The 115,656-nt window shown below is 38.6% G+C and overlaps 1 protein-coding gene and 2 long non-coding RNA genes across 4 annotated transcripts; 1 reads left to right on the forward strand and 2 right to left on the reverse strand.

Moving 5' to 3' along the window:
• Positions 1-1,713: 1,713 nt before the first annotated feature.
• Positions 1,714-82,797, reverse strand: LOC148641750 (uncharacterized). Its single transcript, XR_015929705.1, has 3 exons — positions 82,666-82,797; positions 8,440-8,474; positions 1,714-5,031 (listed from the first exon to the last, which is right to left on the reverse strand). It is a non-coding gene; the product is annotated as an uncharacterized LOC148641750 (long non-coding RNA).
• On the reverse strand, positions 75,732-81,738 carry LOC148641751 (uncharacterized). 2 transcript variants are annotated; one of them, XR_015929706.1, is made up of 2 exons: positions 80,657-81,738; positions 75,732-77,196 (listed from the first exon to the last, which is right to left on the reverse strand). It is a non-coding gene; the product is annotated as an uncharacterized LOC148641751 (long non-coding RNA). The 2 variants fall into 2 exon arrangements; XR_015929707.1 differs by having other exon boundaries at positions 78,741-81,738.
• Positions 82,357-93,568, forward strand: tbx3a (T-box transcription factor 3a). The gene is made up of 7 exons (XM_088617693.1): positions 82,357-83,047; positions 84,323-84,590; positions 85,501-85,647; positions 87,937-88,013; positions 88,875-89,029; positions 89,911-90,566; positions 91,911-93,568. The coding sequence occupies exons 1-7, from the start codon at positions 82,668-82,670 to the stop codon at positions 92,355-92,357; spliced, it is 2,130 nt and encodes a 709-aa protein (XP_088473819.1). The 5' UTR covers positions 82,357-82,667; the 3' UTR covers positions 92,358-93,568.
• The last annotated feature ends 22,088 nt before the right edge of the window (positions 93,569-115,656 follow it).

The following is a 115,656-nucleotide window of genomic DNA, read 5'->3' on the forward strand; positions in this document are numbered from 1 at the left end:
AAATCACAGGTAGATACTTTCAAACTTAACAACACACTAGCAAACACTTGTTTAGAATAGAGCGATCATTCTGGTTGCCATACCGCAAAACATGTAGCCTTAGCAAGACGAGAATGAGTCCTGACTCAGGCCATTGTCATATACAGTATGGACTGGCTGGAACCTACATCTCTTGAGTCTAGAACAATGGTCTAGAACAAAAGAGACTTGATCAGATTAAATAAACCACTAAGAGGTTTAAGATGAGGATAAACTAGGGGCCAAGTTCATGCTCAGTAGAGAAGCAAGGACATAGGGTCACAACTGGAAACTAAAAGGAAATCCATTTAGGAGAGAGAAATGGAGAACCCTGGAAGTATCCGGAACAGGTTGCTCAGAATCATGGTTGAGGCACTAACTCACTCAAGGAACTTGGGGCTCACTCATGGAACAGCTGGGCAAAATTTTAGGTTCACTTAACTTCTTAGCCTCCTCTTGTCTTAACCTTCTCTGTGCTTTTAATCTGTTGCTCATCCATAAGGTCTTGGCTGATCAGGTATTCAGAAACCATGGGTTTTCATACAGAAATTGGGTTCTTAGTTTTAGGGGCATATGATGTAAGAGGAGTTGTTTTATTTTTCACAGAAGAACTATAGACCAGCATACTTTTGTGCTTCCCATGTAATTGCTTATCAAGTCCTCCGAAAATGAGATTATCAAGTTTCACATTTCATTATACCTTCATGTTTCCCTGTGCAAAAAGTGATCATATATACTACCTACTCCTTTTATGCCACATGAAAACAAACCCTTCTTCTTGTAAAACCATGAGAGTTAGTTAGGTTCCTGTGCTGGCAGCATGAGCTAAAACTGATAAAAGCCTGAGTTCTTTTAAAGCCAGAGTCATTACTCTCACACCTCTTTGTCTGGTTTTAATTAACTCGACCAGTCTGTTATTACCCTCAAATGTGACATGTTCATGCTGCAATGCCTGGCGTTATCGCACTAACAAATGCACCAGTATATAAACACTAGAGGTGTCAAGGAGTGAGACAGTTTCTCTGGAGTGGTTATTTTACACAAAGGCAATTGCCTCTTGATGCCAAAGAGCTACGCTGCTTCCACATGCTCCTGTTTGATTTGATTAGGCTGAAGTATGGACTGTGTTTGGGGGGGGCGGGGGGGGGGGAAGATATGCACTTATGCACTTTTAGAGTAAATTCTAAGAGACCTTCCTAGCACAGATTTCAGAAATCGACTACGTGCTATGACTTTGTTTTGCAATGTTGGGAAAATTATCTTATACTTCAATGATCAATTAGCATACTGCATGCATATGTTTATTTATTCGTATTTATTTGAATAAATAGCTGAGCAAGTTATAACATCTGATGTACAAAATGTGGCTGTTGACAATAATCAGATACAGAACACTATTCACATGCTTATAAACTAGGACAGGCAAAGTGCACCTTTGTGGCAGTAATGTATGTTGTGCATTGTTTATGTGAGTAATTTGCACTATTAAAACTAGTGATACTGTATACTGACTAAAGAACAGCACAGGGTAAAGCAAAAGGATGTGCAATAAAGCACAGTAAAAATATATTAAATTCAAAACACATCCATCCATATCCACAGAGTACACATCCATTAATTTACATTTAGAAGCACAGACTCAGAGATTATCAACTATCAACAAATTCAACAGTTAAGGCCAAGGACATATTCCAGTTTTTAGTAAAAAAAAAATTTATTATTATACCCTCTCAAGCTCTGTCATGTTGAAATAAAACAGCACTCCTGGACAATGCGATGGGTTCCAGGCAGGTGCTGCAGGTGCCTGAATCCAGACTCGGGCTGGCACACAGCAAGCTAAGACAGCAATGTACTGTAGAGGCCGATGTACATTTCAGAGGCCGAGGAGTATCCAAATACCCAGAGTCGAAGTCCCCAGCTGGGTAATCTCCAAGCAGGGATGATCCGGGGTCATGATTGGGAGGCTAAGCAGGAGATCGGTTCACACCAAGCTGAAAAGATTTTACAAGAAGAAGTAAGCGTAGCACAGCATCATGAGACTAACAGGGAAAAAAGCTACACTGACCCACAGAGCTCTAGAGCAGGGCAGTCAGGACTTAAATACTATAGATGTTAATGAAGTAATTGCCCATTAATTAGAGGCAGGTGGTACTGACAGCTGTCCATACTTTGTTAACAGCCCCAGTGGCTGTATCAGACCATGTGAAGATGTTGGGATGTGAGCTGACATTTACGTGGTTTTTACACCAGTCATTGTCACTTGACAAACTGTGTGTTCCACACGACCTTACAAGAGAATTAGCATCAACTGGAGGAGCAATGTGTGTCTCACTGACATCACGGCAAGGTCACAGATGCTTGAAAGTCCTAAAGGTCACTTTGACACCTCAATCTGGGGACACCACAGCACCCTGGAGGTGCTTGAACAATTGTACTGCTCCAGAAATCTTGGAGAATTCTGAATCATGAATTGACCACTCATATAGTACAGGCATGAAAAAGCAGGAGCTGAACTGCAGAACTGCAACTCTTAGCTCTGAAGTCTCCTCTCTTATGCCTGTTTCTGATGGGAGAATGACTTTGACCTTTACGTGTAACCTTAACGGATTTTCTGGCAGACTTTTCAACAAATCAGCACAGTTCTTTTTGATGTTTCCACAGTGCCTTTTTTAACACTTTGCAGTGTTCGAGTTTCACCGGAAAATAGGAACAGCTTGTGTGGCAAAATGTCAGCATAAGCTCTGTTTTATAATAAAAGGGATACTTCCATGGGATTAACGTTTTGTATCCTTAACTTTGCATTTAACTAACTACATACAGACAGGGTTTTACCTGTGCAAGTACTGTAAGGTTACATTAATTATAGGTGTGGCTGGACAATCCACTTTCTAAAACAAGAACTGCAGTAACATGATGCCAGAGGGCTTTTCTGGTAGTACATGGCAACCTGATCTAAACAGATCACAGTGTTCTTGAGTCTCACAGAGCTGCTGTGTTCAGAGAAAGTTGTCTTCTGTAAGTATACTGTACGTTCCATGCCCCTTTGAAGAAATCGGCTATGGATTGCACATGCTCTTTCAGTGGAGCCTTGATATCAGAACCCAATCGACTTGACAAGACTGGCAAAACTGAAAGATTTTCAGAATGCATTCTTCCATTCATCCAGTACCATTTCAGCATTTCACAGGAAATTAAGAAATTGACATTGATATTACAGCTCATTCCAGATTATTTTCATATTCATGTTTCAGCTGTTACTTAAGGATTTGGTATTATGCTGCAATATATAAATTGTACCTTTTTATACAATGAATAAATTGTATGAATTAAACTGCCAGAAGAAAATAAATGACATAATGTAATTCTAATAACAGTACTGAATTCTCTTTTTTTTCCTGACTCATTCACACTAATGAATCTGCTAATGAGCAGATTCAGAATTCTTAGTTTCCCAAGTTCTGACCAACGTCAGGAGACCCCCACTAAAAGAATTAAAGGCAATGATATTTACTGTAAGATTCAAAGGCACTATTACAAAAATGGTGCATGGAAACCATACTCCCCAGACTGGACAGTCTCTCACAGGCCCTGCAAAAATTGAATTCTACTGGTAAAAGGCCGAATAATCATTTAAATACAGGCAGCTCCTTACAACGTTTTGTGCCAATCGTTGCTAATCCCATAAAATGATCTGTCCGTCTTGGGATAGTCCCTCAAAGTGCTACTTCAAGCAAGGTAATGGGCTCTAATAACTACAGTCTCTGAAATATCAGGGGCCATGGCACATTCCTCTCATGAGGAATGAGCCACGGAATGAGGAATGAGCCATGGGGCAGCTGCAAGAGTGAAGATGGGGTGGAGGGAGTGACATCAGAAGGGGTTCTTAGCAAGCGAAATATTTATATGCAGGAGAGTAATAGTGGAGCTTGAACTCTGAGGTATACTTGTCCAAGCTTAGGAAAGTCTTGTTTTAGAGAAGTATACATTTTATATAAGAGTACAGCTTCTTTTTTCATCAAGAGTTTGTGAGGTTTACATTTTGAATGCTTCCACTCTCCCTGAGTATTTACTGTAGACCAAAGCAGTTCTTTCTGAGGATTCCTAGTCCACATAGGATTCCTTGTCTTCTCATTCCCAGCATGGCAAAAAAAAATTCCAAGGAGAGAATTCTACCAATCAAGAATTTTCTGCTGCATTCTGGACTTTATTCCTCCCATTAAAAAATTAGCTCGTCTCTACAACACATGAAAAAAGTTTGATACCCTCCATTTTCACATGACAACCTTGGTGACAAAATGCCTTTCCCTTCACATGCAGGGATTTCAGCTGGACTGTCAAGTGATATTTTTTCTCTGTCCTTTTCTCTGTCCTATTATTAAGCATCAAATGGCTGGAAAAAGAAGCAGGATGCCACAACTTATTATAGTTCATTGGTCCTTTCCTTTGAAAAAGGAAAATCTTTACTTATTTACAGATAACTTTACTTCCTATTTGTATTAATGTGGGGAAGAAACAAAATATATTGAAAGCATGGTTTCTTTTCTTCAGCCGTGTGAAAAAACCCATTGCCAACTATCATGAATGTATCAAAAACTTCATCCTTGGGTAAATCATAAAAAACTTTCTCTTCTGGAAAGATCTATACAGCGGATTATGCAGATAAAAAAGGGTAATAAATTCTTAATCTTGACTAGTAATAAGGTCTTTGATGTACGGAATTTGTTCTTTAATTAGAATTAGAATTGGATGTGGATAGTATATAGAGTATACATGTTCCCTCAGCAAAGCTATAACAGTTTTACATTATGAGCTGTTACCCGACAATGTCAAGTTGTGACTGACAGAGAAGCTGTCTGATTAAAGTCAGCCAACAGGGATGAGTTAATAAAACAGTCTAGCAGGGATCACGAGACACTAGCTTTGGAGTCACAATACCATATCTGTGTGTGTGGCCACAGAGAGAAGGAGCAGGGTGTTCTGACAGAGGCTGTCAGCAATGGTCATCCCAAGTACCTGCATGAGAACAGAGAAAACATGTGGAAGACGGGGTCAACAAACTGAGGTCAGGCATACAGAAAGTGCACCACACCTTCCTTGGGGATCAAATTTCAGCCGAGATAAAAAGTTTTTTCTTTGAACAGAAACATCTACATCTGATAGAAACACAAAATGCTGATCATCAGACAGCTAAGATATACCTTGCCCCTTCCCAACATTGCATGTTCAATCCGTTGTCCTACAGTTTGGGAATCAGGCTCCAGTCCAGATGACAGGTTTTAAGAGGTTTATTCTAAGCATTTTCAGGTAAGCCATGTATAGTACCAAGTACCATGTATAGGATGTTTAGCACGCCATATAGACGTAATAGTTAACAAATGTTATGATGTTTGATCATGTAAAACAGGTCACTCCTGTGCTTTGGTTTGGTTTTTGTCTTCATCCAACATAATCAAATTGTATTAACATCTTATTATGTTTTTGTTGGTAATATTAAACTTAAATATTGGTTTTCTGAAGAAACCAATAAAACATGAATAAAAGATGTGAACAGACAGATAAGTTTGAAACAGAGGACATAAATTAACTGTTCTCTTCTTTAAAGACATCAGTCTACGTCAGTTCCTACCACAGCAATGAAATGACAGCAGCCACCTTTTAACACAAGACAGTAATTTCATATGAAAGTTGCAGCACATTAAGGAATAGCATGCACAATGAATGACAAAAATCAGAATGGTGCTAGACAATACCTTCTGAAAGAAATTTGTCTGCTATAAATATTAAGAAATATTGGTCCTCTACAACACAGGTTATCAAGGACTGAAATCTGAAGACCTGTTAGAAGGTGATGGTGCTGCACTGCCTTGCCAACAGGAACCTCACATGTTTCAACTCTTTAAGAAGAAAGTGCATGACTTCATGTGTGCTGGTCCATCAACCTGTTCACTGACCCCACTCGTTCTGTTTCATTCTTAGTGCATCTTTTCTTTCTCTGACAGTTCATGCTCTGGAACCATCAGTAACGTGAGAAGTGCTTCAGATTCCCCTCCTCGAGTTTCTGCACTGCTCCAGAGGGAGGGATCTCTTCACTTATTTCACGTGGTTATTGGAAACAGATGGAGGGAGATTACAACATAATGTCATCACTCACACGTGCTGACATTTTGAGCCTGACCCCTCTTCTGCTTTCCTGGACCTTTTCTGAAGCCGGAGCTGTGAATTTCCAAAGGCTCAGGCTCCTTCTACTGTATTCAGGCAGACGAAACTCCGAATGGGCTTACCTGGATTTCCCACAAAAGCAGATAGATTTTCCTACGTCGTTTTAGAAGCGCTAATGGCAAATCATTCACAAACACACCTTTGTAAAAAGATACGTACCCTAACGCTGCTTGACAGTTGATTGGAGGAAAGAAGAAAGCTAATCATAGATATTTTTTACTACAAAAACTGAACTACTATACCTTAATATTTAGTTTGATTTTCCATCTTTTCATTGACATTTTATTATGTTGTTTTATTAAATAATTCCAGTATCCTTTCTTCATCACATTTCATTTGCCTTTACATTCAAAAACTGATGATTATACTTACAGACATTTAGAGTCTCTCTTTCTTCTCTGCCACCTACGGACACAGGTAGTTTTCTAAAAGACGTTCAAGAATTTCATGCTTCTTCTGCATGCTGATTATCATCAGTGGTTTTAGTGGGAATGAAAGAAGAAAACTACTGATTCTATCATTCCAAAATATAGAGCCGTTTCTTTAAGTGACAATACCTGTTTTCCTGCACTAGTAGAAGGGCAGAGGAGCCAATATTGGGCCTCCTCAACAGGTGATTATCTGGAATAGAGTACTATTTATTAGCACTGCAGCTTTGTATCTTACTCTATTCTGACAGCAAGCTCATTTTTATTCTACTTTCATGCAGACATCAAAGATGGACGGCCTATTTTTTATTTGTAAACACAGTAAATTATTGCAATTGACCTTTTCATAACTATTAGCCCTTAGAGTTTTGTTGGTTCTACTGATTTCATGCATCACTGAGGATGCACAAACTGCAAGCCTTCAACATTACATTGACAGGTGTAGAGCTACACAAGATAAGTTAGATTGAAGTTCACCTTTGGCAGCCTTAAGAGGGGGTACAGTTGGGATTATATTTTGCTCAGTCAACTCAGGAACATAGAACAAAAACATGCATGGACAATGGGGATAAAGGAATCAACACAAGCAAGAGAAACTGCGTCTTCGTTTTTAAATTTCTGCTCTTCAAACAACCAGACACAACACTTTCTTTGTCTGTGCATTTGACCTTAGAGATACCCCTCTATGTTTTCAGCCCTGGGCCCTAAAAAGTCTGTAAATTGTGACAAATTATGTGACGTGGGGCTGCTGACCTCCATGGGCTTACTTCAGACAAGCAAATTAATTTCACTTGTGAACTAAGCAGGATTGGAAGTGGGGCCTATGAGAGGTGAAAGGCCAGAGCATTAACCCTGCTAAACCAAAGAGCCCCTGCAATTTCTGAGCAGTGACAAATCCTTCAGGGAAGAAGAGAATCACAGTATGCTACAGCCATCTTCACAATATGTCCACCACTTTGTTGAGGCAGAAAAGCTTCACATTTGGAATGGGAGTAAATAAAAACAAGTGCTCACAGGACAGGCTTTTGTCTGGCGGTGACATGGCTAAAATTCACCGCTTATTGCTAGTGACAGGCTTCACACTCAGGCAGTGACAAAACTCTCAGCTTGTAAATAACAACCAGGCTTTGCCCATGGAACATGAGGAGGGGGTAAGAAAAGCTCAGACTCCTCAAATCTGATTCTGAAGAAAAATAGCTCAGGCAATAAAGAGAAAAGGGATTTATCTGTATTTCTCCAGAGAGGCGGCAATGGAGCATAATCTATTCTTAAAATATAGCCAAAAGCTCTGGCTATGCGTTTTGATGAGCCTCCATGAAGGGTGTTGGAGAAACATTTCCTAAAGAGACAGACGATTCTCTCAATTGTAAATAGTCAAGAAATATTTCTCTGGTTCCTAGTGACAGGTGCCAAAAAAAACGTTAAAAAGGCAATTATATTATATATATATATTATACTCCTATCACAAAGCTATAAGATTTATTATTCTTTATTTCAGGTGTTTTCTCCAGTCTGTTGTGTACCATCTCTTTAATTTTTTTTTTTGCTGCTATGAGCTCACGGGATAATTGTAAACAGAAATATTTAGTTTTCTAACAACAGACCATTGAACATGAAAGCCTCAGAATAAATTATTTAATTAGATCCTCTTATGAACTGAAAAATAACAACAATTTTAACAAATGCAAAATTAAATAGCACATAAAATAAACCCTAGCAAGTATCAAGTAGCAGAGACAATTATATACAGTATATAAAGAGGAGAAACACTAACCTTTCAGAAGGTTGGCATGGAAAAGTCTTAGGTGTCTTCGTCAACACAAATAGGGAAAATAAAAAAGACAAGCAATATTAAGGCTGTTACATTTCAGTTGTACAAACACAGGTAAGACCTATTGTAGAATAATATGTACAGTTTTGGTCTCTGAGTTAAAAAAACATAATCATACTCTAAAATCAATCCAGAAAAGAGTGACCAGTTCCTTTCCCAGGAATACCCAACGCTGAGAGGCCAAAAGCACTGAAATTATTTGTGTTGAACGGAGAAGGCTACAAGAATGGTAGGAGTGTGGAATAAGCTACTCTGCCATGTATGCCTAAAGCTGATATCCCAGCATCTTTCATGGAGCTACTGGATGAAATCTCCAGAATTTCAGACACACTAACAATCTGGATCATGTGTATGGTCTCCTTGCAGTCTTCTCTGATCAACACTAAAAGAGCTCAGATCATTTAGCCTGACAGTGCACAACATTACTTTAAGCCCCAACATGCATCTATCTGCTCTTTTCTGTTACTGATTCCTGAGCACCAATTTCTTTTTATAATGTGGTGGCCAAAAATGTGTACAGTGGTCTATATGAAACCTTAATAGTATACAGTACTTTTAAAATAAATCCATAGACATGGGTTTACATGAATAGAATAAATAAGCAATTAAAACATTTCTATATAATAGAGAGGTTCCAGAAATAGAGAAGGCTTCCAATGCACTGCTTTTTTATCCATTTAAGATTTTACAGCTTCAAGCCAGTGATATGAACCAGATATGTGGTCTTGGTACTTCAAGATTTCTCTTTTCAGTAATGTTACATAGGCTTGCAAAACTATACCAACTACACTGTTGTTTCTGTTTCATTGATACAATTGGTATACGAGGTCAAAGGTTCACAAATACTGAAATGAATCATCTCTCAAGGAACCTTGCCTTTTTCTCCAAGCTTGTACAACTGGTGAACAGAATTTCTTTAAATTCCACAAGAATTGAGGACCAAGATCAGAAAAGGCTTCAAGTTTAAAGTATGAGTAAATGGCATTATGTCTTTATCATGAGGCTATTCTAGTCTCTGTATCTTTCCTCCTCTCTATTATCTGCTCTTGCTGTACAGTAGTGCTCTCCTCTTTTTGCATTTCTTATTGATCTCAAGTGCTTTCCAAGAACAACCAAAGGGCTTATTTGCCATTATCTCAAGCATTCGTCTCAGTGTTCTTGACTCACAAGAGGAAGAATTGGTGAGAGAAGACATGCACTTTGAAACACCATTGTTAGCAAAGCCTGGGTTTGCATTTCCATGGAATACAGACACCTGTTCGGGGCAGGCAATTAACAAACCCCTTTCACTCTGAAATTTATTTTTGTTATTATTTCACCTAAAGGGGGTATCAAAATATATCAAATTGAAGTTGTCTGGTTGAAAAAAAACATAATCCTCCATAATTTATCAGCTCTTACTAAATGAATAGCTATTGAAAGTGATATTGTTTTCTTTTCAGATAATATATAATTGAATGTTCTCTGTGTGAAACTGATAAACATAAGCTGAAGAAAATAGAACCGTATCCACCTGTATAAATTAGTCATGTAATTGCCTTATTTTAGAATTAACGTTTCCGTAATGATTTGTTTTTGTATTTTACTTTGTATCAAATATTATCATGTAATTAAGATTAGCTCCACAGAATTGCCTACTGCTTGCATTCTTTTAGACATCCATCCATCCATTTTCTCATTCGGTTATCTAGTAGAGGGTCAATGGGGGGAGCTGGAGCCTATCCTGGTAAGCTATGGGCACAAGGAGGGATACACCCTGGGTGGGATGCCAATCTATCGCAGAGCAGACCCACAGACACACACTCTCATCAGGGTAAGCTTTCCCAGAAGCCAATTAACCCGAAACAACTGGGGGGAAACCCAATTGAACACAGGGAAACCATACAAACTCCATGCGGGCAGCATCCCCAAAACTGAACCCCAGTGCTAACCACTGCACCACCACGCCGCACTCTTCCAGACATTTCTGTGTTATTATTTTTGCAATTATCACACGTCATTGTAAGGTTTTCATTTATTTCGTAAATAGCGTGTTTCAAGTTTTTACGGTGCTTTAAAAGCATGAAAATAAAATGGCTACATTTTATTTTAAATTCTATTGGTATGATGATCAGTACATTTCGCATGACTTTCTGCCCTTTCATTTCTTTTATGCATATGAGTCCAATCTGTGCACCTGATCCAAGAATCAAGTCTAAAAATGTACCTTCTCCTTTGTTTCGGGCAATGGTTTTGATGGAGGAGTGTGTGCTTGTCTAAGTTCATGCCAACAGAAAGATACATGATAGAGGATTTTGCTTTCATCCTGCTCATAGCTTTAAAGGCATGATGTTCAAGACATCTTATTTTAAGTTAGTGATCAGGAGGTGTTTGTAACACAGTGTAGAATCACTGTTCACAGTTAAGGAATATTGCTTGTTACCAGGGTGTTACTGTTTAGTGCTCGGTGGCTACTATGTATTATTTCATTGTGCAAAATATATAGTTTTTACAGTATTTGTTATGTTCTTTAGATATAATATAAATCTGAACTCCTATTATAAGTCACTACAGACAGTGTGCTCTTGTTTACAACACATCATTAAATTTAAATACTGTAGCTTTAGATATATGCATCTTCTAAATAAATAATTGTGATTATAATACATAATTACATGTACTTCTGCTGCTCTGTGAACTAATGACAGCTCTTTCGTTTTTCTGTGTCACCTTATCTACCATTTTCAACATCAAAAACCGATAACAGAATCTCTTTTAAAGTGCCCTTCATCCAACATGTCAGCTGTAAATGCAGAAAGCATGTGACAAACCCTCTCAGACACTCTCCGGTTCATTTTTACATGCAAATAAAAAAAGACCCTATCAGCTAAGATTGCGACACCCACTTAGGTCAATTAAATGCAGTACTTCAAAATGTTACATTATAGAGAAGACACTGCTCCACTGTAAGACCCTTTAAAACAAAGATCCCTGAATTGTTAAGAGAGAGCCCCACTAAGCATTAATTTTGCTGAAATAGAGTGAGGCCCAAGTTATGTCACCTTTCTTTTATGGAGCTCTCATTCAACAGTTTGTGCCAGGTTGCTGATTAAGGTTGAAAGGTTATATTTAATGGTTCACTTTTTCTCTCTCATCCAAGCCTTTTCTCTTCCTAAATCTATCTTTGACATCTGGCCTTTATGTGATTAACCTTGATGAAATTGGGAACACTATCTTTTCAATTCAGCTCCCCTCTCCCTCCCCATGCTGTTTACTCCTTCAATGTTACTTTTCACCAGTTGAAATCAGGGTAATGACTCTGAAAGAAAAAAGAATGTTCTTTCAATAGATAATTAGGGAGATTGGTTTACCGGGGCTACTCAAAGTCCATTCAGGGATTGAGACCAGGCTGTTATCCAAAGACCTAAAGGGTTCCCAAGAGAGACATTTCCCCCAGTTTAATTTCTCAGAGCAGGTGCCTGGCAGGTAGTCAATGGAAGAGTTCTGGCTAAACATAAGAGGCCTTGCAAAGAGGTCAACATCAGAGGTCGTAGGTTAGGATCTTGGGGTCAATAGGTCAATGGCCACTACAGTGACAGATTATTTGAAATGCAGCTTGTACCTGCTTTGTGTTGATGAGACCTTTTTTTTAAAGAAAATAAAGTCAAGTCATTGCATCATTCACAACAACCCCAAAGACCTTACCATTCTCTTCTCCTTCCTCTGCATGGAGCCTAGTTTGGAACAAGAAGTCCTTTTGTTAACATTGGACTGTCTTTTTCAAAAGAAGAGACACCTGCTAATTTGAAATCATCAAAGCCCTGCATCTCATTATGATTTTGAAAGCTTCCAGGCTGACGCAATAACTGGTCTCCACATTAGGTGAAAGACATCCAGCTGAATGTGAGTGACGTTTAGCTCCAAATCTACATTAGTGAGAATCACAGGCCATTACAATTTCTTGTATGGTTTAGAAGTGGATAGGGAAGGTCTTCAGTACAGTACTGAACTGTAGCAGCGAAGACCAAAGTGGAAAATCACGTCACATCAAGTGAAAAAGGATGTCAAGATTCACTTTTGAGCTGAACTCGCGCTGTTTGCACAACTCAGACTTTTCTTTTCTAAGGTCATGTGTTACAACACTAATTTGGAATCTCTGTACTTTTGAAACAGGTGAGTATTTCATGTTGTTGAGAGGATCTAAGTACTCTGGTCATAAGGTAACTTGATTCACTTCACCTTGAAACTAATTAAAGGCTCCAGAGTGTCTAGTGGAGTCCATCCGGTCCTATCTAGAGATAAGAGCCAGTGCTTTGGACAACAAGGAAGAATTAAAAAAAGATTTAAATTAAAAAAGTAGAAGTCTAATAACACAAAGAACAAGTACAGCTATCCTTTTGGAAAGTGCTTTGTGAATAATCTTTAACATAAATATTCTTTATAAACATTATGGCCATTCCCTGCTTCTCCCATTTATACCCAAGTACAGGGAATTTCTATTTGTAAATATGAAACCCAGAGTGTTTCAGTTCAGATATGAAACTAGCATTGGTCGCGCATGGGTCAGAGGTTATGGACCCACCCATTTCTAATTGAATTTGCACCAGGGTAATTGATATGTCACTGGACAGAGTGGACATGTTATTGAAAGGTCCCAGAGAATAAAACACTGCCCAAGTCCATTGGAGTGTGCATAGAAAATTACACCACAGCTGCATGGGACTCCTCCCAGGGGAAAACAGTAGAAATGTCAATGAATTAAGGAGGCTGAATAAGCAAGAGACTGAAGAGTGCAGAGAAGTGTCCCTAAGGTGACGCGATCGGTAGAGTTCTATGTGTTCTGATTTCACACTTCTTACAGGACTGGTACCCTGGTTTATACAGCACACCGTGGTGGGTCTTAAAGGGCATTGTGAGAAATGTGATGGTGGTATTCTACAACAGCTTTCCAAAGTCTCAAGAGCACCTAAGGAAATCAAACATCTCATAACGACACTTAGCTCTCTTTTCCTCATCTATTTTCCGCATTTATTATGTGTCATATACTGTATCTCTTAAGGCCAGGTGCTAACAGAGGTATCAGTCCGCCCTGTGAGAGCTCTATGAATGTCACCTGGCCTAAAGCCTAAACTGTTTAAACAGCCCCTTTTCAGACAAATTAATTTGGTTGCCATTCAGAACCAAGTTCTGTAAGGGAAATGCTCTTTTGAAATGTCTGTGGGATTACATCTGAACTCTAAATTAAAATAAAAGGAAAACCATATCAAATTTGTCTTCCAAAAATTCTAACCAAAGTTTTCTTCACAAAGTGTAACTGACCCTGTCTAGTTGCTATTAGACCATGAACATTTGTGTCTGCTTTGTCACGTGGTTTTGTGGGAATATCCAGATGTGAAGAAGACATTTTGCAAAAAAGACTTCTTTTTTGTCCACTGCTCCAAACAGTAGTCCCTGTTCTACCCATGTTATTTTTCTAAATGACAGTATGGATCTTGACCTTATACAGATGCAGAAACGAGTTTACTTGGCTGGAACCAAAGTACTTAATTTGATCTTGATGCAGTGTTGGAAGATTTACATCCCATCCACTGGCATCAGTGGATTACAGTGTATGGAGCTGTAGAGGTGGTCTCGGAATGCTGTAGCTGATACAGTAACGTAGTTACTTGCATCAAGGTCCTTTGGGTGGAAACTTGGATGTGCTACCACAGAGAGCAGTAATGTATGGTGGAGCTGCATATTATTATCTTATTATTTTGTTCTATTTTAAAAAGAAGCAAAAACCGTTCCACAAAAAAAAGCTCAAAAGCTTGATGGCCTCCAAACACCGCAACACAGCTCCCTGTACAGGAGGAAAGTCCAGCTTCAATCTAAACAGAAAAAAAGGGTTGTTTTGGCAGTTGCTTGCCATCATCTTCAGTGAGCCTCTCTTATGAAAACACAGCCCTCTCCACTACGGAGTGCTTTAGGGATGGACACAAGAGTGGAATGCATGCATACGTGTGCAGACAGGGCCAGCTGAAATCCGTCATTAAAAAGGAAATATTTGCTTTATTTAATTGAACCCAAAGTGGTTCCTTTAAGGTCTTACTTTGTCCCTTCTGACTTTCCACTGTACCCCCAGGCAGTGGCGGCAATGTAGCACAATAACAAGCCTGTAGCTCAATTAGCATTAGTCTTCTCCGTTGGCAGAACTGGATACAAGAGTAATTGAAGCGTGCATCATTCTCGGATAACTTAAATAATTGGGTTCATTGGAGTAAAGTTTCATGTTCCTTTTAATTCACGTATTACAAACTTAAATCTTATCTCCTGATACATTCTGTCCTTCGTCTTTGAAACGCATTCTCCTGAAGGGTCCTCTCCTTCATGCTTTACTTTCAATATATTTGTCTTTTCATGGATGGATTTTTGTTGTAGATTATTGGAATTTTTTTTCTTTATTTATAAATTGACAGAAAAATTACCCTTTAAATCTCAGAAGTTATGGCAAGCAGGTCATGGTCAGTCATGCAATAGGAGACCTCCAGAACCATTTGATTATTGGTAAGAAGGTGTCACAGAAGATATCATGTCATGTACTGCACAATACAGCCATGGCAAGTTCTCTTCCATACTCCTGTTTTACTTCCGCATTCTAATATCTTTGGGTCTCAAAGTGATGGCCTCCTTCTTTCTCAGCCTGGTTTGGTTAAGGGTCATAATCTCCCAGGAGTCAAAATTAATGTTGTACTTCTTTCGTGTTGGCTATTACCACCTTATTGTCAAGAGGCAATTTCTCTCTTCATAGGACCTGCTGCATAGTTGGGCAGCAGTCACAGAACGGCCTTCATGGTTCACTCAAGTGTGTGCTACACTTCAGCGGAAATGGGGTCCTATATCTAAACTGCTTTGGTATAAAAAGAACTAATTTTTTTTTTTTTAATAATGTAATATTTTCTTTAGTTTCTTTTATTGTCTGTTAGTTGATAGCATTCCAATAACAGCATAATACAGGAGCAGTGAAACATTATAATCTCAGCAGCTACCACTCCAATACAATACAACACAGTGTCTCTGTTGACTGCTGATCATATATACGGAAAGACAACTGGAAGAATGAAAACAGAAGCAACAGGACAGAAGAGAAAACGAAAAACAAAGAAATGTAAGGAGCAGCAAAAAGAAAAGGCAAAACAAGGAAGGAATGATTAGAATCTTCACAAATGGGTCGTTTCTGGTACAGTGGATTGTCCTTGAGTTGCAATGTGTTTGTCTCTCCAAGAAGTGCCACTGGCAAGTCCCTGGAGTGGGTTACCGGTCTCACACAGCAAAAGCTAAATGCCCCGAGCATCTGTCTGCTAACCTGCAATCTGCACGCAGCGAGCGGTACACAGCTTTGCTTTCAGTTCCTGAGTTGATAGTGGGGACAAGCAAATTGTGGCAAAGACAGGACAACTCCTTTTTAGGGTTCAAATGTGTGTCACGGTTTCTAGGGGACATATACTCTCCTGGGGCATGTGGTGGTCTCTTTTCACTGACGGAAGCAGAGGTTGAAGTAAGCCTTAAATAAAGCAGGCATAGCCAAATTATTTTATAAGCTTATAGAAGACACAAAGATCTTTTAGAAAATCAAAACAACTGGAAAATACAATTTAGACTGTCCATTTAACTCCCTGAAAGTCTGTTTTGCTACTACTTGTGTTACATTTGTCATTACAGTATAAAATAATGCTCAGTTTTGTAAATGTCAATTTCGAAATTGTCTAAAACAATAGGAAACACAGTTTTGTCTGTTTTTTAACTTTCTGTTACATTGTCAAATTTCTTTAATAACTGACACTTTCCCCAAGCACTTACATATGTACAAACTCACGGCTGGCTCAGACAAAAACCACTTGTAATTATTTACTAAGACTCTGTGGTTGAAAGGGAGGCAGGGAGGTTGTCTGATTCAGAGAGGCCTTCAAATTTGACGAACAAGAGAATCAGACTTGACACTGTCATCCTTCATTTTCCATCGGTTTCATGAATAAAGGCTTCATTGATCATATCAGAGTGAAATGAATTTCTTTCCACATAGCTGACCTGCCAACACGTAACAATAATTAAGAAATCCAAAGGAATGCCCTCTGTTGCTAGCTGAGGTTAAAGGTTAGAATGTCATTGCTCTTTCTTCATTAAATGCACTGAGATACTTGCTTTGTCCATTAATGGAGGCCATGGGGAACCCACTGACCATGTCTCCACCATATGCTAGCAGATTTATGTCTGTGATTTATCAGGACCCTATAACACAGATAAGTTTACCTGTTGCTCTCAGTGCGCCAGTGCACCTGATCTAAGTTTTTTTGAAGAAATACAGGGGTGTCAGCATTACAGCAGCAAAACAGTAAAGAATGAAGTAAGGTGTCACAAAAATGGAAAGTGAAAGTGAAATGCCTAATGTATTAAATAAATATTTCACTTCACTTAGGTGTTGACCAAAAACATAGAATACACAACATGCCCTTGACCGAGAAGGGATATAGTTACATGTTAAATGGTACTAACAGAGAAAGACAGGAGTATTGCAGGCATCAGAACCACTTAGGATCAATCTCCAGGGCCTGATCATATTCTACCAGTTGTACTTAAAGAAACCAAAGATGTTACACATAGACTGATAACAAAACTTCTCCAACACTCAACTCACTTGGCAAAGAGAACAATACCATTGACTGGGAAATGCCCACGTCATACCCATCCATTAAAGAGCAACAAAACAGAACCAAGTAATTGTGGACCAATAAGTCCAATGTCTATTAGATATACAGATAAGGAAAAAACAAACTAATTAGAAGGGTCATCTGTATGCAACAGAATTCGGGGGTGTAGTCAATGTGGATTTAGGCAGGCCTTGCTCTGCTAACTTGTTAGAGCTCCTTGAACAAGCAGCAGTATTGGATAGAAACTGCGCATCTTACAAATATATTAGATATATTATATAAATAAGGTTTTCACAAAGCTTTTGATAAAATTCCTCATTAAATAGTATTAATTCAAAGTATTATATGAGAACTTGCTATGGGATAGAAAACAGTACACAGATAAGGGGTGAAGACTCATACTGGACTGATGTGATTAGTGGAGTACCACAGCATTTCTTAATTTACATTCATGATTTGGTTTCTGGTATAGTTAGTAAGGTAGTCAATTTCAAAGATGAGTACAAAATTGAAGGGTCTATATACAGATACAACTATAGAAACTGAAAAAGATTTAAACAAAATAAAGACTGGGTATAAACCTATCTTAAAAACACGTCTTCTGAAACATGATGGGAAGCAATAAAAACAATGTGAGGATATACTGTATAACGTAGAACTTAAAGGGATGTTATGTTAAAATGTTAACTTCAAAACATTTGAAAAAATGTTTTAATGTCTCTTTTCTGTTTGCCATATAAAACCTGTTAAACTGGAAATCATTAGCAAGGTTACCCAAAACTGACAATTTCCTCAAATTTTGCTACATAAGGAACTCATTAATACTGATAAAATTGATAAGCTCCCCCCAAAAAATCATTTTCAATATTTAGTCTTTCAGAATTTCTTCTGCTCTAATATTTACAAACTCTTCGAGATCCTGTTTCCTCTAGCAAGAGAGTGACAGCAATGAAGGAGATTTTTTATGAGGTCGTTTTGCAAGCTAGTTTAGGCGCTGGGTCCAAGCTGAAAGCCAGCAAGCCTGTTTGTTTCCAATGGCAGTAGACCGTGATCAATTAAGCCTCCATTAGCCCCAAAGAGTATTGAAGTCTGAAGTCTGTGTCTACGGACACAGAGAAGTGACCTAACCGGTTCTCAATGAGACATTAGAATCTGATATGGTCTAAAGCATAAACACTCATTTGTTTTCAAAGCCTTTCACAAACAATTAAATAAGCAGCAGACCCTCTGCCCTATGAAAACAAACACAGAACCATAAATATTTGTGCCTTGCTTTGGTTTTGACTTATTTCCAGGCTCTGTGCAAACATGGGAGGACATCCTCTTCCACTCAGATGAATGCAGCAGTGGTCAACACGTCAGGGTTACATTCCAGCTCCCTTGTTGAAATTATTTTAACCATCACAGAAGAGGAACACTGGAGCTTTTGATCAATTAAGTCTGCCTGCTGCATAAGACATAACATATTTTCACTTTCCAAATCATGAAATAGAAATAATTAATGGATAAAATAGAGAAGCCGTGGATACATGGTCATGACTGAAATTCGTTTGAAGAACATGTAAAAATATAAATAACTCATACATAAGGGTTTCGGTCCTTATGCTGTCCTTGCACTAGAACTTTAGAAGACCAGAAATCAAACATTTGACACCAAGCTTATTGGCCTATTTGCAATTTACTTGTTTATTTTATCCACCAAGAGGTACAGACCTCAGAAACGTACATACTCAAAACCGTTCCCTGCCTTATAACTCCATATCCACAAGTCAAGACCTCCAACTTGAACCCCAACTTGAACCTGCTGCTCTCACTCAGCAAGACATAAATCATTCCGTTCCAAGCACCGACGCCTGCCTGCCACTGAGTGCCGAACTTGACTCCATGGCAATAAAGTCCGTAACAGGATACAGAAACTAATCCTCACTGAACAATTGCTCACATACTTCAGCCTGCAGTACAGAAGCTGAGAGACAGTCCCGGCCACTATTATCGAGTTCACAACGATCCGCTGTGAAAGTTCAGGAAACTGGGGGAGGGGGATTATTAAGACACAACTGTCAATTCCTTGTTTTCACAAACTGGCTCTGGGTGCAGACTCCATACACCATCCTGCCAAGGCAACAAATTCGCTTTACAGCTGTGCGACCTCATGATTCTATTCCATTCTGCTAATTGTTGATTTAGCAGATCTGACAGAATAATCTCACAGTACTAGAATGCACAACCGCAGAGCTGTATGGGTTTTCCCACTGTCATTCCACATGACTGTTCAACATCAGTGTTCTCTATGACCTGCTGTATTGGAGTGCTCCAACACAGTCATCAGATGTGCACGCATGCACGCGTACAAACACATTAACTCTGGGTCAAGAGTGCTCATTTTAATGTGGCAGGGCTCTGTATATATACAATAATTTAATATCAGTATAGTACAAGAAAATCACCAATTTGATTAACAGCTGTGCTACAGGTTGTCTTTAATCAATCGATCAGCAATGTGGTTTTGGCAAATGTTATATTTGTTTTCCCCATTGGCAACACAAAAAGTGGTCATGCTGATGATCAGGCAAGAAGCAGACAGCTCTCATATGCTTTCAAAAACAATTTTCAATGGTAATGGTGTGATCGTACAATGTTAAGAAATTTCTCTGGTCGGTAAAGTGTGATATTCACTATCTTAGGTGGAAGGCCTGCAACGTAACACCCTATCCAGACTGCAGTCCTTATTACACATTACTTCTGTGTCACAAATGTAATTATCCCATATGGACAAAGCCCATTCAAGAATACCATTCACCACGACATCTACCTACATGGACCAAGTTGTTAAGAAGATGTCTGCAATCTCAATTTGACAAAATGTGATTGCAGATTTTGGACCATATCTATGTGAAGTCTTCTCTTCATGTCCACACCCTGCCCATGGTGCTGTGCTTCCTTCAGGACAGCAATTTCCTCCCACAATCCAAAGCCATGCTGTTGAGGATAATTACCATCTCTCACATTTTCCCCAGTATGTGTGAGTGCCCTCAGACCCTGTGGCTGCTAGGTTAGGGCTCAGCTCATTGCATCCCAGGAAAGATAAAGCACAGAGACTAATGTTAGTTAGTTTAATCTCACCTCATCTGTACTGCATGTATTAAAAGCTGTGTTGATTTATCAGTGGGGACAATTGAGAATTGTTATGTTACCTTGGGACAAAAAAGGTAAAGAGGGTGAGTTCCAGCATCCAAAGTAGAGTAAAGCAGCAGAATTAGTTTTCTTAACATTAATGGATGGAAATAACACAGTATTGTTGTGTTATTAACCTCAGGAAAACGTACCAGAGAAAAACATCAGGTAATGATGTGCATGAATTCCGTATTGTATTAGATTTACCTGTTTTGTAATGGATGCGGTGGATGTAGGCTAAGAATTGGTCTTACACTTAAAGACTGCCAGGACCTCCGACACCAAGCTCTTACGATTCCAGTTATTATAGTTAAAGTTATTACAGTCAAATGTCCTGATTCCTCAAAGTCCAAGAAGCATGTGGAATGTGACTGAAACAACTAACAAAACACTCACAAGGGACTCAGAATGGCTCACAGTACAGCAGAAGACACTTGCGTTTCCAACAAACTGGAGGATTCTGTGCCCTTGGTTTCCCGGTAGGTGATTGCACTTTTTTATAAATTGTCAGCACTTTGAAAACAAGAAAAGGGGAGAAAGAAATTAACTGAGTCCTCAGCAGGACAGAGCTAATAAAATCACAATTGCAATGCGGGACAGGCAGGATTATACCTCTATAGAATGGGCTTTTGGCATCCTTTTCTGTTTTAGCTGGAGCAGCAGATTTCTTTGATGGCTGGCCACCTTTATGGAGGGACAGTGCGGCACATTACAGCGCTCTTTAGATTAACGCGACTGCAGCAGAAGTACATTACCGGCGGTGGCTGGAGCCTGGATTGTCCTCCCATGTTAATATTCCCCTAACAGTGCTTTTGATTTTATTTTCATTTTTCTTTTCCTCGTCCCGGGATCAAATTAGGATCGATCGCTGCGCTGGGGCGTGCGAGGGGAATTGTGTTGTGCGCGATTGTGTGGGCCCGCCTTTGTGAGCATTCAGGCGACTAAATAGAATGATTTGCCCTTAGATGTCAAATTTCCTCGGAGACATGGATGTCAATACCAATTAGATTGTCTACAGTTGCCTTGGTCACTCAAGACCCCTCTTAGTCCTCTGTCTACCAAGGTGGGAGGAGGGGTATCTCTCTCCTTCCAAACCCATGGCTCCAAATCAAGTTTATGACTTGCACAGCACAGACATTACACTAACCCCATTAGGATCTCTGGGGGAGAGAGAGCTGGGAGGAGGCGGAGGGCGTGAGGGGGACCAAGGCGCTGCCTAAGAACGTCTTTTGGCATCTGTTGAAAGGTCAGAGTCTACTGGTTAAAGGTCTGCCAGAGAAAATAGAAGAGGAAAAAACACAAACAACCAGGGGGAAAGAAGAACAAATGAACAAATGAAATTAGGAAAGCAAGAAGCCTGAAAGGAGGTCTGGCTCCAGCCAGTGGCATTGTTACTGCCGGTCTAACATGATAACGCGACAGACAGATGTGGCCGAGTGTTTGACAGCAGGATAGGGTTTGCCACTGGGAGGGGGGCAGAAGAACATATATGGTATATCTCTAGGAACTGAAGTAGAATACCTCTTAATTAAAAATAAAATAATAATAATTTCTGGGCACAGCTGGCGATATTTCAGAAATAAACGGACTCTTAATAAACAAAATCCCAATAAGGTATTATGGTCACCCAGCACATAAAAATAGAAAAACCCTTACTTATAATTCATGCCAACTGTTTTTTTTTTATACTGTCTGTTATTCCCGTAAGATGTAATATTAGCAGACTGCATTTGAGCAAGATGACATAGAAACATGCTACTATTTCAGGCTAGCCCTCTCCCTGCAAGGTTGTACCCCAGCACAGACCTTCATTTCTGACCATGGTTTATACACAAATTAAATGTCTGTTACAAAATCTGGCAAAAACAATTAGCAGCAAAGATACTGACTAGCAAAGACAGAGCAGTACCTTGCACATCAAAGTGGGTGGTCAGGGTACTCCTGTAAAAAATGTTCGATTTGACCACAACATTACAGTCCAGACTTCCCCTTCTGAAGGTTTGCTGAATGTGAATGTGCATGTTTTTTTTGCAGATTTTCGATGGATCTACTTTGTTTTTCCTTTGTTTCCCCAGGAATGACATCATTTTCCCTGGGTAACTGTGCTTTACCAAAGGCTTCACTGTAGTTTGCAACAGGTCCATGTGCTTTCATTGTGACTTACCAAGGTCAACATTTACAGGCGTCGCTGGTTAATGACTGAATTATGTCATTAGCCAGCTGTGACTGGGATTCCCAAAGCAATGGCCCATGGTTAGTTAGATGTTACCAGGAGTTGCTGAAGCATCCTCAGAATAACTGCTAATTCTAATTTTTCAGAAATGTTTCCTAAATATTTGTCTATGTTTTCCCAGTCCTGAAGAACCCAATTTCTACCAAATTTCAATCTAGCTGGGCTCTTGATTGATTAATTAACCTAATTACATTAGTGATTAGATCATTATCATTTATTTATATTCTATACCTATGAACTACTCTGGAAAGTTTCAAACTAGATAGACACTTTATTGTCCACTACTTTGGAAATTGGTCTATAGTGCAGAAAACAATCTAAAAATGTCAAAATAAATAGTCAATTACAAATGATGATCCATTCATCCATTTTCTACCCACTTTATCCAATACTGGGTCACAGGAGAGCCAGAGACTATCCCAGCAAGCAATGAGCTTAAGGTGGGATACACCCAGGACAGGATGCCAGTCCATCACAGGCCATGCACAGACACACATCAGGGCCAATTTTCCCAAAAGCCAATTAACCTACCAGAATGGCAAACAAACATAATTATGCATGAATAATTATAATAATACATTAATTTAATTAAAGGGAAACTTTAGGGAAGCCAGGTTGTGTAGCGTTGAATTTAGCCAGGGTTGAGACCTCCTACTTCAGCATGATCCTTCAATGTTCTGTTTAAAGAAGTCCAGACCTTGTTTTTTTTGTCTTAGCCCAGGGACAGCACCATCTACACCACACTGGTGTGGAGGTTCTGGGCCACGGGGAGGAGTGCCACCTACTGGTCCACTCTCACCACTGGCAGCAGGATCCCCATTTTCCTTCGAGTCCTCCCATCTCAGTACTGTTCAAACCCCGTGTTCCTTTACTTCTGATTAAGCAACCAGATCAGGCTACAAGGCAGTAGATTTGCTGCCACACTGACCTTGTTATACTGTTTACCATATCAGCGTAAAGAAGAAATATTTCATTTAGTGCTAAAAAATTAATTTAATTTTCTTGTATCCCCTGCACAGTAAAAACTGAGATTGTATTATAAACTCATTTGTGAAGTGCCTGTACTGCAGTTCTCTGTTAATTACAAGTAATCTGTAATTACAAGTTAATTACAAGTAATTATTTGCATCATATTTGTTGTTCCTGACCAGCTGAGAGTAGGCACTATCTTCATTAGTGGAATAATGAAGCTAGGTGGAATGGGAGATGCTCATGAGATGGTGAGGTGGAAGTTCTGGGATATTGACTACGGGGACAGTCTGGAATTACATGAGGCTTTTGTCTCTTGAAATAGGAGGTAACACTCCTTCGGAAGCTTTGAATGACAGCTGTGAAGTTACTCTCTGCGCTATCAGCAAACTTTTGTTAGATCTCTTGGTTGCCTCTTTTTGTAAAGAAAGCATAAAACATCTACCTATGGCCTGCTGAAAAAAAGTACAAAATAAATTTTGCCCAGTACAGAACATTAGTATTTCAAATATCCCAAAGGCTGCATTAGAACTCCGGTATTTACCTGTCTTTACTATTTCTTTCTTTATAAAAGAAAGTGGATACTAGCTGCTAGCAGTCCTGTGTGGTTTTTTAAGTCCTTGCTGCCTCAGAGCCCATTACCTTATATACGGTATATTATATACTGTGTGGGCACAGTTTAGCAAACCACGATTTAAATCGGGAGATACATTTTTATGCGGCTTTCTTATGTGTCCAGTGTCAGGTGGACACTTTATCTGAAAAGAAAAAATTGATTTGCAAACAATCGTAACTGCTCCACTGTACAGGACTTTGTCACAGCTCAAGAGCTATGTCTCAAAACTTAATCTTTGCACACCTTAACTTTATCTTTGGCCTATAGGCAATTTGAATTCTATATGAAAACATGTATTTGTAACTGCTGTAATTATAAGCAAACATATTATCCAGTAGTCCCCTATAATTAAAATCTGTACACAGCCCTGGCAGAGATTTCTTTCCTTCCTTTGCAGGGTGCATGTAGATGTTTCCTTTAAGGCACTTTGAATTTGCTCTCATCCATAACACAACACGGGTCAGATGACACTTTACAAGCACTTTCAAAATACATTGATCTCTATCTAGTAAGAGGACTAACTAATGTCAAACAGCATTCTTTTTGCTTCCACTTGATTCAGAGCTATTTTTCATCCCTTAGGGTAAATTTATCAGAGTGCAATAGGAAGAGACAAATAAAAACTGCTTACCCTTTGTACATTTTTTAGAAGTATGCATTTTCCTACTTTATTTTGTACTGCTTTTCTTGTTTTCCAAGACATGGAGAACTACTGTAAGGGATGGTGTACTGTGGACATGGGTATTAAACCTCACGTCTCTCAAATTATTCAGGTTCATTTTTGGAGAGAAGATTTATGTGGAAAAGGCTACTGCTTCCTCTGACTGTGTTTCTATACAAATTTAGGGTATAGAATTTCCATTTTAGTGTAATTTGAATGAAGTAATGAAAGACCATTTTAGCATCAGGAGCCAAATAAGGATATACAGTAGTAAGAAAGAGTTTTAGAGTTATAATGGCTCACAGACACTCTGCTGTTTTTTTAAAGGTTAGACTGTCATGTAAAGGATATATATTTTGTTGTGTAATAGTTTTACTTCTTTAAACTGCCTTCTGATATTGGGAGGGCCTACAATATAAAATGTCATCTATTAGAACAGGATTTATATCAACAACTCCTTTTAAATGTTCCTTTGCCAGTTCAAAGTTCTGTGTCAAATCATTATAAATAGTTCCTCCACCTCCATTAAGTCTGTGGTATTAAAAGAATCTCACCATTCTCCATAGCCCTGTGAAAGTCCATGTTTTGTACATGTATTTCAATAGCAGCTGCATGAGACAGGGAAACACTTGAATTCAAGGAATTCATTGCAAGAGTGAAAGCAGGACCTAAGACAATTGAGTTATAGATTTGGGCATTTCTCAATGAAAGGATTTTCTTGTGCCTAAATAGTCCATTAGATACCGTATGCTATGTCAAAAACATTATGGGACAGAGTATTAACTCTGACTTTTTCCATACCCCAAACTATTTAGGGACAAAACAATGCCAGCTCTTCATTCAACCCATTCCATCTCCACAAATTTTGATTGCTGTCAGCGCTGTAAGTCTCACCCAAAGATCATCTATCTCCTTCACTGGTATCATATTTCCATAACCTTTTTTTCATTGCAGACACTGGCCGGTGACCTGTGAAGACAATATTTAGATAAGAAGCAAGGGTTCCTTTATGGTTCAGGAGCCCCCACCCCCATCTGACAACTGCACCCCTCTATATAACTAACCTTTCTCAGCTTTTTCTTAAACCTCCTGCCTAGGCTAGACCTGAATGGCTTTTATTAAAGGTAAAATGAGAATAGTAGACTGTCCATTGAAGAGGAGAGATTGTTTTTTTCGTTTGTTTCATTTGCCTGTCAAGAGGCTAGGCCCGTGATACGCCTGTAATCAAAGGGAACTTTTTAAGAAGGTGAATTTAAAGCGGCCGGAGAGCACAATAGCTGACATTATCATCCGATGAAACAGCAGTCTCTGTCAGCACAACCTGCCAAGGAAACTATGCCAGGACTGAGAAAAATCTGAGGCGAACAGTTTCTGCTGTATGTTTCCAATCCTGACAAGTTCAATCAGGTAATAACTAGGGTCATTCTCTTAGCCCCCCAGAAATGATAAAGATATGAACATACTCTAACTGGATAAAATTACACGCATGCAAGAGTACAAAAAATGTATGTTTTGAGGTTCTGCCAGTCTGAATTCTGTTAAACAGAACAGAGATCTGATGGATAGAAGGAAGTTTGTCAGTTTCCTTTTTTTTTCACTCTTCAAATTGCATTTTTGGCCGGATTTCTCAACAGGCTTTTCACCAAGATGGAGCAGCTGTAAAACTGCGGAATGGTTTTGGAATGATCAAAATCTTTCTGTTTTCAGTGTTTTGAATTTTAATTTTGAACAGCACGTATTTGCATACTTGAGCATAATAGTTTATTTTGGTGGGTGACATTCAAGTATTCCAAGGCAACCTTTATTAGGCATTACAAAGATGAAGAGAGATTATTTATAAACATTCATCCTCAATTAAACATTCATTTTAATCATCTTATTAAAATTCAACCCATCCTCCAGCAAAAAAAATATTTGTTTATACCTGAACTATGTGCGATTGAATAAAATACAAAATTCAGTGTTCTGACAGTATTCTTGGAAATGCTTTTCTTATCATATTATTTTAGTTTATTGTAATGTAGCAAACACAACAGCAGACAACAGACTTTCAAAGACTTTCTGAAAACTGTAGAGTTTGTGCAAAGCCTAATTCCCCAGAAACGTAAGCAGAAAAAACAACAAGTAAACATATTTAACCTATTAATCATGTTACCGTTTTCAAAACTGACACAATAAAATTTCCCAGATTTCCCAAAACAAAGTTTTGTTTTGGTGCTTTCCAACTTTCTTCAAGTCTACACTGTATATATAGTATATCATCATAACCTTTTTATGTGGTTGTATTTTAGGACTGTGCTTCAGATGAGTCTACTTCCTTTAACTTCCAACACCAACATTTAACAAAACAAAGTGTAAATAAAATCCAATTAACAAAGATAAGTTAATCATGAATAACCCAGTTAATATCCAGCTTTGGAGTCTCTACAGAAAACTGTAGGCTACGCTCATGAGCCAATGCAGTCCATATGCCAGCAGAAGCTCAGCAATGTCAATCGTGAATACTTAGCAAATACTAACCCTTTGTATTAAAAAAGCATGCGATCAAAACAGAACTTTTTATTGTAAGAAAAAGAAACAAAGCTTCCATTTGCAAGCTGGCTTAACCTAGCAGTGACACCTATTGTAGAGCCTTTGAAACGGTCATTCAGAATAGTTTCCGCGTGGTGAGCTCTGCAATTAGGCGGCACATCTGCAAAAAGACCTCCACTCCTGGAAGCTCTAGGCTGGTTCAAAGCCAAGAAAAACATTTCCAACCACCGCACTGCAAATTCTCTTATTTGAGCAATTAGATGGATTTCAACTGTGAATTTCAGAGTGGATTACACCTCCCACCCTCTGCTGCATGCCTCCAGAAAAACACAATAAAAAAAGATCAAGAATACAACTCCCTATAAACCTATGATTTACAACCATGTCATCTTCTTTCTTAAACCTCCCTCTGATCAACTCTGAGTTCAGGCAATTAAAACAACATTTGTCTTCAACTGCACTCAAGTAAACATTTTAACTGTGCAGAAGTTTCACTCAGTTTCGGAACAGCAACAGACGAGGTAAAGGGTTAAAAATAAAAACTCAAATGAAAGAAAAACTTCTAACTTTAAAGATATTCTCTTAAAATAATAAAGTTAAGTTTCATTTACCAAAAAAAGAATGTAGAAAATCTTATTATTTCTTCATCGGGTTCATAGTACACGGCAAGGTACAACTGTTCTCAGTCAGAGGTCACTAATCCTCTGTATTATAATACAAGGAGAAGAACTGTAAGATGTTTCAAACTTTAATAGTGTTCTTTGAGCACTGCGTCAGTTTAGTTTGCCATTAGTGAAATGCAAATGGTATATATAGTATCATGTAGTAATTATATATATGTACTACTACAGTATATCAATATATACTGTGCATGTCATAAATGCAGAGACACTTAACACTTTCTAGCAAAGTGAAAACCACAACTGAGCATAATAAATGTGATGCATTTACAGTACTTCGGAGGACCATGAATTACTTAAAGAAGTCTGTACATTTTCTGACACACATTTTACAGCCTGTGTTATGTTTACCAGAAAAGGCAATACCATCTCGGTGACCAACAAAATACACTTCACAATCTATTTATTTGTGCACATGGCTACAAAAATATTTTTATTGTAATAAACTAGTTTTATTATATGTGTTACCAGGGAATGGTTGTCAATCTACTGAAAAGACTTGAAATAAGAGCTTGGTATTTTTTTTTCTGTTTTATTTTCTTTAATGCTGCATTGGAAATTCATGACAGTCACATTATTGTGATGCATTACTAAATAGAGGAACAGTGACAGAGGATTAATCTCAGGTTAATCAGCGGCCAGCCTCTCAGATTTAATACAGTATCTCACAGGTTTCAATGCTGTGTTTAAGACCGCCTACTCTTACAGATACAACAAAGGTAGAGGCAGCTTATATCACCAGCATGTTACTTTTTGCTAAGAACTGAAGTCAGTGCATTCCAATATACTCTCCAATACACATGATGGGAGTAAATAGCATTTTCTAGGAATATCTTAATGGTGAAATACCTGAAAATAGGAGTAAGGTGTTCTGGTGGCTCTCGTGAAGAGCTGCTGTCTAGATGTATTGTCATGTATGGTCAAAAAGCAGTAGGTTGCAAAAACTGAAATCTGAAGTTTCTTATATGTTCTGGACTTCTTTATAGATTGTTATTACATCACGACGCAGAATACTTGCAATCACTAAGCAAATTGACAATTAATTCCACTAATACATTGTGTAGGTATTGCAGAGTTGGAGATCAGTAGTTGTTCAAAAATTGTAGATATATATGTAGTATACATTTACGAATGTTAAAATGATGTTTGGAATAAATCTTTCACAAAGGTATATAGTAAAAAATAATTTTGGAATATGTGACAAAAAAGACAATAATATACATTATGACATTTTATACTGCCATCACTGGTTACTGCTTCAACGAACATCTACCAGTATTTGACTGCTGATCAGTTTTTGAATTTAAATGTGCCACCACTTAGTAATGACTAAACAACTTTTTACACTACATTGGTACCATGAGGAACAGAGTGTCAAAAGCAGTAAGTATCACTGAGTTTTTCAGCCAGTCATTCAGATAAGCGCGTTTTCTGGAGACAGTAGTTTTGGCATGTCAAAAACAGACATGGGAGGAATTAAGATGAAAACATCTTGAAGCATGGACAAGCAGATTTCTGTTTAATGACTTGGGCCTGGTTAATCAAAGATTTGAACTTAGGTGTCAATTGACAACCACAAAAACCTAGGCAGAGTTTTGTTTGTCAAAGGCTTGTGACAAACCCAGTGGAAAAGTGACATCAGCTTGGCTTGCTTAATGTGTGAGGTGATCAAAGTTTCGATTCAGTAAGGTTCCTAGATGCCAAACAGCAGAAAGTTAGCTGACTGCTAGGCAGAAAGAGCAAAATGTGTCACTGGAACTGCAGTCAAAAAACTTGGATGCAGTTTTCATAAAGCCTAGTGGTGGTATATTCCATTTCATACAAAAAAAACCCAACTCTGTTTTGGATCAGTGGTTCACTGCAGTCTCCAGTTAGGAGGGTGAGGACTGGAGAACTTCCCAAATGTGCCTTTCTTTTTGGAAGAGGAAGGAAATCCACAAGGAGGGATATGTTTGGAAGCAGCTCATAGATTTCAATGTTTAGTTTTACGGAAGTGACTCTGAAAGGAGAAACAATTACAGTGATTGTATAACCTGCTATGAATTATTAAATCCCTAGAGTATGACAATTTCCAATAAATCTTTTCTTTTTCCTATTATGGTTTGTTTAAACCCCTGTAACCTTTTGGAAATTAATGATCATAAAGGGCATTTTCTTTGTTAAAACTAGATTTCCTTTTCAACATCAGAGAGGCAGCAACATGCTGTTTTTTTTTTCTTGTCATTGGGTCAGTTAAATAGGAATTGTTTGGGTTTTGTGTGCAACTGCTCCTGTATTTTGACTGCATTCTGAAATCAAAGGCTGCCACCGACCAAAGGTACAAAAATAGCATCTATCCTTGAAAGGTAGTGGCTCCTTTGCTCGGGGTAAGATTCTTAATGATTGTGTGTGTTCCTGTGACAAACAAATTTTTTTTTACCAAGATTTTGTTTCTAGAAACAAGAAGCCACGTATCAAAATATCTTAGAATGGAATGATCCGCAGGAATTACCCATCTTCTCAAAACTAGTGGGAATGGCTCGTTTTGTGCCATCCAATTAGGATTGTAATCTAGTAACCCACCGGGCCTTTTCATCAGTGGGAAAAGATGTCTGACCTTGAAAGAGTCATGATTTGTTTTTCTTTCGCTGGCCTGTATACAGTGCAATGCTCAATGCAGACCTGGGTGTTGTGAGGCTGTCAAAATGGACACATGTTCACATTACTCTGATCTCAACCCTGTTGAACTAATTTGCAATGTCTGATTGTAAAGGCAACCAAAGATTGACTGATATGTTTGCTAAAAAAACACTGCATAAATCAGTGAACAATTCTCAAATCTAAATCTGAATAATAAGGCTAACTTGGCTTCACTTTCATTCATAAATTGAGACTTGGCAGCTCCCAATCTTTAAAAGGAGGGGCTATATTAAACTGAATTGTCTTGCATAACTAAATATGTTTTACCACATGTTATAGGACTCACGTGTTTTTACTGAGTTGGCTATTGGGCTAATATTTTGTTTTTGTTTGGTTGATTCCCATTTCAAAAGTGGCTCTGTTTATTGGAGGGGCATGTTTTGGTGAAAATGGCAGGTTACATGAGATCTGTTTTCAACTGCTATTTCCAGATAAAACCACGCATTCTGTCTCCTGCTCGGGCTCATTAATATCAGAAAGGAAGGTCAGTAAATCGTGTTGAAAGTTGTGGTTCTCCCTCAGATTCAAGTCTTCTAAAAACAAACCACACAGTTTTGCTTCACATTAACAAAAACGAGGAATAGTGAAACTCTAAACTGAAGTTATGGGAAACAAATCTACAATATTGTTATTGCTGTTTAAATACATCACTTAGAGGCCCTGTCTCTTCCAGGTGAGTGACTTTCTTTAGTTTCTCACAACAAAAAGAGACTAGTAACTATCATGGTATTCCACCAGGAATTTCAAAACTGTGGTACAGTAAATACAAATACAAGACACAGTGTTACTCTAAATGTACCGTAACTCCTGCTGAAAACTAAGTATGAGTGTAACTCTATCAGTACCTTTACTTTAGAAAGCTACAAATAAATTTATTTTACATATTTATTTGCAGAATTTCTTACTAATTGAAAGAAAAAAATACTAGTACTATTAATTACATTATGTGAGCTACAAATGCTAGAAAAATACACAATATAAAACAGTCAAACTAAATAAATTAGCACTTTTTTTAAGTTGTTGAATTACACTATTCTACTCCAGTGTTTTTTTTTTTGGATACCAGCTTTTGCTTATGTGTTATGCTTTTATGCTGGAAGAAAGCCAGCACTTGTTTGGTAGCACATGCAGATTTCTCTGGTGAAATTCACATAGCCACATGGCATCAGAAATTAAACAATATTGTCTGTGCATCATTATAACAATGTAATACAGAGAATGTTTTAACAACTGTAGTTTTGCAGCACTGCATGATCTTGTAAATGTAGAAATCAGGCTAAGTAAAAGCGATATTCAGTAATTCAGATCTGGTTTACCAGAAGGAACTAAAAAATATTTCCATGTGTTCAGGTCTTTGGTTATTCCAGTTATAGCAATCAAGTCAAAATGACATTTTGAATAGTTTTGAATTTTATTAAGAGCAATGAACCCAACCTGAAAACATGGGCGTGTCTGAAGAATTCCCGTCTGCTCTTGCCAGGAGAATCACTTTCATCTCTTCTCCCAAACAGCTGGTTAATCAATACAATGTTTCACAGCTGTTCTTCAATTTTAAGTGTTGATCACTTCAGCCAGCATCATTTTGACTTCTAGAAAACAGAAAGTCCTTTAAAAAGAACTGCCCCACGTGCCGGTGGCAGAAATGTGTAAATGGGAGGAGAAGGGCCCAGGGGAAGTCTATCCTTTGTGGGCCTCATGCTGAGGTTTGGGTTGTGGCTCACATTGTGACCAGCTGCGGCAGTTGGGTAAGGACTGGGCATCCGTCATATCTCCCAGCAAGCCCTTTACATGTATTCTACAGACATTTGTTTTAATATTGTTTAAGATCCACTTCTTGGTCCATAAAGCTAGTAGGTTCTCCTCAGCAATTTACAAAGCTTTACAAAGCACAAGACTTGTACTGACCTGTGTTTCTTCCAGCTTCAATGTACAATGTAATCAAAAGCAGTAGGGCCACATAAAACTCAGTCCCCCGGATTTCATGTCTCTTTGGAGACAAGTACAGAACAGGCAGACATCACATTATATCTTGGGCTGGTTGATGGAAGGGAGACTGACTGCACTGGAGGCCATACGTGTGCACAAGCAGCCCAGGTGTCCATACCGATGAATTTACCTTCTCACGAAATACAACAGGGTCGACTTTCTCCCCCCCCCTCTTTCAGTGAAGGAAAACGACAGGGTCAGAGTGTTAAACAAAAGGCAGAGGACAGCGCCAGAGCTGGGCCAGAGACTGTTTGTCAAAGGAAACAAACAAATCTATAAAACGAAAGGCCAGAGACTGCACAGACAGTAAAAACTGTATCTTTTTACAAGACGTTTGACAAAGAAGATATGTGTGAAGTGAGTGAGAGGCGTGGAATCATGTGCCATGACAAACACTGGCAGCTGATAAACGTGGCTTGATGAAGATAGCAATCGGGCTCTGTAATGTGTGTTCAGAGGAAAAATAACCGCCGGTGGAAATGGTCATGCTGTCGTGGGAACAATCCAGAGAATAAAATAAAATGAACTTCTTAACAACGAAAATAAAAAGAAATAAACCTTCAACCTTGGTCGAAAGAAAAATCGTCCCTTTTTCAGCACATTTGCAGCCGGTTATGTGGCACACTCTTTGCTAAAATCAGCTCCAATAATTTCTTCCATCCTTTCTCGTGTGCCATGGGTGTGAGCCGCCAGACTGCATTTTAAAAATCAGGAAGAGGGTCTTTTGGATGTGGTCATCAGAGTCTTGGCCCGTGGCCAACAAACCGCAATTTCAAACTGTGTTCAGGATGGCCTCTGCTTTTCATGAAGATGATTGCCTTTTTCTGCGTTTGCCAAAAACTAAAGGCAACAAAGCAGTGTGAGAGGTTGCTTGTGATACCAAGAATGTGACTCAACCTTACACTTCAGAGAAGGGCTACATGTGGCGTGTGCACCCACGTAGTTATCTTTTTACTTCCTGAATGTGTTGCTGTTTCACATCCAAAAAACTAGTCAAAACTAAGCTGTGCTCATGCATTAATGAGTGGAGAAAAACACATTCGTTCTTGAAAAGTGATATTGCAAACTTACATCCAATAAAGCCATATTCTCAGACACATGTGTTTACAATAAAAATTCGGCTTCAGCCTGCCAGCCTGTTTTTCCTTGAGACGATAAGGCATCTATCTCCTGCTGCTGTTTCTTGGTATCTCTGGCTTGTGTGTATCTATCAAGTGTAGTATGTAGAAGTCAAGTATATGTGTGAAGAGAGCTAAAAAACTGTCTGCACTAAAATCTCAGATCATTCACAGAATACTCCTATGATTTACTGCAGAATTTGTGCCCAGGACTGCGTTGTTAGCAAGTTCCACTTCTGACTTTCCAGAAAAACACTCAGTGAAGCAACACAAACCATAAGAGAGGTGATGCTGGAGCAGGGACACACAGAGACAGCCCTGGAGATTCTCTCGCAAAACACTAACTCACTAACACTAACTAACTGAAACAAATGAAAGACAACAAAAAGACACAACTGCTGTGACAGGCTGCCACTAGCACGGCACCATCTTTAAAAGCTCATTTCAGAACGCAGAAGCTTTGTTTCACTTGGACTAGGTTTGCATGTCTCTGATAGATTGTCTCAGCGCAAGTTCTAAGCGATCTTGAAGACTTGTGAATGTAAAAGTGCATTTTATTGTATTATTATATTATTCATTTATTTTGCTGATGACTTTAACCTGGGTGACATTCATGTAACTCAAATAGTGAATTGTCAACATAAAACAGGGTAAAAGAGCATAGTGGTGTCCCATCCTGGGTGTAACCTGTCTTGTGCTCGTTGCTTGTAGGGATAGGCTCCAGCTCCAGCCCAGTGCTGAACTGGAAGAAGCAGGTAAGAAATGGATGGATGGAAAGGTGAAGTGAATCACTACAAGTTACCCCAGGAGTACAGGGATGAATTACGTGATCTTCAGGTTTTATTGTGCAGCCCGATGCTTCAGACTAACTGATTTCATCACGTGGGCACAAGGAAGGAGAATGAGCAGCACAAGAGGCAGGAGAGGAAAGAGAAACAATGACAAAGTGACCATCAGAAGGTGAGCAGAGAAGACAAGAGGGGAGTGAAAAATGCAATGGAAAAGGCAGAAAATGAGGAAAAGCATTCTTAGATGAACATCATTTTTGCATAGCTACAAAATATTCAAAATTATATCCTATATCATATTGCTTTGCAAAGGCAATGTGTGTAGCAACTACATCTTTAAATACATGGGTTCTGGGATCTAGACTGAAGCACACTTTAATGCCTGTTTATCTCAAAACATGTGTATGAAGATTCAGGATTCACTGTCTTTCCTGCACATGGTTTCAGTTTGCATGTGTTTGTGCATATGCTGTCAGAACATGAGTAATGACACCTGCTTGAACCTCTTCCAGTCAGGCTATAAATTGCTAGCTCTTATTGAGTACAGATTTCTAATTAAGATGCATAATTGTCATGATTCATCTTAGGTTAAGTAAACAGACTCTTTCTCTTTACTGACAGCAGGAATATGAACAATAGTTCAATCTGAACTAGAAGAACAGGCACAAACCCAATTCACTGCAGCAAGTTTAGTACCAACCCCAGGTCTCATACTGCTCATGGGAAGTCAATTAGCTAATATTAAAAGATTTATTTTTTTATATGACCTCTAAATACCTGACGGCTGTCATTATTATTGAGGTACTTTACACAATTTTAATCCCCACTCAAAAAATAGATTTGTCTCAAGTTTCCTACAATTGCACCCATAGAATAGACACCAGCCATCTACATGATGGCACATTTTGCTTTAGGCCCCATGTGATGCACAGGACCAAGTTCAGTTTTTCTGCTATGTGCATACGTGTTTTTCGTGTTATGGCTGTTCTCTTTAAACTCAGAAGGTCTCTGTGTTTGGTGTAAGTCTTTTTACGTGATTTGTTTGTTGAACACTGCCCTCTACCCCACCTCAGCATTCCAGGGTTTGTGCTTGCTTACATTTTTTGGCGATTCCAAAGTATTTAGAATCATGCATGGAACCAACACTGCAATTAATAGCATTCAACTTGAGAAACTCCAGTGCATCATCCCATAGTAAACAACAGCACAATGCATGTTTAGTCAGCAGCTAAAAAGAAAAATTGACATCCTTTATTTTTCAACTTATTATTATATCCTGTGCTGAAAATGACAAATGTCTGCAGAAGTGCAACCTATTCGATGCAGGGAGGAGAAATGCAAGCATTTCTAGCTGATCCTTTAATGCATTAAATTGTCTATTAAAAAAAAGGTTTCAGCATACAAGCCTGTAGTCCCATTTTTAATTTTTTTTTTCATTTTTAGAAACCTACTAATGTATCTGTCACAGGAATATTTCACTTCAGCCACTCTGAAGGCAAAATATCTTCAGAAAACAAGTGAAACAAAGAACTGAAGTGGAATTTTCTTTGTTCTAAAACAATAAAGCTCACTTGTTTGCACCACTATATCTGCTAGTGGGTCAGTCTCACTACAGCGACATCTGTAATAAAGACAATAATACAGTTTCAATTATACTGTACTAGTACACTGTGTACTTCCTGATCTTGAGATGCAAGTCCATTGCAAATGCTCCCCTTCGTAATCAAGTGCTAGTATCATCACAAGATATATTTATTACAACAGATAAACAGGATTTAGGGGTTCTACAAACAGATACATACAGTCAGTCATCAAAAATGGAATAAAGACATAATGCTGAAACCAGGTTTATATAATGAACCTTAAAGCAATTACTGACACTTTAAAAAAATCCTAATATAATAAACAGCCTTTATATGAGGTTTGCCTGATTTATGCCATAATAGATTGTTCATAAACACATCCAACAGTTACCTATTTTAAGTCAAAATTTCACCTCATCATTCATGTTTTTCCTTTAATTTGATTAGGTTCAAAGTGTGAGTTTTTATTTTTGTAGCCTACATTATATAAACTGTGTCTGACCATGTGGGTTCTCTGCATCTAAATTTGTAAAGCTCAGTGATATTTTTGTTTTCAACACTGCCTTGAATTTTAAAGCAGCAGGAAACCTGTTCAGGGGGTTTCTGTAACATAATTAGCATTACAGTTTAAGCATGTTCCTTCCCTCTCTCTCAAAGAATGGTGCACTAATGAGCAAACACACAAATGGCGCTCTTTCAAAACTTCCCAAGAATAATGTGTCCCAGTTGTTTTCATTACAGAGTTGCCCTTTTCACAGGCTGAGAGAAACACGCATGCACTTAGATGTTTAATCAGAAAAATGAATAATAAAAAATGTTTGGTATTATTCCTGGTGGTCTTTTTTAAATACATCACTAGGGTCAGGTATCATCAAAAAGATGTGAAATGGCAATCTTAGCTTCAGGGCTTGCGAGTTCCCAGATGCGTCATGGGACTGTCCAAGTTCATTTATTGCCATTCCTTGGCACACAGACATATACACAGACAAAAAGAGAATCAAACTGTTCCTCATCTGCTTTATTTGCCCATCAATAGTACTTTGTGTATTGCCCACCCCCGATACTCTTACATACAAACTGCAGTGCAGGCTGTTATTGCCTCTTACTTCATGTGGTAGGTTTTGGTAGATACTTAAGACATATATTGCTTGGTAGTAGTAATAATTACAGTTGCAATATTAAAGGTCAAGAAAGGCAAAATGACACACAGAAATGAAAATCGTGTAGTTGTAGTAGAATTTGCTGTATGTGATGTTGCTCTTCAGTTAGTATGTGTATGCAGAATGAAAAAAAGGCTGTTTTCGAAGTTCCAAGTTCAAGATTCCACACATTGATAACTCAGGCTTGAACTACCAGTGAACTTATGAACCCTAACCTCCACCTGACGAAATTTGTTATTTGCCCTGACACATAGACTTAAATAACTTGTTGCGAGCACTGTGGAATGCGATCTGGAGATTAGATAGGGTTTTCAACGTGCTTGAAAAATGAATATTTCTTTCTAGAAAAAAAGGTTTTCCTGATTTAATATCAAGGTTAGGCCTATTTTGAACACGCTTTTAATGGTATTGACCTCGTATCTGCACCATAAAAAAATAAAAGGTGGATAGATTAAGACAGCTAGCTGTTTTTTATGAACTTATTCATCCTTGGATACCATTAAAAAGGTGAAGTGCCACCTCTTTACAGTGTATGCTAAGAATTACCGAAATGCACAATTTCATCTAGGTTTATTCATTTTAGGGACAGAATCAGAGCCAAGGTCCAAAGGTATTAACTGCCTTTTTGTAAAATAATGTTAATGCTATTAGTCCTTCGGTTTTATAGGTGCTGTATATGTTGACCCCTGTGTTGTATGAAGAACTCCGTTTATTTAATTGTAACCAAGAGAAGTTCAGTATTCTTTAAACCACTGGACATACAGCAGTTTTAATTCTGTTGGACAACATGGAAAAGGAGCACATTTTTCAAAGCAGTAAAGCTTTAGATTGAATGTGGAAGTGCAGGGCATTTTCTTCAGCCTTGTAATCTGAAGAGATCTTTGTCAGGCTCAGCAAGGTCAACTATAATACAGCAAGGTCAACTATAATATCTTCATTTTCTAGCACAGTTATTCTTTCAGAACGAAGTAACTGCATTGCATAAAAAGCATGGAAATCCACCAAAAAACATATTTTTTCAACTGGAGCTGTCAGTTTACATATATCTGATTAATGTTTATCAGATATAAATGTTTTTGAGATAAGAGACATTCATTGACTTACTGTGAGCACGAGAGGGAATTAAGAATAAAGAAACAATTACCAACAGCCACAATAAAATAGTCTACCTGGGCATATTTCTGTTATTGTGTGTAATGAAACTAATGAAATGTAAAAAGTATCCTTAATCTTTTTAACTGCAGAAATAATAATAATTTCATCACAGAATGATGGAAATTATGCAAAACTGATTTAGGATTTCCGGGGACTTAATTCAAGTTTTCAAATCCTGGAAGACATTGACCAAGTCAACACAAGAGGCTCTTCAAGATCAACAGACCAAGGATTGGGGGATATTCATAGAAACTAAATTAAGTGTGATCCCAGACAGGAAATAGAAGATACTTCTTTACAGAGAGGATTGTCAAGGGAAATCTGGAACAAGCCTTTAAAATATGTGGTTGAAACTGACTCGGAAAGATCCTTTCAAAAAGGGCTAGACTGAATTTTTAAAACATTAGGCTACTGTAACCCCTTTTATCTTTCAAGCTTAATTGTGTGTGTATGAGACTGTTGAGTCCAAATGCACTGCCTATGTGAATAATATTTTTCCTCTGCAGAGAAAGCTCTAATTTAAGCCTGAAAAGCCTACTTACTTTTTAATCAGCAGAAAGATTAACAAAAGTGACAAAATTCTTTTTACCAGATCCCACAGCCAATTAATGTAAAGGTTTCTCGTTGAAACTCTGAAATGAATGCTGAAATACAGCGTGAATGCACAAACCCAGAGCTCTGTATTGTATAGATGCATATTTCAGTAAGTAACTGAATAGTCTATTAAAGTATATTCCTGTGAAATAAGTTGAAACCATTTGACAGGCACTAGCCACAGTTAAAATTGGAATGTTTTGGAAATTTTGTTTATCCACTAAAATTGGAAAATGGTTGTCAAATGCTTATTATGGGTCTTTTGAGAGTTGATTTAAAACAGAGAGGATTTTTGGCAGCTGCGTGTCAGTCTATATCCTATAAATCATAATGGTCAATCTGTGGTCCAGTCACTGTTGTTAAAGTATCTGGCAGAGGGAGCTTTTGCCATTAAGGAAATGTTGGTTATGTGATTGTGTGGAAATCAATGTAACTTAGCGATGAGAGTGCGATGGATCCATACCTCCCAGTATGTCTGCACCCTGCAGTCTGGGTTTTCAAACTCTCCTTCCATCTGCAATGTACACAAATAAACTTCTTGCCAAGAACAAAATGCCTTTTTACACTTAAATAGAACTGTCATAATGTTAGCTGACATGTAAGAACATTATGAAAAAAAATGCATTTTTCTATCCATTTTTAAAGCTATATCATTTTTTAGCATCCAGGATATTTTAATACAGACACAATGTTGTCACAAATTTCAGCCACTTCTGAAGCTCAATTATCCTATTAGAATTACTACTTATTAGAATTAATACCAACATTGACAACTTCATTATATTTTTTTACCTCTGGATTTTAGTGGGCATACATTTTTAGCTTTGTACACAAAAATAAATAGTCGTGCACTTTTTCTTTTACAACACCATTTATTTCAGTGATGATGGAAGAAATGTATCTAGCATTTGGCATCATTTCAGATATATACAGTTACACTTTGCAATAGACAGCTATATGTGCAAAATAACAACCATAACAGTGCACCTGACAGGGAAGTGCTTGCTTGTCTATTTTGGCATTTGTGCTGGACTTACCTTTTGTGCGAGTTCGCTCACCGAGTAATTAACACTCAGCAGGCAGTGAAACACTATCACAGCCGTGCTGTGATTCATGTGGTATTCGCGAGGCACGAAGGGAAGAGCCGATATCTTCACAGGCACGGCTGAGGTTTTTTGGGAAAGACATGGGCTTGGATTTCTCTGCCGGTTGGATTACCCCCGAGGGCTATCAGATCAGTGTTCCATAAATTGCACTCCATTGTTGAGATGTCTCTCTTTGTCAGTTACAGGTTTCAAGTGTCAGTGTCCCTGTCTGATCCCTGTAACATCTGCATAAGGATGGATAGGGAGACAGACAGACGTTTTTTAGGGAGAGAAATGATATAGATAGGACATTTCTTATTCATAGTTCTTATTAGGTCAGTTACCTATTTAACAATTGCTTATGTGCCTGCAAACATTACCTCTCTATTGGCAATTCCAATTTAATGTGTGTCAAACAGGGCTCTTTCTATGTATTGTCACCCAATGTTGTACTTTACAAAGCTGTACTTTTTTAGTGTTTCTGGGGAGCAGGCTGGATCAAGCCAATCCTGAGTTCTCCGTCTGTATCTGAGCTAAGGCACTTGTTTCCCTTTTTCAAGGCTGTTCACATGCCTAAGCCATGAAGTTACAGACTCCCTGCCAGATTCCACCCCCGAGGTGGCAGTGTGCAGCACAGAAGCACAGCAGGGACTTAACATATTTGTGAAATACAGTCCAGAAGTGTTGTATGTCTGTTGTGCCACACCTTTCTCAAATAAATCACAGTAATGAAAAGATTTGGATTGTTAGATTTAGTTTATGATCAATCATGCAGTACATGCTAATGAGCATTTGCCGGACATTTTAGAAGTGGCCAATACCTTCTGTTTATCTGAATGTTGTGCAGCATTTTGGTGGTGAAGTGACTTTTCTCTTCCTGACAAAATGAATGAACAATGCTGCCAAGTTGATTACCTCCTAAGCAAGAATGTTCCATCTTACCTTGTGATCTAAAAAGGTTACATCGGACTATAACCTTGAATAAATATGTAGCCTTCTGTTAACATGCATATTCCTTCACTCAATAAGAAAGAGGTGAAATACACTCTGGACTACAACAAATAGAACGTATGATTTGAAAGTTGTTTTACTTTACTTTAAAACACTGTCTTTCTTCCCCACTCTTGCTCTTCTGTTCAGATTATCCCTTTGTTTTCTCTTCACTATCTCCAATCTCCTAATATATATGCCATTCCATTATATTTCACGTAGAGGGTTCCTTCCTGATTTAAGAGGCTGTGATATGAACCCCAAAATTAAATTGAAACCACCAAGTTTCATGGGATCGTCTTTCTAACATGTCACATAGTAATCAGTGCAATGGTGTTTATATTTTCTACTTTGGTCATGCAGACACAGGTACAGGCAGTTTTAAAAACTTTCACAGTCTAACTCAGAAGGATAGCATGGAAACTAGGGCTGTAGCAGCCATCTGTACTACATGTTGAAGTATGTTCAACCACCGGGTCACTGCGTTCTAATGAACATCGTATTGTTTTATTTCTTATGTGCTGTACCTCTCACACGTAGATCATCACAGCTGCTGAGATCCAAAGCTTGACATGCTGACTCCTCATCAACATGTCATTTCCTGCCACAGATTCTGAACCAAATTCCCTTTGGTTCAGAGCGAATATCAAAACCTTGGTGCCAACATGATGCTTTAAAGTTCTTTTTATTTTCAGCCCACAGAACAGCAATTTCTGACGTGTGCCGTTTGAGCACACTCAATAACGATGGGCAACAGCTGCCACAGCAACAGACTCTTGCTTTTGTCTGGAAGGTCAGAATTTTTCGACCCACACTTGTACACTCCACCAGTCCACTTAGAGTTTGTAAAATGCTTTAAAATTCTTTACCATGTTGAAAATGTCTTCAGAAATATAAGGTATTTTGGCTGATACTGGTATTGTGCCACACCTATCTCAAATAAATCATAAGAAAGAAAAGATTTGGATTTTTAAATGCAGTTTATGATCAATCATACTCTGCTTTCTGACAATTATAGATCAGAATTTCTTCACTTGTTTGCTGTGAAAAACACAGCGTGTCTGCATGGCTCAGCGTGTGAGTATATGCCTGCTAACATGCGTGTGTGTGTTTATGTGTGTGTGTTGCTTTGTTTGTCTATTTGTGTGGCCGTAGGGAGAGGAGGTGAAAGGGTTTGGGGGGAGGGCTTGAGTCTGATGAGAGAAAGGCTGGAGGAGGGCGAGGACACAGACAAGCTGTTCAGCGCTGACACGAAAGCAGCACAGTGTGTGACCTCTGATTCACTCCCTCCTCCCACGCTGATCAGAGGTGCTCAGGCCTGACCTAGAGACGGAGCCTTCCCAAGGCAGACAAGGTGGAGAAAGTGACTGGCAGGGGCTGGAGAAGCCCAGCCTGAGGATTCCCTCATTTGGGAGTGCCCATCTAATGATCCCGCAGGTCATGTCTTGCTGTGTGTGAGGGGGCATCGTTAGCATGTGATCTTATACTCTCTGTATTCTAGATGACAAAGCCAACACTTAGAATTTGTATGCCATCCTGCCATACTAAGGAACTAGTAAATCGCTAGTTATCAAGTTAGTCCATATCCACACTTGAGATTTGGGAACCTAAACTGATTTTTAGATTAAAGGAATCTATATGAATCTATATTTATAATGTCATTTATAGCATTTTTATGGATGAGTATAAAAAATGACTACATATAGAGAAATTATGGATAATTCTATATATTTTCAATGCTTTTCAAATATTAGAACAAAATTTAAACTATACTTCCTATCTGAGCCCCCAAAATGTTGAGAAACATTTCCAGGACAGCAAAAATGTCACCTTGAAAAATGTTGAAAAATTGCAGCATCCTTCACCAGCTAAATAATTTATACATCTAAATGATTGTGAAATTGGTGCAGGAGATGATTAACGCTTTGCAGATTTATATTTTCCAAGATACAGAGGATTGTTGAGAAAACACATACAGTAAGTGCTCTTAGTAGCTCTCAAGCTGTGCCTTCCTTCCTGTTTAGCTGTATCTTAAAGACATCGATGTTCTACTTTTTAATGTTTTCAAATGATCGTATCTGTTACAGAAAGGCCATTCAGACTTTCCATTTCTTTTATATTATACACAGTTTCTACCGCCCATGGTTAACAATGTTTTTATAGTTACGTAAAATAAACTGCTGATGAAATTAGACATGTCCTATATAGTTCTTTGATTATACATGGGTCACTCTGTAGGTCATTTTTAAGCCAGTTTGTCTTTTAAAACTGATATATACTACCGCTTGCAGTAAAATCACCCTTGATCCAAGCCTGAATATTTATATGACAACTCGTTAGCTGCAATTATGACTGTTTTCAAGCTGCAGAACAGACATGGTTTAAACTTTCATTCTATTTTAACATCCTGCACCAAAGCGTTCTTATGAATATTATTAATGCTGTAGAGAGAGGTTTTGTGTTGGTTCAGATTTTAATAGTTTATTTTAGCCTACAGGAAGGATATCTAATTTAATTACAATTCTTGAACAGCAGATGACTAACTAAGCCACTCCTCTACTGTTATAAATAGTCGCACAGGCCTAAAAGTTGTAATCATTTGGTATTGCTGTTGAAGGATACAGATGTGACAAAGTAAACAGTCAAAATTAGAAGAATGCATAGTCTTAATAATTTTCTTTTGCATGTTAGATCACAGATGGAATAACTTTGACACAAAGGAAAGATGTTTCATTTTGTTAAAGCGGAGAAAATGGGGAAAAGCCCTGAAGTCTTTGATTAAGATCTTGGCTTTATTTTTAATGACTATATTCATTTGTAAATGGCATCTTTTCAAAGTCTGTAGAACAGGGACTACACCTTGTGAGCTATGGCAAACAACACAAGTGTACAGCCTGAGCTCAAGAGGGTGGTGCCAACAATTGTGTGTGTTACTCCATCGAAAAGGAGTAAGAAACTTTATTGCAGATACGAATGGTCTTATGTCAACTGAAACCATGCACAATAAAACAGCAATTTCAGTTAACACCACTTAAGACATATATTTTAAAAATTGAATTGCCAATTGTTTAATTACTCGGTTCTCCAGCAACAGCTCCCAGAATCAATTAGAACATAAAGAGACATTATCCCTCATCTCAAACTCCGACATGAGAGTCAGTACTTAATGCACTAATATCACTGCAAGCCTGCAGGTGCCTGGTAAGTTTCCATCGCATGGGAGAGGCAAGGTGATGCAGGCCAACTAGCACCCTCTCCACTCTGCTATGTATGTTACTGCTTGGGAAATTGCTTTCATGGTCTGATAGAGACCTGGCACATGGTCCAACTAGCAATATCTGGATCCTGGAGTTCAACATTATATGAAGTTGTGAGGAATAGCTTGGCTGACTCACTCCACGCAGATACCCACAACTCATATTTCTATAGAAAGGATCTTCTGGTGGTGAGAAGATCCTTACGTAAATGTTTAGTTGGCCTACACATTTATGGAAGAAAAAACAGGTCTCGAAAATGTGTTTAAATTTCAAGCAACAAATGAACAGCAACACAAGCTGAGCTTGCCATGCAAGCAAACAAGAAGTGCTTACAATTCTGTCTGCTTCAACATCTACTAACCCACAGTGGACACGAGAAATGGGAAGCAGTGACAGAATATTTAACAGGACGAAGAAATCAGTTTACCAGAGCCAGGGCTATCAGCTCCTATCCCTCTAGACTTGGCTGGCTCTCTGCTTTATAGTTTCTTTCAGTGCTATGCTTAATTGGAGAAAAGCAAATATTTTTTTCCAGGTCTACAGCCATCAATGATTTATAGATACCAATAAAGCCTGCAGAGGTGCAGGCCTGCAGAGGCAGAGCTGGCCAGTGCAGATATGTACTGTACATGTGTCCTGAAACACCAGACAACAGCATGTGTCAGCCTGATTGCTCAGCCTGGAAACTGTCAGACAGCAGGGGAGGATGCCAGGAGATCAGAATGGTGTTCGGCCTGTGCTTCACTGGGTTTATCCTCTATACCTGAGAAATGAGACGATGAACTCTTATCCTCTCCAGATGCTGCTGGCGCTCTCTGGGGACTCCTGGGAGTGGACGAAGGCTCAGAAAGCAGGCCGCTGTGAAGCCATCGAGCCATCTGCTGCATTAGACACATGACTTGCGGCATCTTCAAATTGTTTCTCTGCTCTGCCTCTCTGCTGCATATTTTTCTCACATTTTTAAGTTTGATAGATTGGGTTCATTACTAAATCCATCTAAGCAATTGCAAAAAATAATGTTACTAGTATATTACTACCAGAATTATGCCTTGATGTATGTAGCAGTTCTGTAACTCTTTTCAGCTCACAGCCATTCTTTCTACACTGCCTCTCTGGTCATAGATAAACTCTACATTCCATTCTTATTGAAGTCTCAGGTATTGCCATTAATCTTTTTCTTAATGACATCTTTGTTTGTTTTGGGTTCACTTTATGTCACTTTTTCTTTTCTCCAATTTAATCCATATTAAGATATACAATGACGTATTCTACCAGAATAACTTCAGAAAATGAGCATCTACAAAGTATTTGTAATATTTTTTTCCTTTTCTTCAAAAATAAAATGTCGAATTTCTGTGTAGACTTATTGTAGAAGTTGCTCACAGACCACAAATTGTCTGGAAACAAGGACTGGACCCTGATTTGTACATAAACCACAAATTTCTCTTACAGGGCTTTTAGCTTTTACAAGTCAGGAATGTTTGAAACAAAACACCATATTACAGATACAAAATGATACATACAATCACATTGGAAAGAAACAGTTATCTAAATAAATGCTTGTCTTCACTGCAATGAAATGCATAATGGTACTCATCTCTAATGCTCAACAAATTGAGCGCAAGAAAGCTCTGATAGATGGTTGCAGACTGCTCCTTTATTCAGTTTATTCAGCTTCAATGATTGTTTTAGCAAACTATAATTTCAGTTGAATTTGGCTGAAAAAGACTTATTTCCTGACACAAATGTGATGCAAATGTGGGCAACTTTTTTTTTGCAAACCACAATCAGTAGGTTATCCTACTAATACCTCCTATTGCTTTTGAAAACACCTTCATTTATACTCTCTCACCTGCTATTGATCTTTACAGTTAAAGCTTTACTCTGTGTGTCTTTTAAAGAGGAAGAAAGAATTTGTCCGTGATTACTACTTAAAGAATCCAAAAAGGCAGGAACTTTGCAGATCAAATACACTGAGTTTAAATACTGACATCTTGAAGCAATTGAGATTGCCAAGAAGAGTAAGAGACTGTAGTTCTAAATCTGTCCTGAAGGACACCCAGCTAACCTATGGAAACATGAAAGGGGCCCAGAGAATCTCTTCATTTAAATGTATCCACTGACAGCAGTTTGCAGAAGATGGCGTTTGACTTCAATCTGAAAGACCCCGACTGAACCCAATTAATCAACACCAGGATGGTCTGAATCATGGTGCACGCTTGGTCACCTCTCTGATATTCTATCCACAGAGAAGACAGGGGTGTAGAGTGATTAATGTGTGCTGTGTGCCAAATTGTTAAGGCAGCACTTGGTCACTTCTGTAAGAGGGGAGTGGGGGGGTGTGCTGTTAAAGAGAATCCCAACTTGAGATCAGCAGATCAATTTTCAGTTCAACCTTAAATATTTTATGCATTAGAACTCCTTAGGGTGACATACAGATGGACTCAACAAATGGCACATGATCTTCCCAAAAGACAAACACAAAGATTTCCAGTTGGTAAAACAAAGTCTTCTTTTCTCAAATTGACATCAGAGAAAAAAGATTATCTGTAAAATAAGGAGACATGACTTTGTTGGCTGATATTATACGTTACGATATAAGAATTGCTTATACACATTCTAAAAACATACATTACTGTATTGTATGCTCTAGCTACAGCAGTGTCATATTTGTGTATAGATAGACATGCACAACCATTTTCTACAGCATAAGAGCATAAGAAAGATTGCAAATTAGAAAAGGACATTTGGCCCACCTAACTCGTTTGATTGCTAGTCGCTAATTGATAAGGTTTTCAACCAGTCATTTCTATTAAGAAGCCAGAATATCAACTTCAGCAACATGGCTGAATAGCTTTTCCAAATGACCATACGGTCCAGTGATCCATCCAATTTTTAACCACATCTTCTAATTCAGGCCCACAGGAGAGCCAGAGCCCGTCCCTGCAAGCAATAGGCACAAGGCAGCAGACGCCCTGGATGGGAACCCAGCCCATCGCAGGACACACACAGACGCGCACACACTCATACCGGGGTCAGTCTTCCCAGATGCCAATTCAGCCATCAGTATGTCTTTGGGCTGTGGAAGAAAACCAGAGCACCTGGAGGAATCCCATGTGCACATGAGGAAAACATACAGACTCCTCACAGACAGCACACCAGGTCTGGAACTGAACCCAGGCCGCAATGCTAACCACTGTGCCACCATGCTGCTCTATCACCCTATGACATTTACAATATGTGGTGAATGCTCATTCTAGAACGTACAATATGAATTACTCGCCCAAACCTTTCTCATCCATTTTGAAGAAAAGCTGGGAAATTCAAAGAAACATAAATTAATTTGTAAAGTGCACAAATGTAGAGAGTTTCCTTTGACTTTACTTTTGTTCATTCATCTTTTCTCTTTGATCAATACGGCACACTGGATCTGTAGTGCTGCAATTCCCTCATAAGGCAGAGCCCTGCAGTGCAAAAGTAAGCACCTCCCTCCCCTAAAAGAATGTGGAACTGCCTGTTTTGTCCAACCTACTTCCATCTCTTGGTTTAAAGAAGCAGATTTCTGCTCAGACAGCTTGCAGGCCCTGAACAGAGCACAAGGCCAAGCTACCAGACCCCGGCTGTGTGTGTCACTTCCTTTGTGTAAATCTCAGCATTGGCTAGATGCAATTCTCTTACTTGTCAAGCTCTTTTTATAACAGGAGGTTTTCTGTATGTTATTTCTTAGAAAAGCTGAAATCCTAAAGGTTATGTCTGGTAGCCTGTTCTTGTACTGTTTATTCTGGTTGCAACGTTGTGACTCCCATTTGAATCAAACAAGGATGAAGAGGACTTCATCTCCTAATGTTACAGCATTAGGAAACGATAGCAGACTTGTACATTGTAAACACTGCTCTAAATAACAATATATGTCCTGTATTAATTCAAGGCAATATGCTATTAAATATGCTCCATCCATGCATCTGTATTTCCAGATTTGGGCATTTTAACACAAAGACACAGCCTTTCTGCCCTGCGATGGGCATGTGTCCCATTTAGGGTGAATCCTGCCTTGCACCCGACGCTGTCCAGGTCAGGCTCCATTTCCACCCGACCCTGTACCGGAAAATTGGATTAGAAAATGTATAGATGGAAGGACAGGTGGATAGACAAAGCCTAGATCTGTCCCAAATGCAAATCAAGGGGATGGGGAAAAATAAAATCCAGATGACTGCATTCCCTCACTTTACCCTTCTTTTTACACCTGTGTTTACGTCTTACTCTGGAAAAACTCAGACCAGTTTGCCGAGTGGTATAAACTTCATATAAAATTGAAGGGCCTGTATAAAATCAAATCGTGGGCGCCAGCATGACCCTTCCAGAATATGACTAAGTCTTCACAGCATTTGACTTAATGGGAGTCTGGGTTAGACCTTGCTCTGTTACAACTGCATGCTGGTGGGAGAATTACCTTATTAGCTCTTTTTGTGGGCCTGTTATTTTATGCCTGTGTTCTACCCATTCATGTGGTGTAACTGTAATGCGGGCTGCAGTTTCTTTCTAAAATAATCATTAGAGAGAAAATAATTAATTTTCCCCACGCCTCAGTATGTCAACCCATCAAATATTCCATCAGTCTCTCTGAGGTCTATAGGCTTTTCCAGCACCAAAACAATTATAGTCTAAAAATGTCATTCTCAAAACCAAAAGAAGAAAGATCACTACAGAACCCAATAAGCAGCACCGTAGTGGATAAGCAAACACTTGACTTTTAACATTTACCTAAGAAGAACGCAGAAATTACGACACGAAAACAGAGCACAAAACGGATGCCGAATCCAGCAGCTCCACCAAAGAGAAATAGCTTGTCAGGACCTGGTTAGCTAATACACGCTGGGCAGTTAGTATTTCTGTATGAGTCATAAATAAAAAAAGATGACTTAAACAAAGGAAGACTTAAGGGAAGTTATCATTTAAACGATAAAACGTGTAGAGAGATACAAACTAGATCAAACAGAAATATACAAATATGTTCACCTCTTTTATCACCTTTTTATCCCCGTCGTTGTATTATACTGTACTTTCGAGGTTTCCTAAGATGCCTATACCTTTCTCTGTCCATTACAGCACTTATCCAGGACAATACTATGGTGAAATACCTGTAAACTTTCATTAAAAGCCTCTCGTGTTATTACATTGGTTCATAGTTCTACAATACGGTGAAAGAATGCTTATACGATCTTAAAGTCATAGACAAAATGTGTTGAAACAAATATGTTATAAACACGAAAATGTTTAACAAAACATTTATGATGAGAAACGTTCCTGAGGCATTTAGTTTCTAGATTTCAGATAGCACTGCGATGGTGCCAGCTAATTATTTTATATACACGGACAGCTAAAAGCATAACAGTATACCCTTCGGAATTCGTATTTACGAAAGGGGTATTTATATAGGTATGCAAATATTTATCAGAAATTCGAATAATAGTCTGCACAAACTAAGCAAGCACTATGCTATCGCGTGAGCGGTAGGAGAAGCAGCTCTTTGAAATTGGAGCCCGAGTCTGTTTATGATGTTTGGCCCTGCTGGCTTGCTCCCAAAGCGGGTGTAGCCGAAAGATTTGTTCGTGTTGGGCATTAGCAGCAGCTGCCCATGGTGAATAATTGATTGTAAAAACTGTGCCTTCGGAGACAGATGAGGAAATGGAGGAAGGGGGCATTTTTCACATTAAGGCATTTGGCAGACCGTACTGTAAGAAATGCGGGCGAAGAATGTGACGATGAACCGACCGCGCTTCCTCGTCTTTTGGCTTGGTCGTGTCAAAGATGTCAGCGATGTACAGTGTTTACTTTTCAGTTTTGAAAACTAGTGTTTACTTTTCTTTTTTTGAAAAGTGAAAAAATGTTGAAATATTGAGATAGTGCAAAGGGGCACTGTTTTTTCCTACTTTTGTATTTGTAGTCTTTTGCCGTATTTTTCTGACAAAAAGAAGCGATACAAAGAGGCATTCTGTCAGAATACTCCACCTTTCAATATGGTTACAGTATTCCTTTATTTTTATTAACTACATTTCTATTGCTCAGTGCGACTACTAAAATTACGTAGAATACCAAAGCCTTTGTCAGCAATCGGCGAGAAAAGTAAGAATTCTATGGCAAACGCGTTTGTCTGAACACACAAGGGGGTGGAGTAGACTAGTATATACAGTATGAGGTTCTTGATCCTGTAAGTAGTAGGTATTGTCTACTGAGCCGCGGTTTTTAAACAACTCTTGAATTAAAGCTTATATTGTTGTGAGCAGTTATGTCAATTCAAACTGAAAAAGATACTGCTCCATATAAATGTCTTCGATTAGGGTGACCACAACATTGATTCGGCTGAAAAAAAAAAGACTGAGATTTACCTTGAACTTTTTTGTAAAACGGTAAGAAGTAAAATACAATAATGAATAATGACAAGATTTTGTATACATAGCCTAAAGTATTTGGTTATCCATGTACGCGATATAAAAAAACGAAGTTTTGTACTTCCGTAAATTGCTTGTTAATTCTAACTCTACAGTCTTCGTTCTGTGTTCATTTATGATGTGGTATCACAAAGGATTAAGGCTTTATTTCTACAATTTAGGTGTTATATTATTCAATTAACCAGTCTAGTCAGAATAAAAAATAACAGTTGAGACTATAATTCTAGGAATAAAGTACAACCGCAGATGAACTGTGACACGACAGTTTTATAATCTGTGTTCTCTTCAACTGTCGGTATTTGAATAAATTGAACAGCAGACTATATACATGTTCACACTGTACACCCTCGTCTGATAAATCCTCTTGAAAAAACGGTCAGTTCATTCCACAATGGCAGTAGTGCCTATCAAGACCCTAGGGCAGCGAGAGGAGATGTCACTACCTTGGAGAGCGACTCGATAAATTAGGAAAACGTCAATATGAACGCGAAGAAAAGACAACGAAATTCAGTTGCATTTATTACTGTGTACGGTTAGGTGCAGCGGACCGATATTTTTTATCACCGTTGTTTTTGATAAATATCACGAACATTAGTTATATAAGTCTTGAAGTTCGACCAGAGACTTTTATCAGAAAACGTTATATCATTAGCAGTAGAAGACGTATTTTACTCCTTTCTTCTTATATCTAGCTTGCACATCTCTTACATTGATTGGATAGAGTATTCACGAGCCGTATGAAATCTAAGGCCTCATGTTTTACTGTTGCGGATAAATCTGGCGTTGGTATCTTAGCGTGAACTGGCACCTTTCGCATTCTCCCACTGAGCTAATGTGTTAATGCAGAGTAAGTATGTTGCATACGCAAATACAGAGGACGGAGTTCAACCGCAATGTGAGTTATCCTAACGACTGACACCCAGGACATCAACGTAAATGTGTTATATAGGATTGCATTGACATGACGTGCAACGCTTTATAACAGCCAAAACGTCGGTGACCATCGTAATATTGCTTAATACGACAAGTGAAAGTGATAACCCCATGATCTGGAGCCTACTGTATGTAGCCGCATGAAACCGTGCTACTCCCAGGAATAGCTCCAGTGCTTTTCGGACTTCCTAAAACATCCCAGGGCAGTCAGAGAGAGAGAGAGCACAAAGGCTTCCCAATCCCCAGCAAGCAGAAATTAATTTAGCATCGACTTCCCTTCCTGCCAGATTCGACAACAAATCACATTTGCTGATTTTCTTTTTTCTTAACGTTTTTAGCTGCGGCTGCAGGGCCTGGTCATTGTCCGTCAACGGCAGGCCGCTTTTTGCAATCTGTACTTTCTTTGTGTTGCCTCAGCTCGCTCTCCTTAATTGTATTCCCCGATGAATTTTCGTTGATGGATTTACTTCCTTTTATAATTTCTATGTTATGTATCCTGCTTTTGGCTTTCCATCGCATAATGTGGAAAAAATGATGATTCTTTTGCAAAAACGAGCTTCGCCCGGGCCTTGAGGCTGTGCTTGAATCTTCTCAGTTATGGGATTTTCCCCAATACAGTGTTTTTCAACAACAATACCTTTAATATTAACACTGCTAATATTAATAACAGTTATTGCTGCTTCTACTACACTTATTAGTAGGTTTATGATATTCTAGTGCCACTACGACGGATAGGTTGTGATTCTGTCTGAAACCTACTCAGTTGTTCGGAATAAGCACACATTCTTCCCGTTTATTTAATCTCTATTCATCCCTTTATCCATCCGTTCTTATGAAGTACTGGAGCAGCTCCTGTTTAACGCTGGCTACAAATGTAATAAAGACATACATACGCTCCTCTCGTCTTGTCGTCATTAGGGCGTATCTGAAAAATCTTGTACCCTGGTGTCCACGTCTTATAGAGGGAATTACCTAATAGAAACTATGAATCCCGTTTTACAAAAGAAATCCGTGCTTACTTGCTGTGCTTGAATCCTACATTTACTTTCCAGTTTCCCTTACATTATACATTTGTGCACATGTGATTAATTTGAGAAGTATATACCAATAGTTCACGTCCAAGTATACGGACATTTAAAAAGCTGTTAGAACGTGTAAAAGAACGAACTCGAATGCGCTTTGATTTATGAAATGTAAGTCATACGTTAAGCAACATTAAAGACACCATTCTTATCAACACGGTTCCCATTTGCTGTGCTCTAGTCCTGTTTGTTGCCATGAAACATGGTAATACAATATTTCTGTTTTCTCTGAAAGAGATTTGAAAAAATGTAAATACGTTCTGTATGTTCAACATGACCAGACAAAGAGTATCCTATACCTAGATCTAAACCTTCCTTTATGTTTCCTGAAAACATCTCACAAATCGTATCATCTGTGGTTGAATATACAGTGTAGACAACGTATGTACAGGACACAGGGAAAGTAAATGTTGTGGTCGAGTGACATCCTTTCGTTCCAAATGGCCCTGTATTTGAAATATTTATTAAGAAAACAACGACAAATAGGCAGAAAGGCAGCAAACAGATAAAGGGAACCTATTTATTTTACAAGCCTGAGAGTGTAATAGCGACATTGGGATATGCTGTCATTTTAATTATTTAGCGTGGCCTGAATCATTGCACATTTTATCTCGATGAATAATACAGCGTTACAAGAGTTTTAAGTGGTGGCCCTGTACACAACCGCTACCCTGGCAGGGAAACACGCCATCAAAACTTTATGTCATGTTTTTCCCACGTCCTGTCATTGCGGCTTGGAACTTGGAACTTTTCTGGGGGGGGTAACCAGAGGGAAAGCATTTTGCAGTGAAGGGGTGGCAGAGCTGGGGGAGGAGTGGAGATTTTAAATTGGCCTGGGTATTACCTCTGCACGCGCACGCGCGCACAGTGCGCAGCCTTCACGCAAAAGAAACGGTTCAACCCGGTGTGCAGGTTTTCATAGAGACATACGGTACCTCCCGAGAGCCTGGCTAATTCACACGCATGTATGACTCTGAATAATAACCAGATCGCTCTATAGATGGAGAAGCTATGAGGCTGCATCCTAAATTAAAAATACCCAAGTTTCCTAATATGCACACTTTTTAGCATTGAAGCTTAATCTGTTCTATTTTCGGTTTTAAGAACCACTGGAATCTTGTGTAACAGACAGCTACTATTAATTATGCTTCTACAGTCACTCCTAGAGAGGATAATTAAGATATGTGCATGCTTGCCATTATTGTTATTATTGACATGTATACAACATACTACATTAAGCATAAAACTATTGTTTGTCGAAAACCCCAAGCTCGGACGGTTACCACAGGGACGAACACTTCGAACCCACTGGAACAACAGCCCTGCTTCCCTCGTGATCAACTCCCACGGATCTGGAGATACAGAAAGCAGACGAGGCAGAATGACACTACCCTGGCTGTGTACCACCTCCACCCTCACTATTTTGGGCAATTCTTGCGATTTAGCATTAAGTATGGCAGCCCAAAGGACGGCTGTAGATTTACGAAGGATCGCATATTCTTACTCTCGGGCAAAAACTGAGAGAAATCTCCCCCCCCCCCCCATCGCAAATTCAAATACAGTTTGTCCAAAATGGAAATCTCGGCCAAACTGTGCCCTCTTCGGCACACTAACCGCTAACATAGGAGATAAGAAGGCCTAGCTTCCTCTAGTTTTAGAATAAATATTATATTTCTCAATGTTTGTGTTTTTATGATTGCGGTTTGGAATAAGGCTAAAATAATTAGACTGTATTCTTAGGCAACCGAGTAGGCTAGTAGAGGTATTGACAACCGCAGATCATAAACCATAACTTATTCTCAGACATTTTCTGAAAACAACAGCACGATTCCAACTCTGTTCGTTTAAACAAGTAATAATGCAGTCACTGTTAAAATACCACGCAGATTTTAACGATAATAAGAACTCAATAAAAACCACAAAACAATTTTAACTCAAGTTATATTTACCCAACAGTCATCAATTAATACAAACAAGCGTATAAGAAGACTCAACTACGCAGACATTCACTCTTCATTCATAATTTAGCAACTGGGGGGCTCGACTGTGTTGCGGTGAATTAATCGGTCTGGAAATATTTTAATCTCGAGTTGTTTCCATTTATTTGGCGTGTGAAAAGGGACAGCGGTATGACAGTGGAAATTGTACTATATATTGAATGATACTCAGACGCAAAATGAAGCGTTTTTGAATGTTTTAATTTTGTGATAGCGTTGGCTCAATTTGAACACATTTGTTTAGGAAGTGAACTGATCAAAATATGCGAGCGTCAAGTACAATTACAATACTCAACCAGCGGGACTGGGTTTATCTTATTTTCAGACGCTGATGATTTCATAACCGATAACACATCTTCTGTCATGACTTCTTTCCCTGTTTATGTCCAAATTATTAAATTGTCTTTTTTTCCTCTTTTTTGATAACCTGGGAGGACGAGTGAACTGCTGTGAGTTTTCAGACTAGACGTCGTGAAATGCATTGTGCTAGTGTTTATTGACCTCTTGAAGGATTAAGACCGTGGCCGTGTAATGACCTAATGAAGTCGTCCGTAATCCTGTTAATTGTGTTTACCAAGGTTAAGGACGTGGCCAATAGGCTGATAAGGCCCTTCTGCCAGTGTCTACCAGAACAGGCGATCGCGCAGAGAGCACTGGACATAGGGAGCTTCTTTAGAAGATGACGTGTGTTGACGTGTGGTAAGGTATCCAAAACTCCAACATGCGCTCCAGACAGGCACTGCTTAAAGTTACTTTATCAGCTTTGAAGGGTGTGCAGCTGCTGACAGCCATGTCTTATCTACCAGTGGAGAGACGCGGGTTCTTGCTTCTTTACTGAAAGACTGAAGTGATCCCTCCAAATAAACAAGAGCCTGTCGGTAACTACCGAAAGGCTTCGCTCAGGAGAAACTGCTCTTTAGTCCTGGGATGACGAAGAACCCGTGGTTTGACGATTCTTGGTGTCCTTTACGAAATGATAGCAAAATAAGAGAAATGGGGAACGCATCAGAAAGTAATACAGTAAAATTAAGATGTCTTGATTCTGCGAGAGGCGGAGTCTGTGTCATATTTGTGTAAATATGTTGTATCTAGACACATACAAAAGAACGTGCTGTTGCCACGACTCTAAATGGTGTTCAATTTTTAATGAGGCACGATATCACATCATTTATATAAATGGTCATAGGAATTTCACTCTATTTTGCGACCAAAAAGAGACAACAAAACTAGGCATCACCACAAAAACACATTTACGTATGTTCTTGAAGTGTGAGGAAAAAACGCATTTTGCGCTAGCTCTTCTTTCCCCGTTTCAAAAGGGGAACTATGTTGTCCTTGTCTGTCCACAAGCGCAGGGCTACATTGAAAACACGTGTAGGTGGGTTATGGAGCAGAGTTTCTTAATGACTGCCAGAACAGAAGTTATTCAAAACGGATAAAACAGAATTGTGTTCATTGTAGTCCGGTAATGTTGTACAGGTATCCTAATATGTTGATTGAATACGTCAGTTGCCTTTAGCGCGTCCTTTGAAACTTCAAGCGTGGGTCATTTGGTATACGGATGAGTACTCCCACTCTCGGTGGTCAGCATTAATTTATTACTAAATGGTAGTTTGGTACTTTATCCCTGGAGTAACACGCGGAATAAGGGATTTTAAATACTATTTACAAACAAGTTAAAAATCCCAGACTAAACAGCAGTGTTTACAGAATCACAGTTAAACACTGCTGTTAGGCAATCGAGTCTGTGTTTCCCATATATTTACGTCATTTAACGTTTTAACTCTTCTTAGTTTTTTTTTCTTTGGATTAACACTGTAGATATTCGTATTGGAAGCGTTCAGTAGTTAAAGCTTTTATACATAAACTATATTGGCAATGCCTGATCACGTACCAAATACGTAAAGACACTTAGTGGTTGGTCACAAATATAAGTTCCTTATCTTACTTGACAGTGGCAACTGAATCCAATTGGTGGACTATCCTAGTTTAGGGATTCAGCATAAAAGTTTTTAATTAATTTAAAGAAAAAAGCACTGAAAGAAAGGGGTACAGTTTTTCAGCTTGCAACACTCTGAAACAGGACTGCAATTTCAGATTAAAACTAATTTGTTAAAAATCTTGGTGTAAGTACACTATGATGGGTTTTTAAATATCAAAACCTGTCTAGCTTTCAATGAATATCTTATTTAGTTATTAAATTATGAATTCCGCCTTATATATCAAGTCATTACTCGTTCCTCTCAACTATTAGAATGTAAAAGTTTTATTTTTAAAACTCGATTTCTAAGCACCATAAAGATGGATGAATGTGCAGTGAAGCAGAACCACCAGCAATAACTGAGATAATTAATATTATTTATTCAATTTCTTATAATTAAAAGGAGTCGTGTTCGTGGTATCAGGTTTTTGAGGCAGCTGTTTTACCGTCAACGAGCTGTTTTAAAATGACACTTTTTATGGTAAAGGAAGATCGGAGATTCTTTCACTTTCTTCTTTAGAATCATGTTTTTTCAATTAAAAATGGGTTTAGTTCAAAAGTACAATCGTTAAATCAACATATTCTGTCAGTTCCTGGACACAGAACTGAGACAGGAAAGACAATCATCCTTCATTGCCCCCAAAATTGAAGTCCGCTCCTTTTATTATTGCTGATGTGTGGTAAGACATTATAAATTCAACTTTTTTCTCTGTTTTCCGAGAATGTTTTCTCTGGAGACAATCACAAGTTTGAATAATGAAATTAACATTTTCTCAGTTTTTCTTTTACGTTTAGAAGACAGATTTGGACGAACCCCTGTGATGATAAAACCCGGAATGATAACCTAACTTTAAAACAAATGTCACGCATTAAACACAATAATAACATTCCCTTTAAGAGTTCTAAGAACGTGATCAACATTAGCTGATCATCTATTTTACTAAAAAATATGGTTAAGTTGAAGATACTGGACCTTGTTTACTTTTCTGTGATGACCTCCGAGCTTATAAAGTTAGAAATATTTTTTCGAATTAAAAAATAAACTTCTAAGATAACATTTAACCACATTTATTATGGTTTTACGATATGCGCAACTTATTATAAATTCTGTATTATAGTACCTTATTACAATTGTGGAAATGGACTCTTAAAATCTATTGGATAGGTTTTAAAATACATGTTTACCCTTAACCACTACTGTCTCTTTTTATCAATACTTACAAATTTCTAGAGCTTTCTATGCTATTTTAGATTCGATTTCACAGTGTTTAATTCGGGTCAAGTCTTCCAAAATACCTCATAAACCGTTTACGTTTATGGTCTTTGGAGTGCTCCAAAACATGAACTCACGAAATCCTTCTAGTAATATGTAGTTTCAAAGCTGCATCTAAATGCTTATGTGGAAAAGCCGAACTTAAAAAAAAAGCTGGCTTTGTCTTTTCAGAAACAGACTTTTGTTTAAATCTATTGTTATTTTACTACTAGAACTATTACTAACGCTATGACAAACCTTTTTGGCTGAATTACATTCACATCGCGTTGTAAGTAGAAGTATTGCAGAGACACTCGTGCTGTTTGTAAATGAAATTCGATATACAGTTGGAGATAGTCGCTGTCTGGTGAGCTACATGTTTTACCTTTGGTTTATGCATCTTACTTACTACGTAATTATTGAAATCTTTTCATCTGTATCTCGACAAGTTTGATTTATGTAGATGCAGAAGAAAAGGCTTTTTTCACGATTATCTTCAGTCGCATAATGAAAGACTTGCACCGGCCCCTTCTGACATTGTTTTATGTACACGTTTTTTATACATTTTCTTTTTTTTCCCACATGCAAAGTTGCTTTTTTATGACTTATAAGGCCTATGGATTCCATTAGTTTCCGTGTAGCTTTCATGTTTTCAGCTGCACTCATTAAACACGTTGAATATTAACTTTCAATTAGTCAATGGATAATTGCAACGAAAACAGATTTTGGTTGAACATAAATGCAAAGTATTTTGCGTCACGTCACTGGATTAGGAAGTCAGCCTTCATTTTATCAAACAAACAAATTAATACGTTTTACCTTCATTTAGACCAGGTTTGTCGACCTACAGATGTCGCTTCCCAACTTGTTGAAAAGGTTTATGAGCTATAGAGGTCCAAATTCAATTTAGAGATTCCTCATTAATCTTGCATTTGTCACAGATGCAGTTTCGGGCTCGGCACCACTGTCTGCCTTGGCCTTTAACTCTCTCATCCAAGGTCTAGCCGCGAAAACAAGAAATTGGGGCTTGTTGTCAAGACTGCTGATCCCAGCAGTTTCCTCCTATACTATTATCTTGCCCGCAGCCTTTTATTAATTTCGTAAATGGGAAAGCGCTAAGATCCTCAATCAATCGCAGTTCGTGTTCAGTTTAGCTGAGCCATGATTTTGTTTTTCGCATTTTGTGCCATCAAGAATATATGAAAGCTGAAGTTTTACCCACCAGAAAAACCTCCTACCTGACAACAGTAGTTAAACATGAAGGCCTTTTTCTTTTCCGCTATGCAAAGATCTGATTTACAAATCAGTCTTTCACGACTGACTGTTTTTAAGAAATAAGAAATACTTCTTCCAATAATAATATACACAAATACGTAGATTTCGAGAGTAATCGTGTTATAAACCCATTAAGTTTATACCTCGACTTCTGGAATCACACACCGACCCTTTAGAACTCCTAAGATGAATTATTCATAAATGCAAATGTAAGCACCTCTCTTGCAAACGTGAAAACAGAAAATATCAATTACAGTTAAAGTACTTAATGATGTAATCAAAACAAGTTTATTATTACTGCACTAATATTATTGTAGTATAACAACAACATTTTCGAGATGTTTTCTTTGAACCTATCTAACGGGCTTCTTCTTTAGCTTCACAACAATTTCAAATGGTGATATGTCATCTTGTTATGTTCTTAATCTTTACTTAGATTCTATTGAAATGTATCGTGGAATTGTTCCCATTTTAAGCCAAGGTCTTAAAACCTAAAAATTTCGAAACTTCAAAATCTTCCAAATAGACAACTTTTCTCACATTACTGCAGAACAGCGCCACTAAAATATTACAAACACACACATTAATAGCTCAAAATTATAATCCCGTGTTCTGTGCGCTGTTACTGAAGGGTTTTGCAAATAACGCCAGAAAGCGATAAAAGAGGAGACTGGACGAAATTCACCTAGCCTTTCACAACGAAATGTGTACTACCGACATAAAAATCGGTCACTGTGGTGTTTTAACCATAATCTGTGATGAACACAGGGAGGATATATCAGAATTCAAACAGTTTCTTCTTTGTCTAACTGATGTAATATACAGTAAGTGCTGTTAAGCACTGTGCTACACTTCTCTGAATCATGAGGACCAATGTACAAATAAATGATAACGAAAAGATATGTAAAGAAAGATGTAAACCAACTTGTGGCACAGAAGAGGGCAATTGGATTACATGAAATAGGAAAAAGTTTTAATAGAAGCACATTATTCTCAATTATCCGTGGCATATGGTCCAGACAGATGTGATAATGGATGTCTAATGCAGAGCTGTCCACAGTCAGACTCTCCCGCAGCTGACCAATAAGTTGTATAACATGGCGTAATAAAAGACTCGTATTAAATCCAGCCTTTAAGAATCAGTAAAGCCTGAGTAACACTAGCGAAGGGGTTTGGTTGCTTTTGTGAGCTGACTAGTGGTGGAGAGCAGAGTGGTGCCAACGCGATTTGACGTTTCACCAACATGTGAGCGGTCGCCATGAGGAAATCTCTGGGCTATGAAAGAGCTACACCTGTGTTTATCATGGGATACAGCGCTGCCTTCCAAAATCAGTACAGCACTGACCTTACAAAATGGGGATGACATCCTGTTATTTACGTCCCCATTTACGGCTTGTAGGTTTTTTTTTTGTCATTCTCTATTTTATTTATTACCGATGACAGGGCTCGTAGCGCCGTGTCAGTGTTGAAGGAGTACACAACTGGAACTCTTCGAGGATTGCGGGTAGTTCTCCGGGGGGAATTACTGCACCACTTAAGACACTGATCCGTGCACTGAGAGCACAGAGCGAAGGAGAATCGCGCAAGGAATTATCATTATATAGGAGCCTATACACAGTACACACCCCCTCTCCTGCTGCCGAGGCAGGTTCGCGGTTCTTTATAATATAATAATATTTCTTTATTAGCCCTATACAATTTCTTGCATTAGGAACGCGTCTTTTCGCATACCCCAGCTTTTCTCCATGGAGACACAGACAGGGAGAGAAGCTTGGGGTCAGAGCGCAGGGTCTGCCATTGTACGGCGCCCCTGGAGCAGTTAGGGTTAAGGGCCTTGCTCAGGGGCCCAACGGAGTAGGATTCCTCTGCCGGCCACGGGATTTGAACCGGCAACCTTCCAGTCACAGGCGCAGATCCTTAGCCACAGAGCCACCGCTCCGCCCGGTTCTGCTGTGGAGTGATAGCAGCACTGTGGAGAAGTGGTGAGCCTTACTGGCTCACAGAGATAGGGCACTGGGTTCCATTCCGGACCTGATGTGCTGTGTGGAGTTTGCATGTTCTCCCCATGTTCGCTTCGGGTTCTCATAAGTCTAAATACATTGGATTCTGGAAAAACTGATTCCCCCCCCGGTGTGAGTATGTGCCCTGGCGTCCTGTCCGGGGTCTGTACTGTCTTGCGCCGGTTGCTGGATATCTGTTATATTTTGTCTCAGTTTCCTACCCCTTAATGAAGGTTGTATACACGCAATCTGTTATGACATTTTTAGGGGAAAATGAAGATTTGGAATGAAAATGTACGTGGATTTTCATTTCAGACAAAAAATACATGACACTCACCTTCTTTTTTTCAGTTTTGTGGTTTTATCAACGACGTGTAAGGTTTTATGACATTAGACAGTCGCGACTCCTAGGCTACAACATGAGAATACATTGATGCATGCTGTGGAAAACGGCTGCTGTAAAATTGATCTTTACATTTTCAATAACAATAATCTCGGTTTACCCGCATTTATGTTAGATTCGGAAATAGTCTTTTACCAGCCCATTGTGAAAAACTTGTTAAAAAATTAAATCATTTAAACAGTAAAGCGTTGAGGGCGTTTTGTCGTTGCACTAATGATAAGATTTTTAATGTAGCTATACTGTGAGACAGCCAAGACATAATACAAAAACTATTACCTTCACTGCTGTGACATTTCCCACGTTTCGTGCTGTATACTAATTTGTAAATGAACACACACCTTACTTTATCGATCCGTCCCTTTAAAGTCTCGAGTCAATATTATATTGCTTTCGGATGTGATCTTTTATTAAATTGTATATTTTGTTTGTGTTTACTTCTTGGATATTCTGAGTCCGTGTACTTACTTTTGACAGCGTTTCAGATTTGTTTCTGCTTTGTAATATTCTCTGAAAGACTGGCGAGCAACCTGAGTTTCAATGAGTATTTCTGCTTAAAAACATAATAAATAGTATTATGCCCCCCACCATACTTCGAATGACGTTATATAATTTAGAATAACGTCAATATAAAGGAACAAGGTGTAAGCCACTCACAATGAAAGCGCTGACGCGGAAAGGCTATCTTTCTCGTTTTCAGCCTGGGAAGTGGAAAAAACAGTCATATCACAGCCCGAGCGCATGCGCAGCTCCCCACTCGACTCTAAATGCTCATTACAGCATTTATGGAATATATATATATACATACAACATTAGATTGTTAAAGGACAGCTGCTCAATGGGGGAGATAGTCAAGGTTTAGAGCAGATACAATACCGCAAGGGAACGGTCACAGGCTACCATAGCTATCACCAAGAAGAGCAAGGCTCGATTGTGGGTCCAGGTTTTTAATCGAGATATAGAACGGAGTCAATAGTACATATGAAGGTAAAGTAAAATACCTTTCACAGCACAGCCTATATTAGTGCGGAGCCAAACTGCTTTGGGAGTCTTACAGGGATTTAGGTTCCTACCCTGTGCTTCTGAAGTCATCATATGCATTGTGTATACTACACGTACACGATCAATCTGTACGATTTAAAGACAGACAGATACCCCCCTTGCAAAATTAGATCTGAAGTATGGATTTCTAAATAAAACAAAGGTTTACATAGCAAAAGCATGATCGAGACACACTCTGTTCACCTCGAACACACAGCATTAATAACTGATCACTATAATTATATATCATTGATAAAGATATGCATAATGGTAGGGGAATGACATGGCTGCTTAAAATCGCAAAAATGTTGATTCCTAATATTTTATTAGTATTTCGTTTTTCATTCAGAAACTCCTGGCCTTTGTGTTTCTAAGTATATGAATCATACTTGATAGACCTACCTTTACAGTGTTTTCTTAAATGTAAATTCATCGATAAAGTTAATGTCGTTTAAGTATAGGATAGAATATTAGGTGATTCTACTGACAAGGCGTTTAAACAGTAGCAAGAAATCTGTGTTAAAATCAATAAACATCAGCATAGGCTTTCTTAACTCAGACGTGTTTACAAAATACCAGCCTGTTTTAGCATAAACATATGCAGTTTCTAATCAGGTGTTGAAATGGCGACAAACGCAATCTTGTTTATGAAACAATATGGTATGTTTTTCTTAGGATAAGGCTGTCAATATACAATGCGTTAGACAAACATAATGTTGTTACTGTCCTATATTATACCACAGAAGTGTCTTTGTTTGAACATAAGCTACCACTATTATGTGTGGAGTAACATTTTTAACAATATAGACTCTTCCTGCGTTATTATTCAGGTCAGAATGCTTTCACGGCTGATTTTATCTATTGGGCTGGGCGTATATGCTTTCTTATCCAGTTAAACGTGTCTCCTAATATGAGCTGATATGATACCATACATTTTTCACCACGCAGCTCGCACTCGCAATATAAAACGCGCTTGTTAATAGGATTTAGTTGTGTCCTCCGCCAAGTGGAAAATGAACTGGGGTTGGGGGAGGTGGATAGCGGTCTGTCATCACCATTATCCACGTTTTTACAAAAAAAACTGTTTTGCCTCCCAAGCTTAAAAACCCCTAAAATAAAAGGTGCTAGTTAAGAAATAATGCCGCCTCTTCAGGCTCTCCTGTGACAAGTGACCCGGAACCGGTTGGGTCTCGCTTAATGGAGTCAGTCTCCGAAGCTTGTTAGGCCGTGGCGGGGTCGTCGGGATCTCTTCTGTTTACTCTGTAGAGGGGCGACTGTATAAGCGGTGAAGTGTACGTTTTTCCAACAGCTCCATAAATGGCAACAACCCATGGCTGGAAGGAATTTACCTTTTACGTCGGAATTGAGCAACAGGTAAGGCACAACTGTTGTATATGAAGCTTGGAAATGTGCAGGACTCTGTGGGCGTCTGGTTGGTAAGGGTCATCGGACTGTGCTATGGGCAGGACGCCTTTCGAAGCACCAAAAGCTCAACATATTTGGGACTGCGGCAGCGCACAAGTTGAACTCTATCGCACCAAAGCAACGGTGCAGTCCGTTGTGTATCAAAACAGAGGCTCCTTCGGTTTTACCTAACACCCGCTCAGCGTTAGCTGAACAGGAGCTGTGGGAGGAGGCAGGGGGCGGGCGAACCCACTGTCATTTTGCGCTGGTGCGGCCGTTAGCGCCTTCCCGAGATCGGTGGCGTCTGCGCAAGTCTAAGGATCTCTTTGTGCGTCACGTTTGTTTGCAGATGTGTGTGCGTTGATGGTCATTTTTGATAATGTCGTGTGATGTAAGGTTAAAGGTTCGAGCCGGGTAGATCCCAGACAGACCGGCTCCACGGAGCATCACTGTAGGCTATGAGACTGTCGATTGTAAGTGCAGTACAGGTGTAAATCTCCTTGACATGTTTTACCAACTCGGCGAGCGCCCCTTACCTGAAGCGAAATCTTTTATTGTTTTCTGCAAATGAACTGCCAATTGACTCATTCTGCAGAAGCAGCGAAAACATACGTAGACGAACATTGATCACAGGACGTCTGTCATTTTATGTGTTTGGTTAAGTAAACGTGTCGGGGGCAGTAAAGTAAAGCAAACAGCTGCTTATTTTCCTGACAAGTACTCATATATATATATATGCAATCACTCACACCTCTGGTGCATATGTTTCTTATGTATTCTTTTCAAAGCTGTTAAGCGCTGTATGCGTTTTAGGGAGGAATTATTCTTAAGAATATCTTGAACTGAATTTGATTGATTTTTATAAAACTGGAGCGGAAGCAAACGTTTATTATTTGGACATGAAGATGATATTTTTTCTTACTGCTGCGGCGAACCCAGCGTCGTTTAGAAAAGAATTTAAAGTTACCATTCCACCAAAATCTACAGTGTGCAGAACAACCTGAACAAATAGAGTTATGCTTTGTAATACAAAATTAAAAATACAAAACTCGACATACACAATTATTACTTTTATGAGTAGCAGTAACACGGTTGTTTGGATATAAAATAATTTTGGGCTATAGATTTACCCAACACAGACCTATGTCTGAGAACAGAGCCTAAGGTATTAAAAACGCATTTAAGCGAAATAAAGCAAAAGTACGGAAATTAAGTAATACGCCTCTGTATAAATAATACAATTGCTCTACTTTTGTGTACATTTAGCCTCTCCTGGAGCACATTTGTTCAGGTCAAGGGTTTCTTAATCCCTTATTATAATTCTCCAATCTTAACACCAATGACATAAAATCGCACTATTTAATTCACCCGGATTCCCTACAAACCGTCATTAAAATCAAACATAACCCTTCAAGGAGTTCCTTCTTACACCCCAAGGGTAGGACATTCACGCAGCCACTTACACAACTTAGCGGAGAGTTAGAATTATTTTTTGACATTTATAGCATGTAAAAGAAAATTTAAAGGCACGGCAGCATTTTGTGGAAACAAGCTGGCCAGATAGCATTCAGACCTGAATCAAGTTTTATGACACAGACAGACAGCAACGTTATTCTAACGCAATTAATAGTCATTACAAAACAAAACAACAGAACATATTAAAATTGTATGTAAGGGGTTTGTTTCCAGACTCACCTTAAGCCCATCTTGTTGTACTTAACTCCACATGGGGCAAAAAAACGGGAGAACCGTTTCTTCGTCTTGCGTAAACCTGATAGTTTTCATCAATGCATTTTCAATTAACAGGGAAGCTCTAAGGTTTTTACGGGAAAATTTATTTAACCAGAGTAATTAAAATCGGACGTCAATTAACCTTAAATGTTGTTGTTTTTTTTTTCCATTCTGAGTGAATAGTTGTTTGGTGGGCTGAATTGTTTCCCCTTGTTTTCATTAAGAAATCCAACGTTTTTAAGTTTTTTTTAATGGATATGCCGTTCAACGTATATTGTTATGGTAAGACACTCAAATCGTATTAAGAATTTGTTTTCCGGACTGAAAAGGTGAAGTGTGCTTTGTTGTCACAGGGCCTGAAACTTTCATGAACATAAAGCCATATTATTTCCCATTCATTGTACCGTAGAATTTATAACAAGCAATGCAGCGGAAATGAGAGCTCGGGCTGGCTCCATTCATATTACCTAGACTCAACTGAAGTGCCTTATAATGATTCCGAACACAAAGACCAGGAGAAAGCGAACCTTGCCAAGCTCTGGACGGAGACCTGAAACAACTGTGCCTAATGCGAACGCACACACACACACAAAAGACGACAGAAAAACAAACGGGGGGAAATTAAAGGAACCCGCAAACACACGATGCGCCATTGTACTACTCAACAAGGACATATATGGGGAGTTAAAAAGGAAAACCTAACTGGATAAACGCTCTACCCACGTAGGGGGCCAGACGGGGAAATAACTTTCAACTCATCGAACATGAAGCTTTCCCTCGCTTCTCTGGAATTAGACATTTGACTTAGTTTCGAACTTCCTCTCCTGGATTAGCATGTCTCCACCCCGGCACACTTTTGAATAAAATCACCTTCACTTTTATAACAAGTCGGAGAGAAGTGACAGACCATATAGAGCTGCAGTTTCTTTTGCAAAGCTCCGGTGTGATTTTTTTTGTTTTATTTTTTTCTCAGTAGGCGTATGGCATGCGTCATCGGCCATGGGCTCTCATCTATCAATATAGGTCTGTGTCACTATATTATGTTAGCCACTATGTAGGAGGCTATCAGATACTTACCATGCCATCACGGCAGGTTTGACTGAGAATCGACATTTTCAGGAGCAATAATTTGCCAGATTGTGTTGAGATCATCTCCCTACCACTGGCAGTTGCTAAACGCATAGAGCTGCGGAAAACAGTAAACCAAACGGTCAGAATGAACATTTTCTTAACTATTTTCACTGCTGTGTACGCTGCAACATCTCTGGGAGAACCGTATTTGTTTTCAAGCAGGACTGAGACCGATTAAAACCGATTCCTGAGCCCACTTGATTTTGCACAGTCTAAGTCAAGTAAAACCCCGACTGACAATACCATGTTGAAGCGTCATTATTTTAGTCACAAGACATTCTATCTGCTCAGAGAGCCTAGGGTGGACATCTCTTTTGTCTCGGGTGGTAAAAACCGTTTCATTTTATTTTCTCGTAGTTTACACAATCTGTGGAATCAAAAGTTTTTGTAATGCGCGTTAATAAACCTAAATCCCAGAGCCACATTACAAACTCGAGTGGCAGATTGCAGTTCGGTTTCTTTACTTTTCTTTACGGTTCGGTAACCTTTCTTTGCTTTTAACTTTTTCTTTGCCCACAGTTGCTTCGAGTCAGTCTGCGGTGGGTGGCTCCATACAGTTTCTTCCCAATCTTCATGTCTTTCATGTACAACTTCCCTAAAAAACAAACATTCCAGAAAGGTGACCGTGCCTTGTAAATCTGTGTACGCTCGTCAATTTGTGGCTGGAGGCTCCGGAGAATTGTGTGTGCCGTTGTTGATTAGCGATTGTTCCTGAAAGATGGCTACAGACATGAGATAATGAGGTCCTGTGATAACGCGGGTCTCCTTTAAGTTTTTCCCATGGACTGAAGCTGTCGCCAGTTCACAAAACGACACTGTAAATCGGCACCACGCTACTCACATCCAATTTGTGGTTCACAAAAGCTGATCTCCCCCAAATCCCCACTAACAAACCAGGGCTCGGAGACAAATCATATAATGTTCAGTTTTATTCATTTCTCGACTAATTAACTGGAATCCCACCTTCCTCTCTGTACAGTGCCCAATTAATTTGCAATGTATGTCAAAGGTCCTCAGGCCACAGCCGGCTGCCCTAAACCTTTGTAAAAGGTCCATGCCTGCTCTATAGGCTATTGATCTTATTAGGGCATTCCTGCATCCTTCATGTAGAAAATGGTCGTGGGCTTTTCACTGCTTTGGTCTGAAAACTAAGGATGTTTGCTTATAGGATTTTATTGGTGTGTGCGTGCTTACGCGCGGAAGGGGTCTGAAGGTTTAAATAGAAACTGGAGTCTCCTCTGAAAACCACAACCGAGGCGCTTCTCGATCCTCCAGCAAGCGGCCAAAATGCGAGCTGAAAGCCTTATAACGCTGGTGACACAGCCTGTATGCATCTTGGGTACATTCAGCAGAGACTTCACAAAAGAGTTAACCATAACAATCTCCGAAAATGTAAAGGACATTGTGCGTTTCTAAATGTACGAAATGTGCATATAATTAAATAATCGAAACCGAGTAAACAGACTTCGGTTTCGTTCCCCTTTTAGTTACTTCTGTTATGAATCTTCATTATTTTTCATGTCATTTTAACGCTTTCACTCGTGCGACTTTTTAGCAGACACAGTAATAGGCCCACAGTATGATTTGCATACAGACAGGCTGTTTTCGTCGGGTTCTGCTCACAACATGCATGAAGATTTGAGCTGTGGAGCGATCTTGGGTAAGATCCAGATATGAGAAGACTTTGGAAGAGCGAAAGTGTACTGTAGGAGTTATCTCGGTAACTCCTGCCGAGCAGCCAGCGGGTATACCAGCTCTATCTTTCACCGTTATTGGCACATATAGGTAAGAAGCTGGAAATAATGTGACGCAGGACAAGAAAAAAAAATCTTAGCACTGCAGCGGGAAGGCCTACAGACAGGCAAATAATAATCGATTGCTTTGGTCAGCGCTGACGTGAACCACACAGTAGCGAACCAGGCTGTAACGAGGAAGTGGGGAAAATCTGCAAAGAAATATCTAAAATAGAATTGATAGGCTGAAAAAAGACGGTAAATGAGAGGACCAGTTTTTTTTTTAAATTACAGAAAATCCTCAAATAAATAATCTCATTGCACACTTTACAAACTTGGGAAACTTTTAGTCAAAAAATAATGAAGCGAGGCAACAGAACCTGCCTTTACTGTTCATCGTTAATAATTAAAAGTTACGGTCCTGGTAACCATTTTACTGGTGAGGCGCGATTATTGTGAGTTTAATGTTTAAATTATATACAAATTATAAATTCTAAAATAATTTCATTTAAAGGCCTATCCTAAGATTTTTTACACGCCCAGTATTCCAAAATAACTGGCCAGTCCATACACATTCGAGTTCAGATGTTAAGATATGATCTAAAAGATTTTGTTCAATGAAATCTGGTTCACTTCCTGACCAAGGCCTAAAAGCAGCAGGGCTGATTCTATAGTTCCTGCGCTTGAAAGCGAACTGTTCGCGGTTCATTGCGATCTCTGTTTACAGAAAAAAAAAGAACAAGCTACAGAAGTACACATGCAAATTATTTTTTTGCAAACGTATGTCCGACATGTGAAATATTCTCCCTTTTCTCAAGCTTCCAGGCTTGATCTTGATCTTGCTGTCACGATAATCATTCATGTGTATGGTTAGGCGATAACTGTCTTATTAAATATCCCTATGTAATAATTATAATGGGAATATACAATAGGTCGTATTTTACGTATATTTGAATTACTGATTGAGCTGATGTATACCGTCTTCTTTAGAACAGGTCATGATCAATGTTGGATATCGTGTTGTAAAAAGCCTAGGGTGTTAATTTTCAAATTGCTACGACTTTCTAATGGGCGATGTGAAGTCGTTAGTATACGAAAGAACAGACCATACGTACCTTCAGAGAAACCCCGCTGTATTTTACTTTTCATAATGAAATCAGAGAGTAGCATTGCAAAAGATTGTGTGTGTGTGTGTGAGAGAGAGAGAGAAGGGAGAGATCAACCCCTTTTCTCAAAAACTGGGTTTGCGGTTTCAGATTTAATTTATTAGCTTTTTTTAATCACAGCAGGGAGCAACACAATATGGCTCGGAAAGGATGAGAAGTGCATGGCTGTTTCTGAAGTTTGCAGACTGTGGATGAACAGGCGGGTTTTTTTTTTGGGGGGGGGGGTGAAAGTTATTTTGGTATGAACTAGGCAAAGCAGGTTTTTAAAACTGTAAGACCCAAGCTAAAGTTACACGTACAACGTGTATAAAGGTGTACGCGGGCGCCCGTGTGGTTTTCTTGAGGGAGTTACAGGCTCAGAGCTACGCAAAAATGGAAGTCATAGTCGAGAGGCCGGAACACCCCCTCAGTCTTATTAGGATTTTCTCCCTCAGTCCAACCAGGTTCAACTAACGTTCAAACACTCCCCCTCATTAAAACCGAGCATGGCTTTATGCAAAACATCTGTAAAGGGAACCAGAATAAATGACAACACTTCTCCCCACAGCTTCCTACGTATTTTTCTTTCATGTGGCTTTCTTGTATTTTCCATGTCTTTGTAAAGTTTGGAGGCCTTGTTTATGTTTCAAATGTCATAGCGTTTTGACAATTTTAACTCTTAGCATATGTGATCAAAACATATATCGTAGTCCACATAGGAAACAACGCTTTCCTTCTGTGAAGTACACTTGCTCGTTCGTGAAAACTTTTTTCTGTCTTTTCCTTCAGGGTTTATTTTTATTCTTATTTAGGCAAGTTACCCGTTTCAGAAGTGCAATTTGCAATTGCAGGGCAGATCCAAGCAGGTAAACATCGCTTCCTCCATTTAACCTCGATGTGTGTAGCAGACGATTGAATCCTTATGGAAAATAAATGTGTTCTATAATTTACAGGAATAAATTATGGAATTCGAACCAGTATACATAACACATTTGCACTTACTGCTATAAACACTGTTACTAGTCCGTGTAGTTGCATGATTAATATACGAAAAACAGATCTGAAATCTATTTTTGTCCTAATCTACCGTGTCATGTCTTGTTTTTCAATAATAACAACGCAAAACAATGTCAATGAGGTACCCAGTGAACAACTTTAATCCTGACACATACATGTTACCGAAATTCATATCGAAACAGCCACCTCAAAGCTGAAACGTATTAACTTGTATCTAAAATATATAGCTTTGACTAATTGCAGGCTACCATTTTATCATTTTCACACACTAACTTTGCTTTAATCTACCCTAATCACGCGAAACAAATAACACGTCGGTACACCACAATATTCCGAGGGGATATTTATCTACTTTAAAAAAAACACTACTTTGCAGTCTTAAAACTACAATTTTAAACTAAACCAACAAAATAGCGCGGTAAATATTATCGAGCAGGTTTACTGACGAATCGGACAGCTGATTGTCACGGTCGTCACCTGCATATGAAAACTTCAATCTGAACAGCCGATCTGGAAAACAGTAGATGTGTTTCTATCGGATTGAAGACATCACTAATACCACTACCTTTACTGGTTCTACTGTTAATATTAATAATTCCCCCAGTATAGCACCGGTGGCCTGTTACTTTCACATACCTCGCGTCCTCCATGATCAAGTGCTATTTTATAGCAAACCGGAGAATGAAATCCTACCATAGTATTGAGACCAACACGACCGACAAAAGCGGGAATGAGTTTACTATATTTAAATATTTCAGAGGTATCTAGTCGCCCAGTGGACGTTTGTAAATTGCGATGACGGTGAATAGGCAACACATTTTTGAATGAATGAAAATAAGAAATAAAAATGTTCTGTAGACTTTGTTATGGAACTGTGGTTATCCTTCTCCGTTTAGTATGTATAATATTGTGCTTAAAGTAAATATTTTAAAAATCAAATGAAATCTTATATTCTTCACATATACACTTCCTTGCAACGTCTTAACACTTATTATTTAATAACGTGCTCAGTTGTTATGCTCTCAATTGTATATTCAGCATTCAAGTATAATATTATAAAGTTATATTTCTGGAACCGTCCAGCGAACAAGTTGCAAAGTTGTGAGGCAGTACAACCAAGAGTAACAACATTGACCGCACCATATTTAAACTTAATGGTATTCAAACTGTATGTAAAAGGAAAGGCGTGTTTGCAAATGAAGTAGCTGCTAAACGGAAATGATTCAATTACAATGTAACTCTTAAAACACACAATTTTTATTTCAAGGATGAAACGTCCATATTTTTTAAAAAACTGAAAAAAATAATCAAAGGAATATGTATTATTTTATTTATCTGTGCTTTCGTGTTTTAAGATGCTGAATTGCTAGATCACGGTATGTTTTGGTTAATGTATTAGCATTTTAATGGAACTGCTTATCAAGAATGATGAAAAATGTTGAACGGAGAAGAATGCAAGAATTCTCTCACTCTATATATAGAGACTATTTTTAATTAAAACGAGCTTAAATGTTATATGAGCCAACCATGACAGCAGTATTTTACAGTTTAATTTAGCCTATTGATTTAATCACGCACAAAGTTAGATCAAAGACAAGTTTTGTCTTCTGAGTGTCGGTAGAGTCACAATCAGGTCAAATAACTGCTGGTAACTATCCAGTCAAATCCAGATTTAATTAACGGGAAACGTCAAGTGAAACGTTAATAAAGCAATAATAACAACAACTATTATTATTATTATTATTATTATTATTATTATTGTTGTTGTTGTTGTTGTTGTTGTTGTTGTTGTTATAGCTTTACTTTGGTGTTTGTATGGCGTTTTCGGACTATTTCAACTTTAAAACATTTTTTTACTTTTACCTTATTGTTATTTACTGTCTTTGCTGGACTTGTATACAAAAAAGGCACACAAGCCACATGATTCGGATTGCTTTCGCTTTGCTGAACTTGACTGACACTAGTTATGCTATTTAGCATAAAACTACCCGAAAGTAAGTAGAACTCGTTAAAGAACAGTAAAATGGAACAAGCTTGTAAAGTGTGCTTGTAATTGTAGTATAGTGGCTTAAGTTATTTACGTATCTTCAAGAATTTCAAAGTACTGATATCCGAGCGAGATCAGGGTGTAATCGAGTGTAATAAGACCTCTCCGTTTTGAAAGAAGAATTTTTCGGATTCCTTACTTGCAATGGAAGTGTGGCCTCCACATCAAATTGCCATTTGAAGAACCCACCAACCTCCACTCATCCAGCTCAAATCGATTCTTAAAGAAAGATCTACCTAATGTCTGTATGATGTCGAACGGAATTGATTTTTTCTTCCTGAGATTTATTCCGTTTTCCTTCAGTAGCCAACTACTCAGCTACACATTGTATTGATCTTTATAAATCAGGGGCTGTGTGAAAAAGGAGTGCCTGTCCAGTTTAAATTATGGGTAGTCATAACATTGAACGTGCTATTTTTCAGCAAGTACTTGAATTAAATAAGTGCAGCTAAGGACTGATAAGCACAAATAATAAGATCTTCCATTTATTAGAAAGACCGTGCCTACACCTCACAGAGGAAGCACGCTCATTGGCTTTTTTTTAATAACAAACAGTTAATGACAGCTGTCTGAGATACCTGCGAGTAACGCTGACACATCCTTTCATACGATCTCAATATAATATTCTGTAGCTCCAATACCATCGTTATTTTAATTCTTGTGGGACACAGTTATTACCTTTTAGTTCTTTGATAATGATAATTAGCATCATTCTGATCAAACGATCAATCTGTAATATGTAAGGGAATAGTTTCAGATTATAGAACAAACTATTCCAACTTCCGTTTTTATCATCATCACTCTGCGCCAAGAAAAATTGATGCACCGATCGATACTTAAAGAGCTCTCGCATCTGTTAGGCATTTGCCTCCCAGGCAATAACTTATGTCAGCGAGAAAAGGATCCAATGCCACATTTCTCAGAGCCAGCACGATTGCTGAGAGATTAAACCCTACTGTTTGGAAATATTTCAAAGAGCGATTGCGTTTTGTCCCTTGACAGCGGATCGGAGCCGAAAAACTCGACCTTAAACGCGAGAACTTGCACCCATTTCCTCGGCTCACTTCTTTCGCACCCACGTTCACAATTAATCCCGTTCCGAATATTCGGTTGTTTTACGTTTAAGTGTTGGATTGATAGATAGTTCCACATTTTCAATAAAAAACGCAGTAGCCTAATAGATGATTGATAACTTAGAATGCTGCTTCATACACGCACACCGCCTCTTGAATTCATAGAATAAGAAACATGAGAACATTATTTACTTGGGTAAGACCCTTACAACCTATTTCCGGCGACTATGATTTGAGAAGTATCTTAATCATAGAAAACATCTTCAAGACGTAAAGACCTCAACTTCTTACTACTTAAAGTGCTCTCACCATTACTCTTTTCCAGGCAGGAGGCACAATAAGCGGTACTCAGGGAAGACACAGAACACTCATGTTAGTTAAAGAGTGAATTTAGACGTCGTCGTTTCGCGCAAATCCTCACAGTCTACGGGCGCCACGCAACACCACGAGTCTTTATCACAGAAAACTATTCGCACCGTCACTGAACACTGTCAGTCTTTAACTTTAAGGGAGGGAAAACAGGCTTTAGTTGATCTTCTCAGTTATTCACACCAACCTGTTAACCGATATCTAAAAGAAAGGCGGTATGACGTTCTGTATTTTATAATGTTGGAATCCGAAACAAAACACTGAAAAAGGATTTACGAGTGCAGCAAAAATAATCTGCAGTAACCTATATAATAAAAAGTGACAAGATGGGCCATTGATCCTACAGTAGGTAACAAGTCTGTTTTTCTACATTGTCAACATTCTTCGTCAATTCGAAAGTTTAAAACTATATCTAACAAATTGCAGTGGTTTTAGTCTTCAAAGCAAAAATATCCCATGCACTATTTCCAGAGTGTAAGCACCTTGCGAGTCTTCGAAAAGAAAAGAACTCGTTAACAAAATATTGCTAAAACGCATGCCCGTTTGACTAATTGGCATTTTTTAAAAAAAGTTACAGAGACGCAATGTCAAGGAAGGGCTAGCCTTTTACTTCGCTGTATCGAATTATGTGCTTTCCTCAAAATCGGATTGTAACAGCGTCTTCACCCAACAAAAACAGCAAAAAACAGTTTGCTGGTTTTCTTCCCAGCTGAACTCCGAGTCTCCAGTGCTAATTGATTACTTTAATTGATCCGATTCCGTGTTAAACGTCTTTCTGCACAGTCCCGACTATGAGAAAACACTCTGACTTTAAGGGTACCGTTTCCAACAAGCAGAAATATAAGCACATTCCCTCGGGTTGCTTGCCTTTATTGGCATCTATTCATCTCCAAACAGGTGATCAATTTATGATGATTAGACAGGTGGAAATGACACTGTATCAAATACTCCCACAATGAGATGAGCTTTGCTTTCTTCTGCAGAGATCCGTCTGGCGAAATTTCAGAAAACACACCTGACTGAGGGCAGTTCTGTAATGGTGAAATAGATGCAAGGTTGGTAACAGTTACAAATCCCATTTGACCTGTTAAGAGCTCAAAGCAAAATTACAAATTTGCTCCAGACAGAAAACTGAAGTCAATTAAACTGTGATTAGGAATAAAGCCCAAGTGAAAATAAACACAGTAGTCCCCCAGTACAACAGTTTGGAACCATTGGTTTTGATTATGCAGTTGAAGAAACAGTCATCTTCAACAATTAAGCAAATAAGTTTAATTGATTAGTCGATCCGTAACTAAATGCCTTTTGGGTTGTTCTAACCAACACATTTGCACTTATTTGCACCTCATTGATTTTTATAGCGCTAGAACACACTTATAATAAAACATCAACCCTACTTATAACATAGTCTTAAACTATGGAACCACAAGTAAAAAAATACTAGTAAAGATTTCATTTCACCACCTAGTGTTTCTCAGAAGCAAACACACATCCAAATTGTCCATTCCTGGCACATAAGAAGGGACTTCAGCTGGCTAGTTAAGGCAGATTGATTTTGAAGGGACTGGACAATCCACACATTCTCATGTTTTGACGGCCTGAACCAAATATGATTTTTATATATATAGAAAACAGGATCTGAACTCGGTGTCAATGAAAATCAAACACTTTAAGAGAGTTAGAGCCGTGCAATACCCCAGCTAGTCATGAGACATGTGACCAACGCCCACACAAGTGTCCCAATACACCCACCTCACAAGAATTCCGTAATACAAACTTTGTTTCAGAAACAGGGTGTGAACCAGGCTTTCTGATGCTTACCACTGAATGTGCTAGTGGGATAATCTTGCAGCCAGTCAACTTTAACTCAGACTTCCTCAGTGAGAAAGCTGATCAAATTTGGATCAATAAATACTTGAAGCAGTCAAACAGCTTAACATTCCAGGTTGTTAGATCAGTTACACAGCCACTGTGTAAGTGTGAAGGGGATTAGTACAGCCAAGAGTGACAATTAGACCACCTCCAGGTAAGCCTTGATTATGATCTCCATCATTAGAAAAAGCTCCCGAAGGCTATGGATCACACTTCATTTAATACCACATTCACCAGCCACAGGTGTCTAACAATGTTCAATCTTAACAAAGTGATACTATCTAAAGACTATGCATTAATTGTAAGAAGAGGATAGGCTACAACTGTACAATGAACTGGTAAGACCTCATTTAGTATACTATGTAGAATTTTAATCACGATGTTACAAAAAAAAACAATATGGCTGGAATCGGAAGAGCAACCAGATGCATAGGTGGTGATGTTCCAGTCATTTAAAGACTTAAAAAGACATTACAATTCAACTCCATTGACTTCTTCAGAATCAACAATGAAACATGAGCCAGAAGATACAGACTGAAGCTACAAGGAAGTACGCTGGAAACGCACAGGTGACAGATTTTTTTTGGGCACAGAGAGTGGTAGGACCCTGCTATGATGTCGAAGCCGATATCTTCCTATCCTGGTATCTTTCAAGAAAAGGCCGGGTGAGATCTCCAGATCCGTTAGCAAGCAGCAGCCACAGAAGCTGGATGGCCTGAATGGCTCTTGTCTGTAACATTCCATCTGTTCTTATGAGTATGGATTAGAGGCCAAGTGTCTCAAGCCAGTGAGATCATGAATTCCTGATGAAATCACTTCATACAGCAGATAAGGACTTCAGGCTTGAAAAAAACACACACAAATATTTCCTTTTTACATAGACGTCCATGCTTTGGTAAATATTTCCAGCTATATGTGACCTTATGCATGCAGTTTGATAAAACAGGCAGACAGGCTTTACAATCCACAGACCTGGGTGTGATCAAGAAATGTTGCCTAGAACTGTTGACGTAGTTTCTATTGCCATCTCTAAAATGCAAATGATTTATTACCAGGGGTGGCAGGTTCAACACCCATTTTATTATCCTAGATGGCATTTATCAGCAATTAGATGTCTATTTGTCATTAATTTACTTGCAGTTGCTATTTTCATCACATCAGAAATATAACTCTTAAATGCATTAATTAAAATTATCATCTGTTGGTGTAGAAGGAATATTTAACAGTTTTGCCAGATATAGTTAAATATAGGAACAAGTAAAGTTTATTCCATGTTGGAAAGAGAAGAAAGGAAACACAACGTTTCGGCTGTGGGGCCTTCTTTTGGTGTGAAATATAGTTAAATATATGCAATTTAGGATCATGATACCTCTTGTATTGGAATTTGACATTCCAACGTCAAATTCGCTTCTAGTGAAGAGTACCACTTCATTTCCTAGGTAAGGAACAATTTCATGATAGCTTTAATGTTTACAGTTACATAATTCATCATTTTAAAATAATCAATAAAAGGAATCTCTGGAAAAATTGTCCCAGACCATCTCTTTCCACTCAAGCACCACAACGTATTGATTTCATTTTGTTTCCTTAAAGGCAAAAACTTATTTTAAGTATAAAGGGACTAAAAGTAAAAGGCTGGTTGAGATAAATCGTGGATAAAATGAAATAGTTTAGCATTTTTTAATTCTTAGGTACATAATATCCGCCCTAGCTTCCGCCAGTACAACGAATTATAAAAATGATAACACACCGCATAAACTGCTTCGTTAAACAATGGCGTTTAACCCCCAGTGTTGCGGTTTTGAGGTTTAGATTATACTACTTGAAACTGATTGTGAAAAGTTACATTTCTAGCTGTCACGGTTAAAAAAAAAGGTTTGCTCACTGTTGTGCGGTATGTCAGTACTTCCCTTCCGAGTGAGATGATCACTATTGCAGTGAACACACCACGCAGGAGTCAAGTTTAGAATTTTCCAAAATATATGGCTCTTTGATGGCGATATTCGCCCTTGTTGTTAATATAAAACCGTTCCTATAGCAAACTAGCCATCAATCAGCAGTGTCAGGTCTGCATTTTACTGCCACCGCGAGTCCCTCAGAGCACTAACCCTGTAAAAGTTTATATAGTGTATTGACTATTCTCTGAGGGTAGCTTACTTAATTAAGACCGGTGGCCTTTGAGAATGAAAGGGTACCGCTGTGTCAACAGTGCTTCCTATTTGGTGACACCTTCTGCTAAATTAAAATGTGCTGCAAACAGAGGTGAAAGTTTAAAGAAGAATGAGCGTGTAATCGGCCCACGCCAGACCTCACACGTGCAAAAGAGAATATTTACACCAAACTTGTCAAAGTAAACGAGCCCGCCCCCCTCCATACAGATGCTTACCAGTCGAACGGTGCCTCCTAAGAGGATTCAACGTCCTTCGGGCTCAAACGCAACACTGAGCGATCGTTATTCGCAGGGGAAAGTGTGTTTATCCACTATTCAAATTCTAAGATATAAAATAGGATAACAACAGCTACTACTACTCCAAATTTCATATCTTTCTGAGAAATAGTCGGTAACATCGGAGTAATATTATTAATAACCACCGTTGTTTAAGAACGCACGTTAGCCTCACTCATGTGTTAAAAAGAGTTGAAAGAGATGCGATCTTCCTATGATCTCCAAGCAAAACACCAATTCACCATATCCTACAAAACAACTTTGGGAACCGGACCAGTTCAGTAGGTTCCTGTCACAACAGCATACCAGATTGGGAGACTGAAAAAAAAAAGCCATTAGCCAAAGGCATGCCTTCAATCAGAACAGGCTCGGCTAATAAAAAATGTTAAAAATGAAAATACACACCATGAAGTCTTTTAACAAGATTATCCGCTCTAATCTTTAAGGTTAATGTGTATTTCTCCTCTAGGCGAAACTTTAACACATTAAAGGCGAACACTACCCCTCCCAAGCAACATGCATTGAAAGAGAAGCTGTGCGGCTTTTTAATAAGAAAGTTACTCTTCAGGGCTTGTTTCCTCAATTTGTTCGTCTCGCTTCACGTTTCTGGGTCAAACTGGAACAATATCAAGCCATCGGGCGCCTGGCTCGGTCTGAAACCATTGCACGGAGAGTCACCTTTAAAGAACACGGAAGGCCGAGATGAAAGATTGAGAGAGAAATCCAATTTAACGTCTCTGTCATGACTTTTTAGGACCGAACAAGCGTGAAAGACCAGGCAAATGCGTGTGACTGGAGAAATCGGGAAATTGAGCAAATGTAAACAAATCTGGGATTGCTACTGAAACGCAAAATTAAAAAAAAGGCCGGGTAAATATTAACATTAACCATTTCAGGTCTTGAACTTGATTTATGGACTTTGTTCAGATGTCGAACATTTCATAAGCATTTCTGTGGTTCGGAAAAAAGAAACCTCGTTCTCGCGCGAAGGCCCGGCGTGTCTGCAGGTTGCGGACAGGTTACGCGATGAACAGTTCGCAGTCAATGTTTAACCAAGATGGCTGACCACCATTCAGTCCCTGATGTTTACTTGCAAATTAATCATCCAGTGCGTAGTCGGCGCCAGTGTAGATTTATCACTCACATGAGGCGGCCGGGGAGAGACTAAAAGACTTCACACCTTACTGCGTTTGATCCTTAGATTAGCTCAGCCTCCCACATAACACGAGTCTCCAGGGGTTTTACTTAGGAGGTCACTTATAATCGGCGGAAGTTTGTACATCATTAACAGAACGTTAAATTAAAATAACTAATAAGCATTATTATTTTGCTGCAGATGCTGATTGGCGTTCTCGTAGTCCCCCCTACCACAGTTTTTCGGGACGAGAGAGCTTTCAAAAACGATGCGAGATTCTCGAGGCAGAAGATTGATTCCTTCAATGGCTTAACAAATCAACAAGTCCTAGCTAACACAGGAGACGTTTTAGAAGGAAAAATCAAATTTGTACAACAGAAGAGGGTAAGCGGGGCGTATTGTACTTTAGTAATATATACCGATTTACATGTCCCGCTCTTCAAAATATAATGTGAGACCTTAAGACACCTGAAAACGCCAAGCATAGTATTTGCAAATTCTTAAAGATCGGAGATTAGTATTTGACAGTAAATCAAAAACTATGAAATATTTTACTTTCCACCGCTAGTGATCTATTATTACGAGTGTGGCTGTTATGGCTTGTGATTAATAATAAATCTTTGCATTACTCTTTTTTTTCCACCAGTGCTACGAATCCTTGTTGATTAAAATGTATTACCAATACAGGTTATATTATAACCGGCATTATCTGAATACGAACCTCTCTCTCTCGCTGCAGGGATCGGAGGTGGCGATTTCTGGTGAATGGAAAGTGATATAGATGTTAGTTACGAAATGGACGTCACCGGGCCGGCGCCAAGCTCTCTTAAAAATGTGCGTCGAAAAATGCAACGCTAGAAGAGCTAATCACTTTAAATGTTCCGCTCCTATCTTCAGCCATTTAGATCCGGCTTTTTTTTTCCAGCACTATCTCGCGTAAATACACACAAGCACAGCCTACAAGCCCCACTCTCGCCGTCTCTTTCGCTCTCATCGTTTTAAGCTGCTTTAGGCTTAGCGTAGAAAAAGTGCTTTCCCTCAGAAGCGCCGAGGACACCGCGTCCATCAGGCGCCACTGCCAGATAATTAAATCACCTCGTTAAATTCATTTCTCTCCGGCTCCCACCCTATTGAAGAGGGGCACGGGGAATGATATAGACTTAGACAGCAATCTCTGAACGCTTCACGGTTTGCTTGATACGTTAAACCCCGACGTTCTGTACGACAGGACTCTCTGGGTGACGAAAGGGTGAATACTGGCACAAAACAACGCGCTCCTAAGATTAGATATATTCCATATGGAAATGTGACCGGTATCTCAAACACGGACAAGCCGAGCGAAGGAGACAGGGCTGTCCTGCAGACTGGGTGTAGCTAGAAGACTTGGGCACGGCCAGCGTTAAAGCTTTAATATGCAAGCTGTATGATCGTTAAATTTTCAAAAGCAAACAATGCGATACATATATGATGTTAGCCATGAATACATTATTATGCCCGTTTTTAATAATGACTTGAACTGCAATTGGTCTTCCACTGATTTATAAGAACCTGCGTGTCTGCCTCTACTCTTTTTAAACGACTGAAACGACTTTGTAGCAAGTGTTAGAAGCTACTGCACATGTATCCATCTTTCTTGGACACAGTCCGGTCCCTACCTTCAACACTATGCAATTTAAAGCCATCGGCAAACGTGTGATTGGAACTGCACTAGTCGCGTTGAAGGCGAGCTTCCCAGCTATGCGCACAGATAGTGATTTCCTATGAACAAAGCCACCTAGAGGAGGCTCGAGCTAGTTTTCCTCGCTGGGTCCGACGAGAACGACCCTCCCCAGCCTAATGATGTTGACATATTCACACTGCATGGAGTGGAGTAGTGATGCTTCGCTGTAGCGTTACAGCTTCCGACACCTTCTTTTTATAACTCAAGTCTGTCCCCTCCACCCGACCTGTCAAAACCACGCCTACGAAGCCACACAATTGGTCCAAAAGCGTCAAGTAGCCAATCAACAGGGATCAGCTCCTTGCAACACACAACACATCCATACAATCTGGAACCTACAGAGCACAGAAGCGCAGGGTATTTCTTGGTGCTGAGATCTCGCCTTCTCTCTGCCTTCAACGGGAGTCCTTCTTTCTCTTATTTCTCTTTTTGAAGTGTGTGTGTGAGAAAAAGAGAGAAAGAAAGTGTGTCTGTACGTGCGTGTGTCTGTGTGGAAAAGGGGGAGAGAAATGAATTGTTCTGCGCAAACGATCAATCTCAATACGTATCCACCGAAGCAAGACAGAAGCCTGTGAGAGATTTCCAAATCATTTTGTAAGGAATACCGACATATTCGAGACAAACGTAACATCAAAATTACGTTGTTTCTGTACATTTTTACGCACAGCCGACCAGCAAGACGACAGCGTAAAAAATACAGAGAACAAGCAACGCGTTAACCCTTGAAAAAGCAAGCCATCTACAGCACTCGAGAAGATAAAAGGAATCATATTTCTAAAGTTTTCATGGCAGACATTTGGATGGAATTTCAGAAGCGGCAATAAAGAGAATTCCCGCTGTTCCAAATCAGTTCTTGCTGGGATGCATCTTCTAGTTCTGATACGATAGTAAAGAAAAGTCGAAACTTCATGACTAAGAAATGCGCAGCTAAAACATTTTCCCTCTTCTGAACAAAAGTGAACCACCATAACACATAACTGGAAATCCTGTGGTAAAGTAGGTGAGCTTACCGATGAGAGATCCAGTTGTACCAGGAACGAGTATGGCATACCACCCGTTTTTACCTCACCGGGCTCCGGACTTTGCCATGAGTGCGATGTTGGGACACCAGCCTCCCTTCTTCCCGGCGCTGGCTCTCCCTCCCAACGGTGCTCTGTCTCTGCCGGGAGCTCTGGGGAAGCCCATCATGGATCAGCTGGTTGGCGCCGCGGAGACCGGCCTCCACTTCTCCTCGATAGGTCACCAGGCAGCCGCTGCCCATCTCCGGCCTCTTAAAACATTGGAACCCGAAGAAGAAGTGGAAGACGATCCCAAAGTTCACCTGGAAGCCAAGGAACTTTGGGAGCAGTTCCACAAGCGCGGCACTGAAATGGTCATCACGAAATCTGGAAGGTAAACCTCACCTCCCACTTCTTTTTTTATTCTCTCTCTCCCTCTACCATCCCTGACAACCCCGAATTCTCATGAAAACGCGTTTTTTATTTGTATTACTGAGTGCCGCAAACAGCACCTCGCCGTCTTTTTAAAGGCCGACTATATATACACATATTTTTGGAAATACTGCGGATCACGATTTGTTTAAAGATGCCAGTATTAAAAACAAAAAAAGATATACATCAACCCCTTTGAAGCCGACCATTTTCTCCCATAAGTTTGTTCTGTTGCTTGCATCGGTCAGATACAATTTACAACTGTTAGGTTATTAAAATATATCTCATCAGAAAGTACTATTTCTAGGATCGCCCATTTGATCTTTTCCCGTGTTCACCGTAATCGGACGCGGAAAAAAATGCAAACCTTAGCAGACCTATAAATTGATCGAACGACACCTTTCTTGGTAACAGTTTAACCTGGACTCATTTTTTACGATTCCAATCGGCGATTATAAAATCATAAAACTGCAGCTTGCGGGGAGCTAGGCAGAGGGTTAAATGATCTCGTTATTACGGCATCATTCATTTTCCCTCCATTTGCGTCTTGGTCAAAGCCTTTTCTTCCTGCTAGATTCAATAATAAAATGGCACAGACACCGACAGAGGTATATACTAGGAACAAAAATATCGGGAGCGAAAAATACGACTTCTAGGCCTGGTAGTTTAGTTCAGTATATTCCATAAAGCTGCAGTAGGGCAGCATACACTCCGCACGGACAGTAAGCCCAGTTTGTCCGTGTCAGATAATATACGTTCCTAAGTTTATCGTCATATGTTTCCTCTGAGGCAAAATGTTATTTTATGCCAGTAGCCTGGTATTATAAAAACACAAATTTGTGGCATCCTGTTGTAATTCAACACAATGTAGCTGCAAAGCGTTTTGGAGATATGCTATCATAATGCAATGCTGACTGCTATTATGTTCGTAAATCATGTATGCGTGGCGGTGAAGAGTGTTGTAAAATATTATCTAAAAGATTAAAATAGTTGAAACATAAATAATTTCCACACACGCAAACACACTCTTGTAGGAAGTTACATTTAGAGTTAAGGGCCAGACAACTCGGTGCAAACTCCAAAATTATCCCAAATTACAAACTCGCCTTTATAAAATGAAAAGGGAGGAATCTGATCTATGAAGAAACCTAGAAAGGGACAAAAATAACATCTTATGGTCTTAAAGTAGGAAAAAAAAACATGTATATTAAAACACGACGTTCTTCTCTTCCTCAAGGCGAATGTTTCCCCCGTTCAAAGTGAGGTGCACCGGCTTGGATAAAAAAGCCAAATACATTTTGTTGATGGATATTGTAGCAGCCGACGACTGCAGGTACAAATTCCACAACTCTCGCTGGATGGTCGCGGGAAAGGCCGACCCCGAGATGCCGAAGAGAATGTATATCCACCCGGACAGCCCGGCCACTGGCGAGCAGTGGATGTCAAAAGTCGTCAATTTTCACAAACTTAAACTGACTAACAACATCTCCGACAAACATGGATTTGTAAGTTTAATCCATTCCTTTTTTTTTCTGTTATGCATAGGAAATCTTCCAATTGCTATTAGAAAATATGATAGTGATATTGAAGGCTAATATGACTTTCCCTCAAAACTGTAGAGCAAGAAATTTGAGGAGAATATTTGGAATGACTGTAAAGGCTTTCTAAGAACAAGAAAAGGTTTCGCCAGCATGAAGGCCCACAAGTCCTATGACTTAGGCCAAGACAACGGTTGCTGTAGTATTATTTCTTGTTCAAATTGTAAAAGCCATTTTAACGCATAAAAGCGATAGAACACTGAAATATTTCACCGTGTTTAACTCTCGTAAACTGTAAAATGAGAGCAAGGCTTTTGCTTTTTAAATAAGAAACAAGACGCATTTAAACTTACAGATGGATTCGCAAGTTATAATTCTTAGAAACTACTTCTGAATTGTGAAAACAAAGCTGAATTCAATTTAGATGCGTAGACTGATTTTGCGTAATACAGAGAAAATTGTTACAGATTAATCAGACTCTCTCGGGGTGATATATTCCTATATATATATTATATGACAGATGAAGTGATAACATTTCTTTGTTTTACTGAATAATGACTGGAAATTATAACATAATAGTTACGCGCTGTAGCAATCTCATTTTGAATTCGTGGTATCGAGAACATAGAACAGGTACCACGTTCTACCAATAACAATGGTTTTGTTATGCAGTTAGGTTAAAGAATAAGAGGTCTTAAACGTCACATTAAATTCCTAATAATTATAAAACTTTTTGAAGCCCCGGGTGAATAAATGTGTACATTTATAGTTTAATCCCATTTTGATCATGTGTGAGTTTTATTTTATTATTTTTTTCTATCCTTGTCTATGAATACGTGATTATGTTTTGAAATCCTTAATTGTTTTCCTGCTGCAGACAATTCTGAATTCCATGCACAAATACCAGCCCAGGTTTCACATCGTCAGAGCCAACGATATTTTAAAGCTTCCTTATAGCACTTTCAGGACTTACGTCTTTCCTGAAACAGAGTTCATTGCTGTAACAGCCTACCAAAATGATAAGGTAAGATTATCGGTATATTATTCATAGTCCTTGCTGCCGTTGTCTGCTACCAGTGTAGAAAGTGCCGTTTTAGATTTTAAAGTAGTTTATGATTGGATGTTTCCACATGTGCATAGTTATACGTTGCCTAGTAATAAAATAAATACAAAAATAAACGGAGATAAGGTATTATGCCTTGCCTTGCATGCCTAGCTCCAGGGAAATTCTTGCTTGTATTACAATTCTGTAAAGAAATGTATGTTCGGTTTTAGGGAAAGACAATGTTACATGTAATTTTGTTATGCTGGAATCTGTAGGCCACCTGTACCACTTAAAATAAAGTATCTACCAAGTTCACTCGTGTTTTGCAGCATTTGTAGAATAGGGTGGGTATCTCCGAGGTTCGTCGATCATAAAAATACGTTATCTTTCATCGTTAGAATTGGATTTTTATATCAATTGCATAAACGTTTGGGATTGTTGGCGAGTGTGCTTGTGAGTTTGTGGAGATGAAAATTGATAGATGCAAGACTATTTTCCTCCGTGTCTTGCTGGGCCGAGGCGCTTTCTGTGTTCCTTAATTCTGTTCACAACCAGGTGCTAATCAAAATGGAGACTTCATTTTTGGCACTCCTACACATTAGGAGATTAAAAGTAAGAGTGAAAAAAACACAAAGGTTGGAAGAGGGGTCAAGCATGAATTGTAATAGTTATTAAGCACATATGCTTGATTTTCTTTTTCATTCTGCCAATCCGAACATAAAACATTCAATCAGTGTGTCTTTTATAGACTTAGAAAGGGGCGGAGGCTGTGTGTGTTAATATATGAAAAGTATTTTATGTTTAAAATTTTGGGGATTGTTGGTATCTTAACATTGCCAAATTTAAATAAACAAAACACTTAGACTGTCTTCCATGCTAATTGTGTAATAATGTACCTATTTTAAGAGCTATATGTGGTTTCCCTTCTTGAAGTAATTAATACAGGAGGTAACTATGTTTTCTTAACCGTCTATTACAGAAAATCTGAAGAATGTGTTTTTTTTACACAGAGGCCTATGACAGGCATAGTTCCAAACTAGCGGAGCATCAAAACGATAGATCTCGCGTGTGTGTGTTTGCGCGTAAAGCAACGCTTATTAAAATTAACATCTGAAGGGGGCTCGTATCGGATTAAAATTAATATTACGCATTTAAAATGCTAATATACCATGTAGCCTATTAGGTTCAATCACACTCTTTAAATACAAGTTTTCAGGTTGAAATAGCGGTTTAAATAGCAGCCAAAAAACTAAAATAGTATCAATATTAAATGTAATTGCAGATAAAATGGCGTCATAACGTCAGTCCCATGGTCTTGAGTCAGTGTTTCATCGTAAAATTCATTTTTTAAAGATTGTGCTCTGTACCCTACCCAGTGCATCGACCTGACAACGAATTTAGAAATACGAGATACATTCTGTTGTCACGCTTTAATGCTATAAGAAGTCCAATAACAAAATGTACAACACAAATTGTCGATGTCGATAGAATGTTTATATTCTATAAAATATACGTCTCTAAATGACAAATAAAGCTTGACAGGGGAAATAGTTCCGAAATAACACGAAGTTTCCTCTCTCCAACCTTAAAATAAACGGTTGTGCTAAAGTAGTCGCAAGATTAGACACCGAGCCCTTAGCAAGATCAACAGGAGTACAGAAAAATAAGTAAGAATGATACATATAACTAGTATCCGGTCATTTTCACCCCCTTCTAATTTATTCGAATTAATTTGAAGATCACGCAGGTAGTATTGACTGGTTTTAATTGTACTAATAATAATTCTAATGTTTTATCAAAAACAATTAAATGCCAGTGTTACGGACAACTCCCCTCAGCTTAATTATTGTCCGTACAAGAATAATAAATAATAATGTATTTTTAGTCTGTTCCTTACACTTTTGATGGAGTATATACGAGTACTTCAGTGATTATCAACGAAAAAAAACGATGCATTAAATGCATATATATTAATTCCCAGATAATGTAAGTCACATTATTGATATATGCTCGATTTCTTTTTAATTCGTCTTACTAAAACTTTAAAACCCTCTGTAAAGAACTCTATAGCGAAATGGCCGCGTGTAAGCAGTGTACACTGTGCAGACGTCAGCTATGAAGTATCAATGCACCAGGGGTCCCCGCAATTACTAGATCCAATTGAAAAGGCCCATGTAAAATCTCGTGAAATAAAAGGACAAAAACAAGATTAAGTGCATTTCCCATATTTATTTTGCAAATGCTACATATATTTTATTTCCTTTCCAGATCACGCAGTTAAAAATCGATAATAATCCGTTTGCCAAAGGATTCCGGGACACCGGTAACGGCAGGAGAGAAAAGAGGTAGGACTGCTCACAAATCTCTTCCCCGCTATGGCCTTTCTCCGTTTTGCAAAATTAAAGAAATCGCTTTGATTCCAGAAGAAAAGCCAAAGAGCTTAAACGTATCGGAAACACGACACCACGAGTCTCTTTAAATTATTGCTGGTATTATGGTTTAGGTACTACACACAAGAATGTTAAAAAGCACGCTTCATTTTGGCTTAACCTGGAATTCAATATTCCACTTGCCATTTCTGTTCTGTATATATTCGCGACTCGGTTGCAAAGGGATGGAGATTATAGTGCATCCTAAGAACGGGTACACTTCAAAGACTGCTGCATTAAAAAATCATTTTGACCTGTACTGTACGTTGTTCTTTGAGACGATGGGTATATACTTCTAAAATGGACGGTTTATTTGGGCTAAACGGGTCCGGAGACTAAAGAACATAAATAGATACAAGCCTGGGTTGTAAAAGTCAACTGATTAGTCGATGATGTAGAGTAACATCGCAGTGACAGTAATGTGAAATCTATGGGCTGCTCAGCGTTATATTAAAAACGCAGCTAGAATTGAGTGGGATATGTCAATATATTTTACATATTGATATTTCCCCTGGCTCTTTATTATAACACTTTATTGAATGACTGTTATATGCATTTATTTGAGAATGTTCTAAGATGCATATACAATACCTGTGTAAAGAAAAATGGGTACTTTTACCAAAATTAGGATTAGTCCAATACTTCAAAAATCAGATTTACAAAGTCCTCCATAACGGAGAAAGCGTAGTAAAATGTCTATGGTGCATTTTGCAAATATATGTAAAATACGATAATCAGGTTGATAAAACTACGGACAAAATGTTTTTGAATGGACAGGAAACAGTTGGCTTTGCAATCCATGAGGTCTTACGAGGAACAGAAGAAAGACACCGGAACATCAGACGAATCCTCCGGCGAACAGGCGGCGTTCAAGCGCTTCGGACAGGCCTTATCACCCGCGGTGTCAGCGGTCGGTCCTTCCAACCTCAAAAGTAAGAGCGCTTTCTTCCCCCTCTCTGTACACTTACTGATAATCAACTGACGTGAAGGACTTGTGAATACCAGTATTTTCTTGTCTATATAATGAGGCAGGCACAGCTGAAATAAAACAGGGTGAGGTTAAAAGGGGAAACTTCGACCTTTGCTTTAGAAAGTAAACTTTAGTTTTAATCAAACTGACTTCACCAGCGCAGCCTCGTTTCTTATTAAGCATCTGGTGCATTAATTGCCATAACTCTGCAGCAGACCAGTTGGCTAATAAGACTTTCATTTCTTTCCACTGTAACAAACTGCTGTTTAGGCTGCCTTACAAACCTCGTTGTTTGCTGAAGTCCACGTTCATGTATGCAGTCTTAAAGTGGCGTTATACTGCGCTTTTGCGCTATTGGTTTTTGACTGAATGGGTGATTCAACTTTGCTGTGGGGTTTAGTTCTCTCTGGGACAGCTTCTAACACGTATTTCCCAAAAAGACCAGAGATCTGTCTGTTACTCATGTTTTTAAGATTTTTAAAGTGATATTGAAAAAATAATCTTGTCAGAAAATCCTTCTGTCGTATGTAACATCCACACAACACGCCGGTAATATATTTGAAATTTGTCTGCTGTAAATTGCGCTTTTAGAAGACTTGAAGCTTGCCTCTTGTTTTTTTCTTCCTACTAGACAATTGTTGTATGAACGTTTTTTAGCAATTACCTTTATGACGTATAAACGATAACTATTCCCGGGTGTTGTTTGTTCTGCTTTAAATTCCGCGGTCTTTCGTGGAAAAACAACGCCAATATCCTTTGAAATTAAAAGGAATCAAAATGTGACGCTAACGTTTGTCTGATTTCAACTGCATGTGACTTCACGCTCTTTATTGTTTTAATTAGACGCCTGCGAGAGCGATGAAGACAGCGACGAAGAGAGCAAAGATGAAAATCCACAGGACGGGCAGGAATCCAATAAAATTTCTACGACCACTGAGGAGGGAAAGGACACTGACAGAAGCCCTACTAAAGCCCACCTGTTTGCCAGCAGTGATTCCGCAAGCAGGGCTAGGACCGAAGACGCAGCACGGACCGACAAAAGCCCGGCGGACTCCAGGCAAAGCCCAGTCACTATTATCTCCAGCACCACAAGATCATTAAGTGGCGAAGACCTGAAGCCCTCAATACGTGACCCATCCAAACAGGACGAGTGCAGGCCTATGAGCAAAGAGAATTACGTGCCCTTGACTGTTCAAACGGACAGCAGCGCTCACATGAGCCAGGGTCATTTGCATAATTTTGGATTTCCACCTGGTCTGGCAGGACAGCAGTTTTTCAACCCCCTGGGTGGGGCTCATCCTTTTCTTTTACACCCCAGTCAGTTTAACATGGGAGGCGCCTTCTCCAATATGGCGGCGGCAGGCATGGGTCCTTTGCTGGCTGCCGTGTCTTCTGCGGGGGTTAGCACCATGGACACGGCCAGCATCGCCTCCCCGCAAGGGCTCACGGGAGCGTCGGGCCTGCCCTTTCACCTACAGCAGCACGTGCTAGCATCGCAGGTAACAACCTTATCTCGGCTCGGGGTGCGCGGAGACCCTACCGTTTGCCATCTTTACCTCCTACTTCGCAACCAGTTTCTAATTTGCATGCCGTTGATGAAGAAACGGCATTTTGTAGGGTCAGTATGATAGTTCGTAGCTGGATTCAAATATTAATGGATGTGTGCAACAGGGAAGAATGTTAAAAGATATTAAACATCCGTGTATTTTTAAATGAACTCCACAAAAGGTTAGAGATTTGAGTGCACTTCGAAAATTAAAATTAGGAAGTGCAATGCTGTGAAGGGGACAGGTCCCCCCTTGGGATTTTAGTCTTTTTGTTTTTTGCTCGTCACTTGTGTTTTTTTTACAAATGGCTCCTTACACTATCGCGAGCCGTGAGCATGTACAGAAATAACAGCAATATTACAGGGAACATCCATGTAACGTCTTAGAATCCCACTATTAAATGTTATGTGTTGAAACCAACAGACTGCGGGGGTATCAACAGTTCGATTCTAATTTATCGAGGCTTGTAAGGTCACAGGTTAATTCAGACCGTATTTCGAGGAAAGGAAAGTGGTCATTAAAAGGACTTACACCCAGCATGCATTATGTGAAAGGTCTTTGTTCGTAAAACGAGGTTCTCCCTTTACAAAATGTTACTCAAAATACACTAGGTGCAAATTCATACGCGATTTCTAGTTCTGGCCAAAAGTATTAATAGCTCCACCGGTTGAACAGCAAACAGTAACGATCTATATCTAATTACATGTGACTTTAATGGAAATATTTAAACATGGCACTTCAACGCTAATATGTTATTCTTTATGTATAGTTTATAAGTGAGAGATCTCTGCTTTTTATGGGTTATAGCATGTCAACGTTCTGAGAGATTTTTTTTGACTTTCGTGGAAACGAAAACAGCATCTCTTTTTCTTCACACACAGCAATAACGTCAAATCCTTATAAGCTAAAAAAATTGTTTTGAAAATTTATTTAAAAGAAGAGTATATTTTTGACACGTCTGGGCTGTTTGTGAAAAGGCCTATGGGTGTATTTACATTCATTTGCTGACTGGGTGAATTAGATCATTGATACATGTCCCTACAAAAATCCAGAGAAAAGTGGTGCATATTTCAGAGATATTTGAATGTGTTTTAACTGGGGTTGGTTCCACAGGCTGGCTAAGAAACGACAACATTAGTAAATAAGTTATCCCCCAAGAGTGGAAGATAACAGCTATAAGCTGTAGGACTGCAGGGATCGCTGTCTGCTTGCGTAATTCGCGCGTGTAAGATCACGGTGATGTCAGGTTCCCGCTGTCATTCCGTCAGGCGTTTAACTGCCTTGTTTTGTTTGCAGGGCCTGGCGATGTCTCCCTTTGGAAGCCTTTTCCCCTATCCTTACACCTATATGGCGGCTGCTGCCGCCGCCTCCTCCGCCGCTGCCTCTTCCTCCGTGCATCGCCACCCGTTTCTGAACGCGGTGCGCCCGCGTCTCCGGTACAGCCCCTATTCGATCCCCATGAGTATACCGGACAGCAGTACTTTGCTGACTACAGCTCTCCCTACTATGTCCAACAGCGCCATCGAGATCAAAGCCAACAGTATGGCAACAAGTCCAGTTTCGGCCACCATGGACTCTACTTCGGAGGTGAATGGTAGATCCTCCACGATATCTTCAGGCTCAGTCTCTCTGTCCCCAAAAACGTGTCCTGAGAAGGATTCCACCAACGAACTGCAAAGCATTCAACGCTTGGTCAGCGGACTAGACTCGAAACAAGACAGGGCAAGAAGTGTCTCACCTTAGCGAAAGAAAATAAGAATAATAATAATAAACGTACATTTCTAGCTAATGCGGGTTTGTTTTTGCAAATCTATCCAACTGTTGTTGTTTTTTTCAATGCACTTTGTTAGAAGAAAACGTAAATGTATATTTCTTGTGTTAACAGAAAACACAGACTTTGATTTTTTCCCCTGTATTTTTGACTACCACATAAGTATTGGAACGAAAAAGGTTTAGTAAGAATTCTGATAATAAATCGATAAAGTTGCTGCTACGCCATATCTATATTTTACATGTCGGGTGCTGGGAGAACGAAATTTAAAAAACAAATGCCGCTAAATTGGTTAGGATGGTTTGTAAACCTGTTTCTGGTATAACTTGTAAAGTGCTGTGTTTGATAGGAAAAATGACAAATGTATATGAGAATGATTATGTCCGGAACAAAAGAAAGGCTTTGCATGTCCTACATGACCATGTCTCGTTTGCTGATTGCCACTGATTTATTTTAAGGCGACAAAAAAGAAAATATAATATATGTTGGTGTTGGCCTCCTCTCTCCAAACAGATTTGCAAGACAGTTTTTAGAATACCCTTTTACTTTCCCCGTGCATTTGAATACACAGTGATTTTGTATGGAACCGAAAATAGAATCCGAAAAGAGAAATTAAAACGGGAAGCTTGGACTATAAATATATTAAAAAATATTTATGTAATTATTTGATATTTCTTGTAAATATAGGCTACCGGATTAGAGTTCTCAAGAATCTGCCCTTAATTTATTGGCGTTGTACATATTTTTTGTAAATATTGTCTGCCAGTTGGTTTGATCGTTTCCGTCTTTTCAGTCAGGATGGAGAAATCTGTACAGGATCTCCGCCACTCCACCTTTTTAGCTGTCTGTATAGTTGACTGCAAAGACAATGATGTGTCATCGTAGTTTTTCCCATGGTCTCTGTGTTAAGATTGCTACTGTTCAGAATAATTACAAGTGACAACAGCGCACCAGTGGCTTGAAACGTGTTGAAGATTTCCTTTAGAAATTTTGTTTGTGTGTCAAAACGAATGGATTAAAAAGAAAATCCGTTTTGCAGCTTGAAAGTAAAAGTGCCGAAACTTTATTACAATATGAAGGTTTAATTTGTGTTTCTAAAGTTGTCATTGGATTTCTGTAGTTTAAAGATTTTTGTTTTGTTAACAAATGTTTCCTGAAAGTTTCAATAAAATATTGAATTGCACCACAACTTGTGCTGATTTGCCCTGCGACATCTCAGAACTTGGTGTAACGTTACTCATGTGTAATATTAGTCATTTCGTTCTAGAATTAATTTTCGTTGATTTGGTTTCGGGATATTTGCAGATCACTTTTCTGGAGTAGACTTAATCTTTTGAGTAAAATTCCATCTATTTTGAACGCACAACCTGTTCGCGAAATCTTCACTAAAATGTTCTAGATGCCGTGATTTGATTTCATACGTTAATGTAAACACTAGACAATGTTGAATATCTGAACAGGCTGTTGATTTTCGTCATTTAATTGCAAAATAACAAGCTATTAGGTGTACCAGACTTTTGAAGGTAGACTCCTGCAGAACATAAAAAACTGTGTCAGCACTTGTAAGCGTTGCAAATAAAGACATCTATTCTGCGGTTTCCACTTAAAGTATTACACATAACAAAATCGCAATTTTAGAACATATAGAGAAATCTTGGAAACTGATTTTTAGTTTGAAATAGATTACATACTAATAACATATAAATAGCAAAACCCTACACTAAAATGTAAAATACGGGTAATTTTGTGTACATACAGTGATAGAATATCTTGTGTTAAAAATAACACTAACGCAGTGTTGAATTTATCACATTGTGTGTTCACAATAAGGGTTGTCTGATTTTTTATTTTAGCACAGGGGTTTGTTATTTGAGTGCAGGTTTCGGCAAAATGAGCTTTACGAAACTCTGGTGCTTGTAAACCTTGCAAATCAAAAAGTTAATTAATCTTTGATTAAAATATAAATGACAATCTAGAGTCTTTGGTTTTGAATTAAATCAGCTTTATCTGGAAAATAACAATAACACGTCTTGGGCGACAGTGATACTCTTAACACAGAGCTCCCAATACCTGAAAACATTTACTAAACTCTGTAAAGGCTGTGCTAGTGAAGTTGAGTGGAAATACAGGGTGGAATATATTGATTTCTGAACAACACAAGTGGACGTATAAAGAATGCAAAATAACTAGATTATCGAGTTCATTCCGCCTTGAGACATGTCTTTATCAACTACATATCTTTATTTGTGTGTAGTGAGGTTAATATGTAACAAGTGTGGCGCTTGGAAATTGGAGTAAACATCGTGCAATCTATCTGTATTGCTCTTTCTATTGCTCACCTGGCGCCTTCGTTGATCTCTTCGTTGATTTTATGACAAGGAAGGCGGCTGCAGATCTGCTTTTTGTCTCATTACTGTGCCTCGCCGACCGCCACCTCGTGGCAAAAAGAGGCAGTGCGCTTGTAAAAGTCCCCTTTTTAAAAGGAAGGAAAGGGGTTTACAGGGCACCTTTCAATATTAGTGTTTTAATGGACCCACGAAGAGAATAAAATACAAATCAAAAAGACCAAATTGGACATTGGTGTTGGCGCCTGGCATAAAAAGATAACTGGACTGTCATTAAGAAGGTATTTAGCAAGACGCGACAGAAGACGTTGGACTCAATAGGGAAAGGTGCTCTGACGTTATCTGCGATGTTTGCGCTGCAATTAAAAGATAGATACCTTTTTCACCAGGTCAGGGAAAACACAAACGAACCGTAAAATACCTGTTTTGTGGGTGTCAGTCGTGTTACTGTATTCAATAAGGTCCAAAGTAAAACAACAGATAAAGACAATAATAAGATTTACTTATCCATGCTTAAATTAGCTCGAATGTGCTATAATTGCACTGAATACGTAAAATGCCGTCCTGTACATTTCTCAATTCAATAGCCCTTTCCAATTCGCTCATGCACACAAAGCCCACTTCTGCTCATACGATCCGTCAATTTTGCGCCAGTAATCGTTCATTTAAATTTTGCACCACTACAACAAATGAGTTACCCTCATTCTAATTAATATCCGACTCCGCTAAAGCCCGGGTGAATCAGAAAGATAAAGGTAAATATAGCTCGACCTCTGAACGGTAATTCACCGCTTGGTGCCGTATACTGTAGTACACATTACGAAGCGCGATGTGTGCTGTACAATCTACGGGAACACTGTGAAATGGAAGATCTCATTCTAGTTTTGGCAAACTAGAAACTACATTTGAGATGTTATTTTAAAATTACATTTTAATATTATTACACCAACACCATCAGTCCGTACGGAGATAGAAGCCCTGTACTTTTATTAAACATGCCTTTATGAAATGCAGGTCCTGTGTGACGTATTTGTCAGTTTTAAGCTTACTTGTACATTACGTCAAAACCCCGTAGTCCACATATATATATATTCGCGTGAATAACATCTGCAGTTGTCTGACAGTTGCGTTCATTCCAACGTGACAATATTCCTAGTTTATTTATAGCTCGGGATATTAAACTCTAGTACTAAACACCATTTAGCTTCAACGCAACGCCTTGATTCTTATTACTAGTTAAAGGAATTACCAAAAACACAAAGTCGGGGGGGGGGGGGACCTTGAGAAATCTTGTCTGATGACCTGTGAAACGTGATTGAAGCAGACCCGGGTGAAGCGAGGGCTTTTCATTTAGACCGGTACTCGAATTGTGGCCGTAAGATTGATCACATCTTGGGACAATTCAGTTCTGCCGCACTAAAATGTCACCTACGAATGTATTAAAAACAACGTGTAAAGGGGAATGCACTCTTATTTATAGCAACCAGAACAAAACATTTTCTCCATTTTGTTCTCCGGGTTGTGGGCTGTATTAAATCAGACTAACAGAAATATGGACGAGAATATAAAAAACTTAAGATCTTGCACTATGTTTACTGGGTTCCTAAGGCTTAGCCGAATTGTTATTTTATTGTAATAATATTGCAAGAGAAATACGCATCATACTGCAGCTCTGTGAAACTGGATTTATGGAAAAGTATTCCTTTTGTATGTCAGGAATGTAGCAGTAGATGAATAAAACTGACCATAGTGCGACTCAGCTGAGTGGTTTCAGGAGCGCAGTTAAGGCACTGGTAAATACTCTGCGTAATAATTAATAAAGCGATTCCCAATATATAATTACATCACGTATTCTTTAACCGGTAACAGCGATCTCAAACGTTACAGTTGTATTTAAAAGTATGCAATGCCTACAAAAACTAATCTTTTTTTGACATGGTTTAAATTTCAACCCTGTTCAGCCTACTGTCACGTGTAACACATTTTAGACTTTGCCTTTGAAGATAAAATAATAATATTGGATTTTCTGGGGCTTCTTTCGCACTCAGCTGTCTCTGCCACGTAAGTGAACAAACATAAGGATTTGATCATGTTGAATAGTTCAGAACTGAATACCTGGTTTCCTATAAAACGAATAACATTCATGGGGCATCAATAAACGTGAATGTTTTGAAAAAAGCTCAACCATTCAAATACTATAAATACGCCAATTATTGCTCATCATTTCATGATTTACCTCCGTACAATTTGACGGCTCAGATGGGTGACCATCAGGTGCTGTACTGCAGCAAACGCCTTGTCATTTTTATGGGCGTGTAGTCTGCTGCGAGCCGTAACTGACAATGTATCAAACTCCAGAACAGATTTTAGAAGCTGAAAATGAAAAGGTATTTATTACCTTTTGTTCTGAATTATGAAAAGGGCAACTGCCTTCAGAAACCGTGCTCTTTCATCTCCAAACGGGGTCAAGGAACCGGAGGAGAACCCGCTGTGACAGCCTGGTTTGACAAAGAATAGGCCTTTAACATTCATATTTTCAACTGCATTACGTCTGCCCTTTGGAGTGTGTCTGTACGGCTCACAGAATTCGAGAACAGGGTTTCCCAGCGTCCGAATGAAGCGAGACAAGTATCAGTACAGCACTATCCATAGCGCGGAGATGGTGCTCTTATATGATGGGTTGTTACGCGCTCTCCAAGCAAGGCTATGCTGGGATTCACAAGCGGATATCATATCTTAGCCCAGGGCTCCGGGGCTCAAGTACAAAAGGTTTTGACTGGACTAGCCGCGCAGCTGGCATGAAAATCAGCTTTAATATTCTGAAAATATGGTTAAAACTATATGTTGTCTTTTTATAATACGCGGTTTGCATCGGGATAGCTGACTGGTTTTCAACTTCTAGACAGCCCACATTACATTAGGTTCGCTTCTGACGGTTTCTATACTTTTGCCAGCTATTGTATTGTTATGGAATTTCACATAATTTTCGTGTAGACACCGAACACTCCAACACATCAGAGTATACGTGAAATGAATAAAAATGTCACCTATTAAAAACAAAAAAAAATCAATTGGAATCCTGGCGTGAGCAGACTTTAACAACTGGAAATACTGTCCATCTGGGCTCTTTTCTGAGGGTTTTACTCTCAAACTGCTATTGGCCGAAGTAAAGGAATATTATAACACTTTTTTAGAAAAAGAGCACAACCATTTTCACGTCAAACTCTAAATATAGAACGTGATTCTGTGTAACATCGTATTTAGAAAGCCTTTTCAGAAAAAAAAACAATTTGTCCGTTTTAATACACGTGCTATTGTACCGGTTTGGTGTAAATTTGTAGCACGAATATTCTTTTGTTAATGTAAGATTATATAATTCGCGGTATTGGCTTTTCCATGTCATATTGCTGCGTATTGTATACTAATTATTATTTTAATTACCGTCTTAAAGAATCTCAAGATGATCTTAAAAGACTAGAATCTATCTTAATGGGCCAAATGTGACATATTAAAATACCTTTAATAAATTACAGTTACATTTAGGCTATATAATTGACAGAATTCTGTAAAAATGGAAAATATTTCGGAATTAAGCAATATACGTAAACGAACCAAAAAACTCATATTTTTCTTTGTATTTATAGTATACCAACATTTAAATATTCAGAAATGGATTTGATCGACTCGTGTTAATCAGTAATAACGATCTAATCTGACCGGTGCCGTCGGTTGTCATGATGTTTTCTGTTATTATCGTGAATCATGGAAAGCTTGTGAAAAGCGTCAGACGAAAGCATTTCAATTAAGCTTTCAAACTTTCAATTTCAAAAGGACAATTCTCCATGAATAACAGCTGTTCTTCAATATAGTGTATGATAGAAACACGTGATCACAATTCGCTTTTCCAGCCTGCACTCTATACGTCTTTACTATCCGCTTTAAAAAGGAAAAACTCTAACAAACCATACACTATTTATGAATTACTTTTCAAGAACGGTTTTTCTAAATTAGGAACATCAACGATCTTAGTATAATCTTGCGTTTCCTTTTCATTGTATTAATGATTGATCCGTACACATCAATCCGCTCACTTAAAGGTGCACATTTCCATTACAAAATACCTGCTCAGGTAAGTTTATTTTCGTCGTGTTTATAAACCATTTTAAGATAAGGTTTTTCATCAGTTATAACAATTATCTGGTTATTTAAAGAATATTCTATCAAGATTATTTATGAATGATTTAAAAAGGGAAACGGTTACTTAAATTTTGATTTACATACGATATGCACTAGCATCTTATGCTGATATTAAACTGTGAAAACCAAACTTAAGAATAACCTCAAAGTCGCTCTTTCATATTCTGGATATTTACAACTTATTTTTTATGTTTTATACCGACACCAGGATTTTGCCATGTAACTGTTAGCAAGCTATCTGGAATTTTAAGAGGAAGAAAAGATGCACGGTGCTGTAGCACGTGGTTATAGCGCCACCTTGTGGGCACTGCAAAACAACCCGCCGTGGGTGGACGGTCAGTTCATAGACACGAAATAGTCAAAAGTCTGAAAAGTCCTCTGCCCGATTTTGCATTTTTTCTAGATTCTTGAAACAGTTACCATTAATTGCTCCCCCCCCATCCTCTGTATTTGGTTAAAATGTCATCTATATATATAGGGATGATTTATGAAACACAAATTACACAAAGTGTACAAAATAACCTATTTTACTTAATAATCATAATACTCCTCTTTAGTTTTAAGATACTGTACCATATCTTGTTTTTAGAATAGATTAAGCATTTCTGTATTTTCTAAACTTGAGAATGTCAATATCCCAGCCACAATTTGAATGCTCAAGCCCTACTTCAATTTGAAATGATCAAGTGATTATGGCAAAAGTAAAATCAATTTAACAAAGAAGGTAAGGTGGTCATCGGGTCAAGTGATTGCTTGTTCGGATTGCTCCCATCTTGAGGACGCAGAAACAGGGGTTCAGGCATTAGAGATCAGACGCCATCGGAATGAAAAGATGTAACTCACTACTGCCCAGGCCAGAGTCTTATTGCAGTGATTGATTACAGTGCGCTCCGTGATCCAGTATAAACCTGCCACAAAGCTAGTCCTCACGTTGATTGGGCTCATCAAGCTATCAGTTACATCATCTACGAAGTACAAAGTAAAAGGGCTTTAGATAGGGGCCTGACTGATGAGAGGGTCACTAAGGTAATTATACAGAGAGAAGAGTGGACACATGCAGGGTAATGGCTGGACATACACATACAGTACAAGTACAATCTTCCCTTACATCAGAAAGTTGTGGAAACGATACCATTCTCAAAAACAAGCTGTGGAGATACAATGCAAAGTCCATAAACATCTAGTAAAATAACGTTAAGAGGCTAGTAATAATTATAAGGAACAAGTAATAGGTGTATTCCATGCTGAAAAAAAGAAGAAAGAAAACACAACGTTTCGGCCGTGGAGCCTTCTGAATGGAGTGTCCAGAAAAGCGCTCTATAAGTGTAAGCAATTATTATTATTATTATAATTATTTCAAGTGGGTAGCTGCGTATAATTGCATCATTGTTCGCGGTGTAGCGGAGCTAGTTTGGGCACTGTGACGCCATCGCCCTCAGCCGCCCTCAGCCGCCTGGCGTCGGTTTTACTGCCCCTGATGAGACCCAAGGCGCCATCTGTAGGAAGACCTGGAAGGTTTCGTCGCTCAATGGAGGACGGGCTTTTGTGTTTCCACTTGATGCCTGACGCCTTGATGACCCCTGTGCCAGGAATCCCTACACCTCCCAACAGACAGAAAGGTTATCGCTCGTGTAGATAACCGATTATCTCTCCACAAACATCAATTAGTGTTTACCTCACAAGTCGCAAGATGTCCGGGCTCTTACAACACGCGCAGCGCACGGACATGAATGATCTTTGCCCACACAGAAAACAGTAGTTTTAAAAGGAAAAGTCCGGAGAAATGCCCACAGTTTAAATTTTTAAGAAGAAAAGAAAAGGTCTATAACTTTTAAATCGTCATACCTGTGTATATTTTTAGGTACTATGTCTCGGTTCTCAAAATCATACTCAACCACTCTGATTAACACGCAACCAAATAAGAGTTTTTCAGACGTGTGTCGGTAAGTAATATAAACAGAGATGCATTAAAAAAACAACAACAAATGAGTACTGGAACAAATTATAAATTGATCCGATTGAAAACGTTTTCTATCTAAAATATATTATATTTGAATAATTTTATATTGAAAAATTCCACAATTTCACCCTCGGTGTTTTCATACGCGCTAGATAATACCTTTATTCATTCATCCCAAATTTGAGGTGTTACAGGTTGCAGCCAGAAGAAAGTCAAGTTAACGATCAAATACAATTATTTCAAACATTCCCAAGACATGATACAAAAAATCGGTACTTTCTGTTAACCGCGTCAGAGCCAACTATTTTTACCCTCTCAAATCCACCAGATGACTGCTAAATCATTTCCCTAATTTTAATACGCAATTAATTAGATGAAAGTCTCCGCCCTGCCCGAAACTGACGTGAGCTGAGGGTCGGAATTCAACCGGACTTTAATCAGAAAAGCTTTCTGTCATGTACAATTTCAAACACACTTTAATGAACCCCCAAAGGCACCGATGCTACTAAAATTAAACAAACCAGTATTATTAGTTATCATTTATCATGATAACCGTATCGGCCAATCAGGCAAATGTCAAATTCTTAACATTTAATTTTACATCCAGACAATTTCTCTACAGGGCGAGAAGTATAAAAGGCAGTAAACATCGCCACCTATTGGCATTAATGTTTCGATGGTTTGTTTTTGACAAAGAGTAAGAAAAACCAAAGAGTATTAATAAGAATATTATAGTACCAGAACCAAATATTTAAACAAATCTTCTCCGAGATGCGCTTTTTTATGTTATTAAATCATTCGGATAAGGGGATGTCCAACTTTGATCCTAGATAGATATAATGATATAATATCCTGCTAGTTCTACTGGCTTTGCCATCTTTCACCGTTTTTAAATATTCACATTGAAGCTCAAATGGGACACAAAAAGAAAATGAAGTCCAGCACTGGGATCATCCATTACACTTTGATGAAGGTAGATTTTTTTTTTCTGTTCACCCAGAGAAAAGAGGTGTTTCAGATTTACTTCTGTACATTTTTGCTCTCAATATGCCTTTCTGCCTAATTAAAAAAGGAGCACCCGACATACACACTCCAAATAACTACTGGGCGCACAAATAATAATAATATGGGCATAAGGAAGACATTTCGAGCATCAGCTGCACAACGTCAGAGTGCGCAAATGAAAGTGTCGAAATAGAACCAGTCTCTGGATGCCCAAAATTCACTGTTGATTTTTTCCTTTTAGATGGGGGAGAATTTAAGACAAAATTCCACTCTCAGTGGACAATAAATGTAATTTAATCTAATCGAATAATCTCTAGGTTATTCCAAAAAAGGAGAACACTGAAAGCGATATCAAACTTAAGTTCTGTGCAACACATTGGAGACTGGAGTCCTGGCATGTCCAGGACAGGATAACTGATGAACACACAACACATAACCCCACATCCCAACAGGTACCCCACTGTTTAAACACATACTGGCGCCCCAACACAGCCAGCCACACGCTTTTCAGTTACATGGAACAGCTGTCTATAGAGAAAGCAATGACTCGTGCTGTAGCAGGGTTAGACACCTTGGGATGTTTTCTTAAAGGATTAAGCGCTGGAAAAACACATTTGCTGAGTGACAAAACCCCCAAGTTCAAAACTACAGCTGTGAACTCTTGGTTATGTTTTTGTTTTGTTTTTTCAGATTTTTGACACACTGATTAGTGGGCATCTAGGAGAAGACACAAAGCATGATGTAAAATAGGATAAGGGTCTCTACTATAAAAAATAACCCCCAAACTTTTTTTCAGAACACATTTACAGTGGTGTTTCAAACCACAAGAGATCAGTATTTCTTGTGTCATGTAATATGATAAAAAGAACTGAATACCATCAGTAGTACACTGAACTGCCATTCCATTATTTACTCAGTGAATGTAAAAAAATCTATTTTCTGCGTGATCTTAAGCATATACAATCACCGTGAAAAACGTAAATGATACATCAATATATGTTGTTGGGGAGTGGATTAAACACATGAAAATGATAAACTTAGCATCTCATGGAAAACAGAAATTGCAGCCGACAACATACGATGTCTGTTTATTCAGATTATATATTGTTCAAAGTAAAAATTTAGAAATTTGAAAAACCCTCGGGCTTTCTGATCGCTCCGCCCCAGCAGCAGGGAAATATACTGATTACTGAATTCAAGTTCCGCTTGCTCTAAACGTAAAACAGATTTTCGGTTTAGCGGATGTGACGTTAGGGGTCACATGGAATGGGCATATTCACCTGATTCCAGAGCTCTGCAAGCGCCGTGAGGAACATCGCCAGAAAACAGGGCGCTGGATGGCACGAAAAGGACGTCATCAACAGGCCTTTCGCTGACTGACATGCACAGACGCAAAACAGTTGTACGCACCTTGTAAATAGTACTAGAACTGCGTGTAATTGTGCGTCGAATTGATTATTACTGCCCTGGACTGTGCATTGTCTGTATTTTTCTGGGCTTTCTCTCTTTGGTCTTGCTGTATTCATCTCTGCGTTGATGCTAGTCTTTCTCCATTAAGGGCCGATGTATACTCTGGTCAGGTGTCATTTGTCTCTGTTTAATTGAATGGGCGGAGCTCTAAAACAGGTGTGGGAGTCGTTGTGGATGTTGGTTGGAAAACGACAGAGATTAGGAGAGCTGTGGTAGAGTTATTTACAGTGTGAGTGTTCTGTTTTGAGGTGAGTCGTGTAATTACAGCCTTTAAAACTCGGTGGAAGGTGTAGATTTGTGTGTTCTTGTTCATTGCTTAACCTCCGCTGTATCACACCTCCTGTTACTTCATTAGAGTGTCGAGTTTTTTTTTAATTTACGTTCGCCACCGGAATTTCTTCATCCATTTTTAAAAACCTGTTGGACACCAGGTGGAGCCAAAGAAAACCATCACAGTGCTTTTATTACCTCCAGGAGTTTCAATGAAGTTTTTTCAGCAATACATTCCCGACACAGCCTTAACTCAGCTGAATGTTAACTCTCTACTATGTCTGTAGCTTTTCCTCATCAGCTAAATTGAAACTGTTGCAATCAATGTGTTAACTCCAGGGTCATAAGTTATCCTTCATTTTTATGAATACACACTCTAATGATCTCTAGTACAAAAGAGTAATTTAATATTAATCATAAAAACTTGTATATAACAGATTAACAAAAGAAGAGAATAAAGGGCGTCTAAAGTATATATTTTAAGCATCATTAGATTTAAAATTCGGGACCTATGTTTAGGTGAGTGACGTTTGGTCTTATTTGGAAAATGTTTTTTTGTTTTTACTCCGGAAGTATTCATTTGTGCATGGGGGGTTTTCACAGAGGTACAACTACAGCAATGCAATTGGGGGTTGAATTCAAAGCCTTCTAGTCCGGAGCCCTGACCACTAGTTGACACTTTTGCCTTTTAATCTACTGTCAATCTCAGCAGTAAATCTTATATTTGCAAATGCAGTCCATATCATAATTCAGAATTTCATTAGTTGGTTTGGTTATAATGTCTGCGCTATTTGATCAGTATTTTTAATCAACTCCCAAACTTTTACAGTGTGAACGGACTATCAGAAAAAGACCCACGAGCACACAGATCGTGCAACTCGAATTTTGTTCGCAGAGCAAACGAAGCATTTCTGAAAATAAATCTAACAATATACCTAACGGTTTCCGCCGGCAGCTCGCACGAACACTCAGATTAGCTCGATTGCTTGATACGACATTAATCTGCACACCCAGTCTGAAGCGTTTGCTTTGGGTATCGTGCACTCTCTAGTATTGTAGCAGGTGTGTATGTCGTACCGTTGGGAGAGATGAATTGCTTGTCTTGGCAGCACACCGCGTTTCTTTGCTTAGGCCCACAAACATTTTACCTCCCTGCAGTAACCTGTGTACTTTGCCTTTTCTCACGTCCTGACTCCACGTTGACATATTTAATGTGTTCATCTCGTGCTTAACTGTAAAAGAGGGCCGAGCAAGATTGCACTGCGTCATACCCCTACGAGCGAAACGACTCCAAGATCCATTTTTGTTGTACGTAGGTGACACTTCTGTGTTGGAGCGCCTTGCGCCAAAACCACCCAGCAAACAAAAGGCACGCATTGGAGATAGACGATAGATGATAGATGGACCAGCGCATCGACAAAGGCCCCTTCCTGCCGGGTGAATCACAGCAGTGATTCACCGTGCCAGGAGGAGCCTGGCTGCGCACACTGTCGGCTCAGCCCAGAGCTGTGCGTTCCCGTTTGGCGGGTCAAGATGTGCCCCCTCTGCTTTCTGTGTTCGTCCTGTGAGATTGGCGGATTCTGTAGAGCACGCAGTCTTAGGTGACCCCGATCTCCTTTAAATTTAAAGCAAACTTGGCGGGTCTTGAAGAAGTAACACCTATAATAAAGTAGTTCAAGTAGCGTACCTGCGTCCGCATGCGTAAAGAAACAAGTTTTATTCCATGCTGAAAAGTGAATAAAAGATGCACTTATTATTATTATTATTATTATTATTATTATTATTATTATTACAAAACACATTGAACAGGGAAATTAGGCCCCGAAAAGTCTTTGCATGTAATATTTTATTGTGAGTAGTAGAAGTCGCAGCAGAACACAAAACGGGTTAGTGTTGTAATGGTATTGATGGGCCGGAAGATGGCGCTCTTCCCTCTTCTCCTGAATACCGAAGCCTATGACGCAGGGAGGCGACTGATGGTGGTGTTTTTCAGAACAACTTCAGAGCCAACAGGAGCGACAGGATTATGAAGGCCGAGGAGGAGGTGCGCCAATTGACAGTCATGGCGGCAGGTCATATTGGAGTGCAAGTGGCTGAAACATGATGGCCCTTGTATAATTAATTATTATTATGAAACTCGTTACTTACCCAGATACGTTAGTTGAGAACACAAAGTTCCTCATTCACAATGATAACTTACCCTTTCGAGCTCAGACAAGTGTTACACAAAAGACAGAACGGAGAAACAAAATGGCCTGTTCCTCACACAATAAATGACATTTTCTGAAGTCACTCCTTGAACCTGAATGTGACGTCAGGAAAATAATAAATATACTAGCTTCCAGAATGATTCTCCACTTTGCATACAGTCAAAACCCTAAGAATAAACGGTAATACCGCCAAAATCACCAGCAGGGGACGCCAGGAAACACACGAACATTATAACACGATACGACCATTTCAGCATCGAAGTCCATGTTGGTGATCAGTAGCTTTCAGTTGGGCCCACCACGTCATTACAAGCACGCTCTTTCAATCTGAAAAATAAATACTATTATTATCAATTGCGTTATCAAAATAATTTAATTCCTGCCAAAGCTTCTCCTACCCGTCTTACACTGTATGACCGGAGAGAGTCTCCAGCCCTGGGCCTGGAAAGGCCTTGTCCAGTTCGTTTTATAGCTCATCCCAAATCGCCTATTTTTTTAAAGATGATAAGCACTTGTAAGTTTTGTATTAATGTGTTTAAAATAGGGGAACTTTGGTTCTTGATGGACAGTCTTCAACTTTGATGTTTTAAAATAATCACATTACTATAAAAATCTTCCGTTTAACTGATCACAGTCAAACTGCTACATGTCTTTAGAAATGGCTGATTTGATTTGAACAAGTAAAGGTTATTTTCAGTGTGGAATTAACCTTTAATTGTTCCTCGCTCCCAACTCGAACATATGCCAAGATGAACATCGTGCTGATGTAATGTCTGGTTGGGGTTGTGGCTGAATGAACGGGGTTAGAGACCCTAATTTTAGGTTTTCCGTAGAGGCTCTCGGAGTGAACCAAACACCCTTTAAATTAGCTAGCCTGAAATAGAAAAGTATTGTTTACCTCAATTAGATTACTCACCTCCATTCATATTTCAATGTGCCTTAATCTGCACGGATGATACAAACGAAGCTAATTTTTTCTGACTCATGTTCATCTGTTGCCAAAGGAAAATACCCCAGACAAGTGCTCTTAAAGATCTCGGAGAAATATGGTGGTATTTATCCACAAAGTGTGTTTTTAAGCTTTTTTTTGTAAAGCGTCCTTCAGATGAGGGCTCGGAAGGTCAGTTTGAAGAAGTATATAGCATTATCGGCTGCTGTTTGCTCATAAATACAGTACTTGCAAGACGGAGGTTAAGTGTAATGTAAACATTAGAGGCTTCCCCTTTAATCAATGATAAATGTAGAAGGGACTATATATATTTTTAATTACAAAGATAGCTTCCCATTCCTGTAAATCTGATTCTTGAAAGTGCGATCGCGCCCTGCAGAGGGGATGTTGGACATTGTATATCGCTTTCCAACCGGGCCAGCTGAATGCCAGTTAATGGGAGTAACAAAGATTCTTCATCTCTGGTTATCAACGTTTGCATATGGAGACAAGAAAATCTGTAAAGTCACTCAAGAAGGCTTCTTTTGTAGCGCACTTCAAACGAAACACATACGGCAAAGTTTCCGCCGTTCATAATGTTCTATAAAGATCTTATATGTTTAAAGGCGAACACTTTAAGTTTTATAACTGTTTCCCCAGCTTCTACAAAGCCTTGATGTTTCATTATTATTTTGGAAAACGTATGCTGATATATGTAACATTCTTAAAAGCCCTTCACAGGCGCATTTGCCGATAGGTGTTTGGGAATTGAGATTTTTATGGCTTGTTAACGTTCTCTTTTTAATAAAGTGGTAAACAGAAAATCTGTCCTCGAATCTCGTTAAATTAATAAAGCTGTGGTAATTGCGCACAATTTATTCGCGTCCTGAAGCGAGTCGCTTTTAATGTGCTCTGCCCTCTTATATAATTCCTGCTCGTGGCCACACGGGGGCGACTAAACCTCAGCAGTTTTATTTTAACTTTTTCGTTAACTGGCAGATCTGTGGACTGTAAATATATAGGGACATAAAAACAATGTATGCTTCTAAAGACAATACAGCAACATCTGTTTTCAAAGCATGATGTTGTTAAACATATTTCTTAAATAGTTAATATTTCTAAATTAAATGTGTAGAAAAACTTTGAATGTTAAACATTTATTCTTTCAAAGTGTATAAACATTGCACTGCATGTTTACACGATTGCAGCTTCTTTACACAAATGTGGACGAATTGTTAATACGATATATTTACTAATCGCCATTTTAAAAGTATCAAACATGTATATTAACATATCTTCAAGTAACATAATGTCATATTAGACAATTACTTTTGGACATTTAAAAGGACGATAAAGGTCAAAAGAGTTAATTAAAATATTAACACTTACTGTTACATTATTCTCGTATATCAGCACATTTTGATAGATTTAGAACGGTGCTAAAGGACCAGCCAATTAGTTGCATTAATTTTCCCAGACAAATAAAAAGGAAAACGTTTAAATCGATATTTATAATGATTGTAGTGCGAGAGTTGTAGGATAAATGTATATTGAATTATATATAAAGCATACAGACTTATAAAACCACAAGATGCAGCCTCCTACAGGATAATGTATGGGCTCCTAGTACGTACATTTAGAGATCTCAAACTACAGCATCGAAGCCTAAATAATTAATTAATACTTCAGTGTCTACCACAGTAATTAAAACATTCCCCTACATATTTCATCACAATATCTGATGTATTTGTAAACGGATTCTTCTTGAATCTTTTTTTCATTAGTTCAAAAACCTGTAATTTTCCAATATTATTTAAAGTCTGAAAACCACACTATCGACATAACTTTCTACTTCTACCAAAAACAAAAACTTTTTTACCTTTTGGCTCTCTTCTTTGGAACGGTTCCTTATTTTCTGGGGGAAGGAGGGGGAGTCACAGACCGAGAAAACAGATGGTCTTATATAATTAGTTCAACATCAAAGAAAAGTAAGAAAGTTCGACACAGAATCATTAATCCCGGGCTTCATACAAGCAGTAGACTTAATAGGGAATTCGTGGACTCTAAAACATGCATAACCTTCAAGTTGGACATTTCTCTCAAGTTGACTGAAGACAACATTTGGGTCTTATTTGCACAACCGTCTTTTCAACTTCTAACATAGTCTGAACTAATTCTTTGTTAGTCTACCTCTGTTTTTGTCACGTAAACTTGCGCTAGAGTTTATTTCATTATCAAATTTACAAAGTCATCATGATATGAGTGCTGGTTAAAAAAATATTCATTTTTATGTCAAACGATTTAAAAGACCGGATAAATAACACGGTGATTGATTTGATATGGTATGATCGATTTTGTGAAATAAGCTTTGCTTAATAACATGCCACAATTTTTTAATTTTATATAGCCAAATCGGGGACTGACTGACGAGACAAACTTTGGACAAAGACGTTTACAAATTAAAAAAAAAAGAATGGATACACGTGCACATTACACCAACTCCGCTTTACATTAACTAGTGAAGTAGGAGCATTTTAACAGCATGTCTTTTACACAGCGTTGAAACGTAACTTAATAAAACAATTTAAAGGCAAATAATATAAAAAGGGTTATTTCCAATTATTCGTAAATTACTTTTAAATACATAGTGAAGACGTTTTATGTTAATCTATGATGGTATGTTTAGTAGTATTATGTACTAATTCAAATGTAGCAATATCAGAGAAAATAGACATATTTTAGGCGAAAGGGGATTTTATCCGACATGAACCTTGCAAGAAACACGTACGAAATTAATTAAAAACCGGAAAATGTGCTTTCATTGTTTTTTTTCCCTCCCAATATGAGTAGGTTTTAAATTAATTAGAAATACGATTACTGTGAACGTGTTTCCATATGCTGCGGAAAGAAATAACAATAACACAATTATTGATAATAATTCAAGAAACTGCCATTTTCAAAGGTCTAGTGGAATCCAGAATTCTAAGAGAAGTGAAAATAAAATCGAACACCGAAGGAAACCCCCATTGTTATGCCGATCCAGCCGGCTGGATCATACCTGTCCTGAAGCCGACTTCGATACATTGATCTTGCAGGGCGCAGCGCTAATGTCCACAATTCTGACACTTCCGTTTCTATAAAATGGCGAGGACAGGGGGATAGATGTCGCAGTTACTTAGATGCACAGCACCGTAGTCCATGTTTTCATCATCAATCATGGTACCTGCAGAGGACAAAGCATACATTAAAAAGCGAAATATCCAAATGTAAGGGGAGCTTTTGACCGGACTCACCATGGAGTTAAAATAGCTACCAAAGTCCTACTCTACGTAGTTTCTCTCTGTCGGTGCAAAGGTTTCGAAATTCTTTAGAGTCTAGTCCAGATTCGCTCGCACTTATTCGTCATCTTCCATTGGGATCCTCACACAGTCGCTACAGTATATACCTGGACTAGAGAAAAAGGCCAACCGGGGTGATCATCAAAGACTTCTGTAAATGAGTTCTGCCTGACCTTTAGCTTCAATGCTTTATTACACAGAGCAAAAATACAGGAATAATTTAATTATTACGATTATTATAATTCCTTATTATATATTGTTCCTTCATTGTTCTTTTTTTTATTGATGATGGTGATGATATAGGGACAGTTGATTCTAGAAGTATGGAAGAATCCATTTAGTGCCTGGTAATACTGAATGTGACCATACAAAACCTGGCATCTTATCAATGTATTCCTTTCCCTTGCCTTTATCGGGACATTAACAGGCGATTAGATAGTAAGATGACTTCCAAAGTCATCAATTAATGCTTGAGAGATGGCCCTAGGTTCAGTGAGCCCTAACGCATGCTGATTTTGCTAATCTATCACTGAGCCCGAGCAGGCCTGTGCAGACTCTGGGAACTCTAGCCTGGTGCCGGGGTCGGTGGATGTGAGGAGGTCAGAGTCTCGTCCAATTTACAGGTTTGCTCTTCATAGGCTGTGAAAGGAAGTGCCATGTCACCTCCATCAGAAATAGATCCTGTTGAGCAGATATGTGTCAGAGAGATGGCTGCTGGTGCATCCATCAATCACCCAGGCTGCCTCTAAATGTCGAGGTAAATCCTAAGCTATAGTGAGCCATACGTCTGCGATCCCTAGAACTTAAAACATGACAGGAGGCTAACACGCTGGTCTGTCTCCAGCAGGACGAGGAAAAAAAGGCTTAGCAAAAAGAACAAAAAATAAATGACAGGCCAGAATGTTAAAAGTCAACCATTGCTACATAGAATACTAGGTCTTGGATTTATCTACACAGGAGGGAACTCCGTGCCATTTAAAAATATTGCAATGTAAAGCAATATAAATATTTCTAAAAGACTGGATAAATTAATACATTCCAAGATTAGATTTGACCCTTGAGTCTACAACAAAAAAAAAAAACAAAACAAACAAACAAAATCAAATACATTTGGTTAAAATAATTTCTTTACAATGTCCTAAAATTCTGTCCTATAATATCGGTGTTCATTCATGGATTTATAGGTACACACTTTTAGGTGAGAAGACTAAATCCAATTTGTATGTGAAAAATAAACTAAAGAAATAAAACAAACTACTCAAAACGTTCTGGAGAGAAAAGTTCATTTGCTGTGACAGCTCTGAAAGAATGCACCAAAAAAAACTACCTGTTAATTGGAGATATTCAAAATAATAAAGGATGCTCTTCTTATAAATGAGAAAAGAATACTTTTACTTACAGTTCTAGCTTTTAGGGTTTTAATAAAATACAAACAACAACTCTTTCTCTATATGCGTTTTCTGCTAAAGGAAAAATAAATATAAAATTGTAAAACTTAATGCAAAACAAACCAACTACTGTAGTCTTTTAAATATATGATCATTTGTTTATTTTGACTTTGTTTATAACGGTTTGGCAATGTTGTATGAATCAAAGGAAACAATAGGTACTATTATGATAATACAAAAAACAATTGTGTGGCACTTCCAAATGAATTAACAACTAAAATATAAATTAAATAATAAGTACCATAAAAAAGCAAGATTGGCAGTTAGTGTAGACACATTGTATGTTACAAGAAAAGAAAATTCAAACAATAAGTGCAACAATTATCAAACTGAAAATCAAATACTGTATATTTAGTATAATTCTAGAGTGGCTGAAGTTACTGAAGGATGCAGCTGAGAGATATTTGTTTTCATTCTTCCTTTTCCAAAAACTAGGCATGAATTCACTCACACTTAATTTCTTTTCATAATCTGAGGACACCTGAATAGTATTTTACTTTATTGTTGAAGCTGGAATTAATATACTTGAGAGGGGTTGTTTCTCCAACTTCAAACTAATAGAACAAGCTTGAGATAAAAGGCTCTGCTAAATTCAAGAGCATTTACAGGTGTTAGATTGTTTAAGATTTAACTCCAATCGGCATCATCTGGAGCTCTGGAGAGCATTGAAAATCTCTCTACTCTCCTTTTGGTGGGCCCGTGATCGGAGCCAAGCACAAAACAGTGAGGGTAATCCATGAGTGAATGACTCCGTTATCAGACATGACGTCATCACCCATTCGAAGCCTAACTGTCCAGAAATATTCCTTATTCCTGTCTAAAGGGTAAGGACTCAAAGGTGGATAAAACGTAATGAAGATTTGACAGGTCATACTGAAAGACCAAGGAATTTTCTTGACCGTGTTTCACCAAAGACATGCGTTTCAAAGTTTATTTGCTGTGGTAATTCCGATCCACTCTTCGTATGAACTGTTAAACCAAGAGGTTCGGATTGCTTATGGGTATTGAAGATCCCAAAGCATGACGCATATGAGTAAATAACTCTGGTGCCTTGTCTAAAATCCTGTCTATCTTGTAGAGTGAGTTGGTGCACCATGACCATGAGGTGCAGCACTTGAATGTTTACTGCCGATACTGCCTAAAAACCTGAAATGATTGGATGCCCGGAAAAAATAAGGACTGAAGAATACTGAGCAGGTACAGTGAGGAAGATGAGTGCTGCTCTTTCAGCTGCTCCTGACTTTTCAACCCACCCCTCACTATCCTTGTCCTGCAGCTCTGCTAAAGGCTGCATAACCTTGTGCAAACATTCACAGCCAAGTCCAAAACAGAACGGAGCCAATCTTGGTTATTTTCTATTTTAAAAAATGAAAGAACCAAAAGACCCCTTTTATTTTTTTCCTATCTACTTCTGGCTTTAAAGTCTGTGCTCCTTTTAACCACAGGTCTAATGAGAAATGGCTTGCATTAGTCTCCAGTACAGCTTTGTCCTCATGCCAAAAGGAAGCCTGTTTTTATGAGCTGAGAGAGTATTTAATCTTCCATAATCGGCCAGTTTTAGGGAATATTTAAAAAGATCTAAGCAAGTCCACTAGGGCTAACTATGACTGCACCCAACCTGAAAAGTTGAAATCCAGACCTGGTCAAATCTCTCTCTGTGACTCAAACCTAACCTGGATGATGCATCATTTTTAATAGCCTTGTTCATAGCAATTCTATGAATAAGTAGTAGTAAGATTACATAAATGTACAATTATCTATAAAAGTATTTCAGTTTATTTGATGTCTGCACTAATCAAAAATCAATTTTCATTATCTAGTTTTCATCAAACCTTTACAATATGGGGTATGATTTCCACTGGCATTTGTCTTAAATATTCCTTACCCCTGGGGAATAAGGAATACAGCAAGATGTAAGTAGCAAGGCACTATTAAAATGTCTGCAAAACTGACCTAAGATGTGGCATAGATACATCTTACACACAAACATTTCCAGTTTCCAATTTGTCTATAGTTACCTCAATCCTGTAATCCTCAGGGCACTATGAGAAACAACAAGTTTTTACAAGTGCTCCATGACTGCAGGTACTAAATGGACAACTTTACCTGAGTTTTACCTCAGTTGATTTTGGGGCCTCACAGGTATTAAAATAGACTAGATTTAAGTAAAATGCAAAATACGAAAAATATTTTACATGTTTATTTCCATTATATATTGATATATTTATTTTAAGATTTTTATATTCATTTTAAATCAATTGATATTAAGTCCTCATTTCTACAAATGCCATCTTCACCTGGTAAACAGTCAGTGAAAGGAGTCAGTTTTAGTTTTTTGATAGTAATATCTATACAAATTAAGTTGACAGTACATTAACCACAGGTTTAACTGAAAAAGACAAAAAAGACAAAGGAGCAAGATGAATAACAAGGCTGTTAAATTACACCGCTGTGTGAAGTATGATCCAAAACCAGATTAGGGTTGCTTTACCACTGATTTCTGGGTTGATTTCTTTCAGGTTGTAATATCTATTTTTTTAATTCTAATATCTTTCATCTATGTCAAGGTGTCCCCATAATTATGGAAAATTGTAGTCACTTAACATTGCTACCAGTGGTTCAGTCCAGGGAAGCTTGCCATGGTCTTGACTGATCCAACTGGATCCTGCACCACCGTTGTTGTGCTGGTCCTAACAATTGTCAGTTCAAGGAATGATATGAAATATGAGGTAAACCAAATGGTCTAAAAGAACTGTTTTTGCAGTATTCCCTGACTGTGGCATGGAGAGCCCATTGACTGAGTAGCTCTAAGGGAACTATTCTGTTTCACTCAGTCCCAGAACCATGTGTCATTACTCACCAAATACTCTGCATTGTAACAAGAATGCAGTAATCATCAGATTTTCAATCTGCTCCTCTCAAAATGGATTCATGTTCCCTTTCAACAAGCAATATGTTTTATTAGGGGTCCCAAATCCCCATCCCCAAGGGCCACAAACACTGTAAACTACTGTGATAGTGAACAATATTTCCCTTTAGGCTTCAGTGAAATATTTTTTTCTGCCTTTTGTCCATTTAAATATTCTGTTTTACCCATACTTGGATAATGGATTTCCAGTTATTTCTATAATTCTATAAATTATTCTATAACATATTTTCTGTTACTTTCCATCATTTTAAAAATGCTTGCCTTTAGCCTTATGATTTATTTAAACATTTGGCTTTCTTGGCTGTGATTAACTTGTGGGATTACCCTGTTCTGTGTTTCAAGCACAGTATATTTCTTCACTGATTTCATATCTAATCTCTGCTACATTCCTTCAGTCTCCATTTCTAAAATTATATTCCTGTGTTTTGAACTCTACCTGTATAGTTTCAGAAGAATCTGTTTTTGTTGTTGCGAAAGACTAGAGCAATGCAAACATTCCATCCAACAAGTGGTCCGGAGTAAGAAAGCAGTCATGAGCCATGCGCACCATTTCGGTTTCAGCTGCTGACATCTGTGTTGGCTTTTCCCAGCGTAGATGGGGAAATTTTATTCTCCCATGATAACCACTTCTTGTTTTAGAAATATGCTCCTGATATCCACGTTTAAAACTGCATTGCAATCAAACAGTTTATAATCTATGCAACACAGTTAAACAGTTAAAATCCCAATTAACCCTTAATTGGATTACCTCAACCCCTTTTCTCAGGTATTATGCTGTAAGTGATTTAAAGCAATAGCCTGCTGGCCCTCAAAGGGCTGAGCTAAGGACCCCAGACTTGGATAAGCAGGGCAAACACATTTTCTGAACTACGGGATGCATAAAGTGACATTGTCGGAGTCAGACAGTTAAAATAATATTTTAAGACTTTAGAAAGATTGATTTCCTAGTCTTTTACCATGCTAAAACAATGCAAATGATCCCATATTGGCAGAGCAGGAGAGGTTGAGGACACTCAAGGCAGGTTGGATGTCTGCAGTTCCTCTGCCACAGAGTGGGTAGTCGAGCAGCAGAGTTACACAGACACTCACATTCCTAAGGCAATTACAGATTGAACTGACCAGTCCAGTTCCACAGAGCAGGTCCCTCTAGTTCTGGACAGATGAAACACCA

This window comes from Lepisosteus platostomus, chromosome 24 (assembly GCF_059453375.1).
Source record: "Lepisosteus platostomus isolate fLepPlt1 chromosome 24, fLepPlt1.hap1, whole genome shotgun sequence".
Taxonomy (NCBI): domain Eukaryota; kingdom Metazoa; phylum Chordata; class Actinopteri; order Semionotiformes; family Lepisosteidae; genus Lepisosteus; species Lepisosteus platostomus.

Excerpts from the sequence above, each read along its gene's own strand:
- tbx3a (XM_088617693.1), top strand. The coding sequence starts at position 82,668 with ATGAGAGATCCAGTTGTACCAGGAACGAGTATGGCATACCACCCGTTT. Across the intron at positions 84,591-85,500 it reads TCTCCGACAAACATGGATTT|ACAATTCTGAATTCCATGCA; the intron begins GTAAGTTTAATC and ends TTCCTGCTGCAG. Across the intron at positions 89,030-89,910 it reads CGGTCCTTCCAACCTCAAAA|ACGCCTGCGAGAGCGATGAA; the intron begins GTAAGAGCGCTT and ends TGTTTTAATTAG.